We start from the raw sequence: 143400 nt of genomic DNA, 5'->3' as shown, positions 1-143400 counted from the left end.
CTGCTCAGCACTCACAAACGTTGTCAAGGCTTATTTGTTGCACAAAAGCAGTTCCCATTCGGTTTTTCAAAATAAAATATTTCAAATGTTTTTTTTTTTTCTTCTTTTGTGTTCAGAAGTTTGACACGCTTTAAAAATAGAACACATTTCAGATGTCAGAAATGTCAGTCAAGATCGACATTGGTCACCAAAATGGGTAAATGACTCAAAAAATGCTCAAAGTCCCTGTCTCACTTATACTGTATAAAAAATGATTTTTTTCCTGCTTAAGTACATCTTGGCAGACATGTATATGTTATACATGTTTGGCAATATGAACTTAAACAAAAACAATTCCTGTATAAATTGTTCTTAACACGTGTTCCCTTTACAGGCCAATTGCATTTTTTTAGCAATAATACAAACAAAAACAAATGGACAGTCTCCCACTATGTTTATATTGGCGTAGAAAAAAAAATCTAATTATATCCAGCTTGATGCCCCTCTTTAAACCAAATGAAACGAGGTAACTCTGCTGCTGTCTTGTGGTTGATGATGGTAACACCTCGGCCCAAAAACTAAAAACAGCTGTCAGTGCAGCAGTCGTGTGACATTTGGCGTCACACTTCGGTAGAAGTTAAGTACTGCAATCACAAATTACAACCCGCTACCACAGCCTAAACAGATATACCCAATTGCTGCATTTGGGTACTAGTATAGTCCTATATATAAACAGGACCAGCTGTCAAATTCCTTCCAATATGACTCACAAATTTAAAACGATGCACACTGCCCCGGTTCAGGACCTTCAAGGCCTTCTCCGCTGCCCTAAGAAATATCTGAATCATATATTATATTTTGTCCATCAATACTTACTAAATAATTCCAAATTGTCTGCGCGCTGTTAGAATATTGAAAACAATATTTCCTAAAGTTTGTGAAACTAGATGTTCAACGTAAACTTCCAACTTTAATAGCTTCCAATTGATTTGAAGTTAAAACATGATAATATTGCCTTTTTCTTTAGAATTTTAAAAAAGTTGACCTTTAACCTTTACATTTAATGCAACAAATTACATGTTTTAACATGGCTATATAGCTGTATGACGCATTGGTAGTTCAGTGGTAGAATTCTCGCTTGCCATGCGAGAGGCCTGGGTCCGATTCCCAGTCAATGCAGTCTTTGATGGAGTCACAACACTGAAACACCATTTAAGCCATGACTAAGTCTAGGATACTACATGTCCCAAGGATTGTGAAATTGGATTTTCAAAGCTCTGCATCCAACTTTGAAAGTTATCAGTTGATTTGAAGTTATAAGATGATAATATAGCCTCCTGCTTTGGAATCTCTATGTATATGTATACACTTTCCCATATATGTACTTTTTGTAATTATTATTTTTATTATACGATTATACGCCTATTGGTTTTGTAAATAATTAACCGCAATAAACGAGGTTTTACTGGATATCCAAATGGGACCCACCCTGACAGGCGCGTTTTTTTTTTCCATCGAAGGGTGTGTCTCTCTGTTTCAAGTCTTAAAAAGAAGGCGTTTTTTGGGCGTTTATGCTCAAGATTACCCAAGCACCCACGCTCGCTCCTTCGTGTAAATTAATTCGATTAGCTCCTTCATGCAAGCGTCTGTCCAGTAAATATTTGTTGTCTTTTCCACGGGGCGCTACATTGCGGAAGTCCCGGAGCCCAAACCAGAAGCGGCGACCACAGCAGGCGGGGTTTATCTTCACATCTGGAGCGTTTTCCTTTCGTAGAGCAAAACATGTATGAAATAGTTCGAAAATTGTTTTTTACGGACTGCCAATGCGCAGCGGACGCCTCCAAAACTTACGAGGAGTTGTTCGCCAAACTCGACACCAACAAGGATGGAAAAGTGGATGTGTCCGAACTGAAGGCAGGCCTGGCTGCAATGGGGATACGGACCAGGAAAGGAGCAGCTAAGGTAACTTGGTAACTTGTCGTAATATACACCCGTATACTTCCACTATATAACTACTACAGAGCCCCTATCCTGTCTGTTTTCCATATCTCCCTCCTCTACCACACCTGAATAAATTGATCAACTCATCAGCAAGCTGTCAAGAAGCTTGATACCGATCCAGATGATTTGATTCCGGTGTGTTGGTGGAGGGAGACATGGGAAACAGACTGGATCGGGGCTCTCGATGACACTACTATTACTACTACTACTAACATTGCCACTAACATTACCACTACTCCTCCCACTACTACTAACATTACCACCAACATTACCATTACTCCTCCAACTACTACTAACATTACCACTACTCCCCCCACTACTACTATCATCACTACTCCTCCCACTACTACTAATATCACCACTACTCCTCCCACTACTAATAATATCACCACTACTCCTCCCACTACTTCTAATAATATCACCACTACTCCTCCCACTTCTAATATCACCACTACTCCTCCCACTTCTAATATCACCACTACTCCTCCCACTACTACTAATATCACCACTAGTCCCCCCACTACTACTAATATCACCACTACTCCCCCCACTACTACTAATATCACCACTACTCCCCCCACTACTACTAATATCACCACCACTCCCCCCACTACTACTAATATCACCACCACTCCCCCCACTACTACTAATATCACCACTACTCCCCCCACTACTACTAATATCACCACTACTCCCCCCACTACTACTAATATCACCACTACTCCCCCCACTACTACTAATATCACTACTACTGCCCCCACTACTACCAATATCACCACTACTCCCCCCACTACTACTAATATCACTACTACTGCCCCCACTACTACCAATATCACGACTAATCCTCCCACTACTACCAATATCGCTACTACTCCTCCCACTACTACCAATATCACCACTACTCCCCCTGCGGTCGTTATAGATGTAATACACGTGTTTTGAGGCCAGATGGCGGCAAGAGGCCGTTCTTCTAGGGCCAAAAGCCGTTCACTTTGTAGTACATTTTAGACTTTTACTTTGTGCCCAATGTGTGTGTTTGTCAAAATATGTGCCACGTTGCATCTGTAGTTTTTAATTGGTTAATAAGGGGAATTCAAAATAAAATAACGGATAAGGAGATGTATTTAGTTTTTGGGGGATTTCGTAACTTGGATCTTTTTCATATCCTGAGTTAGTCATTTGCATATATAAAATTTTGTAACATGAAACTTTCGCACCTAGAGGCATTCATAAGCTTCCCGGATGACGAATATCTTTTTTTATCACAAGATTCCTTTGAGATTCAATTCATCCAGAGAAGAGCTGTGTCTTTGTTCCCAGTTTTCATTATTATGTTACTTGATTTCATATTTTGCAGATGAAGGAAAGCTGAGGAAATATAAATGACTAGAACCACACAGAGCAAACAGAAAACAAAGAAATGTGAATTTCACTACTCTCTCCTGATAATTTTCTATCATTTTTCATTCAGTGTCACAGTTAAGTGAACTGGGGCACTGGTTGCAGGTCACATGCCCACACTATTGATTCCTTTCCACATATGGACAATTAACGTATTTTTACGACTATATGTCGCACCACAGTTAAAGGCGCAGTGTCTGTAATGAGTGCTATTTCATTTGACCAATATATCTATGTATATTCTTTTTCTTTAGAAAATAATTTCCTCCGGAGACCAGGACCAAGATGAAGGACTTGACTTTAATGAATTCTCCAAGTATCTGAAGGAACATGAAAAGAAGTTACAACTCACATTCAAGAGCTTAGACAAAAACAATGATGGTAAAGTGAATTTGTTCTGCTGACAAGAATTTTAATGGGTCAGTACTAATGCCATGATTTGGCTGTACAGTTTATTTTTTACCTGCATATTCATATCAGTCATGTGTTTATCATCTAACAGGCCAAATAGATTTCGTGGAGATCAAACAGTCTCTTGCAGATCTTGGGCTGGACGTCAGCAAGGAGGAAGCAGAGAAGATCCTTAAGAGGTAATTTTTTGTATTTTAATTGATCTCATGCTGACAGTCATACATCTACTTATGAAATTAATTGTTTCCAGAACTGTTTTCATAACTTGAATTTTTCTTCAGTAGAGCTGAACTTTATTTGTAAATTCTATAATTCAGATAAAACGCTAAATAAAATGTATTTTGACATGTATGAACGAAATTCAAGAAAAAAACGTATCATGCATAAAAGCATCAAATTCTTTACGTATGGTATAAATGAGCTACAGGGTGCCCCACCAGCCACTTTTTGGCCTGTGGGCTGAATGTTTGACACCACTACACAAGAGTGTTAAAAATAAATGCACTCATACACTCTCAACAATACATAATACATATATACAAATACATAAATGAACAAAATAGTTTCTCCGGTGTCTGTTGCTCAACAAGTATTTCAATTCGTCATATGATATTGTTTGCAAAGCCTGTATACTTGATTGTTGTTTAATTCTAATATACTGATCTTTTTCTACAGTATCGATGGAAATGGCACCATGACTGTGGACTGGAATGAATGGAGGGAGCATTTCCTTTTGACCACAGCTACCAACCTAGAGGAAGTTGTCCGATATTGGAAACACACAACGGTATGTGGGAAATTTTTCAACAATTTGTCCCAAATGCAGAATAATGACAATTGCCAATCCTCTCCACAAAATCACCACTCAAATTCTCATTACCTCTTAATTAAAAACTCTTTACATCTCTTAAACATTAAGTTGTTACTGTGATGCTGTATTTTTAATAAACTAAATGTGATTATTCATGTTCTCAGAGCAGTGTTCTCACAAATGTTATTGATTATATCGAAAGAAAAAATGGGCATTATTTGTGCGACGGTAGATACAGCAAAATGTTTTTTTTATTTTTGAACAAAACGTGTATATTTTTATTTTAGTTTTCATTTTAGTGCAAAGAAACCTATTAAATGCTTAGGAGCGCTTTATCAATGCATATTCAAAAATGCTTCGGTATAAAAAAAATTGCAGTGCATTTTAAATGGGTATGAATTATTCATGCATTTGCATACCTGTCAACTGGTACGTTCTCGCCGTAATTGGTACAACTGAAAGCCCATTTTTATATTGGTACGCTGTACACATGAAAATGGTACGCTAAACGGTGATTTTGAGAAAAAAAAATAAATTAAGGCACTTTGTAGCCATTTTTCAACATCCGCCATTGTTTCTTCCCGGAAACGCATGTCTGCCAAGTGATATATGTACCGGCGCCTCTGATTGGCTAAAAAAAAAAGATCATGATAAACATTTCGTTTTGTAACACTTTCACCATGTGATTTCCGTTTCCTGTTCCCTTGTTTATGTTTACTTTCATTTGCAAAAAATTACAAAAAAGTAAAGTGGTAAGATTTTCCATGTATTTATACATATATGTAAGGGCGAAAACAAAATTTGGTAAGATCACAAATGGTTCGAGGTTGACAGGTATGCATTTGTAGTCTGTGTAATTCACCATCTACTAACAAAGCAAGAAATAACTACACGGAAAAAATGCAACGCTCCGCTCAGTGCTTGTAGAGATCTTTGCACGAGACATGCAGCAAGAAAGACACCATAAGCAGCCACTTGGCTATCTCTTATACTCGTATCTCAAAATTTGTCTCGCATCTCAAGGTACATATTTGCACGGAATTTAACTCATATTTCAAATTACTTGTAAGTCGGGGGGTTATGGTTAGGGGTTAAACTTTTTGCACCGGTGAATCGTATATTACATAACAGAAACAACTTTAAATGAACTGAGATTATAATGCAGACAGACTTAAAATTAGTTTAATCTAACCTTACACTAAACTTAATTCTATAATTCATTAATTTTGTTTTACATTTTTATACCTTTCTTCTCCCGGTCGGGTTGGCTGTTTGCCCCGCCTCCACCTTGACTTTCACTATCGATAGGCTGTTTGCTTTTGTATTCCCTTCAAAATATTCTGAAAATGATGCACACAAATGTCGTCACAATAGGATAACGCTCGACCACTTGCCAACGAGAAGTAATATATGCTCCCCGTACTTGCAATCGCTACGCCATTCACGCTGAGTGCCGGGATAAAAACCCTGAAAAAATGCAAAGCTCCGCCCAGTGCTCATAGATATCTATAAAACATGAAAAAGATGCGGCAAAAAAGACTGCGCTAAAATCATCAACAACCTCTCATGTCTTCGCCAACTGGCTTTCTCATATCTCAAAATTTGTCTCGTATCTAGAGATAATTATTTGCTCGAAATTTTACTCGTATCTCGAAATGCTCGTATGTCAGGGTGCTTTTATGTCGAGGTACCACTGTATACACAAATGCTTGTGTTCAGGTGCTGGACATTGGTGATAGCCTAACCATCCCAGATGAGTTCACTGAAGAGGAGAAGACCACAGGTTTGTGGTGGAAGCAGCTTTCTGCAGGGGCTATGGCAGGAGCAGTCTCCCGTACAGGCACTGCCCCCCTGGACAGAATGAAAGTCTTCATGCAGGTGTGTCTAATGTACTGTATTGGTAAAATTCATGAATAATTTCATTTTTATTAAAGGTAACTGCCATTAGCACTCATTACTCTGAATTTACAGGTTCACTCTTCCAAGAACAACCAAATCAACTTGGTCAGCGGGTTCAAGCAAATGTTGAAAGAGGGAGGTTTGGCGTCTTTATGGCGGGGAAATGGTATTAACGTACTGAAGATCGCCCCAGAAACTGCAATTAAATTCATGGCGTATGAGAAGGTAATGTTTAAACTAATCCGTAGTTTTTCCAGTTCAGTTAGTAAGTCTAGTGAGTGTTGTTTGGAGCTATTTATCTGCTATTTGGAGCTTTTATTGTTTGGCAGGATAAGGTTTAGAGAGTGTTTCTATATTTAATATGCAATTTGAGTTCAACTAAATTCTTAACAGTGTGAATACTGGTGTGGTTGACCTGGTTGGGGAAAGTATTTTTTTATGTAGTTATAAAAAAAAAATAGAGATATTTGATATCCTTCAGGTGATTTGGCCTACATCATTGATTTCAAGACAGAAATTGTACGTACATGGCATCACTTAGCCCAGTGTTTCCCAACCACTGTGCCGCGGCACACTGGTGTGCCGTGAGCAATGGTCAGGTGTGCCGTGGGAAATTGCAAGAAGTCATACAATGTGATATTGAGAGAGAAAAATTAATATGAATATAAGATTAAAATGGAACTATTCCAAGGTTCAAATCAAAATATGATGGAAGTTAAATTGTAGATTATACTATTATTTGATTCAAGTTGTGAAACACTAATTTTGTTGCTTATTTTTCTCGAAGTCAAAACGGAAGTTGTCTGGTTTCTAGGGCATCAACTTTTGCCGACGTAAAGTCTGTGTGAGAACAATTTTTTTTTGCGGAATATTAGGAGATTTAAGTAATATTTAGAGAAAAATCATAAAATGATGCGATCAATAACTTTACTTGGTTATTTGCATCATTCAAACCGGAAGTTGTTCAGGGTCCACAGGCCAAATTTTCGTGACATTAGGTCATTGTGAAAAATTAGATTTTGGAATAATTTCTGATGCGATTTCTGCTGATAAAACTTCGATGAGAATAACTATTATAAATATAGGCGACAAAGATTTTCAGATGGTGGTGTCCCTTGAGATTTTTTTCAATGCAAAAAGTGTGCCTCGGCTCAAAAAAGGTTGGGATACACTGACTTAGCCTACCCAGTTCACACATTTTCATCCTTTTTTTTTCTCTCCATGAACCTGGTTGAATCTTAAATGTTTATAATGGCAAGTGATGTGTGTAAAATGTGAATATTATTAAAAATAATAGTAATTTAAAAAAAAAAGGTCATCACCAAGCTACCACTCAGCAATGGTGGATCATTAGTTCATTCATTTTCGGAACCGCTTTATCCTCACTGGGGTCATGGGGGGTGCTGGAGCCTATACCAGTTGACTTCAGGTCAAAGGCAGGGGACACGCTGAATGACCCTACCATGCATGTTTTTGGAATGTGGGAGGAAACTGGAGTACCCAGGGAAAACCTATGCAGAACATGTAAACTCCACACAGGTGGACCAACCTAGATTTGAACCCAGGACTCTAGAGCTGTGAGGCCGACATGCTTACAACTTGGTGGAACATTTTGTTGTGAAATCTAAACAATTGCGGTCCGTGTTCTATAGAGTATGTCAATTGTGAGGGGAAAGTAAAGCGCAAAAACATTGGGAATATTGCATTACTGAGGAAGACAATACATAGAAAAGAAAGAAAGTCTCCATTTAGGTACAAAAGATTACCAAAACAGCAGATTTCGTATGAATCCTCGTGGCTTGTATGTGTTTCGGATTTAAGGACTACAACGCATCTACAACATATAGAATCCTAAAAAAAAATCTGTGTAAAACCTGTCTGTTAACAAAAACGGGCACTTTTGGAAGAATTTATGGTTGTGTAATGAGATTTTTTGGTTTGTGATCCATGATCCTTTTTGTAGAGGTCCCTGTCTATTTTTTAAAAACTGTTTTAAGGTTGTTATTATCTTGTTTTTATCTAAATGCTTCCTCTCTATTTTATATATACTTTGTCTCACTAAGTATAAGAAGATGATGGCTAGCGATCCTGGGAATATCAAGACACATGAGAGGTTCATTGCTGGATCACTTGCTGGCGCAACAGCACAAACTGCCATCTATCCCATGGAGGTGCGCTCTTTAACACATCCACATTTTCATATTTCATAGTAATACCAGTCTAACAATGATAGGTCTATTTGAATACAAATACATTTTTGTCCATCTTTTTCTTTTAATTGTATGATTTTGCATGGCAACGGTCTGACAAATAGTGAAACTGGATTAACATTTTCACGTCAGTGATTAGACCAATCTATTTGAATCAGCTGCTGGCAAGAATTGTGTATTGGTTTCTTTATTAGTTTGAAAAATGTAAAATATTGGCCGTATCCAGATCCATAAAACCTATACCTGCTGTCTAGATTTACTCGAATGATGGTGTTATGTTATCAATAAAAATAAACACCTATAAATGACAAAAATAAGCATACATACTAAAATAAATGAGATATTGTTTAATATTTTTCAATGATATCATGTTATATTTACACTACGTGTCAGATAGTCAGTCGTGAACAAGTATTATAGATAACAGATTATTATTTACAGTACTATATATATATAAATAAATATCTTGCCATTTCAGGTAATGAAGACCAGGCTCACCCTCAGAAAGACAGGGCAATATTCAGGAATGTCTGATTGCGCAAAGAAAATCCTGAGAAAGGAAGGAATTAAAGCATTCTACAAGGGCTATGTTCCTAATATTCTGGGCATCATTCCATACGCTGGAATAGACCTGGCTGTTTATGAAGTGAGTCATCACTCCGGCCATAGTCGTCTTCAAACATTATATTGCATTATCTCACAAACCTTTCTGATCATCACTAGAGCTTGAAGAACTTGTGGTTGTCCCGCTATGCCAAAGACACAGCCAACCCAGGTATACTTGTACTGCTGGGCTGTGGTACCATCTCCAGTACTTGTGGGCAACTGACCAGCTACCCCTTGGCTCTAGTTCGCACAAGGATGCAGGCACAAGGTACAAACATGAAAATAATATTCACTATAATCATAAATCACATCTTCCACATTTGATACTGTAGTACAATTTGTTTTTTGCTCGGTGGTCTCTCTTAAATAGTGTATGGCTTTATTACCGTATGTACTTGCATAAGCTACCCATGCGTATAAGCCGTACCCTTACAATTGCTTTAAAAGCGTATTTTACAATTTCTCACGTATAATTGTACAAATGTGTTACTTTGAAGGGAAAATCTTAAGAAAAATCATCTCACATGGCATTTCTGAGATACTGTATGAATCAAAAGTACATTATTAGGGTCGATATCATTAGGAATTAATTCAGCCAGTAATGGTTGTTTTCTTACTGCAAAACAAAATACAGTGTTCCCTCGCTACTTCGCGCTTCAGCTATCGCGGACTCATGGCTTCGCGGATTTTTTTCAGGAAAAAAAAAATTAAAAATGTGAAGATATTAAGTTAAAATTATAAATTACATCATTTTACAAGAGGTGGCAACAAAATATTCAATAAGAATTAGTAATTGCATCAAAGAAATGGTCAATAACATGGTGAGAGTTCAGGAATCGCATTGATGACGTCATGGCTGTTTACAGGCGCATCTTCACCGCCCAAAAAAACAATGTTTACAACTCCCAATAACGATGTTTCTTACGTGCAAAAAAACTGCAGAAGATCCTCCATACGGAGTACTATGATGTTTTTGCTTGGTGGTGCTTTTGTGCACGTGTTACACGTTTCTTTAAGCATTTTTGAAGGGGCACCCCTACTTCACGGAAATGCACTTATTGCGGGGGGTCCCGGTCCCCATTAACCGCGATAAGCGAGGGAACACTGTAAACAACAACTAGTAAATGCAAATAGTACTTTGCTGACATCTACTGGTGAAAGAGCATAGCAAGCTTTGTGCGCATATAAGCCGTACCCTTGATTCAGTGATCAAATGTTACAAATACGGCTTATATGTGAGAAAATACGGTAGCACCAACCAGTTAATGAAAACATTGTTATGATTTTACTTATTCTGTTTACAAAGTGGACACCTCTTTAGGTCCAATCTTTCAGAACACCACCAAAAAAGGTGAAACATATAAGATACATCTAGATTAAAGTAGTGCAATCAAATTGAATTAAATTGAATGCTTTTATTGTCATTATAGAAGTATAATGTCATTGTGTGCTTGGGCAAAACACTTGCCCGTTACAGTAGTGATGGGTGGGGCTTAGAAGGGCTGCCTCGTGTCTGGGTCTTAACCATGGCAGCTGTTAGTGTCCAAAAATTGCAATAGGAATAAAATGCATTATTACCTGTTTTTCATCATTATGGTGACTCGGGCATATTTCTTTCCTCAGCTTCTGTTGTTGGTGCTGAGCAGCTGCAGATGAGCCAAATGGTGAAGAAGATTCTGGAGAAAGAAGGATTCTTTGGACTTTATCGTGGCATCTTGCCCAATTTCATGAAGGTGCTGCCAGCTGTCAGCATCAGCTATGTAGTGTATGAATACATGCGGTCAGGTTTGGGTATACAGAAGTAGGATAAGTATCTTGCTTGCTGTCATTTTCATGTTTGTCCTGAAACAAATAGCAAAATTATACATCTGGAAAAAAAACGTAAATGTAAATTGAGGTGACGTAGACAAGAAAATATGGCACTTTAACGCTGGTGTCCTTACTTTAGTCCAAGTGATACTAAACATATTGCTTTTTAAATAAATATACATATATAATATATATATTATCTAAATTCATAGTGAATTCACATTTAATTTGTATTCCCTAAGCAACAACAAAGAGACCCTTCTTGGTAACATTGATTTTTATTCATCCATTCATTATTCTTTACCTATTTGACTCTTAATGAGTGGGAATCTATTCAGATCCATACTCACTCAATGGAAAATTTCAAACTGTCAATTACAGGAAGATGTATGTTTTTGAAATCCATATAGTAAACAACTCTACACAGGAAAGACTGAGCAGAGATTAAGATTTCAGAACTGTGAATCACAGGAATACCCTCAACACGGTACTAGGTTCTTACATAGGGTGCATAAATGACACTTAGTTTGTCCTTTACATTTTGGAATGCATAGGAAAGAGTACATAGACCATTGAATACATACAGTGCTATTAAAAAGAAACACAATTAGTACACATGATTACATTCATGTTTAACTTGCTAATGATTGCTCTTCAAAAATCAAAATCTAATGAGATTAAGCCAAGGTAGAATTAACAATTTTTAAAAATATTATATATGCACAACGATATTGATGAGTTTGACACCATCACATATTAAGAAAAGTGGTATTTTGCATCTAAAGTGCACCTTGTCATTAAATATGACCTATAGATTAAATTGCCAACCCAATTTAATGCAGAATTTTATCGTGTAACGTCAAAAATCCAATCTTTATTCTCCCTTATACATGTGTGTCCTAATATACAGTGCAGAGTATTTTTCAAGCATACTTGAATCCAAGAGTCAAGTATCTTTTTCATGTACAGAATTGTCAGTTGTTCTGCTAATCTACAAAGCCTCCTTCAAAAATCATTGTCGAAATATGTGCCTTGTTTTTCTTCCTTGTCTTTATCCCCTTATTTGATTGAATAATGAGATGTCTGTTTACATTAATAAAATCATTTCAGTACAAAAAGTGTTCATTTTTAAATATGAATTTACTAAATCCATTAAATTTGTAAACCTTAGCATAATATAATCATTCTGTAAGATTCATCCAGCTTAATAGCACTGATCTATATAACTTTTAACAGTACTACTGTGTACTCATTGTACTTTGCTTTGCAACACATGGCATTGTACACTTCAAAGACCTTTACAGCAGGCCCGAAATATTTAAACAGTGACAACAGGTATTATTTTGCCTAAACCCCAATGAATTTGAAATGATCAACCCACTATTATTTGAGTGAACATTTTCAGGATTAAAAGACAAAAGTATGGATAATTGGTGCTTTCAACACAGCAGGTCTGCCTAGCTTTTGACAAGTTTGCCTAGGTCTACCAATAGCTTGAGAATGACAACCTGCCCAACTGTCAAGCCCTGTCGTGGGTGGAAGGACTTGATTAGGTGGTCTTTTAGTAGTTAGACACACTATTGCATAATTGTCTGGCTGAGAGATTTACTTGAGTGTTCACCTGCCAAAACACTTTGAGACAAAATACTAATTCTTCATAAAAAATGCTCTAAATCCTAAATGGGGACATTGTATTTTAATTAAAAACATTACCTGCATCAACTTAATTACATCATGAAATCAAAATCATGACTCTGATCATGATCCCCAAAATGTATGTATATTATGAAGTAATTTAACAGCTGTAAAAACCCAGAGACAAATGACAAAAGTCATTCTTTACTTGGATTTGAATACATAGATTTACCTAATGTGTAATATTCAAATTTTGTCTCCATAAACCTCATATGACTACTTACGTACGTGCATGTTTTGAATAGGTAGAATACATAAAGTTTACCATGAAGCCCAAATTAAGATTGAGAAGGAACTAAGAAGTCCTCCATGCATGCATATTTTTTAATTATTATATTTACCATGACCTAACACAATTGCAACATCTTTGCAGTTACTACAGTCAGTGTAATGTCTTGAAAGCCAGAGGTAAAGCACATTATGTAAGATGCAACCTGGAGTAATCACTTGTTAAATCCATTGGGCTCAAGAGTCAGTTTTAGTGATGGAGTATATGAAATTTGTTCAATTTGAGAATTTAATCTGGATTGTTTTCACTAATCAATTCATTATAAAGGTCTGTTTTCTTCTCCACAAGGATAAAGTGCCTGTTTGGGCCTGTGTATTAATTCCCACTAAAATGTGTTCATAGAAAAAAAATAATAATTCAAGCACTGATTTAGTTTAAAATCATTTTTTTATTATCATAAAGATGCGATTTCAATGCACAGCATTTCCAATAATTTCTTTTTATATATAATTTATATTTTCACTTAACATACAGTATGTGAAAATTCATGCTGAAATTCGCAAGCAGAAGCCACTCCCCTGTCCTCTGCTTGGTACTACGACTCAGCACTGAAGTAAACAAACAATATATATTTTTGACCATACTTCGGGGTTTTTCATTTATTGCAGCCATACACCTACATTAACCGTGATAATCGAGGGATTACTGTAATAACAATAGTCATCTTTAAATTGGGGGTGGCCCGGCAGCTGAGTGGTTAGCGCATAGTGTGGAACCTGGGTTCAAATCCAGGTCCGTATACCGGTGTGGGATTTGCATTTTCTCTCCCGGCCCGCGTGGGTTTTTTCCGGGTACTCCGGTTTCCTCCTACATTCCAAGGACACGCATAGTAGGCTGATTGGACACTAAATTGGCCCTAGGTATGAGTGTGAATGGTTGTGTTTCTCCCTGTGTCCTGCGATTGGCTGGCCACCACTTTAGGGTGTCCCCTGCCTCTGGCCCGAAGTCAGCTGAGATAGGCTCCAGCACCCCCCACGACCCTAATGAGCAGTTCAGAAAATGAGATGGGATCTTTAAATTGCCAACCATTTCCACTGTTGTGAATGTTACAAAACTCTATGTAATTGATTTCCAGGTTTCTCACGCAGAGAATAAAGTCTTCTCTGGGAACATTTGATATGAGACTAGTGTACCCACTAGGGAAAAAAATGCCACAATGGTCAAGGCTGCACGTAGCGCTTTAAACCAGCTGGGGTATGTGGGCAGTAGTGACAAATCATAGTGAAGTGAAACTCCCAGCGCCATAATAACCATGGCTGCCGAAGGAACAATGTCGTCGGCCATCAACATGGTTACCCAGGCTAACAGTGAAGGCACCACGCTATTGCTCAGGTTCATCCAGTCCGGTTTGGCCGGGCTGCTTTCTGGGAGAGCGAACCCCCAGCGAGCTCCACCTAGGAAGGAAACAATGGCGGCGCCATAGCTCACTTGAGCATAGGCAAGCTCGGGAAAGTAGATTTCAGTCACAGCCATGATGAGTGGAGGGCTAATAAAGGGGATCAATCCTGCGAAGCCCAGTACCAAAGCTGGTTTGGGACTCTTCCAGAAGTCAACCATATCATATCGCAGCAGGTCCAGCTCCCTGGGGGGTGGTACGGGTGGTGGTCGCTTTTTTTGCCTCGCAACTGACGAATGAAAAGATTGATTTCTTGCTGTAAAACCCAGTGTAAAGCACGGACTCTCTAGGAAGAGCCCAGTCCTTGTGAAAGCATGGCTGTTGGGAGAATGCTTTTCTCTTGAGACTTGACGCCATTCTGTTAGGGGTCTGGAAAATGAGGTCTGGCTGATCTGATGATTATCTTTTGATCGACCATCACCAAGTCTGATAAGTGACCATGACCAACATTTTGGTGGCTGTCGTGCCAAGTGATATAACTGAGGAAACATAGATAAGTATGTCAATATTATTCTTATAATTTGATATTATAAACCCTTTTAGTAAAACAAAAATATATGAAAACACACTGAATTACCTTTTGGACAGTTATGCAGCTTTTTCTAAATGTAGTCGAAAACATCTAAAGAGAGAAATAGGGGGAAAAAAGAAGAAAATTGTACTTTCCAAGAACCCGCGTTTTCTAAACGACACAATTATGAAATTAAACATTATTCAGGAGACGTATAATTACCTCTGATTAAGATCCAAAATTACATATTACATCAAACATTAACCTTTAATTTCACAGATCTTCGATGACCCACACAAGAGAAGACAAGATACCAATACGTCCGACATTAAAAACGTCCGTAACGAAACAAAATTTTTAAAAGCAAGGTTCCTGACAAAATCGCAGGCGCGAGAAAAAAAATCATAAGTTTAAGTCAATAACTACGTTCTTACGTTCCTATTCCACGATTTATTCAATCGAAATTTGTAGGAAATAAAGTGCTTACTTTTTTCTCTCCCTCTCTGCCCCTCACCTCCTCACCTGCACTATCCTTCTGTAATTCATTATATTGTCCGTAATATATTAGTATATATGGTAATACCTTGAGATACGCGCTTAATGCGTTCGGGGACCAAGCTCGAATGCCGATTCACTCATATCTCAGATCAACTTTTACCATAGAAAATAACTAAATACGGACTAATTCGTTCCCACCCTCTGAAAAAAACACCAAAAACAGAATATTACCGTGGAAAATGATTTTTATTTGTTCTAATCCCTCTACAATCCGTTATATTATTTATAAAGTAATTCCTTGAGATACGGGCTTCCAGGGCCGAGCGCGTATGTTGATTTACTCGTATCGCAAATCAACTTTTACCATAGAAATGAACTAAATATAATTTAAGTTGTTCCCACCCTCTAAAAAAACACAACAAAAAACAGGATATTATAATGGATTTTTTTTATTGGTTCTAATCCCCCTGCAATACATTATTGTATGTATACAGAAATACCGTGACATACGCGCCTAATGCGTTCCGGCACCAAGCTCGTATGTCGATTTACTCTTATCTCAAATCAACTTTTAACATAGAAATTAACTAAATGCCAATACATTTGTTCCCACCCTTCTGGGAAAAAAACACCAAAAACAGGATAATACAGTGGAAAAACATTTGTTTTGGTTCTAATTCATCATCTACTAACAGAATAACAAATAACTATCTAGTGGTTATGATGTTCATTACTAAAATGAGACATTATTCAGTACGATGCGGAGTGTGTCTTTGTCTCACTGCCACCTTTCCGTTTAGCCAGAGTTTTTAAAAATAACCTACAAAATGATGCACAATAGTGTCCTCACAATAGGACTGGCTGTCTCATATGCTCGTAGAATAAAATTTGTCTCCTATCCCAAGGCAAATATTTGCTCGTAATTTTACTCATATCTCAAATTTCTGTCGGAGCATTTGGTATTACTTTTTATTCAAGGTCAACCAACATTTAAATAAGAAAAAAGGAAAATTATATTAGATTAGTTTTTTTTATTTAATTTTTTTATTATGTCTAAAGTACAGGTGCTTTCACACAGCTATGGTTTCTCATGAATAAAAAAAAACACCCAAAAAGCACACCGGGGGACACTCATATCAAATGTGGACAGTTGCATGACTTGTGACAGGAAGATTCATGTATTTAAAAGTAAAGTAAATTTTTCATAATGACAAAGATGTTTTACTCAAAGTTCAAATAACAACCGTGCACTGCAAATAAGTAAATAAGCAACTAAAAATGTTTTTAAAAAATGGAACATAACATGTTGAAATTTCTTAAAACTGAGCACCATCATTTCAGCAGTGTTGTTACAGAATACACCCAACACTAATCAAGTAGCTCTTTCGAGAAAATATATTTTTCAAAATGAAGAATAAATAAAGATGAATTCCACCCAAAGTTGATCCCCAGCCATTGATATTCTTCAAACAGCTCCATCATTCTGAAAGACAAGCACAATTAAATTTAAGTAATGGTCCATTAAGGTCATACCAATAAATGTCTGAATCTATCAAAGAATGCATGAACATGTATGTAAGGAACTTTCCTGAAATACTCAAAGCTCAGTAGTTTATTTGTTCGATTTTATTAACAGTCAATGAAAACATACTAACCCCATCACAGCAGCCACAGCAGTCTCCGCACAGAGCTCCTAGAAGCCCATTTATCACCTGCACAGCACACAGGACCATCTGGATCAAACCCATAACCAGTACAACAGAGAATAGGGAGAGATGCCATGACACCACACCAGGAGGCTCAATGCATTTGGACCACATGCTTGAGTTAGACAGATAGTTTCTGCAGATGGGGAGAATGCAAGAAGAAAAATGTTTGCATGCTACTTCCAGATATACAGATTATCATTTTTCAAAAAACATTTAATGAGAGTGGCAGCCTGGTGGAGCGAGTGGTTAGCACATCGGGCTCACAACTCTGGGGTCCTGGGTTCGAATCTAGGTCGGCACACCTGTGTGGAGTTTGCATGTTCTCCTCGGGCCTGTGTGGGTTTACTCCGGGTACTCCGGTTTCCTCCCACTTCCAAAAGACATTCATGGTAGGCTAATTGGACACTCTAAATTACCCCTAGGAAGGAGTGTGAGCGTGAATGGTTGTTTGTCTCCTTGTGCCCTGCGATTGGCTGGCCCCAATTCAGGGTGTCCCCCGCCTCTGGTCCGAAGTCAGCTGGGATAAGCTCCAGCACCCCCGCGACCCTAGTGAGGTTAATGCGGTTCAGAAAATGAGATGAGACTATACTAGTTATGCTTATAGTACTGTGCTAATATATTCTCTTCTTACTAGTGACAGGATAGGTCTACAAATAGCAACTTCATACCCATCATTGAAAGGGTACGACCACTCCTTGGTATTGTTCATTTCATTCAGACATTTGGGTCCATGGTTAATGGCAACAGCTGAAACTATGACTGAATAAGCGGCCCCTGCAAGACCCACAGCTGCAAACAGTATGGAACTCAGCATCTGTAAACAAAGAAAAGAAAAAAATGATGATTGAACAATCAAAGGTCTACATGTTTACATGTTAATTACTTTTTCAGGACTCATTATTTTTTTCTGATTTTACATGGCAGTACAGTAAGTGATTCTATCAATAAGGACAACAAATAGCAAAACAATTCATCATTTGTGTCGCGTGTGATGAAAGAAGAAAAAAATATCCCAGAAAATTTTAAAACCTGTCTAGTCTTGTCTCTTGATTTTTTAAGAATCACATCTACTATATAAATAGTTCTATGGAGGGAAATAAAGTGTAAACATAAAATACTTAACCGCAAATCTCCTCCCACAGCTTTCATTGCCACAGCAACCACAGCAGTCATTGTTCTTCAGACCCAGGAAGACCAGTGCAGGGAAAATCATCTGCATTCAGCAATAACAAAATGTTTTTATAAGAGACCAGTTTCTAGTTTGGTTAAGGTTTACATAAGTCAGCAAAAAGCTTCAACACAGGGTACTAAAAACAAACAAAGAATAAATAGCAAGGGGTGTCAGACCATTTTAGATTGAATATTTAGATTTTTTTTTAATAAATGGATTAAATGAACTGGATTAAAGTCCCTGAATATTCTGTTTTTTTTCACAGATCTAAAAAAACATATTTAAGCTTTTTTCAAAATATATTTTTAGATTTTACAAAAATATTTTTGAACTAAAAACACAGGAAAAATTGATTAAAAAATTGCAATTATTGATGTAAAAGGGGGAAAATCAGGAAATCTAATATACACCCATACTCTTCATTTTAATTTGATCCTAAAACAGAATGTCGGCACTCATGATTTACTAAAAATGATGCGGCGGGCCAGATTTGGCCCCCGTGCCAACACTTTGACGCCTGTGATATATACAATCCAAATCTCAGACTCCAGTATTATGAAGAAAAAAACGTTGGTACAGATACAGATGTCATTATTACAAGTATAATGACAACAAAAAACTTTCAATAATAAAACAAACTTACCAAAACCCCAGATCCCAACATTCCTCCAAAGTACCAGACTTCTTCAGTGATCTGATTACTATCCACAACCTTCCCACCAGGAAAAAAGAGAAGTATGTTGCACAGCACACATACAATTGCCAAGGGCATCAGAGTGATCCCCAGACACTTAGCGAAGCCTCCAGAGCACATTGTAGTAATCTTATAAACCCAAAATATCACTGATTGCAATTCCAATGGCAAAAGAACCACACCCTAAGGTTCAAAATCAGGAAAATATTCAATGTTATGATTACCAACGAACCAGAAAAATATATATATTTGTACTTTCTCAGTTAAAAATGTGGCTTTTCAAATTAAATCTAATATTCCAGGTGGAAAAAAGTCTTCTTTAATGATGTGGCCTAATCCACCTCACCTGTGCACTTCAATACAAGGTGGTTGATACAAAATTTCAGCCTTTATAGCCCCTCACCTTGTTTTTAATGTGACGTCATTTCCACACTTTTACAACCACAAGCTGTAATAATGCAAAGTCTCACATGTAACAGCACACACACCCACAAAACACCATGAATACACTTCATGCAAACACACATTGGTGAGGGATGATGGTGTATCAGTGTGTGCATAGAGAAATCCGAGTGAAGATACTGTGGTTAATCTTTTACCATTTGTTTTTTGTCTGGGTGGGAGAGAGAGGTATTTGATCAATAGAGCAGATCTCTCATGGTTGATCTGAATCCTGAAAATGCACAATGAGTAACAGGAAAAAAGCCTTTAGTATTTCCAATTATATATATATATATATATATATATATATATATATATATATATATATATATATATATATATATATATATATATATATATATATATATATATATATATATATATATATATATATATATATATATATATATATATATATATATATATATATATATATATATATATATATATATATATATATATATATATATATATATATATATATATATATATATATATATATATATATATATATATATATATATATATATATATATATATATATATATATATATATATATATATATATATATATATATATATATATATATATATATATATATATATATTTTTTTTTATATACAGTGCTGCATCAACAATATTTGAAGCCTCTTCTTAAAAAATGGTGGTCCAGATCTTGTATTACACTTCAACGCAGACTTTTTACTTTTTACCCGATAAATAAAATTGGCTAGTAGTTTTGGATTGATACCTAGTTGGCAGTATAAAGTACTCCAAGTTGGCCCATGTTAGTCTAATTTTGCATATTTATTTATACCATAATGGCAAATGCAAACTAGTTTTCAGTAGTTAGTTATAGTCCCAAAAGGCTTTATCTATATATTGCTTCCCCCCGTCTATGGCCTGAGGTCAGCTGGGATAGGCTCCAGCACCCCTACGACCTTAGTGAGGATAAAGCGGTTCAGAAAATGAGATGAGATTATATTTATGTCTATTTGTGTCTATATGTGTCCATTTGCCCACAATAACAAGAGAGGGTCATATATGGACAGCTCCAAAAAGCACAAAAGTGCATTTGAAAATCAATGCATATTTTGCATGTTTTTTTTAATTTATTTTTGATCGTCCAAATCTGATTCAATTCAGAAAATAATATTGATTTAAGGTGTTATTTTAACGCTACATTTCTGGGACGTACATTTCACAGCGCAGCACTTTCATTCATCGACGTGAGCGAAACTCGATTACGTCGTGGCAGAGGAAAAGCAAACGCTCCACGATAAACAGATTGCCTCAGTTCGGCGTTACATTCGCCCCAGCTTTTTTTCATTGCACACATTGAAACACTACAGTAGTTTTATTGCAGCGCAAAGCTTTTAAAAGACAGGTTTCCATGGACACCGACTTGAGTTTCTCTTCACGTCGGTCACCTGTGGTGTGTTTACACGGCTGTGTGGCGTCCAGCCAGACTCTCGCTTCCGCTGTTGGACTGGGTGAGTGTGCAAAGTTGTTATGAGTACAGTAATACCTCGATTATCGCGGTGACCGGACAACCCCCGCGTGGAGTAAAAATCCCCATTGATAATAATAATTTAAAAAAAAAATCAGGGCTCAGCAGTTCTAGTAGTAAGAGTGGCTCTAGAGCAGGGGTAGGGAACCTATGGCTCAGGAGCCACATGTGGCTCTTTTGATGGGTGGATCTGACTCTCCGCTAACCTGCGAGTTAAAATATGGAAACCAGTTACTACATTTAGAGCTGCTTTATTTTTTTTTTGCAACAGAGTCTTCTGGAATGCATACTCTCATTTATTAGCAACTGCATAAGAATGTCAAAAGTAGTTTTTTCCACTTTAAAAGTGGTGAAATTGCTAAAAACATAGGCACCCATTTATATGTATTTTGACTTTTAAATTTGGAGAATGGCTCTCAAGGAATAACATTGGAAAATATGAATTGTTTATTGTTCCCAACCCCTGCTCTAGAGTCTAGAGCACCTGTGTCAAAGTGGTGGCCGGTGGGCCAAATCTGGCCCACCGCATCATTTTTTGTTGCCCGAGAAAGTAAATGATGAGTGCCAACTTACTGTTTTAAGATGAAATTCAAATGAAGATTGTGGATTATTCCATGTTTCCTCATTTTCAATCAATAATTGCAAACATTTGTACTAATTTAAATGTCCAATTAGCACAATTGAGAAAACTGTCAATTTATTAATCAATTAATTTTGGCAGCCTAGTTGGAAGACATAATGGCCCTCCAGTGTGAATCGAAACTACCGATGAATGAATTTACAAAATATTACATATAATCAATCAAACAAGCTTCATTAGAATCAAATTGTAGCAGACTGTAATGTCGGGGAATATTGAATCATGTGACGAAATTTGTGGCTTTCACCCCTAACAGCAAATATGGCCCATTTATGACATACACATAACACACATTTGTTGAAAATATCAAACTTTTGCATGATGTGTCACCCTTACAATAGAATTCACATGTGTACATTAAATAAGACAGTATGGATGAGGACTCCTGGTTTTGAACTGTGCAGTAGTACTTCACCAATAAGCATTGGTTCGTCTATTTATCCAGATGTTCTGAAGCGCGGTGGTAATGCTGCAGATGCTGCGGTCGCCGTAGCAGCAGCTCTAGCAGTTACAGAACCATGCAGCACCGGCCTTGGTGGCGATGCCTTCTGCCTGTTCTTTAACAGCAGCACCGGTGAGATCAAAGGGATAAACGGCAGGTCGGCACTTGTCTTTTTATTTTCATATTGACTTTATAGTACATGGGTGTCCAAACCATTGATCAAAGCCCGTAGTGGGTGTAGGTTTTCAGTCCAACCGAAAAAAAAATCTCACTAATCTGGTGTCTTAAATGTGCTATCAGAAGATTGCCGTTAGGTCCTCCTGGTTTCAGAAGAACCCTCATGGGTTAAACTGTCTGTGCTGGATCAGTTGGAACAAAAATGTGCACCCACTGCGACCCTTTGTGGAATTGGTTGGGCACCCCTGTTATAGTATATACTGAAAGCATTCTCTCTTTTGTGATATAGTGGTCGTTCTCCCAAAGGCCTGACTCTGGAGTACCTAAAGGGTCGGATGTACAGTGCTAATGATCCCCCTCCAGTGTTTGATGCTCTGAATGTTACAGTACCGGGGGCACCTGCGTGCTGGTGTGATACCATAGAGATGTTTGGTAGTCATAAGGTTTGAATGTCTTGCTTTTTTTTATGTCTATGTATGAGTAAGTAGGCCATAAATCAATTCATTTATCTTAAAAATGTGTATTTCAACAAATCATTGACATACTACACCACAAGCAGTCACAGCCATTCATGCAAAGAAAGTATGGGAGAAGATAGTACAAATTCAAGACTCACAGACACTTCACTGGATTAGTGTTTGGCTTATCCAATTGAAAACTTTCACGCAAACATTTATGTTTCTCGTCAATGTATCATTGGATGTTGGCTTCAAGATTCCAAAGAGAAATAACAAAGTTCTCCTAGAAGTTGTGTGGCTTTTTTCCCCCCTATTTCTCAGTCTCAGTGAACATTCGATGCTGTCCATAGTTGTAAATGTAACTTAACATACAATTTTTGCGACCTGCTATAAATTATTAGGCTTAAAAATTAGTTGCGATGAATAGGTATGTTTTATGGTCCATGTTCTTCATCTCAAATTCTCCAAAATATGGGTTTAAAGAAAATGGTACATTTTCCAATACAATGGATGGAAATGTAGTGAAAAATACTGTACGTTATATTTGCTTGATGTTCCATTTGCACAAAAGCAGTGTTTTTTATGGTTTTTCTTCCAATTTCTTATCTGGAAATTCTGGTGACAGTGATGAATTGCTATATTGAAAATTATGAAATCTTATCTAGGGCACCTGAGTAGACTAGAACAGACCATTAAAGCAAAGTTTTTCCATGTTTGTGATAAAACATATCTTTGAATAAGAACCCAGTCAGACACTGTGAATGAACTTAAAAATAGTCTTATCACCTGTCCAGATTCAATTATAACTCACTGTCGTATATTTCTTTTCAAAACAATGAATCATACTTCCTGCTTTATTTCCAGTGAGGTAATCTGCATGTGTTTCCTTTGCTGCTTCCCATAGCTGGCCTTGCAGGAGGTGCTCAATGGGGCAGTGGAACTAGCTGAGGTGGGGTTTCCTGTTGCTGAAGTCACCGCTCACCATTGGAAACAGTGGGTTGGTAAACTACGAGATGCTGGAAGGGAACTGGATGGAGCCCTGCTGATTGACAATGAACCACCCAAACATGGACAACTATTTCGTAACCCTGCCCTAGCCCAAACTCTCAAGGTACACCAATCAAACAAAAATAAGAATAACTTTGAATACATATGCATTGCCAAAATGAATACTTGGGTTAGGGGATATACTTTGGTAGAATTTAATTTAGTATACCTCATTATTGTCTGCAACTTTGTCCGTTATGAATCCAAATCAGCCTAATCGTCCTGGAGGAATATTTTTCTGCTGGATGAGTACTTTACTTTTTATTGAATTCAACAATGATTTTGTATTAAGTATTTTGCAGAGTATGTCGTTGATGGTATAGAGCAGGGGTGGCCAAGTCTGGTCCTCGAGAGCCCCCAATCTGGTCTGTTTTCCACATCTCCCTCGGCCAACACACCTGAATTAAATAATCTAGATCAGTATCCAGCTTCTGGACAGTTTACAGATGAGTTGATCATTTGATTCAGGTGTAGTATAGGAGGGAAATATGGAAAACAGTCAGGGGGCTCTCGGAGACCGGACTAGGCGACCTCTGATGTAGAGTTAGATTCGTCTGACTTTGGTCCGGGCAGAGTGGGATTGATTCCCGCTCAATGGCGGTGTGATTGTGAGTATGATTGGTTGTCTTTCTCATTGTATGCCCTATGACTGACTGGGTACCTGTTTAGAGTGTAGTTTGCCTTTTATACGAAGTCAACTGGGATAGGCTCCATCCGTCAAATGTTGCAAGTGGATGGATGGATGGATATACTGCAGAGTTGGTGAACCTTATCTTAGAGACATTTAATGATTAACATAGATTGGCATGCTGACAATTGCCATGTCACAATATGGAATTACTACGCATACACATATACGACATACATTTATACTCCACCCAACCTGACATAGAGAAACAATGGCTGCGACCTCACTTTCAGTGATGTTAGGTTTCCAACTTTCCATATTATCATTTGAGGTCAATCCTCGGGGATGATGGTGTGTAAGTTCTTTGAAGTATTTACTGTCTATGACCATACACCATCCTGTTAAATACATTGATCGAGTCACATGATTAAATACGTGAACTAATAATGACTAATAATGCTAAGAATGACCGGAAGAACCATGGTTTAATCAGTTATATGGACTGGGATTGGGAAGGGAAATGATTAGCCGTATTGAATATCTTTATGAAGAGATACATGTCATATTTCTTCACACAGCGTAATGATATGGCTCAATTTCAATGCATGTTTATTTTTCTTTTCAGTCCTATTTACAAATCTCGAGACAGTTTAGCTATTTGCTAAAAGGACATTACATCCCCAGAGTAATTGCATATGGATTTATTTTGGTAGGATTCTGATTTCCTTTCCTTACATTTACTACAAATAATTTATGAAATAGGAATTGGGGCAACATGGAAAAGCAGCTTTCTATCAAGGCAGAGTTGCCCAAGCCATCACCGATATCATCATCCAACATGGAGGAGTCATGACTTTGGATGACCTCAGAAGCCATGACAGTGATGTTGTTACACCTATAAGCACAAAGTACAAGGTGACTTGAAAGTTTCAGTTGCTTATTGGATTTTTGTTTGATTGGCAAAGTTAGCAATGTAAATGATTTCATTGTGTGCTCAGGGTGTGTGCCTATGGGAGTGTCCTCCCAACAGCCAAGGGTTGGCTGCTCTGCTGTTGCTCAACATCCTGGAGAACTTCCCTCTCAAAGGTAACCATGACACTGGAAGCTTGGTCTGATGATATATGTCCAATTTCCCTTTAACACCAACCTAGCACAGATGGGGAATTTAAATTTAATGTAGCAGTGCACCTAATTCACATAACACTTAAAAAAAATACACCCAATATTGAGTGGAGCTACAAAGAGTGACCTAACTAACCTAAGTAACCTAAATGCTTGTGGCAGTAACATGATAGCTTCTTTTTCTTTTCTGTTTTCAATAATAAAATGAAGAGAATTTAAATGCTTTTGTTTATTTACAGCTTCTGGTCATAACAGTGCAGATTACATCCATATTTTTGTGGAGGCTGTACGCTTGGCTCTAACAGATGCTCATAGCTTTGTGTGTGACCCAGACCATGTGGCAATTCCACTTGAAAGCCTTCTAAAAAAAGACTTCAGCAGCCAGCGAGCACAACTCATTAACATGAACAGGTACTCCTCTGTGAGTCTCTGTGTGTTTTAGTTCGTACCGGTGTGAGACTGTCACTCTCTGTTGACTTTAGATTGGTGTGTGGACTGCTCTTGCCCTCAAGCCTCCCCCCTTTTCCCTTTGTTCCTTTTTGTACTGTCCTGCCTGGAGTGAATGTGGATTTTGGCAACAGCACCTCAGCTAAGCAAATAAGACTTTGTATCTAAGTACATAGATCAATCCCAGGTTCGGACCTTCCTGTGTGGAGTTTGTATGTTGCTTGCTTGGGTGTTTTTCCCGGGTACTCTTGTTTCCTCCCACATCCTTGGACAGTGTGGCTGACACCATCTCAGGGTGTGCCACGCCTGATGCCTGTAGTTACGAGCTGGGATAGGCTCCAGCACCCCGTGTCACTTTTGAAGATAAATGCTAATATTAATTTTTCCAATGATGTTTTGAACAACTATTTTGAAATTCACTCACATAAGATGTGTATTATTTATATTTTTATGATTATTCAATAATTCATCCAATCACAATTAATTGATTACAAATGTGACATTATTTTGTTCATACTCATGATACTGGTAAACAATAATGTCATGACAGACTAAACCATTTAGTAACCCTACTAGATATAGCAAAAGGTTATATCGACGAAATGTCCGGCGACTAAATGTCAGTTTGACGAACTGCCCGGTGACCAAACGTCCGTTTGACGAAACATCCGGGGACGAAGTGTCCATCGACAAAACGTCCGGGTACCTACAGTTTGACATAGCAGTTTTTTTTTAAACTTTTGTTTTAAATACTATAAATTACAATAAAACTGAACTTTATTGAGAAACTTAAATGTTTATCAATCGTGTGTGTCCTAGGGCCATGGATGATGTAGAGCCTTCACTGATAATAGGAAGTGACACAGTTTATTTCTGTGTGGTTGACAGTCAAGGCAATGCCTGTTCTTTCGTCAACAGCACATATATGGGCTTCGGGACCGGGCTCGTGCCAAAAGACTGTGGTTTCTCTCTTCAGGTGTGGTTATGCAGTGCCAAAATGTTTCATTTTGTGTGTTATATGCAGCAAAATTAAATTCCACTAGTCAAATTTAGTGAATAGTATAGTATAGTTTACTACCTGATCATTTCACCCTCCCATCGACAACCTATATCGAAAACCTATTCACCTATTCACATTCTCTTTTTATACAATAATGGAAATTATCTTTAGATAGTTTCTGGTTTCAGGTGTCTAATCTTCTCTCACCATTTTTTTCCTGCTAATAAAGTTTTTGATGGCCCGGTGGAGCGAGTGGTTTGCGCGTCTGCCTCGTAGCCCTGGGGTCTTTGGTTTAAATCCGGGTCATGTCCACCTGTGTGGAGTTTGCATGTTCTCCCAAGGCCTGCGTGAGTTTCCTCTGGGTACTCCGGTTTCCTGCCACATTCCAACACTCTAAATTGCCCCTAGGTATGGGTGTTAGTGTGCATGGTTGTCTGTCTCCTTGTGCCCTGCGATCGGCTTGTCACCAATTCGGAGTGTCCCTTGCCTCTGGCCCCGAGTCAGCTGGGATAGGCTCCAGCATAACCCCGCGACCCTAATGAGGATAAAGCAGTTCAGAAAATAAGATGAGATCATCACGCTGAATTCATCAGAATCAGTATTCCTATGATGTTTTGCCACATGGTTTATTTTTTTCTATCTTTGTATTCATTGCATATTTTTCTTACAGTAAAGTTGGACTTTTTTTTCCTCTTGTATATTGTGTTATTTACTCTGTCTGAACATGTAGTGATTACCAGTCATTTGACCATTGTTAGCCATCACTTTTGCAGTCATTTTAAACTATCAAACAAATGTTACTTAACACATGTTAAATCAACTTAACTCAGCAGTAACAAATAGATTGAAGTACACAATCCAAGTAAATGTACCAAAATATACTTTAAAAGCTATAGGTAAGAAAGCAGAATCACTGGAGTTAAAGGTCCATTGCTGTCAGGATTATTGATGTGTCTTCATGCTTTTGTCGATATGAATAACTTTTTTAAAATAACATAAGTATTGATTTTTTTTGTTTTTGTTTTAGTATAATGATTTGGTGAAATCTGCTGACCCCCACAGAATCGCGGGGCCAACTTCTCTCTTGATCATAACAGTAGGAATTGTGTGGCTGGAGGGAAGAGGCCATACCACACAATAATACCTGCACTCCTCACTAACTGTGCAACTAAATCTGAAAAGCTGCAACTTCTTGCCTCTTTAGGCGTAATGGGCGGGATGATGCAACCACAAGGACATGTTCAGGTATTGAGAAATATATACATAGTTCTTGTTTAGATCACAGGTCTAAAATGATTTTTGTGAAACACCTAAAAAGCAGCTAATTGTCTAATTGAGGAATAGCAGAGACTCTTTAAACTCTATACACGGTTAGTTTAGGTAAATTATTTTTTAAGAAATTAAATCAGGAAAATCTTGCACTATTCTGGAAATACAATCAAGAACAATAACAAATCTATAACCTTTCTTTTTTTAGGTTTTGTGTAACATGTTGGAGTTTGGGATGAATCCGCAGCAAGCACTTGATTCACCCAGGGTCTATGTAGAATATGACCTTAAAGGTATTGCCTGCTCTTTCAAATACGACAATAATATCTTAGCTTTACTTATCCTTTTATAGGACAATCATTTAAATCCTTGGCTGAATTATCAATGGCAGCCAATGAGCTAAATACACATACAAATATATATAACAATGATTTTAGAGTGTTATTGGAGACCATAACCACAGTTCAGGGGCATCTCTACTTACAAAATTAATTGGTTTCGGAACTTGTTTTATGAGTAGTACTTTATATAAAAATTCTCTTAATTCATTCTATGCTCCTAAAAAAACCCTAACAATTAAACCCTTTAAAAATGATCAAAGTGTCCCAATTTTGTATGAACATTGTGAGAAACATCCCAAAACGAGAGAAAATTATATGAAAATTATTTATTAAGCCATTAAAATGATTCCACAACCCCAAACCAACCCTAACCCCTAATTCTAGCCCTAATCACTGCCTTTAAGGGGTTAAGTTCTATTAAAATAGTCACTTGCCATATAATTGTTCATTAGTCATGACATACTATTTCATATTGCCTCTAGGTGTAAATTAGTGTGGTAATTATCTGCAGGCCTAATTATAACACCTTCCCTCAAGAGATAACTGATATACCAACAAGCATGCCAAGACTGACAAATCAATTGTCAGCCTCACCCCAGTATCACCTAAAATATTATATATTGTGCTCTGTAAACCATTACTTTTCCCCTAAACATCAACCCCTGCGACTTATAAAGAGATGGTACAAAATTGCAGAATGTAAAGTCAACATAGTGTTAGCATGCTTGAAACTCCATGTCTATTACTAATTCTTTTAGTAGTTTATTTCCTAATTGGTCTTTCTCTCGGCATAGAAAAGCAATGGTCAGTGAATTTGGAGGAAGGGATCCAACAGGAGGTTGCTGAGACTCTAAGAAAATGCGGCCATAAAGTTAACTGGCCAGTCACAGGTACTTTTTGGTCATTTAATGCTTGTATTTTAGTTTTCAGTCCATTGCTAATATACTGTTTAAGTTGACTTTTATCACCACAAATTCAGTTAATTATATATATATAGAACCCTGTGAAAACTTTGGTGAAAGGACCATCAGAGCAACACATTTATCGTGTAAATCTCTACTTGAAGAACAATTCTTCATTTCATGCTTGATAAAGTTTACAGCATCTACTTTGAAAGAATTGTACCCAAGTAATACAAGATATATTACCATCAATTGTAATTTGCATTTCCGTGCATTTTCCTTAAAGAATTTATTCTTGAAGTAAAGTTCTTCTTTTTTATTAGAGTTTTCATTTTGCAACTCATGAGAAATAACTGATTGTACCCTTTCTCATTTACAACATTGTGATGAAAATTTCAATTAGCTGCTTACAAAACCTCATCAAAGAACCCCGACCAAGCCTTAAGTTACGTTTTTTCTTCTTCTTTGTTTTCATTGTCGATCAATGCAGGCCACAAGAGGTCTCAGTTTGGGAGGGGACAAATCATCACAGTAGGAGATTGGTGGAACTCATCCGTCAATCACAATGACTATCCATCAAAGGTGTTGTGGGCAGGATCAGACCCCCGATCAGATGGATGTGCCATGGGATTCTAGACTGCTCCAAGTCACTTTTTAGTAGACAATTCGTTAATTTTTGCCAATTTTACAATGCTGGTAAATTGCCACATTGAGGTGTTACATTCAAGGTGGAAATTCAAACGTTACACATAAAGTAGTGGGATGGGCGAAAATAGTAATGAAGCTAAGCCTGATGTATTAGAATAAGCAGTCTCAAACCGGTCCTCAAAGAGCTGCAGGGGATGCAGGTTTTCATTCAAACTGAACTAGCAGACACCTTTTGCAAGTGTAATCAGTTGATTGCAGCGATGTGCTACTTTATTTTAGAAGACCCCTCATTGGATAAACTGTCAATATTGCATCGGTTGAAACAAAGACCAGGACCTACTGCGGCCCTTTGCGGAATCGGTTTGAGACCCCTGCACTAGAGGAAATTCTGAGATTCCATTTGTTACAATTTTAGTCTGCCAGCTAACAATTGGAATTGTGAATTAGCAATTTAGCATTGCAGTGTGTGACTGGTTTACTGTTTTTTTCACTCTTCAGTATCCTCTTTGTATTTGACCTAGCTAAGCAAAATTAATAGGAAGTCACACAGAGGGATTCCGAGATTAGTTCCTTCATTTTCTGAACTGCTTTATCCTCACAAGAAGGGCAGGGGGTGCTGGAGCCTATCCGAGAAGACATTTTAAAAACGTTTTTTAAAAATCAGATTTCTTAAATGGTAATCCACCAACATGTCAGAAATGATTTCATATAGTTTCCGCATTTTTAAGTATTTTAAATAATAATCACATGTTTTTTTTACGATATGAAGAGATGTCAATTTCTGATTGTATTTTTTTATACCTGCTTTCAAATAAACAGACCCCCAAATGGTGTTTGTTGTTGTTGTTGTTGTTGTTGCACTACAAGCGCCTGAGGATTGCCCTCAGATAGCGCTAGAGCTGCCACTGGAACGCGGATTATTTCATCCGGGGGGTAGTCGGAGGTGAGGGGCAGTCAAATGTCTCCGGCTGGATGAAAACGTAGGGTGCCACGTTCCTTGTTGGCAGCTCTGAGTGGTATTTTTTGGAATTCGCAGGCCGCAGCGAGCGGCCTCTCAGGAGACACCACGTGAAGGTTTCCAACTTTGTCTGTTTGGGAGTGCATTGCGACATACTGTACTTTCTATGTTAGGAAAACATGTTTTTTTAACTGTTTAATTAATGGCACCCTTTAATGCAGATTAATGGTTAGACTTGCATTTTGGATGTTGCAGCGAACTGAACTGCGCCCCATATTTCTATGACCCACATGGATGTGAAGGCAGTGACTGGGAAAAACCAGAAATTGATGATAGCTCTGGAAAATTACAAAATAACGCAGGAAATGGTCAATTCAACAGGAATGACAAAATGTTCCAAGTTTTGATGTTAGGTTGAAGTGGTGGAAGCTAGGATGCATATTGTCTTTTATGATTCTCTCTGCCCTTCTTAGGGCACCGGGATTTGTAGATGCTGGACAGGGTAGATTGGGGGCAGTTGATGATCTTTTGGACTGTGTTCATCACCCTTGCAGTCTTTTCCTGTCGGTGTCTGTGCAGCTTGAGGGTCACACTGACACAGCGTAGTTCACCATGCCCTCAATGGCAGACCGATGAAGGTCACCGGTTGGTGTTTTGTTGCTCCTTCCTGAGTACTCTCAGGAGATGTAGACTGCTGGCTCTCTTGACGTGCACTGTCTTGTTTGCAGCCCAAATTCGATCAGCAGAGATGTGGACCCCGAAGAATTTGAAAGTGTACAGTCGCTTCACACATTCGCAGTTGAAATACAGGGGGGGGACAAATTTAGTGGTCCAATCAGCCTATCGTGCATGTCTTTGGAATGTGTGAGGACCTGGATTTGAACCCAGGACCCCAGAGCTTTGAAGCCGACGCCCTAACCACTCGCATCACCGGGCCGCCTGACAAGTAAATGGAAAGATTTATTGTCCCATTTTGCTATTTCATTATGTTGCTGTCTGTCATGAAAGTTTTTGCATTTGAAATAGCACTATACAGTGACCCTATGCAGACCTGATTAAATTCTTAAGTAAAGTTTTAAAATAGCCATGAATTCGTTTTTGCATATTTGGATCTATATTGGGCTTAGGGATACATATGCAAAAGTAAAAAGCCAAGAAGATAAACAGCACTTTGAAATTATAATGTTTTTTATAAACAATGATTATGATGAAATAGGCAGTTATCAGATGATCAAAACTGTAATAAATGATACCCAATTTGACTACACTGCCTTAACGGAAACTGCTTGCATATGTGCAATTCCACACATGCATTTCCTGCTTCCAAACCTGAACGAGAGTATCTTAAAGTCGAAATTTTGTGTAACATTTGTAATCGGGGAAGAAGTTTTTCAACCCTCTTTTCATCCCATTTCGTCTGCAGACACTTTTTTAAACAAGTCTGGTTGTAGAAATGCTGTTAGCTTTAGCTCCCCTTTTAATCTACTACTACTTACAACCTTTAACTCATGTTGGTACTAAGGTTTTTAAAAGATTGTTGTTTTGCCCCATAATTACCCTGATTAACAGGAATTCTTACAACGGCTTGGGGGCATTTCATATTGCAGTGCAGTTTATCTGGATCTAGTGCATTCCATTTGGATTATGAGGCTGTATACAGACCTTTTCAAACCTTGAAAAATCAACTGCACTCTAGCAGCATTTAAGATTTCTAACATGGTAATATTAGAGGTAATGAAGTGCTCCTTTGACCTATATAGATGTGCTTAGTGATGGTATGACTCTCACCTACAAGGAAAGGCACAGGTAGAGAACAGTGATCCCCCATTCGTTGTGGTTAATGGGGATCAGAACACCCTGCATAGGGTGGAAAATTGCAAAGTAGATGTAGGATGTTTTGGAATGTTTAGAAAATTCTAAAGTACACTAAAAACCAAAGAAATCTGTTATTTTTTACTTTTTTTATTTGTGAAAGACTAACATACTCACACTAAAACATGAAACAGGTATATTACGAATGCAGTGTGGTTTTGCACAACTTGGGTATTGATTCAAAATTCAACTTGTCATTGTAACAATCTTAATCACTGCAAGGAAAATTAACCATGTAAAATGGATACACAACCACACACACACTTGCGTGCTCACGTGAGCATTTGGAAACTTCTGATTACAAACTCACAACAGCCATTGGTCAGAATGTTTCCTGTGTATGTGTTTCCTGGCCTATGTTGTTCCATTGCAGAAGTATCTCTGAAGGGAAGGATTATCTGTCCAACACGCAGATTCTCAGCAATTGTGCTTGTTTCCTGACCCCCAGCCAGCTGCCCTAACCATTCCATACACTCTTTCTATTCTCCTCTCAGTCCATTCCATTTTCTTCCTTTCCTCGTAGCAGTTTTGTTTTTTGGATTTTCTTACATTTTCAGCCAAGTGATGTGTTGCTCAGTAAGCTTTGCCAGATCTTTGGGTCTGGCTCTTTTACCTTTGGCTCTCTGTTGTATAGTTGCCAATCTGCTCCTCTTGTTTCCTATGGGAGAAATGACATATATACAGCTAGGACGCCTGGCCAGCTACATCTTGTACTTTGGTGGACTGGGTGGTGGAGGACTGCTGGTAAGTAAAAAACAACAACAACAACTAAGCTTCTTGTATCATTGTTATTTGTATAATGAGATCATTCTCTGAGAAGGAAAAATTAAGGAGCAATGATATGTTCATTATGTGGTATTTCAGTGACTCTATTCATTTTATTTACATGCTTAAAGAGAAAAACTTTCATAAAATGCCTCTAACTAACAGTGGAAATCGTTCTGGCTATTGAATGCATCTGGCAAATACATTTTTTTTTGGTACAAAATAGATTTTCTAAATACAAATGGTACTTTTTGCTCGAATTTAAAATGTACCTTAGTACAATAACCAAACATTATATTTAACACTCTTTGAGTCTGACAGGTAAAGTAGTTCTGTATTGACAGTCATCTAATTTGTGCATGTTAGAAATGCAGGAAATACAAACTACAATTTTTCTGTCCGTAGAGAACAAGTCACTTTCTTTGAAATCTGTATCATATTCCATATAAAATCAACTTCATTGTTTCAGAGCAGATTTGTTTATATGCAGTAAAACAGTTTTTTTCTATTGCCCATTAAAAACAGATATACTACCCGATGGCATCAATTGGAAACCAGAAATCATTTAAATTTGGATCTATATTGGCCAATTCTATCCCTTTATTATTACAACTTTGTTGTTGTATTTTTGGTCAGTATCAGTCTATGTACTTTGTCCCCTGAGAACAGTAACGTTCTGTGTGAATAAACAGTAAATCCTTCTAAATGGTACCAATCTCTGGGGTTTATGCTCCCACTCAGCCTTTCACTTTGTTTGGGTTCAATAGGAGAAATAGATTAGAAATCATATTTTACTTTCTAATTTTAGTTTGTTTTCATGATGCAATTTTGAGAATTTGCTTTTACTCATTTTTTATTTGCTAAAATATATATTTGGAGGGATCTATGACTAAAATGAGTCCTTATTATGGTCAGGGCTTCTACTTTTATTTTTACTTGGTGGAAATCTTCCTATAGTCTGAAGACACCTAATACAATGGTTGAGAAACTACATTAAGATGTATTCTTCCTCCCATAATACTTTTCTGTGTCTATAACGACAACACTGATTTGATGGTATTGTGTGTGTGCTGTGCACGTTTGCTTGGGAAAAAGAGAGACCTTGGGAACTTCCCTCCCTCTAGGATGTGACTGAACTTCCTGTGAGCAATAAGGACAGATGGGGGCAAGGAACGTTGGATAACTAAAAGGAATGTGAAATTACTCATCATAAATGAATGGAAGTTTGTCATGCCCTCCTTTTTTAAGCAAATACAATACCACTGATCATCTCATCTCATTTTCTGAACCGCTTTATTCTCATTGGGGGGGGGGGGGGGGGGGGTCATAGTGGGTGCTGGAGCTTATGCTATTGGTGGCCAGACGGACCACCATGCACACTAACACCCATAACTAGTGGCAATTTAGAGTGTTCAATCAGCCTACCATTCCTATTTTTGGAATATGGGAGGAAATCCACAAAGGCAAATACCATATAGGGGGGTCGTGGCCTGGATTTGAACCCAGGACCCTCAAACTGGGAGGCCCACATGCTAACCACTCACACCACCGGGCCGCTTCACTGATCCGTATCAAGATTTTCTTTTATAAATAATCTGTAATATGTATGATTAATTTCTCTTTGGTAGATTATATAGCAGACAAACACGTTCATATTTAAGAAGTAGAAATATATTTAGAAGAGTTAAGGACAGTGTGGAATTAAAATTTAGACAAATAAAGCCAGGCACATGACTTTAGGGCACACTTGTTGCTTCTGTATTTGAATAACATGAATACAGTTATTGGAGCACATATTTTGTTTAGTAAGATCATCAATCTTGAGAAAGGGTATTTAAACTGCCCATTTGCAAGTGTTTCTTCTCTTTGCACATTCTCATTTAGCCTCAACACAACTCACAAATAACCTGAAAACAAAGGGTGAATTCACCTATTTTGTTATGCACCAAAATATTTTTGGTCTGGACTTTTTGTTGCATTTACGTTTCAGACATTTTTTCAAGCAATCCAGCATTTGACAACAAACTGGTAAAATATAGAAGTAAACAATCATTGATCTCCACCTTGCAACACTCGTATTGTCATGGTTCGTTTGGCGAACCAGAGGATGTTGCAATATTGATAGGGTAAATATACAGAAGACATTCTGTCTACTCAATGCTCCATACCAAACCCCGTCCCAAGTTGGCTTTTGTAGTGCTAATCAAACAATTTCCAGCCCATTACGTGCAAATAGATGTGTGCTTCCAGATTTGATCCGCACAATGTAATTTCCCGAATACGGGATGAATAAAGTTATCCAATCCAATCCAAGTACCAGAGTTCACTGTTTTGTATTGACAGCGCGCACCACACACTTTAGGTGTGTTCCAGTTTAAACAGGGTATGTGTGAATACGCCTAAAGATCGTAGTTTTACGCAATTATTCCATCAACGGCTGGGTTTTTAGTCCAAGAATACTGTAGGGCACTTTTTCACCAATCTAGTGTCTTTCAAGTATAATCAGTTGATCGTCAGTTGATAGTCAGTTGTAACTAGTGTCTGCAGAAATCTCATTGGATAAATATCAAGAGATTAAAAATCGAACTGTTACAAGGTTAAAATTGAAATATGAAATCATAGATTTTACTATGAAAAGCAGTGTCCAATCAGCCTGCCATGCATGTTTTTGGAATGTGGGAGGAAACCGGAGTACCCAGAGAAAACCTACGCAGGCCCTGAGGAACATAAAATTCCACACAGGTGGACGTGACCTAGAGTTGAACCCAGGAGCCCCAAGATGTGAGGCCGATGTGCTAACCACTCGCTTCACCGAGCCTCCCATATAGTGTTAAACTAAAATTGGTCATCCCACAAATAGTGATTTTTTAAGGAACACTTTGAAAATCATTACACCCAAACTTTTTCTGAGTTGGGAATTTCTGTAACATTTGTTTGCAAATAACACAATTTCCTGTTATATTTTAGATGCTTGTTCCTGCTATAACCTTCATCACTTTGGGAAAATGCAGTTGCTGTTGGAATGAGAGTTTTATGGTAAGATACTCACCAAACAGCATATAATATTTACTTTTTCATCATGGCAATATCACTATGCAATGCATTTTCATGTATTAATTTCTCAAAACAAAACAATTTCTGATTAGCATTTGTGTCAGCGATTACACTACGCCCTTTGGTAAGTGGTATGATAATTCTAATCCAGCCGTGATTATTAAACAGTGCTCCCTTTGTTGGTTAACACGCAACACAATAGACTTGGCGCACACATGTCAAGCCACATTTGCAGATGCAGTGTGTGTTCGAAGAGCAGCTGCCACATTACTTATTTGTTTCATTATACAATACATCTTATTGGTTATTGTGAACCTTTTAGAGCAATTGTCTGCATATTTACAAAGCAAACAATATGACTACATTATCCACGCTACACTTACTCAATTTATTTACCGTATTTTCTGGTCTATAAGTCGCACCAGCCAAATAATGCATAATTGAGAAGGGAAAAAAACATATATAAGTCGCACTGGATTGTATACTGGTGTGTACTGTATACAAAAGTCACATTTTTAGGGGAAATTTATCTGATAAAATCCAACATTAAAAACATACATATCATGTTGAAAGGTAATTTAAAATAAAAATAAAATAGAGCAGGCTGATTAGTGTACGGTATATACTAACGTTACATGACTGACATGGCTGCTAATTATGTAACATGTTAAGAGATATTCAGATAACTCTTGCATAAAGAACATGCTAACAAGTTTACCAAACTATCAGTTTTACTCCAAATTGCTAAATCCAATGACAATGCCTTTCCTGTATCTGCATTCTCATCCTCCCACAACTGTCACAATGAAATTTCCCGAATACGGGATGAATAAATGTATCCAATCCAAAACAATCTTTATCCTCAATGTTACTTTTAAATAACTCCCCCAACTCGGGAGGTAGACGATGCGTTAATAATAAAAAAAAAGTTAATAATTTCACGCATAAATAGCACCAGAGTATAATAAATCAAAAACTGCGATTTATAATCTGACAAATATGGTAATTAATGATGTATTCTGTTGCCATCCAGATGTGTGGGTCAGTGTTGGCTGCAATGGTGGGTATGATCGGGGCAAGCTACTGCTTCATCATCTCAGGCCTAGCCTTAATACAGGGTCCACAGTGCTTCACTTCCTACGGGTGGGCTTACCCATTTGCAGATCAAGGAGGACGGTAGGTGCATACTGTCTACAATCTCATCTAATTTTCTGAACCGCGGGGGTGCTGGAGCCCATCCCAGCCCGACTCTATGTCAGAGGCAGGAGACAGCCTGAATTAGTGGCCATCTGATTGCACACACACTCACACTCATACCTTAGGGAAATTTAGAGTGTCAACCATGCCTATCATGCATGTTTTTGGAATGTGGGAGGAAACTGTTGTACCCAGAAGAAACCTACACAGACTCAGGGAGAACACTCAAACTTTACACAGGTGGACGTGACCTGGATTTGAACCCAGGACCCCAGAGCTGTGAGGCCGACACCCTAACCACTTGTTCCACTGGGGCACCCACTGTCACAATAATTTGGGCTAATATGCTTTCACTGCATAAGCAAAAATAATTTATGACATAACTAATGTATAGTGGGAATGACATAACTAACAATGACGAATGGAAGAGTACATTTGTTTGTCCCAATATTTTCTGGTTAATGGAAATCGACCTAGATTGTTGATTGGCAGATAATACATAATGTTCAAAATTAAAAATATTTGAATTCACTATATGAACTTCACTAAATGTTTCTCGTTAATTTGATTGGAGTTTTATATTCTCACCACTACAAAAATTGAATCAATTTTCTATTAAGGGAGTTGGTGTTTGTTAAATCCCTTGATGTATCCTTAAATAGTCAAGTAAATCAACAACATCAATGAAAGTTTTGGCAGTAAATATCTTGATTGGCCTTTGGATCATTTAAAATGAAAAAAGGGAAGAGCCTCCCAATGGTATAGTGCTTCTTTCGCCTGACTTTTGCGGACGGTATGGGTTCGACCCGATTCAGAAGTGGCGTGATTGTGAGTGTGAATGGTTGTCTGTCTTTATGTGTACTCTACGACTGAGCGGCAACCAATTGAGAACGTAGTCCGCCTTTCGCCCAAAGTCAGCTGGGATAGGATTTAGCAACAATTGACACTGACAAAGATAAGTGGTGTGGAAAATGAATGAATGAGAGAGGAAAAAGCAGGTGAATTTGTTTCGGCAGTTTAACAATGCAGGATAAATATAAAAAAAACAGGTTAAACACTCTTGATTGCTCCTAGGTATGAGTGTGTCTGTGAATGGTTGCCCGTCTCCTTGTGCCCTGCGATTGGCTGGCCAAGAATTCAGGGTGTGCCCTGCCTGGTGGCCATAGTTAGCTGGAATGTGAGGATAAGTGGTATGTACAATGAATTAATTAATACACATTATTGAGCAAAATTCTTTCCAGGCGATGTACATGATATTGAACTCCACAGTAACAAACTTCAATGTAGTATTAAAACCTAAGTTTAAAACTAACACTTTGAGACACTCAGAATTACTACGACTAAGTAAAATTAAGCAGGATAGAATGAAAATATGTACATCAATAAAAATATGCTACAAAATATAAAATATTTTCTCAATTTCCATTTTGTCAGAATATTTTTGTATGTGCATTCCTGCATTTCTTGATTTTCTTTACTGTATCTCTGTTTCAGATATTTGCTGCAATCAGATGCATGGTCCGTATGCCTCCAGCCAATGCACATTGTTGAGTGGAATGTGACCCTGTTGTGTGTCCTGTTGGGCTTAGCGGTGCTAGAGTTCATCCTATGCCTCTTACAACTCGGCAATGGTTTAGTCAACGCTGTCTGTCGACCTTGTTGCTACAAGCAAGAGTACAGTTTGAATGCTTAGAAGTTAAAAACAACACATTTACTTACGGCTAAATTTAAATTGCAATGTCTACTGTGCAGCATGCATGCCTCAGCTCAGATCCATTAGTGTTTAAAAAAAAGCACACAGCAACAAAACTGATGCAGTGTTCCCTCGGTTATCGCGGTTAATGGGGACCGGGACCCCCCGCAATAGCTGCATTTCCGTGAAGTAGGCGTGCTCCTTCAAAAATGCTTAAAGAAACGTATAACACGTGCACAAAAGCACCACCAAACAAAAACATCATAGTAGTCCGGATGGAGGATCTTCTGCAGTTTTTTTTTGCACGTAAGAAACATCGTTAGGAGTTGTGAACAGTTTTTTTGGGCGATGAAGATGCGCCTGTAAACAGCCATGACGTCATCAATGCGATTCCTGAACTCTCACCATGTTATTGACCATTTCCTTGTCCTTTTTTTGATGCAATTACTAATTCTTATTGAATATTTTGTTTCCCCCGCTTGTAAAATGGTGTAATTTATAATTTTAACTTAATATCTTAATTTTTTTTATTTTTTATTTTCCTGAAAAAAATCCACGAAGTTCTGCGTCCGCGATAGCTGAAGCGCGAAGTAGCGAGGGAACACTGTATTTCACAATACATATTTGTAGTCCATAAAATAAAGGAGAAGAACAAAGAAGAAGCACTTCACTGCAATTGAGGTATTGGGTTCATTAAGTCGACTGTTCTTATTTTGTTATGAATAATATAGATGTGCACAGACATTCATTTTGAAGACTTTTATATGTCATACTTGTTTCTGTTAATATAGAATAATATAGAACTATCATATGTTTTTATCACCAATTGATTTGAGACTGTTGGGCGATAAAGAAGACAAAAAACTATTGAATAATCGTTATTTGTTCGATAATTAACTGAAGCGGTCTTCTAAACGTTTTCTTTTGAGTTTAGTGAAAGAAAAATGCATTAATTAATATTACTATTTTTTATTTGGACTTCAATATTTCCTCTTTTGTCCCAAAATTAATTTTTTGTACGTGTTTCTCTTCTCTAATTATTTGTTGTACATTTTTGTTTGGTTCTTAAATCCTAGTTTGCTGTGAACAATTGTTTTATAAACACAAATATATACATATATTAGTGAGATATTTTTATAATGTTTGTGCTGTGTTGAATAAAAACAGATCCATTTTCAGTGTGTACGTTTGGTGGCCAGTTTCGTTCAAACTATTTTTTAGTATTCCTATTTGTTTTGAATTCCGTATTATAAACTCTGGGGATCTGCTGATAACATTAATAATTAGGCCCGGTAATGAACTTTGGGGGTGTTTGATTGAGCCTGCCGTCAGTATTCTGATTAATTAATAAAGAAGCAGCTATGATATCCTACTTACATTAAAATATAAGACATTGTAGCTAATTAAGCGGAACAACAATGAATCTATAAAATCAGTAAGCAGCAGTTATCGAGACACATGTACTTGGTAATCAGGACTGGACCTGGATTTGAACCCAGGACCCCAAAGCTGTGAGGCTGATGTGCTAACCGCTCAACCGAGCCACCTCTAATAAAGACAAATAAATAATTAAAAAAAACAATCTTAAAAGTAAATTAATTTGAAAAGCGGGCAGGGCATTTTTTTTTATTTTTAAGATGAATGCTTCCGTGAGACACTGTAATACGAGGTGCAAAAATACTTCATAGATCATATTAGGTATTTTTTATGCATAGAAAAATAAACAAAAGTAAAGAGGCACACTGTATAACGTGGCAAAATGCACGAGGCACTTCAAATTATTCCATTTTTATGCAATTCAAGCGGGAATAGAGCTGGGGTCATGCAGGTTTTTGGTCAGTGAACCCTCACAGGGTTATTGATTAATTGCTAGCAGTCAGGACAGGCAGACATAAAGACCGTGTGGACCTAAAGTCAGTGAATCAGACTAATTGATAGTCTGTCAGGGGTTAGAACTACTGTGTGGAAATGCATTCGGGTTTAGTCTTAATACTGCTGAGTTGTGCTTCACTTTGCATTCATGGACTAAGGAGAGAATACTTTCTTAGGATAGAGGAAGTTAACTGGAACTATGCACCAAGTGGGATCAACCTCATACAGAATCGCACTCTCCAAGAAGATGAGTGAGTCTTCACTTTTTACCATGATGTAGTTGTGTGTGGTAAAACTGAAGTGGTTTTTTATATATTATCCCATCTTTTTTAAATATGGGAGGTAACCGGAGTACCCGGAAAATCCCAAAAATACCTGGGCTGACCATGCAAATTCCACACAATGTGAAATCAAACCCTCGACCCCAGAACTATGAAGCCCATCTGCCTTTGACAACATTGTATTTTTTGATTGGTCAAAAAATCAAGGGGATTTTAAATCTTGCGTCACTCCCTTGCAATGGTTTTAGAGCAGACCTGGTGAATCCGGTCCTCGAGAGCCACTGTGGGTCCAGGTTTATTGTCCCAAATGATCCAGCACAGACAGTTAAACTAATTGGATTTCTGCTAAAACAAGAACAACCTGTTTGCACTCCACTGATTGCACTGCTAAGATACCAAATTGGTGGAAAGGTTTCCTCGTATGGGTTGGAATGAAAACGTGCACCCACTATAGCCCTTTGTGGAATTAATTGCCCAGATCTATATTAGAGCCATGCCAATATAGATATGGTACACACACTGTTTGGGGCAGGAGGAGAAATGTCTTTGCATTAATTGAATTGAATTGAATGCTTTTATTGTCATTATACAAGTATAATGAGATTTAAAGCTCTCACCACATAGTGCACAAATAACAGGAGACTGACAAATAAATCAATAAATAAGTAGTCCAAGTGAGGTCAGCAGAGTGAAACGCGCTTATTCCGTCTGAAGTCCAGGATGAGTTCCACAGTTTTGGAGATGTTCAGCACCAAGCCGCACCACTCGCGGAGTCTATGAACTTTAGGGCAAAAGGATGGACTCAGGGGCTTTTCATACTTTTAAAATCCTAGTCTTGCAGTCTATGTTCATAAATTGGCTGTTTGACAAAACTGTTGCCAAGAAAACTGTCTGACTTAAGTCAAAGTAAAGTCAAAAGCCTTTATTGTCATTATACAACAGCACATACAATGAAATTAGTGGTGCTACTCCACAAACTGCATATTTCCCAGTAAAAACATAAATAAGTGATTTAAACGTCACGTAATGGCAAGGTAATTCTAAAATATTGCAGAATCTGAGATATTGCACATTGTTATTGCACACCCTTATGTTATTGCACAGAAGGGATTCTGTGCCGTGCTAATGCAAGTTCAGAGCCGTGATGGCTCTGAGAAAAGTCTATTAATGAGGAATGGGGGACAAAGGTGACGGTCAGGGCATGAGGAATAGGTTTTGATCAATCTAGTGTCTGTTACATTGAGGTATCGAGGCCAAATAATAATATTGTTTTGGATTAGTAGACCACCGGAAGTTTTCCTGTCTGTTCCAAGTCTGTCTGATTCCAATGATCATCCAATGAATTCAAAATTTTGCCCAAAGTCTGCTGAGATAGGCACCAGCAACCGGTAACCCTAATAAAGATAAGCAGTGTTGAAAATGAATGAATGTTACCAACATTTTGCAGCTAAATTCCCTGAAGGGAAATGCATGTACTTCACTGTTTCCATGCTTTTGGGTGTCCTTGCAGGGAAGCCTCTGTATTTCTTAAGAAGGGCCCCCAGCGAATTGGGCCTATCTATAAGAAGGCTGTTTATAAGCAGTTCAGTGATGCAACATTCACAACAGAGGTTATGAAGCCAGCTTGGTTGGGATACCTGGGACCCCGACTGATGGCTGAGGAAGGAGATACTTTGATTGTCCATCTAAGGAACGTAGCATCCAGACCCTACAGTATTCATCCTCATGGGCTAAACTATACCAAAAGTAGTGAGGGTAAGCAAAGAATAATTTGTTGTTAAATCAAGTCGAAGGTATATACTACTGTCAGATCTTTTAGTCTTTTGTTTTCTTTTTTTTCAGGGGCATTGTACCCAGATGGTACTACATCTCAGATGAAGAGCGACGACTCAGTGAGTCCTGGTGCAACGGTCACTTACGAGTGGAGCCTACCACATTCTCATAGTCCAAAACCAACAGAGAGCAACTGCCTGACCAGATTCTACCATTCCCATGTTTTAACTCCAAAAGATATAAACTCAGGACTTATAGGACCTCTTATTATCTGTAAAAAAGGTACAAGACAATTATTTTCCATGTTCTTCTCATAGTTTCATGACTATAAAAAAGCATATTTCAGTCCAAGAGGAACAGTTCACACATTCCAGTCAGCTTGTAACCCTAAACAAGAAATTACCTTTAAAAGTTTTAAGAAAAACTAAGATTTTAAGCTATGATACAAACAAGACTCAGCATAATATTATATAATTTTAGTTTTTAGTATGACACATGCACCAAATTTACCAGACATTTGTGATGGCAAATTTTGGCCATTTCTCTTTTAGTTAGAAGCATGAAATCTGTTATTTCTTGGGTTTTGGGAATACATCATTGTACCAAATACTAAAGAAAAAAATGATTCTAACAACATAGACAATTTTTAAAGAAGAAGACATGAGCTCCATCATGAATCATGTTTTACTAGAAAAACACAAGCTATTTATTCTGATGAATAATAATGAAGACAAATTTAAATGAATACCTTTTTATTTTTCTTGGTCATTTTTGAATGCCTTTTCTAATTTAGCCAATGAAATGTGGGTATCCCATAATAACTTGTGTTCTCACAATGACCCCATTGTTTGATTACTTAATATTGTTTACAGACAAGTAGTCAGCTTGTCTTATACCCAGATTTTGCTTTAAAAAAAGGAGTCGGGAAGCAATAAAAATAATGTTTATCTTTTTTTTATAGCTATACTCTTTAACCCTGTCTATTCGAGTATTGTTGTTGTCCTTATAATCAGAGTTTTAAGAAATTAGTGATGTACATAATTTGAGCAACTGCATATCATGTAAGCATCATTTATAGGTGCTTTTGTCCTCGCTTTTACAACAGTATATTTTTCGGAAAAAAAAACAATTGCTCGTGGAATTAAAGTGCAATTATGCTTTAAAACTAAAGTCGATCTACATTCCTTTGTTTAGGAATTCTGGATGTGCATGCAGACAGTTCAGGAGATTACGTATATGCACTGATGTTCTTGGTGTCTGATGAAAACTTTAGCTGGTACCTCGATGAAAACATTAGGACGCATATCACAAACCCTGCCAATGGCCTGAAAGAGGATGAAGATTTCATTGAGAGTAACAAGATGCATGGTGAGATTTCAATACAGATTCTCTATAGCATTAAGTCTCAAAATATACTTAATGTTTTGCAGGAATAAATGGATTCCTATATGGTAACCTCCCAGGACTCAGTATGTGCCAAGGGAGCAAAGTCCATTGGCATATGATTGGTTTAGGCAATGAGGTAGGTTACCCACTATTTGTTTTAGCATAGAGCTGATTTAACCAATTATTCCAAAATGTTACAACTAAATTATGTTAGAGCTCAAAATGTGTCTGGTATTCTGCCTTACTGTGCTATTGGGTTGGTGGTTCATATTCTACAAAGTTTTGCTGCAATCGATCACCTCCTCTCATTTTCTGAACCACTTTATCCTCATTATGGTTCACGGGGTTGCTGGAGCCAATCCCAGCCATCTCCAGGCCAAATGCGGGGGACAACCTAAGACGGTACACAGCTGATCACAGGGAACAAGGAGACGGACAACCATGTACACACACCCATACCAAGGGGCAATCTAGAGTGTCCAATCAGCCTACCATGCATGTTTTTGGAATGGGGGGAGGAAACCGGAGTACCCGGAGGAAACCCACACAGGCCCGGGGAGAACATGCAAACTCCACACAGGTGGATTCAAACTCAGGACCTCAGACCTGTGAGGCTGACACACTTACCACTCGTGCCACTGGGCATGCTTGCAAATGATTAGACAATTTAAAATTTGAGTTCCTGTAATCCGCAGATTGCACTTGCAAAACACTCAGTTGGAATGAAAACCCGCATCCCGCTGCAACTCTTCATGAAATACGTAGTTCTGACACCCCTGATTTAGAAAGATTCAACAGATGCCACTCTTTGTTTTTTTTCTATCTGACAGGTGGATATGCATTCAGTTCATTTCCATGGACAGGTCCTGACTAGTGAAAACCACCACACAGACACAATCAGCCTTTTCCCTGGCTCGAGCACCACAGCTGACATGACGGCAGACAACCCTGGTCACTGGCTGCTGACGTGCACGGTTAACGATCATCTGATGGGTGGGCTCTCTTTCTCCCTGATCTTTTGCCGGATCATTTCTCTCATACACACTGTAGTATTTTAACAACAATGACACCATCACTCAAATTCACTTTTGCATTGATGGCATTTTTTTTCCATCAAGGTGGTATGCAGGCTATATTTGAGATCAGAAAGTGTTTTCCCAATGTCCACAAACCCCGTCCACGTGGGCAGCTCAGAGAGTTCTTCATGGCTGCGGAAGAAGAAGTCTGGGATTATGCTCCTATTCGTCCTGCAGACAGGTTCAACACACACACACACACACACACACACACACACACACACACACACACACACACACACACACACATGCACAGTGAGTGTGTAGGAAAGATCATGCTTGCTTGTTTTTGTGTAGTGAAGCAGACATGTTTGTGACACGAGCTCAAAATCGTATTGGAAGTCGCTACAAGAAGGTTCTCTATGTGGAATACACAGATAGCTCCTTCCTGACCAGGATGCTACGCAGTCCGGAGGAGCAACACCTCGGAATTCTTGGTAAATTAGGCTTTTTTTGTTACTAGCTGAAACATGACAAACAATGCTTTTATTTTTTTGAACTAAATGATTAATTTCTATTGAAAGGAAACCTGGCGGCCCAGGTCGCGAGTGGTTAGAGCATAGGCCTCACAGTTTTGGGGTACTGGGTTCAAATCCAGGGTCATGTCCACCTGTGGGGAGTTTGCATGTTGTCCCTGGGCCTGCGTGGGTTTCCTCAGGGTACTCTGGTTTCTTACGAGTACTCCGGTTTCCTCCGGGTACTCCGGTTTCCTCCCACATTCCCAAAAAAAAAATGGTAGGCTGGCTGATCGGACACTCTAAATTGCCCCTAGGTATGGGTGTGAGTGTGTATGGTTGTCTCTCGCCTTGTGCCTTGCAATTGGCTGGCCACTGATACTGGGTGTCCCCCGCCTCTGGCCTGGAGACAGCTGGGATAGGCTCCAGCACCCCCAATTACACAGTTCAGAAAATGAGATGAGATGAAAGAAAGGAAACCTAACAATAAACTAATCAAATATTCAGCCATCCTGAATGTCGAATAACAACATAAAATAAAACCACAAAGAGCTCTTTAATAAAATAAAAAAATAGTTTCGAAGGTTTATAATTTGGCATTAGTCTTCACAAATGAATAGCAAGACATATGTACCTACTCCTGTAATGAATACCTGCTGTATCTTTATAACAGTGTGCCACTGTCATAATTGTGCAGTTTATTCAATTAAAGAGGCACAGATTTTTTTCAGATTTTCTTCATTTTCATTTTAAACTGGTTTGTGCATGAGTTCAAATGGGAGTGTGCCCTTGTAAAAGTGTATTATCCGTGTTTTGTTTTTCTTTGATTATCATAGCATTTGTAAGTGAAATTGTTCTGCAAACGGCAGTTTAAAATTGCTCACGGTCTTTTTATTCAAGTAACTTTTTTTTCATTTTGCTTCATACCCACTAGTATTAGGATCAGTTTGAATTTTAAATACAAACTACACAAATAAATAAATCTTTCATGCCACTTTAAATGTATGTTGATTTGTTAACACCAAAATTACATTTTACAGGAACTTTCCAAAGCTTAAACAATGCAATTCTAATTGTTTTTTTAGGTCCCGTTCTGCGTGCGGAAGAGAAAGACACTATCAAGGTTGTCTTTAAAAACAAGGCAACCCGGCCTTTTTCCGTACAACCACATGGTGTCCAGTACAATATTGAAGAAGATGGGACGCTCTATCACAATGAACTAGATGGTAAAATCAACTTTTGAACAAAAAAAGAACATTAACAACTTTCGTTTCCTGTTTGCTCACACTGTTTCCTCTATTTTTAGAGACTTACACGGCAAAAAAAATAAGGGAATTAAAACATGAAACAAGTAAGTGGTGCATTATTATTGAAAATGACAAAGCCCATTCCATGTTTAGCATCTTGGAACTAAAAGTAATTAATTGTAAACATAATAGTTGTGTATGTATATCAACAGGGACAATAACACCTTCACCAGCTGCTCTAGTCCCACCAGGGAAGACCCACACATATGAATGGACTGTGCCTGTGGGTGCTGGTCCAGTGCGGGGGGAAGCTGATTGTCTGACCTACCTGTATTACTCAGGGGTAGACCCTGTAAAAGACACCAACTCTGGATTGGTTGGACCAATGCTTGTCTGTCGAGAAAATTCTTTAAAGAAAGGGATGCAGGTAATGCAGAAAAAAGTTAATACATAAAGTGTACATTGGGTAATAAAGGGTTTTGAATGGGTTTACAGCAAGGGGTGGCCAAACCGGTCCTCGAGGGTCGCTGTGGGTGCAGGTTTTTGGTGCAACCGATCTTATAGCGTACCAGCTGAAAGATGGTCAAGTCTTGACTGATGGTTTTCAGTATGTTTAATTATAAACCGTTCGTTTATAAAAACATCCAACCACCGTGAGAGCCGGTGCTAACATCTAAATATATGGCATATGAACAAATACATAAATACATTTACAGAAATCTTATTAACAAAATCAAAAAAATGTTGAAGACAGTAACAAAATAAATGTGAATTAAATTAAAATAAAATCTTGAATTAAGTCATTTATAGATCCAGCACAGACACTTTAACCAATGAGATTTCTACAGAAACCAAGAAGAACCTGACTGCAATCCACTGATTGCACTTGTAGGACACCCGATTGATGTAAAGGTGTCCTCTTTTTGGGTTGGAATGAAAACCTGCACCCAATGCGGCCCTTTTTGGAATTAATTGTCCACCGCTAGTAAACAGGATCAATGTAATGTTAGTTAAAAGATGCTGGATTGGAAAAGCCAGGTAAGAGATGAAAGAAAGACTTCTCATTCATCAGTGTGTGGTGAGGGAAGACTCACTTTGTAATATTGTCCTTATTGTTTATAATTTACCGTATTTCTGCACAATAAGATCACTGGATTTTAGGACGCAGTAGTAGTAGTGAGAGATTGTGTAATATATCCACTAGACTAGAGAGAGCTGTGGTGGTAAAAGTAGGGTTTGTGTTATACTACATCTACAGGGGTGTCAAACCAGTCCTCAAAGGGCCGCAGTGGATGCAGGTTTTCATTCAAACTGAACACGAGGATAGCTTTTGGAAGTCATGTGCTACTTATTTTAGAAGATCTCTCATTGGTTAAACTGTCAGCACTGGATCGGTCTGGATGGAAGAAAAACCAGGACCCACTGCGGCAGTTTGCGGAATCGGTTTGACGCCTCTGCACTAGGTGAAGCTGAAGTAGTAGTGTTAGTAATAGTAGTGGGTTTGTTATAGATTGTGTTATATATTCACTAGATGGAGTAGTAGTGGTTAGGAGTTGTGTTATACATACACTAGATCGAACTGTGTTAAAGGGAATTTCTACAATCATTAATTGATATTGATTCATATAGCTTTTGAGAATTCTTAAGTCTTAGTTGCGCCTTATAGTGCAGACAATATGGTAATTGAATATAATTTATACATATGTTATAAGGGTACTTCAAGATGTTGTTTTGAGGTTTCTTTCTTTTTTTCTTCATCTTACAGAAGAACTATAATAAAGAGTTCCACCTGTTGGCCACAGTTTTTGATGAAAACCTGAGCTGGTATCTAGATGACTCCATTCGTGCCTTCGCCCCGGCTTCTGCCACTGCTAAGGAGGATGAGGGATTTATTGAGAGCAACAAGATGCATTGTAGGCAATCAATCAATTGAATTTTAATATATTTGACTCTAGCAGCATGGAAAAGAGGCAAAAGTACTTGGGGAAGAGACAAAAACTGTTCACATGGTTACTTGTTCAGGACAGGCTTTGTTGTGTTGATAAATTAGACTGTCTTTTAATCTCCTGCTGCAAATGTACCATGTCATTGTCATTATTATTATTAATATTTATCAGTTGGAAACTTTTGCTGGATTCTCTTTCAGCCATCAATGGATTTGTGTATGGAAACCTCCAAGGCTTGACGATGTGTAAAGGGGACAAAGTCACATGGCACCTTTCAGGACTTGGTTCAGAGACAGATATCAACAGTCTTTATTTCAATGGAAACCGCTTCATCTTTCGCCAGAACAGACTGGATACCATTTCCGTTTTTCCACATGTCTCACACACTGTGACGATGGAGCCAGACAGCATGGGTATAAGATATATATTTTTTTATATTTTCATTTCTGATATATAAGATTATTATATGTAAAAAGAGACATGTTTGATTTCTTTGGTCATTGGCTGGATCATTGGCCAAATACTTTACATTAATTCATTTATTCATTTTCTGAACCGTGTTTCCCCACAAGGCTCACTGGGGGTTGCTGGAGCCTATCGCAGCTAACTATTCAGAGTGTTCAACCAGTTAATCATGATTTTTTGGGGATATGAAAGGGAACCGTAGTACTCAGAAAAACTCCACATAACCTTAGGGAGAACATGCAAACAAAACACACCTGGGATCGAACCCTCAACCCCAGAACTGTGAAGGTGATGCACTAACCACTCGCCCACCACTCTATATACTAAGTAATATAACACTCTATATACTATAAACATATTTCATAACCCAAATAATTCTCTTACATAACCTAAAGACTGGGGCGGTCCAGTGCAACGAGTGGTTATTGCTTTTGCCTCACAGCTCTGGGGTCCTGGGTTCAAATCTAGCTCACGTCCACCCATGTGGAGTTTGCATGTTCTCCCGGGGCCTGCGTGGGATTCTTCCAGGTACTCCGGCACCCTCCCACATTCCAAAAACATGCAGGGAAGGCTGATTGGAAACTCTAAATTGCCCATAAGTATAGATGTGACTGTGCATGGTTGTCCGGGTCCTTGAGCCCTGCGATCGGTTGAACACCGATTCAGTCCAATAGAGGACTGAATCCCCCGCCTCTGGCCCAGAGTCAGATGGGATAGGCTTCAGCACCCCCCGGGACCCTAATGAGGATAAAGTGCTTCAGAAAATGAGATGAAATGAGAACTTAAAGACTTTTTAAAAATAATTGGGGTGGATACTCATACACTCATAAAAATAGAAAGAAAACATTTCAGATGTATCATTTAATCATACTTGTGTATTGTCCAGGTCAGTTTGAAGTAGCATCACCAATGGTCAACAATTATCGTGGAGGAATGCGAGCCAATTACACAGTGCAGAAATGCAGCTTTATGCAACGTCAGGGTGAGACTATGTTCCACTTCAAGACTTACTACATAGCTGCCATGGAGATGGACTGGGACTACTCTCCAAATCGAACTTGGGAAACTGAAATGTATCGCGGTCAGCAAAGGTAACAACTAATTGTATACGAGCACATATTTAGCTATTTTTTAAAATTCAGTTTTAAATGTCTTCTTTTCTTTTTTTATTCTATAAAATACTTTATTTATATAATTATTTATTTATTGACTACATCTGTTTCGGCAGTCCTGCATCAGTCTTCCTTGACAAGGAGGGCGGTTTCATTGGCTCACGCTATAAGAAGGTTGTTTACCGTCAGTTCACCAATGAAAAGTTTACCAAGCAAGTGGAAAGAGGTGCTGACATGGAACACCTCGGCATTATGGGTAAGGGGTCAAACAAATGTTTCGAAGCTTGCGTTATACTCTGAGACTTAAGATTTGCACAAGAAGTCACTGCTTGCTTACTAATGCTTCTATTTCTCTCATAGGTCCAATGATCCATGCTAATGTTGGTGACAAGGTGAAAGTAGTTTTCAAGAACATGGCCTCAAGATCGTATTCAATCCATGCCCATGGAGTCAAGACAGAAAGCTCAAATGTTTACCAAACCAATCCAGGTGAACAAAGCCACCATGACTGCCCAACAACGAAATAATCATACACTTATATTTTCATAGTTTTGTATACTATGTAAAATCCTAAATTGCAATGGAATAGCTGATTGCATTTGGTATGCATAGACAATTTCAGCATTATTTTTTTAAACGTAGTAATAATTACAGCAGTTGTACCGGCGGATCAGTGGTTAGCGCGTCGGCCTCACAGTGGTAGACAAGGGTTCAAATCCTTTACCTGTGTGGAGTTTGCTTATTCTCGCTGGGCCTGTGTGGGTTTTCTCTGGGTACTATCATGTTCCAAAGACACGCATGGTAGGCTGATTGGACACTCTAAATTACCCATATGTATGAGTGTGAACGTGAATGGTTGTATGTTTCCTTGTGCCCTGCAATTGGCTAGCCATCAATTCAGGGTGTCCCCCGCCTCTGGCCCGAAGTCAGCTGTGCTAGGCTCCAGCACCCCTCTGACCCTAGTAAAGAAAAAGCGGTTCAGAAAATGAGATTAGATGAAAACATTCCAAAACTTAGTTTGATAATTGTGAATAAATGTCTAATGTTAATTATCTTAAAATGGTTTCCCATAATAATATTGCTTCACAGGTGAGACTCACACCTATGAGTGGTACGTCACAAAAAATACAGGACCGACAGCTGAGCAAGAGGAGTGCACTGTGTCAGCATACTACTCCACAGTAAACATTGTAAAGGTGTGTTAATGATACGAACCCACACAGTCGCATACTTACGTTTTACCTCCCTGTATTCCAGGACCTGTACAGTGGTCTGATTGGTCCTTTAGTCATCTGTCGACGTAGTTGGGCTAGGTAAGGATTTCTTAAAATTTATTGCCTGTCATGGATTTAATACTTGATTATTTATTTTAGATAATATGGTTGTGTGGTGTCATGGTTTAAATATAGTACAGTAAGGATTTTTCAATGTATTTTGTTTACATCATAAAACAACACTGGATGCTAGTGTATACTTTGAAATGTCATTTCCAGGAGTTTAGGACTGAAGAAAGAAATAGAAGAGTTTGCTTTGCTGATGATGGTAATTGATGAGAATGAAAGCTGGTGAGTAAAGCCCCCTGAAAAAATGTAAAAGTCTAAAAAAATATTACAACACTATTCCCAACTATTATGAAACTTACTTATTAAAATTAACCATAACATATTTTCATGTTTTCTTACTAAATGCCACACATCAATCAACGTATATTCCGCACCACAGTGTTCTTTAGAATCCGATGCACCATATATTGCTTACCGTATTTTCACGACTATAAGGCGCACTTAAAAGTCTTAAATTTTCTCCAAAATAGACAGTGCGCCTTATAATCCAGTGCGCCTTATATATGGGAAAAAAACAGAAAACCAAAAACGAAAAAACACCACTGTCGGATATTTAAAAAAAAACACAAACGCTTGAACTGAAACAATACTATTAAATATGCAGATGCTATCTCAGTTTACAACATCTTCCATCATATAGCTCCTCCCCTACTGCAAGATTTTATACAAAAAAAAATCCAAAACCTCAACAATGGCTGGCTCTAGAGGTGACTGTGTCGTGAGTGCTTCATACCTGGAAGTCAATAGCAATTACCGTATTTTCACGACTATAAGGCGCACTTAAAAATCTTAAATTTTCTCCAAAATAGACAGTGCGCCTTATATATGGAAAAAATGTCATTCATTGAGGGTGCGCCTTATAATGCGGTGCACCTTATAGTCGTGAAAATACGGTAATCAAAGCATGATATTCCCTTGATAACATCTTCATCTAGTTCTAGTGAATGCTTTTTGCAACCCTAACCACTACTCGCTGCTATGACTATGCCTTATGTATGAAATTGTTTTGAAAATAGGCCATAGAAAATATCTTATAATATTACTGGGTTAACAGACAATATTTTTTCAAAGGTATTTAGATGAAAACATCAGGACTCACATAAGGAGCCCACGACCAAATCTAAAAGATGATGAGGAGTTTATAGAGAGCAACAAGATGCATGGTGAGAAAAGCAGTCATAACACATTTACAGACGATGTACAAGCTGTTATGAGTGTGTTCTAAATGTCATTCATTTTTCTTGCTTTAACACACAGCCATTAATGGTTTTGTCTATGCCAACTTGAATGGCTTGAACATGGAGGTGGGGGACAAGGTTTACTGGTACTTGATGGGTATGGGTAATGAGGTGGACATACATGGAGTACACTGGCATGGTCACAGTGTGGAATATAAGGTATTAATTTAAAGACAACAAACTCTATTTACATATCCTAGCATTAGTAAATTAAACACCAATAACTCCAACATTTATATTTTACCAGCTGGGCGGAGGCCCACACACAACTGATGTGTTTCAACTCTTTCCAGCCACCTTCCAGGTAAAGCTGTAATTAATAGGAGTATCATTCTCCTAATGCATTTATACTGTGCAGTGACTATTTCTTCTTTTCGATGAAATATAATCTTTCTTTTTTTAAACCCATGTAGACTGTAAAAATGCGTCCTCAGTATCCCGGAACATGGATGCTTCACTGTCATGTTACTGATCATATTAAGGCAGGCACAATAGCTATGTATACTGTGAGAGAAAACGGTGAGTACGCAATGATGTTTTTTTTTTTTTTTTATATGACTACTATATTCTAATATTTAACAGTTTTTTTTTTCATGCCTCTAGCAAAGAAGAGAGGCCTCACTGGTTAAAATGTTCAAGAAACAAGAGAAAAGGAGGTTTTCACATTTTTATTAAGATATACACAATAAAAAAGTATAAAGCTTTCCTTGTAGTAATAGGGGTCGGGAACCCTTTTGACAGAGAGAGCTATAAACAATTCATATTTTCTAATATTATTTCTTGGGAGCCATTCTTGGAATTGAAAAGTAAAAATATATGAAAATGTGTGATTTTTTTGTAATTTCACCACTTGATATACAAAAAGTTGTTTTTTTGACAACATTGTTATGCTGTTGCTAATAAATCATTATGAATGATATCATGCATGCAGAAGTGTCCCTCTCAAGTGATTTCCATATTTTCCCTCACAAGCTAGTGCATCCATGGAAAGAGCCACATAGGGCTTCTGAGCCATAGGTTCCCTACCCCTGCTCTATAATATTCCCACTTTATATTTTATTTGTAATATTTGTATTTGCTTTTTCTTGACTGTATTGATTGTATTTAAGCACCAGGGGGCAGTCTAACAGCAAGACAATTTGCCAGATTTGCAACCTGCATCAAGTACAACTCATCTGAGATTGAATGTTGATAGGCGTTGTGTGGGTTTCAATACCCAAGCCCTAACATATGAAACAACCCTGAAATGTCAGTCTCAAATAAATGTGACAGGTTTCTTTCATCTGCTTTAAAACTGACTAATGGATTGGACAGAATCTTTTTCTCACATAATGTATAAAGTGTTGATCATCTATTTTAAGCAGAGAGAGGAGGATAGACAAAATACCACCACTCAAATAATTCAACTCTTAATTATTCATTTAATCTTTGATATGTTGTATATACTTCATACCCGTCAACCCCGACCAATGTCTCCCCTTATTAATAATTGCATTTCCCCTTATTATTACTATCAAACTGTCTTGGGTGCATTGCACAAAAAGTGGATGGGTGAAAGGGGGTGCTCGGATGTTTGGTCACCGGTCTTTTAGTCGGCGGTCTTTTGGTCGCCGGTCTTTTGGTCGCCGGTCTTTTGGCCGCCGTTCTTTTGGTCGCCGGTCTTTTGGTCGCCGGTCTTTTGGTCGCCGGTCTTTTGGTCGCCGGTCTTTTGGTCGCCGGTCAAATGGTGACAGAGAGTTTACTGTTGAAGCCAGCCCTCAAAATTATATCTGACCGGCAACCAAAAGGGACCAAAAGACCGGCGACCAAAAGACCGGCGACCAAACGTCCGGTCACGGTGAAAGGGGAATACACGTTCGATGACGTTTTCTTCTGCTACTAATGACCGAGACATTCCAGATTAGAGCTGAAATGGGTAAAATTAGATCGGTTTTACAAAAAAACATTTTTTCCCCAAACAAAAGTTGTTAAGGGGCATACACAATTTGAAATGATCAAAAACTTATAAAATATGGGTAAAACAAGTTGACAGATATGATACCACGACCTCACAGTTCTGGGGTTCTGGTCACGTCCACTTGTGTGGCATTTGCATGTTCTGCCCGGGCCTGGGTGGGTTTCCTCCGGGTACACCGATTTCCTCCCATATTCGAAAAACATGTAAGGGAGGCTGATTGGAAACTCAAAATTGCCACTAGGTATGAGTGTGGTTTTTTGTCTCCTTGTGGCCTGCGATTGTCTGGCCATCGATTCAGGGTGTCCCACTTCTGTGACCCGAAGTCACCTGTGATAGGCTCCAGCACCCCCCGCAAAACTAATCAGGATAAAGCAGTTCAGAAAGTGAATGAATACTTTATCCAGATTGTAAAAAAATGAATTGTTAAAAAAGAGCACTAGTATTAGAGGTACGATGGAGTCATTTGATTATGCATGGGTACCAGAAATATATATTTAAAACTAGTCCTGAAAATGCAACCCGTCAGCCGAGTGGTTAGTGTGTCAACCTCACAGTGGGAGTGCTGGGTTCAAGTCCAGGTCGGACCACCTCTGTGGAGTTTGCATGCTCTTCCCGACCTACCCATTAACCGTGATAATCGAGGTATTACTGCACAGTCATATATCTATGTTTGAATGTCTTTAGGTAAGACATTTTCAGGTTAAGAAAGCTTTTTATATGCAAATGTGTCTTTTGTGGTAAAGATGGAGCTGAACCAAAAGCTGAAACTCTCTATTTATTGCTTGATCTATGTTCATGAGCTGTGGGTTATGACCTCTAGGAAAAGCTGGATAAAATAGCTAGAGAACAAGAAGAACGGGATTCCTTGTGCCCATCACTGGACCTCACAAAATCAGGAAAATTGGATGAGTACGTAAAATCATGTAAAAAAATAAAATAAATATGTGTAAAACTTGTCCATGTTTCTAACTTGGTGTCTTTCAAGGATAAAACAAGAATCCACACACATGGGTGAAAACCACAGTAAAAACATTCATTCATTGCAGTGTTAATTAAATTTGCTCCTGAAGTTAATGGCTTTTTCCCTTGGCCTATACGGCACTGCTCCAGCTGGTGTTTTGAAAATCAGCCAAGCTGAACGGGCAAACCTGTCAAATTGTTGTCTGAGCTCATGAAATTCACACATTGGGTCTCATACGGTATTGTTGTCTTAATAATTTGGAGCTGTAAATTTCTCCTTACATTCAGGACATTTAGCCTCTTATCCTTTCATATTTGACACTTATGAAAGGGGCCATAGTTGTTATCCATGTCCAGCTCTGCAAGAACAGTTGGCATAAGCTTAATTAATGATTTGATAAGCAGAGATCTGTTTAATTAGTTTGGAGACCAAATACAAGACATTACACACTTGATTCTGTATCACATCCCAAAATCATACCACAGTGAGCTTTAAACGAAGCAGGGAGTATTAATGAACAGCTGGGCTTGGAAATCAAAGAATGTATTTACTTGTGGCAGTGAGAAGTAAAATATAGGTCGCTGCAGGTGCAGGTTTTTGTTCCAAACAATCCAGCCTATGTAGTTTAATTAATTAGATTTCTGCAGAAACAAGAACCAGAATGCAATCTACAGATTGCATTTCTAAGATACTAGATTGGTGGAAAGGTTTCCTCTTATGGGTTAGAATGAAAACCTGCATCCACTGTGTCCTTTTGTAGAATTAATTGGCCAGGTGTGGTCTAGGCAGTCGACACACGAGAAACTGTGGGTTTAGAATTATTTTTAGTCACTTATTGTATATTTACTCCGTACTTATAAGGAGTCGCTCCAATATTGTTCTTGTTAAATGTGATGTTCTGGAGTTTTTGTAGGACAATACATTTTTATTAAAGATCTTGCTGTAAAGTGATTGATTTTCTTACTACTGGTTTAATATTGCAATTTCTAACTTAATCATCATATAAATAATTTTGTGTTTTAATGAGCAATGATGGCTCAGAGCCGTTAGTATCGTTGGCACAGCTGTGAATAAAAAAGAAGGAAAAAGCATTGATTACGTGACCATTCAAAATGTAAATTCTGACAGAGTTGGATTAGATAACTTTATTCATCCCGTATTCGGGAAATGTCATTGTCACAGTAGCAAGAGGGTGAGAATGCAGACACAGGAAAAGACATTTTAGACATACATAAATAGGTAATAAATAAGTAAATAAATAAGCGTGTTGCTGAAATATATATATATGTAATCACATGCATACATATACACACAAATATATATATATATATATATATATATATATATATATATATATATATATATATATATATATATATATATATATATATATATATATATATATATATATATATATATATATATATATATATATATATATATATATATATATATATATATATATGTATATGCTATACACTGCATATTTTTGGGATGTGGGAGGAAAGGAGTCTACCTGGATAAAACCCACGCAAGCCAGAGTAGAACATGCTAACTCTACACAGAAAGATACAGACCTAGGATCAAACCAGGCCAACGCGCTAACCACTCTCCACCATGTCAACAGTTAAATATAATTCATTTTACTTTTACATTGAAAAGTTCTTAGACACCTCACATTTCCTTTTGTGAGTTGTGGTTCATCCATAGCTGAAGGGTTTAGAAGTATTATCAAATAGGGGTCAGAGGCCTCCTGAAGGACGGAATATATTAGGATGTGAATCATTCAACTCACTAATATAAAAACTCGATTGACATTCCTTATGGATTCCCATTAATCATATTCTTGCCAGCAGTTTTCAATTAATGGATAAGCCAGAAATCTAAAGATCGGGGTAATTACAGTATGACAAGTGGCCAAAGGAAGTACAAAACCCAAGTGTTTCTGACCCAAAGTACTTTGTATTATGCTCTTTATTGTCCTTTTTTGGTCTCTACTCAGACCTATGCCAGATAGTAGAACATATTACAGTGACTACAAAAATCTTTTCTTCTAAGGGTTTGTTTTCAGGGTTACAAATAGCTGTATTATATGTTAGAGTATCAAAATTGCACATATCTTTATCACTGTGCCTTCTACAATTTACAGATGTTTCATCTGAAAAATAGATGTGAATCGGCAGGTTGGTCCACCTGTGTGGAGTTTCCAAGTCCTACGTGGGTTTTCTCCAGGTACTCCAGGTTCCTGTCACATTCCAAAGACATGCATGGTAGGCTGATTGGACACTCTAAAATTGCCCCTAGGTATGAGTGTGGACTTTATGGTTGTTTGTCACACCCGTAATCCTAGTGAGGATTAAGTGGTTCAGGAAATAAGATGGGATGAGAGGCTTCAGCACACCCTACGACTTCTGTGGGGATATTGAATAATGAAACTATGATTACATTTTTAAATTATGATGTTAAAGGAAGCCCACAACAGTCACCTACCCCTCAGACTTGTAGACCTAATATTCGAAGTATTAAAAGTCAACACTAATAATAAATACAGAAAACATAAGTCAATTTAAATTAATCATAAATAGAACATCATTGAAATTTTGAGCGATCATATGGTTAGGAATTTGTTTTGTCATGGTTTGTTGAGGTTTTGATGTTTCTACCCTACACTGTTTAATCATTTTCCTGTTTTAGATTAACGTTCAGTGCTCCTCGTCCTTCCATGTTGTCATGCATGGTTAATTTGTCTTAGTTTTTAGTTTGTTACGTTCCCCATTTTTTTTGTATTTAAGGAATTTTTGTTTTTGTGAACAAGTCTATGTTATTAAAGAAAAAAAATAACTTTCTTATCTTTCTTATAAAGAATTATTTAATGACAGTTATAGCAAAACCATATAGCCTTATAGAAAAAGCAGTGTTTAATAAATATTACTAATTTCCATTTATGTGACACTACCAGTCTGACACAATTTATATGTGAACACCGCTTTTAAAGTCATGCTTACCATAAACAACTTTAGGACGCAAATGTGTAAATTTCTGATGTTCGTTTTAAAAAAAAAATCCCTTTGAAAATACCTAGCAAAAAATTAATAGCCTAATCCGTGAACATGGCTCAGGGGAAGGAAAATATTTAAGAAAAATGTTGGGAGCAGACTAACATGATATTAATGAATTTTGCATACTGCTTATCCTCTCTAGGGCTGCACGGAGTGGTACCAGAGCCTATCCCAGCCAACTATGTGCAGTAGGCTATGTTTAATTCTATACGTATTTCAATTGATTGTTTTGTTGGTGTGTTTCTCTTCTTTTTGCCCTATGTTTGACTGATTTGTCAAAAGAAAAAAATTGGCCTGGCTGTCTTATTGATGTTGATGGTCATTGTGCCAGCATGCACTTTTGTGTTGTTTCACTCCCAAGAGTCTGATCTCATGTGTACCGCAGTCACTTTGACTGGCATCCATTGCTACAATCCTCCGAGCAAGGATTTAATAAGATTCTGGGTCTGAATTTGTGACAATTTTTTTCCTCCCACTATTACAATGATGGGAGATTCTCACAGAATTTTAAATAAAATAGTATTAATACAAAGTGAACATATATGAAAACATGATTCAGTTAATAGACAAAGACTTAGTTTAAATGCTAAGTCCCAGAACGGTGGTCTATCCATCCTCATTTGTGTTAATTTTCTAAAATCTTTTACATTGAGGAGTAAAGAATTTGTATATTGTATTCTGCCTCTCGCGATCTTTGTAAACAAACCCAAGTGCCTTATTTATGTTGAATTTCCTTATTAAATTCCAAATAAAGTGATATATTTAACCTTCATTTATTGAACCATTTAGTTAACGTAGAAAGGGTTCCAATTTTTTGTTTTTCTTTTTAAATAAATGACATGGCATAGATTACTGATAGATAGCCGGAAAGATTGAGCTGTATTAATTGTATTTTAAATCAAAAATTTAAATTGAAATGTCCCATTCCTGTTAAAAGTTCTATAATGGAATTGTGCCATTCTTGGGTATTGTGTGATTTTATAATAGATAATAGTAGCATGTATACAAAAGAAGGCCAAAGACCCATTGTTTAAAATTGTATTTTTTATGCACTGTGGGAACACTAAATTCATAATTAATCTAATATTGTGAGTGATGGATTGAAATAGATTATCAATTTTGAGGTGTATGGTAGGATTACACCAGAGCAGAAAATTGAAGGTCATGGAAATGTCAGATATAGTGGCTCCCAGTTTTGATTGTGAATCTAAAACTCTTATCTTTCAAATGCCAGCCAAACATGATGAGGGTGCTTATTGAGTTATGGAACAAAAGTCCTGCGTTTAGCCCTGAGCTGCTTATCAGATTGTTTTTATGTTGTTGTTTGAAAATGTCAAAACTCCTAGATAAATCACTTGCTATTTAATGTGTTCTCAGGAAACAGGAAGTGTGACCAAAATCCTCTAAAATCCACAATAACGAAAGCAAATTCGCCATCTGATTGGTAGTTCATTCACAGTGCTACCTCGAGATACGAACTTAATGCGTTCTGGGACTGAGCTCGTATGTAAATTTTCTCGCAACTCAAACAATCGTTGAAAATGAACTAATAACTAATTAATTAATTCGAACTCTGAAAAAACCCCCACCAAAAACCTGATATTGGATTGGAAAAACATTTTCATTTGTTCTAATTCGCCATCTATTAACAAAGTAACAAATAACTAGTGGTGTAATAGTATTAAAATTTGTTTAATATTATTAAAATGATACAGATTTTGCAATGAATGAACAACCTCGATGGGTATACAGCAAACTCCCAAATGGCACATTAAAACTCTATTGTCCATAAGGACACTTAGACTGAAATTATGTGTATCTAAGCAGATGAAAGGGACAGATTAAAAGAAAAACATATTTATATCGATTTAAATGGTTATGGGAGTTGAAAGAGAATTATCGTACATGCCACACTTAAAGGTCCAATGCCTCTATTGTATATTATTTGATGATACAAAAACTTAATTGGCCGGCCCGGTGAAGCGAGTGGTTAGCATGTCGGCCTCATGGCACTGGGGATCCTGGGTTCAAATCCTGGTCACGTCCATCTGTGTGGAGTTTGCTTGTTCTCCCCGGGCCTGTGTGGGTTTTCTCTGGATACTCCGGTTTCCTCCCACATTCCAAAAACATGCATGGCAGGCTGATTGGACATTCTTAAGTTTCCTTAGGGCCATGGGTGTGAGGTTGCATGGTTGTCCTTTGTCTCCTTTGCGATCGGCTGGCCACCGATTCAGGTTGTCCCCTGCCTCTGGCCTGGACACAGGTGGGATTGGCTCCAGCACCCCCCGCGACCCTAATGAGGATAAAGTGATTCAGAAATTGAGATAAGAGAGACAAAAACTTAAGAGATAAGCCTGCTGCATGTTGTAATAAGACTGCCCAATGGACCGTTATCTCTGCAGCTGTGAATTGGCAGTAGTATCGAGTTCCCATCAATCTCCTTCATTCTGAAACCAAAATAAGATATTTAATGCAGACCTTGCCAGATTTTTACCATGCATTCTTACTTTCACTATCGGAAAATGTTCCCCAATATCTATCTGCCCAGAAGAAAGAGAATTCAAGTGTGCAAACTGAGTAATTAAACTCATTTCATGCCTCTACAGTTTGTGATCCAGAAAATATATAGACATTATTTATAATTTTTTGATATGCCCCAAATGCCTTCGAGAGTTTTTCCGTCAACAGGTCACTGCTGTCCTTTTCGCCACCAGTGCCAAGCAGGTAAAGATTTTTTTGCGGCTCTCAGCAGGTCATATGCTGTCAGAATTCGTTTCATCAAACGTCTAAAACCTCCACTGGGATGGAATTAGCAACTTTGTCTGCCACTCACCTTGTCTAACCTGGCAACCACCTGCTTACATTACAGTCTGGTGGGAAGTTGCACAATGTCTGTCTAATGCAAAACCACCTGCTGTTGTGGGCTCATTATTCACTTAGTGCTCACCTATCTGACACAAAATCTTTACAGGAGGCATACAGTCCAAGTCAGAGTATATACTAGCCTCCCGTTTGTTACTGGCATGCAGTATATTATAACAATATGAACCAAACTGCTGTTAATAGAAAAACAAAGTTGTTACAGATAAATGATGCAATGAATATCCCCTACAAATTGAGAGAATTTGCTTGTAAATATTTCAATATTGTGGGCACTGTCCATTCAAAATAAAATATTGTTTATTCATTCATTTTTCATACCGCTGATCCTCACAGGTGGTGCTGGGGCCTATCCCAGTCAACTATGTGCAGCATAAAACTATCATCTGTATGGAACTTGCATTGACTATGAATAGCCGAATATCTGAATGCACAAAGAAGAACATAGCCTTGTAATAAGTAATTCCTTATTTGATTTGATATTAAATTTTATTTCTTAACAATTCTTCTTGTGAGAGAGTTTTAAAAGTCCAAATAATATTATAAGTAGTCACCATAAAAATAGTTGGCGCAGTGGAGCGAGTGGTTAGCACATTGAAGTCATAAATCTGGGGTCTTGGGTTCAACTCCAGGTCATGTTCACCTGTGTGGAATTTACATGCCTCTCCCCAGCCCTGTGTGGCTTTCCTCTGGGTACAACGGCTTCCTCCCACATTCCAAAAACATGCATGGTTGGTTGATTAGTCCCTCTAAATTTCCCCTTGGTAAGGGTGTGAGTGTACATGGTGTTTCCTCCGTGATAACTAAATTTGATTGCTGCCTCCAGCATCTCACAGTCCCCAAAGATGTTGTTCAGGTCTGCTTTATATAACTTTATGTAAATCCCTTACTACCAGGGTCCACCAACTGGTTTGGGGATGGTACTGATCACCTTACGGCCACCATTCAGTTAAGCCACTTTAGAACACTCAGTCCCAACAGCCTCCACCTTGACATGGGAAAATCTATCATAAGTGGTGGTTAAAAAAGAACTCTGACAGACATTCGCTGCAAATCCTCAAAAAAGGGCAGAGAAGAATATTACCATACCACTCGATCAAATCCACCACTTCTCACCCTTATTTTCCTCTAATGGTCCAAGACACATTGATGCAAGTATAGGACCTAACCAAGTCTTATTACTACTACTTTTACTGCTTATTCATTATGTTGACCACTTATTTATCTATTACCATTTAATGATTTTTCATTTATCATTACCATGTACCAATTATCTCTGTGTGTGTTTGTTTGTTTGTTGTTGTATCCACCCTCGCTGTGCTGGCCTCACTTGGACTACTTACGCATTTACTTCTTATTTATTGATAATTTATTTGTCTATTTTTGTTGTTATTTGTGCCCTGCTAGGTGAAAGCTTTAAATGTCATTATAACTGTATAATGACAATGGAAGCATTCAATTCGATAATGATACAATTCAAAAGGTAATCATCAAACTTTGCCTTAGGGTCTTCTATTGGGAAATTCAGCAATGAGCATACTTTGGCTTCTTCATTCGAGCTAGTACTCGAGTCTCATAAAACACCACATTTCACTTTTCAATGATACTATATCACATATGTAAAAATTCCATCCTTAGAATTTAAATTATTATGCATGACTACAACAAATAACATGACCCTTCAATTTAACAATTGATCCATGCCTTACAATTAACTGTCCACATCCTAATACCTAACATACGCGTATTTAGCTAGTACAGATATGACATTGTATGTGTGCAAATGTTAAAATGTTTCTGCTGTGTCTCCGAAAAACTGAGTAATTCTAAAATGGACACCAAAGGCATTTTATTGTGCCATTGACCACAAAGAAAACAACCAAACCCTTCTTTTACTGTTTTGAATTTTCAGATTTATTGCCTTTTTATGGACTTGGAGTATGAGTGCAGGCCATTATTTGGTCCATCATTTAGATTTTAATGTGACCTTCACTGTTTAAACTCATAACATTGTGACTATGTAATTGTGTCCCACTGGGAAGCTTCTGGCTTGCTTTAGGTCTGACAGTTGGCCTTTGATAAGTGTGCTGTTTAAAGAGCTGAATAATAATCACATTAGAGTTTAGCGTACATCCCGATGGGGACATTTCAGAGCGACTCATACATGAGTTCAGAGGCAAGAGAATATATGCTTTAGTAAGTTTGATGAATGTAGAATCTAAATGAGATTTTTTCCCAACAGTGTATTGAAAGAGCAGTGTTTTCCCCTATAACAGTGTTTAGAATAAGTCACTGATCATATACACTGAAATCCCAAACAGTTGAACTAACTCATCACTACGAAGGTCAAAACTTTCAATAGTCTTTATATAGTCTTTGCCAGAGGTGGTTTTTCTATGGCCAAATACTCTTCTTAACAACACCTACTTGCTTTCATTCATTTATGTATATATGTATATATATATATATATATATATATATATATATATATATATATATATATATATATATATATATATATATATATATATATATATATATATATATATATATATATATATATATATATATATATATATATATATATATATATATATATATATATATATATATATATATATATATATATATATATATATATATATATATATATATATATATATATATATATATATATATATATATATATATATATATATATATATATATATATATATATATATATATATATATATATATATATATATATATATATATATACATAAATGAATGAAAGCAAGTAGGTGTTGTTAAGAAGAGTATTTGGCCATAGAAAAACCACCTCTGGCAAACTGAGAAGACAAGCCAGAAGGGGCACATTTTAATTGAATATTACACAATTGAAATCTTTGTATAAAGTAACCAAAATAACACCAAGTAGGCAGAGAACCAAATCAATTAGCAGTCTTTAAACAAAAACATGACTAACAGAATGTGCTATAACTGTAGTATTTCAAAGGATCCATTCACAAGCTGATCAACATTCAAAGCTACCAAAAGAAGGTTATTAAGACATCTGCGGCTTGCATAAATTAGCCAGATGCATTTATTCTCATTTACATACACGAGGGGACCATTTATCTTAACCCTAAGTTCTCTGCATAGTCATTAAAGCTGTTCTGTCCCTATTATCAAAGCTAATTTTAAGCCGTAAGTACTGGTACTTAAAAACAACCAAGGGAATTTAGTGTGTAGGCAGAAGCATCCCATAAGACTGCAGATGAACATTAAAAACAGCTAAACAAACAAAGACAAAACTTTTGTCATAATACCTAATTAATTTCTCTCTAAAATTTTATCTGAATTGCTACACTAGCCAATAAACTAACTTTGTTAAAAATGGCAAGCCCTTGAAGGATGGATTCAAACACAACTCAGGCAAAGGGAATCAAAATGCACATTAATATTTATTTAACGAAGGGAGCAGGACAAGAAACACAAGTATCAAAAGCAGAGCTGCCAACCTCCTTTGACCACATTTCAGGATTACCCTTGTCCCATTTCCAGGGTTTGTCCGGAGTGAATGCGATTCACACAAAATCGATATGCGCTGAGGTTTCATTTGTCAGAATTTTGTAACTCAGATGATTCACATGCACTCTTGTTACCAAATTCTTCCGGTTCACAGTGCAGTTGAATCAAGATGGCAGAAGTTGTAGCGATGATGTGAATTTCAAGGCACTTAAATTGGGAATTTGTTTTTTTTCTAAAATTGTTGCTTCCCAAAAAATTTAAGTGATATTTTTGGGGGATTTTCGGAGTTTAGGGAGGTTGCCCCGGAGTTTGCCTTGCTTTTCTGGGTAAACTCCTGAAATTCTGGAGTTGTTGGCAGCTCTGCAAAAGATATGACAAAAAGATAGACCACCTGGCCAGGACGATAGACCACAGCAGGACTCCTGTGACGGTCAGCAATCATGTGGTTATGTGCTGCAGTAAATGACAATATGCTCTTTGGAGACAGGCTACAGAACATGATAAACATGATACACAGATGACATGACTTGCACAAGAAGCCACATTTTGTCTTCCAGACTACACAGAAACAATATTACACCCAACGCAAACATATGGGGTGCAAATGCAGAATAGATTATCTTAAACTCACAGTGTTGACATTATCTTTTGATTATAAGGACACGTGAATAATTGTGTGTTGAGCTTTATTTGTTATAATTATATCATTCAATATCTACTGCACATGATGCAATGCTGTAGGAGCTATGAAACGAAATCTTAATTGGCTGCCACTCATTTTGAATCAAATATGCATAATTGCATGAAAGGTGGTGTTGTGAATGCGGAATATATTTTCAGTCTAGATGTGATGGATGAACAGACTACTTAACTATTTGACTTTTCTCCGATACAATGACATTTAGAACTTGATGTTGAATGGTAGCTAATCTGATATTTTTGGCTTCAAGTCGAGGAAGTCGCTTGCACCAAATGCATGAAAGGAAATGAGTCTGTCAACATAATTGAGTTAAATTGTCTACAATTTGTGAATTCACATCTCTAGAAATTGAGGGGGAACCAGGGAAGGGAGGAAAAACAGACCCCAGAAAGAATTTCAACAACTTTTTAGTTTAATGGTTGGGGAAAATATTCACTACAATAGAAGGCCACTGCTGTTATGGTGGGCCCAGAACAAGAATAGCTTTCTTTGTTCAGCCATGTTGTGCAAACATCACCTGGCTGTCACACTGACAAGTAGACCGAGCAAGACGATTTTTTTTATTTCCCTCTGGTCGGAAATATTGACATGCCAGAGCAAACCAGTCCATTTCCACGCTCTTGTAGTCGACTTGTAGTCGCCGGAAAATGGCGCTCAAGGCGGAGAGCTAACAAGTATGAATATGTCATAAATAAATGTCATAAATGTGTCTGGCCTGGGAAGACGAACTTGTGGAGAAGCACTATACAATTTCGTCATACGCTGCTGAGGGTATGATGACTACTAGGCTTTTTGTCAAGTCAATGATGACGACAATGCCTATGTCTGATTTTTTTTTCATTTTTTTTTCATGTGTTTTAATCTGTAGCATTAATTGGGTATTTAGATATATAAATTATCCTTTAATACAGACTGCAACATAGCGTTGATGTCAATTTGTGTTCTGTTTTGCAAAACAATTATTGTTATTTAGACATGAATATTAAAGAAATAGCCGTCCCGGCGCATCTGCCTCATAGAAGGTTTAATCACAGGTGGGTTCTCACCAGTGGTGGACCGTCAGGGCATGCAAGGCCTTCTCTGCTGGCCTAAAAAAATATCTGAGTCAGAGACTGATGTTAGTTATGTTTTGTCCATGAATACTTATTAATAATTCCAAATTGTTTGTCAGCTTCCTTTTTTAGGATTAGGGTTAGGTTAGGGTGAGGGTGTGTTTAAATACAAAATGGTTAGGGTTAGAGTGTGTTTAAATACAAAATGGTTAGGGTTAGGTTAGGGTGTGTTTATATTCAAAATGGTTAGGGTTAGGTTAGGGTTAGGGTGTTTAAATACAAAATGGTTAGGGTTAGGTTAGGGTTAGGGTGTGTTTAAATATAAAATGGTTAGGGTTAGGGTGTGTTTAAATTACACAATGGTTAGGGTTAGGGTGTGTTTAAATACAAAATGGTTAGTGTTAGGTTAGGGTTAGGGTGTGTTTAAATACAAAATGGTTAGGGTGAGGGTGAGGCTGAGGGTTAGGGGTTTTGATCCCCCTGTGTGGAGTTTGAATGTTATGCGTGGGTTTTCCCCGGGTACTCCAGTTTCCTCTTTCATTCCAAAAACATGCATGGTAGGCTGATTGGTCTAAATTTCCCTGAGGTTTGAGTATGAGAGTGAATGGTTGTCTGTCTCCTTGTTCCCTGTGATTGGCTGGGCACCAATTCAGGGTGTCCCCAACCTCTCGCCCAAATTCAGCTGGGATAAGCTCCATAACTTCCAAGGCTAAAGTGGTTCAGAATAAAGTAAATGAATGAAAAATAATGAATATTAATGCAGAAATTTCAACATTATTAAAATCATTTGGAATTATAAAATCATAGGGCTACTGTGCAGTGTGGTTCTTCTAGCTTTTGCCTCAAGTCTGCCGGGAGGATTAAGGTAATATGCTCCAACATTCCATGACCATGACAAGGATAAGCGGTTTTGAATGAATGAATGAATAAATAATACAATCATAACCCTTAAATCATCTGACATGTTTAACTAATTCAAAACATCCATTCAAAATGTTTTAATTGATGAATTGCTTTATAGAAATCAATATTGTCTTGGGAACCAACGTTTTTTCCATTCCTGACGCATAGTAATAAATGAACTAAGGTTATTTGTCTGAGGGATGACTTTAAACTTTGTTCACATCAAGCATCAATAAAACATGAGACTTTAATATATATGTTTTGTTGTGCATAAATATGCATTAGATGTAATCAGTGGTGCAGCAAGGCATGGTGATCTACTGTACCCTTGTCTGGTTTTCAAATGTGGGAAATTCATTTTATTATTTATACAAGAAGAGCATTGACCTATGAGGCAAACAATGGCAAATATTGCCTGTATTATAGTGATTATAGCTTTAAATAGCAATCTACAAACAAATTGTATCGATCATAAACAATCAAAGTTGGAAGGCTGCTTTCACAAACTTTGATAAATATTGTTTTCTAAATTCAAGTATGTCTACATGGTATTATGGTGTTGTGTATTTATCATACACTGCATTAACTCAGAATCAGACCAAGGCCTCTCACATGGCAAGCATGAATTCTACTAATGCTTCATACTCTTCATTGGCATGTTAAAACATGTAATTTGTTACATTAAAAGTAAAGGTTAAAGGTTAATTTCGTGATCGCTCGCATATTGTCGTAAATTGTGACGCTCTTTTCGTTTAATTATTCGAAAGTTGTAAGTTAACTATAAAAATCTAGTATCACACAGGTAGGGAAATGATGACTTGGAATTTCAAGCAAAGCTTGAATGGTGCTTAAAACAATATATTCATGTTATACTGCATTGACTGGGAATCGGACCCAGGCCTCTCGCATGGCAAGCGAGAATTCTACCACTGAACTATCAATGCTTCATACTCTTTGTTGGCATGTTAAAAGATATAATTTGTTACATTAAAAGTAATTGTTAAAAGTTAATTTCGTGATCGCTTGCATATTGTCGTAAATTGTGACGCTCTTTTCGTTCAATTATTCGATAGTTGTAAGTTAACTATAAAAATCTACTATCACAGAGGTAGGGAAACGATGACTTGGACTTTCAAGCAATGCTGGAATGGTGCTTAATACTATATATTCATGTTATGCTGCATTGACTGGGAATCGGACCCAGGCCTCTCGCATGGCAAGCGTGAATTCTACCACTGAACTATCAATGCTTCATACCCTCTAGCAGCATGTCAAAACATACAATTCGTTACATTCAAAGTAAAGGTTTGAGGTTAACTTCTTAAAAGTCTTAAGAAGATTTGGAAGATCTCAAAGTTGAATGTTTGCATTGAAAACCTATTTACACAATCCTTACTCATATCATTTTCTCTACACAGTCATTGCTTAAATTGTGTTCATTGTACACTTCAACGACGAGGAATCAGACCTATGCCTCTCACATGGGAAGCAAGAACTCTACCACTGAACCATCAATGCATCGTCATTATGAAGATCTTGTTAAAAAATTGTTAATGATCCACCACCAACAATCGTTTTTGTTTATTAAAGAAAGTCCCCTGAAACAATGTTGCAACAAATGTACATACTATACAAAATATCAAACGGCACATGCACGGTAAAATATTAAATGTCTGGTTCAAATATATCAAAGAGGCATTGCCTCGTCTGATATGGCATCTTAATAACTGTGTGATTCAGCACATGTTTGTAGTCAGCTTGTCTTCTTCATAATCTGCAATGGTGATTTGGAATCTTCAGTCTGTAAAATGTCTGAGAGTCCAACACTGAGTTTCCAATGCAGGATTATCATCGATTGACAAGTTACATTCACAATTAGTTTATCAAAAAAGACAGACAAACAATTGCTCTGTTAAAACAGACATGAAATCCTAAACCACTACAAACCTTTAACAATATGAATTGTTTTGGAATAATCTCTCACAGTGTGCATAATTGAAAGGGTGGTGCACCTGTGAATGGCACATTAATTAAGATTTATTTTAATTACTGCACAAAATCATTTTATTTATATTTAAAAGATCTACACTGTTCAAATGAAAATACTGACATCTCTTTTTAATCCACACATATTTTACAAGTTTTGCAAAGCATTGAATATTTACAAATCAAAATGAAAAAAATAGATAGTAATTGACCCATGGTTCCTTAATGCAGTTTTTCTTAAAACTGTTGTGCAGATCAAAGCAAGTTCTTCTTGTCAGTAACATTTCCATTATATGAAAAACTCTTTATGATTATCATTTCGAGCACTATGAGAATTTGATTCGTCATGCGAGTGGACATCCTTGACAAAACCTGGTTGTGTAGGTTTTAGGTCCGTGTTCCGATAAGTCTCATTTCTGTTGTAGATGATTCTTCCGATGACGCCCAATGTCGAAGCAGTGATAAAGATCACCACTGCGATAACACCTATAAAAAGTGACATAAATATGAATCAAAATGGTCTCACATGAACCAGAGTCAGATATATCTTGCTTTTAAGGTATATTAGCTGGATGTTATCTAAAAATGGTAATAATAAATATAATATTGTAAACAGGTGCCTATTGGCTTATAAATATGAATTATCTAAAATATTCATAAAATAATTTTAAAAGTGAATTTCATGTTTTTGGATAAAATGACAGTGTCTTTAATGAATATTAAGAACTTATGTAAGCATGGACTTTGATTTATTTTACCCAAAGTACACAACCACTCTCACTCTTATAATTATATTAAAATGACATTTGTGGGCAAAGGTCTTGAGGGATGAAATTTGGAAAGCAATAAATACATTAAATTTTGCAGGCATTTTATCACTGTTAAAGTACAAAACGTCTCTGAATTCCTTTGACAACGTTGTTACGCTGTTGCTAATCAATGAATATTAATGAATTCAATGTGTGTCAATAAAATCAATGACACAATCTCAACGTAACATTCCTACTGGTGCATTCGGGACTCTCACCACTGGTTTCCATATTTTAGCTAAGAGGCATATGCACCCATCATAAGAGCCACATGTGGCTCCCGAGCCATAGGTTCCCTACCCCTGCACTAGTAGCAATTGAAAATGCCTTTGAATATTAATGCGAAACATAGAAGATAACCCACATAGTAACATTTAATGCATAAGAATTTGAAACATTTTGAAAATGTTAGACTTACAAATAAACAATAAAGTAAAATGTTATAGTCGATTTAGCAGAGATTGATTAGCTATTGAACATTAGTTATTGCATAATACAATTTTAAAGTAGGCCTCTGAGTAGTAAAAGTAGTATTAGTATTAGTAAAAGTATTCAAAGTAAAATAACTAACTCCTATGTTATTGAAAACTAAAATTAAACAGCTCAATTCCGTGGATGGTTGTGATTGAGCTTCATAGTGTTAATCATCTTATTTAGTACCTCCAATTACAGCAGAGTCTCTCCCGATGGTGTTGACTAAAGGTTGACTTGGATCCAGTGAAGCAGGTGGATCTGGAAACATTTTGAAAAGGGAGATCAAGCCAAAATCGAGGACAACTGAAGCTGCAGTGTACTGCAAGCATTATTAAATTCACGGTGTACAGATATACTATATCAGCAAATTCAGTGAGAATTATTTTCTAACGCCTTTCTACCAGATTCAGCTGGATGATTCAAGAATTACCAGGCAGAAAAAAACTATTATGCATTTGGTGGGCTACATTGTGTGTCTGTCTGTTAGTGTACATTGTGATGTGGAAAATATATTTTCATAATTCTCTCTTTGTTTCCTGAATTGTTTCCCACTTCAAGAATTAAAATGAAGACGTACATTTTAGACCGTTCCTTTTAAAAGTAATTTCAAGGCACCTCGTAAAATCATGAGACAACTGGGCTCATTACATTTTTGGCAAGGTGAATTTATTTTCACTGTCTGTGACAACACCTTCATGGTTCAATCAAAAATTACTTCAATAGAAACTGTCTGGTGAACTGAATGTGTGGCCCAAACAAATCCGAAATAAAAGATTCCATAAAATGCCACAAGGCAACGAAACCGAAGAAAATAAAGTTCAGTTGGTTTAATTGGTGTCGAAAGGGTTACAAAAGCATTTCTAAAGCTTTCAAACTTCTGCAGATGGCAATGAAATCCATTATTATGTATTCAAGTACTATTTTTCATTGTACCTGGTAAAGGATGTGTTGTTACTGGAGATTGAGGGTCAACAGTGGAAAGAGAACCACAGTTTGATTGTGTCAGTGGGCCTGTAATAGAAACATGTCTCCCAAGTTGGAGTAGAGCTGCTTTGAGGGGGCTGATGGAGTTAAATAAAACTGCTGAGAGACAGCCGGTGAAGCCGAGAGCAGCCACCCTAGCCAGCTCCATGTCACCAATATCAGCCGCTGGAGACACAAAAATAACGCAGACAGTGTGTTTTCAGAATGCAAATCATTTTTTCACCATATTCCCACTAAAAGTCACACTTAATGTCTGATTTATTTCCCCTTCTATGTACAATATCTTGAATGTTGAAATGGCGCACTCACATACCTGGATACAATTGTTATTATGCTATGATGAGAATTTGGTAGGAATACTACATGTGGTCTGTACACATCTGCAAAAACCTACAAGAGTACAAACTAAGACTGACAAAGGTAAGGTCTATAAATTGATTTATTTTCTGAACTGATTATTGTCACAATGGTCGTGGGGGATGCTTGAGCCTAAGCCAAATAACTATGGGCACCAGGCACAGGGAAAACATGCAAATTCCACACAGTGATGACCGACCTGGGATTAAATCCTCGACCCCAGAACTGTGAGGCCGATACGCTAAACACTCAATCGCCAATAGGGTGAGGTCTGTTTACAAAATAATAGAACTGTATAACAAAAATGGAGGAAATGCCTCATTTTGATACGTGTGTGAGCAAATAACTACACTGACTTAATTCTAAGTGGTTGGAATTTATAGAGAAGCCTATTAAAGTATAATTTGGACCCGCTACAATTCATTACCACTAAATTATTAGGAAAACATGCTGTCAAAGCTCAATGCGTGAAAATTAATTGCTTTCAATGTAGTGTGCAGTTCATGACTTCAAGCAGAAGCACACTTGGATATTTTGGGTATTGCTTTAGTTCCATTACTCTGGCTAACCCTTTGCAATATTTACTAATTTACAAACCAATTTAAAGCAGTTATCTGACAGTGTGGACGCAGAGGTTTCCAAACCGATCCTTGAGGGCCCCTGTGGATGCAGGTTTTTGTTCCAACCGATCCAACGCAAACAGTTTAACCTCTGAGGTTTCGGCTGAAACAAGAAGCACCTGACTGCAATCCACTGATTGCACTTCTGAGATACCAGATTGGTTGAAAGTTTTCCTCCTATAGGTTGGAACAAAAACTTGCACCCACTGCAGCCCTTTCTCGAATAGTTTGGAGACCACTGGTGCAGAGGTTCACTCGCTTGAGTTTGATGGGAGCAGGTGCGGGCTATATTCCCGCTGGTGGTGGTATGTTTGTGAGTGTGAAGGGTCATTTGTCTTGCTGTGTACCCTACGGCTGACTGGCGACCAGTCTTGGATGTAGTTTGCCGTTTGCCCAAAGCCAGCTGGGATAGGCTCCAGCAACCCTTACCAGGATGTGCGGTATAGAAAACGAATGAATTTAAAGCAGCAGTTTCCACATATCTATGAAGTACAGTAGCATGAAAATGTTTAGGCATGCTAAGAGTATCCAAACTTATGCATACCACTGCATATTATGCTTCACTACTTTTGCTATTCTTCTATGTCTTTCTGGGAAAATTTCAGATACGACTAGTCTACTTTCCTGGTTCATGAACTAGTCTGATGGAAAACAGGCCTGACAGGGACTGACAGATTTTCATTTCTGCTGCCAATGTGATTGCCATAGTGTTTTTACTCTCGGTTGAATAACTGGGTGACAGGTTACCATGGAATAAGTCAAAAGTAAGATTGAAATAAATAAAATTTAACATCTAATAACAAAGTATTATAGGTAACCGATGTTGCTTCAAACACAAAAGTACAGACTAACAATAAACTGAACAAAGTTGTGAAATGGGAGTGAACAACATTGGTATGATGAGACACACTCACTACAAACTAAACTTTTTGGGATATTGAGGGTATACTTTGTACTTTTGACATGAGGCTCCAAAAATCTATTGTGAACTTTAGGAGTGACATTAATTTGCTGATCTCTAAATATTTGAACGTAGCGGTCTATTTTTAAACAACTTCCTGTCCTTCAAAAAAGACATTTACAGCATGGATTTGACAGTCATAACATAGTTCAACTAGATTTGTTTTATGTATTGTCCTCTATTGCTGTTTACATTTTGACTTCACGTGACAACGGTTTAGAGTAAAGAGCAACGAAGGCAAAATAGACTGGAAGTCACACACAAAAATGTAACATCCAAAGACTCGTGTGTTTTCATATATGCATGTCAGATTGGCCCTTTTCATTTTGTACTTGCATAATCCTGTAAAAGAAATATTCCCTGAATTCACAATCCCAAATGCGAAAAATCAAGAATGTGAGAAGTTTCATGAGCACTTTGAATCTTTGAAAGAAATGTTCTTCAAGCTCACTTTTAAATTATCTGGCTTATAGTGATAAAACATGTATATATTATTGTCAATTTGAATTTAATCTCTTGACGATGGCTTCTCTTTTTGGCTATTCAGCATTTATCTCTTAACTGTATATCCATAGGTCAAAAAGAGGGAATATACAATGTGAAAGATAACATTCAAATATTGCAATATTTAAGAGACATGTTATATGAATCTAGTGGTTTAGCTAATCACAATCTTTATACTGCAGTTTTTTTTCAATTTCTCAGATATATAGATATTATAAAGTAATTACTAGCAAGAAAAATATAATAAATCACTTTTCATTAAAAGGCTTGACGACTGATGCTTAATTGTAGTACGTGTCTCTCTGACTCAGTTAAACACCCACATTAGTAAAATGTTAACGGTTTGTTATGTCGAGGAACAGGGGTTTTCAACCATTTCCCATTTGTAAACAATCTGAAAGACCTTTACAGAGGATATTCTTGTAATGGCATATTAAAGGCAGCTTGAGAAAGAGAGTGAGGCTCAATACGAAGGTAAGAGAGAAAAGTCACACAGTACTGTCATAATGTCTGAACTTTTGCATTAGTGACATAACACCCATGCTGTCTTGCCCACTTAAAAGGCTTTTAATGCTATTTAAATGCATTCTTGATGCAAAGGGGTGGATTCTTAAAGATTCTATGTCATTTTCTTGAAGTCAAATTCTCTGTCTGTGAGAATTTTCCACACCTGGTGAAAAGTCTGTTTAGGTTGGTTTTGCTCTTGCAGTTACCGGAGGTGATGTAAGGAAAATACCCCCCCCCCCCATACGGCATCCTCATACATTTAGTTTCAAAAGTTCTGTTTTCTATAATAAAACATTAAGTGATTTGTTTCCGTATCGTTTATCCTTACAAGGTGGTAACTTGGCATGAAGTAAACAAACTTGGCATGAAGTAAACAAACTTGGCATGGAGTAAACAAACTCGGCATGAAGTAAACAAACTTGGCATGAAGTAGAATCTGATTGTTTGCATAGCCATTAAACATAATAGAATAATCACAATAAAATCACAAACTGCATTGATGACAAAACATATGTAATCACCAGGGAATGACTTTAACAAGTGTACCAAGGCGCCTGACTCACCACGTACTCTCCCCAGAATAATTGAGTTTATACTGTTGAATTCTACACCTGATGTCAAGACGAAGTTCTCATTGTTATTCTTGTCAACCTGTGCAATCATGTTAATTAAAGGGAAAAAAAATGAAATTGATTATTTCCCAAAAAAACTCAAAACTGCAATGAATCAGAATATAATGTAAAATGTTTTGAAACAATGGGCAAATATAAAATTTAGCAATCTTTAATTGTACAAAAAAATCTGGCCAGCATATATACAGTTACCTTGAGCTATATCTGCATGTACCTGAATCGAGATGGCGTCTCCTCGCCTTTTAATGGCCACAGCATGTAGGCGTCCATCTGCCAGGTTCGTGACACTGCTTCCAAACACTTCCACATTTCTGTTGTTGTGGAACTTGTATCTTAATTCTAGCTTGCCTAACAAACACACAGCAAAAAATTGAAAAGAAAACTCTCATAAACTAAGAGTACTTTGTATTCAACATGGTTACAAGACAGTTTACTGTATTTTGTCACACTTTTGAAGGCTCAAATTGAAATGGATTGCATGGAATGCAGGATTAGAACATTACTACTCAAAGTAATAATAATAGCAACTTAGGTCCGTAAGTCCCAATACGATAATTACAAAAATAACTATTAATGCCCTTACCGTGTCTGTTGATGAGCAGGGCAATGTATTCTCTGAAGAATGACTTGATAAAGAGTAGCAGTGCGGGAGTCTGTCTAGTCTTGAAGTTCATGGAGATATTTTCCCCTTTCAGTATCATTTTAGAAAAGATAGATGATGTCATGATGTCACTACGGTTTTGCCTTAACTCATTGGGCTCCAGAAGGGTATATCTGATGGAGGTTGTTGACTTAAAGTTGGCAGAAATCACTGGAACAGAGGAGAATTTCCAATGTATCCAATGCCAAATGTCAGACATTTGCAGCAAGTACTACTATATTCAAGGATTAAGTTATCCAGGAGAGTTTACCTTTATAATGTAAGAATATGAATGAACTCCTCATCAAAATTAATCACACTATAAATCACAACAACAAGGCCCAAACAGTCGATCGTAAGCTAATGGTAGATAATGGACTTACACAACAGGACAAGTATTAGTAAAGATTTAAGTGTGACTTTGGTCTGGGCAGTCTGGGTTTGATTCCCACTGAGTGAAAATGTGATTGGTAGTCAGTGTCTGCTTCATTGTACCCAGTGATTGGCTGGCAACCAATTCAGGCTGCCCCCTGCCTGTTGTCTGTGGTTGACAGGGATAGGCTCTAGTACCCTACGTGACCCTTTCGAGGATCAGGCTATAAAGTTAAGATTCTGGATTTATACCACATTATAGTCCGTGTTTTTTGTCTTCTATTTGATTTGTTTTGAACTGCATTCTATGAGCGAGCAAATATGTAACTCAGTGTTCAGACAAATGTTTGTTTTAACAAATGTAAGAGGAGAATATGGGTTAGGATTTTGTAGTTGGAGAATATATTTTAAAATATTCATTTTCAATAATATATCTATCATTGGCTACAAACAAAACAATTGCTGTCTGTCAAATATGTTTTACAAGTCCAGCCACAACCGGATGCTTGATCAAAAATAATTATTCAAATATCCATACCTTTATGGCAGAAGGCTCCAGTGTAGGCTGACCGACTACAGTTACAATAGAAACCACTGTGTCTTTCCCCACAAAGACCGTGGTTTTGACAGAGGTACTCATAACTCTTGCAGTGGCCTGGACATCCAGGTTGGACCCCAGGCGTGACTTTAGCCCTCTCTTCCAGATCAAGAGTGATTCCATTTAACTGCAGAGAACGGATACAACCTGTAAAGCCCTTTTGTCTGGAAGCTGTACTTCCTAAAAGGGAAATAAAAGACAAAAAGGCAGCTGAAGGTCACTCTTTATTTCTCTGCTGATGTAGGTGTAGGCCTTGTCTGCGTTAAACGCCAAGTTTCAGGCAGTAACAACCCCTTGCTTTGCTCTACAATCACAACAAAAAAAGTATCCTGACATGACATACAGACAGTTTGACTGCCCGGTAAACCCTAATAAATTCATACATTTTAGTGGCGTACTGTAGGGTTCCTACATTTTGTGAGATACCCACAGATGAGCTATAAAATATTAATTCCTATTCAGTGACATGAGGGCTAAGCCTCTTAACAGAGCTTGAAACGTTACAGCTCAATGAACTACATAATGACATTTTGTTTGTTACGATCTTAATTGTTATGAGCTTTTTCAACTGTTTGGGATTGCAGTGTCTTACTGAATATTAAATTTTTAAAAATGTGGGAGGAAACCAGAGCACCTGGAGAAAACCCACATAGGCCGGAGGAGGACATGCAAACTCCACACAGGTGGACCGACCTTGATTTGAACCCAGGGCCCCATAGGCTGCGTAATAGGTACGGTATTTGGCAAACGTTACAAGGATACACATTTGCTGCTCACCTATAAAAAGTTGGCTGTTCAATTGCAAATGAATGTGGCCATCAGAAGGAGCCTCCTGCGTAGCTGCAGGGAAGTCATCAACATGAAGCGTTGCCTCCTTTACATTTCGTTCAGCTCGGACGCTGTGCCACCGTTCGTCATTCAGAGGAACACCAGTTTCCACTTGGAGCTCCAGTGGTCCATTCCCCACATCAAACGAGAAGATCACTTCAAAGGGGGCTGCAAAATTATGGAAGCGTGAGCATGAGATTGAGAAAAATCTCAAATCTGAGATGGCATTGAGATGAGTACATTTCTGTAGAATTCTAACAAATAGATTAACAAAGAACTAAATGTTGTCATGTCACTGACCTTTCTCTGACCCGGAGTCAGCTGGGATTAGCTCCAGCACCCCCTGTTACTGTAATGAGGATGAAGCGGTTCAGAAAATGAGATGAGAAATTTTATGCATCGGTGCCCAGCGGCTGAGTGGTTAGCGCATCAAGTTCACAGCTCCGGGCTCCTGGGTTCAAATCTGGCTCGGTCCACCTGTGTGGAGTTTGCATGTTCTCCCCTGGCCTGCGTGTTTCTTCTCCCACAGTCCAAAACCATGCATGGTAGACTGATTGGTCACTCTAAATGACCCTTAGATATGGATGTGAGTGTGTATGGTTGTCCGTTTCCTTGTGCTCTGCGATCGGCTGGCCGCCGATTCAGGGTGTTCCCAACCTCTCGCCCGGAATCAGCTGGGATAGGCTCCAGCAGCCCCGCTACCCCTTTGAGTATAAGCAGTTTAAAAAAATGAACAAATCGCTGCTGTCTAAATGATTTTCAATTAGAAAATTTTTCACTTCTCTATTAGCTCCACAGATTCATCTGTGATACACATTTAGCTCGAATTAGTCTTTCCTGTTAATCATTAATCTACCAGACTGCATGAATCCACATTCAGAGATGAAGTGCCAAGAGTGTTGAATGTTGTTTGAAAACTCTCGTCTCATGGAGGATGTTTAAAGTGGAGAGAAAAAAATAGCGAGCGTGGGTTTCAATAAGCCCAGAGGAATATTCTCTGTAAACTGAGTGATGCCAATAGCTGTAATAATGATATAGATGCGTCTAACCACCTGCTGCCTTGACAATGTCAACCAAATTGAAAATATTCTTTGCTGGGTTCTTTTTTGTGTTTTGGGGAGGGATTGGGAGAAGGAATGGACACAGATGCATAAAAAACAAAGCCAAGATAACATCAAGACAAAAAACATTGAAAGGTTAGAATATGGAGATCGAGGTAAGCTTTTACTTACATCTGAGTTCAATACGGATAAAATCTCTGATGCCCAGATTTTCAAGGAAGACCCCAGAGGACGATGTTGTTTTGAATAAAAACGAAATTTCTGCATTCAATTCTCCATCAAAGGTTGGAAAATGAAGGTAGGATGTCTCTTCATCAAAGAGCGCAGCATTCCAAAAACTTTCTGGAATACAAAAAAAAAGGCACCAGTTTGCAAAGTCCCCTTTGAAAACACTTATCACAAAAGCAATAACATAGTTTAATGTTCAATACTTTACTCATACTTGGAACTGATCGTTCAAAAAAGTTAGTTTTATTATAATTACTAGAGGGCACAAGGATTGGTGTATCTCTACAATTTGTACAACAGAATTAAACATGACATGTTGCGGTTTAAACAGATTGAAACTGTTGGAACCAAAATGTATTGGGCTTCTTCTTAGTCACCAAATAGTGCTGTAAATCTTTCCCCTAACTTTGTGGAGACCAGCGAGAGAATGCTTTCCACTCGCTGGCTGTGTGATTTTGAGTGTGAATGTCTGTCTGTTCTTCGTGTGAGCCCTACTAGTCCCGGTTGTTGTCCACAAGTTTCCGAAAACACCTGATAGGTTAAAGCACCATGACACAGACAAGCAGTGTTGAAAATGAATGGGGGCCCTTATTCCAATAGTAAATATTGACTTCTTTGAAGTAGCTTAATGCATTCAAAACTAATCCCCAGGAATCTAGAATCCAGCATCATTCCGTTAGTTTAAATGCCTTTTGTGGAATGAAGGGCAAGGTGCAGAATATCATATTTTACCTGATATTGCGGCATAATGGCGGCCCGCCGGCTGAGTGGTTAGCGCGTCGCCCTTACAGTGGGGAACCTGGGTTCAAATTCTGGTCGGCCCACGTGTGCATGGGTTTTCTCCGGGTACTCCGGTTTCCTCCCTCATTCAAAAGACATGCATGGTAGGCTGGTTGGACCTTGGTATGATTGTGAGCGTGAATGGTTGTTTGTCTCCTTGTGCCCTACGATTGGCTGGCCACCAATTCAGGGTGTCCCACGTCTCTGGCCGGAAGTCAGCTGGGATAGGCTCCAGCACCCCCATGACCCTAGTGAGATTAAACGGTTGAGGAAATGAGGTTACAGCATAATAGTGTTCACCACTACTTGGTCAGCAAATAAATGGCATTGCTTTTGCAAGACTACTTGAATGCTGTAATTGTTTTGTTTAATACAATATTATGCACTTTTAAAGTTTTTTTCTCTAATCCTTGCAGTAGCAGTCAAGAATAGCTCTCTGGAGAATCTTTTTTGATTGTTCTCCACTGTTTTAACACTTTTTTGTGCCACTAATTACTTGGGGAACTAAGTTTGAAACAACATAAAATCAAGGAACCTACTGTCTCCATGACACCTTAGAGGTCCCACTTTGTAGGCAGCTTCTGAGTCTGGCTCTATGCTTCCCACTACCAGAGAACGTACTGGAAGAGTCTCTTTATGGGTGAGGAAACCTTCGTCACTAGTCCTAGGGGTTAAAGGATATTGAGTAACAAAATGTTAGAAAAATAATACAAAACAAAAATTCCATGGATATTGTGTTTTTCAAACTATAAGGTGTACAGTGGTACCTCTACATACGAGCAGCTCTACCTATGAGATGCTCGAGATACGAGGAACATTTCGAGCAAATAATTTGCTGTAGATACGATAAACATTTTGAGATTCGAGAAAGCCATTTGGCCATGACATGAGAGGCTGTCTATCATTGTAGTGCACTGTCTTTTTTTTTTACCGCATGTCTTTTGTGTATAACAGAAAACCCAGAAATAACACAACAAGACAAATATTAAAAATATTAAATAAAATAATCTTTCCAGTGTTAGAAGAAGAAATGACAAACGCAGTACTTTGCAGTATAACCAGGTGTGTTTTAGATTCCGAAATTACTTTGCAGATCAGAATCAATTTTCGATCTGCAAAGTAAATAAATAAAATATCTAAATAAAGAAAATGGAAAAAGACATTTATATTGTTACACTATATATCGGAGTGTTATAATTTACACCACCATTGTTCATTATATGCATCACAATTGCACTGGACATTTGGATCCAGACAGTTGTTTTTCAGGCCGCAAGCACATCGACTGCCTGGCGGAGCGCCGCCCCAGTGTGTTTGAATCTGTCCGGGAGCTTGTCCTCCAAACCACCACCTTCGTAACATACTGTCTGAAACATAAAACACATTTGTCATTTGGAGTTTTACGCTGATACTAATCAATATGACCAATGACCTGTCAGGCCCAGGGCCAGACAGGTGAGTGGATGTGCCATTCAACCAATTACAGGTCCAGCACCAGAGGGGTCAGCAACACCATGTGTGGCTCATCAAAATCACAGAGCTATTTAAGCCGCTCAGAGCTTGACCACATCGCTGGAGGGTCTTTATCATTTCATTGTAAAATACCCTTTTGCGCTACCTCCCTGTTCATCTGATCACCTGATGTACGACTTCTTGTTTTGTTCTAAGACCACGTTCGCGTTCACGACCACAATCTTGTACCTTCGCTGGACCCCTCTACTGACCTCCCGGCTATCGACCCCTACGCTATGGACACCGACTTGTACATGCTGCTCCCCCCTTCGCCCGCAATAAATAGAAGACGCCTGGTCAAACCTGTCTTTGTGCCTGTTTTGGAGCCCTCCGCCCAACACCGTAACTACACCACATTATTTGATAAACCTGAAGAAGGCAACTGTCATTTTTTTTAAATACCATTTTATCTCTACTTGTGAATGCTTCTACACATGGAAATTTCAGGTTATGGTCACCTTTGATATGCAAATGACTATTGCTATACTATTGTATACGAAAACAGGATGCTAGTCAAAACAAAATTACATTTCCCGTATTTGTTCCTTTATAATGAAACTTTTGGAGTATCATTGTGTTATACCTGACAATCTCTCTACACTCCACTGGCCATTGACTGTCCCACAACAACAAAATTCAAACATCATTCTTTGTCACGGAGTTCGTTTTTGAAGTTATCTGGGTGTGGTTAAAGCCATTTAAAATTACTGGTGTGAATGAAATGAATAAGCATTGGCTTTTACCCATTGAAGAACAGCAGAAGATGTCAAAAAAAAAAGAAAGTGGCATGTGGCTGACTGATATTACAAGGTAACCTGGCCGTAATCCATCTACCATCACTACGATATTGAACCAGAAGGAAGCAATAAAAGCAATGACTTCTTGTTATGGCCCCTCTGTGATTTATAAAAAAAGAGGTTGTCACTCAACAATGAGTTGGAAAGACTGTTAGTCCTTTGGATAAGCGAGGAGGAAATTGCAGGAGATACAGTACAGTATTGAAACACTTGATGATAATTTCCTCAAAATATAACTCGTAATAAAATCAATGATTAAACTTGAAGTTTTACCTGGTTTGTTGAGGTGACGGAAATTCCTACAAAAGTAAGAAAGTTCCTGCTCACAGTGCTCTGATTGGCGTAGAATCAACATTAACTGCTCCTCTTCGGAAGCATAATGGAAATGGGCTGAATGTTGCGTTCTCTCTGTGCTTGAAAGCAGCGTGGTTCGTTCTGTATTATTGTGCTTGATCACCATCCAAGCGCTGTCTTAAGTGGTCACACGGGGGACATGATTTTCAAATGAGTTAATATAGCACTTCAGAAGCAGAACATTAGAGGGCACGTATGCAGAAACAATTATTCATTAGAGAAAATTATATTTCATTCAAGTAAGTATATAATAGATTGTAATTGTTTGACTATGCCATGTGTGTTTCTGCTTGTGTATGTGTTCTTTACCTGTCATGTTACAGTATATGAGCTGAGCTCTGATTGGACCACTACCATCCACATCGACGTAATAATGTCCTGATGTCCTTCCTTTGTGTTTGTATGCCTCACAGGACTGTTCATATCTTGCTGTTGAGAAAAGTAGACACAAGCTCATACCTGGAATGTCAAAAGCCCTATGGTGTATCCTAATCTTTTTAGACTACTAGGATTTTTTAAAGCACTTGTGGATTTTTGTCATTTTTCCCATTTATCTGGAGAGGCTACTGTAGGCGCCTCAATGGCACAGTCTTCAGTGTTTGTTACTCCTTGTACAACAATACGCATTGTTTGAAGTGTGAGGGAACACCAAAAAAACTGTTGTCTTGCTGTCAGACCAAATCAAGGAAAGAAATAACTCAAAAAATCTTTCAAACTGATTTTTGCATTTATTGTCTTTTCAAATACAGGTACTATACACAACAATATTTTATGGATTCTAAGATTAATTAGAAAGTTATCACATTGATTGTTCCTGAACTACACCAGCGGTATTTTTAAAAAAATTTTTTTTACTTAGGGCAATTGTAAGGGCATCATTAATTATTCTTTTCTAGTCATGATTGAATTCCAAAAGACTATATTAAAGAGACTAGATTATTATTTTGTCATTTAAGTGAAATTATTACCTAATCGTTTGCTCGATTACTGACTCAAAATCAGATAAATTATCAGAGTTCTATTGCACCAGCTTTAGATCGTTATCTTAATGCTGAAAAAGAAAAATCTAGCACATTTCACATTGTTTCTTCTTATGATACAGTGAGAAAATCAACCAAAACAACAAAAGCTCAGAAGATGTTATGGAAATATGTTTTTGGTTAACACTGTGAGTAGTCAAAAGGTGTTTCAAGTTCCCTTGAAATATGAGGGTAATCTTTTAAAATGAACACCATCTGCTGTTTAACATCATCCCAGTAAGTGTTGTTGAGCTTGTATTATTATTTGCATAATGGTCTTCTGAATTAGGTCCTGAAAAACAATTTGAAATGCAAAATCTGTATTTACATACAATATAACTACTACCCTGGCCTGATGCTAATAGTGTGGCATGGGTGGTGAATTTTAATGTTTTCACAGAAAGTTTTCTTACCCCAGAGTTAGCAGAAACAAAAATATTGCGGTTTATTAAATTTCATAATATACAGTGTTGGTAGCAATAGGAGTGCAATTCAGGGTTCAATCCCTGGTGGGTTTCATTTTCCATACCACTTATCCCCACAAGGGTTGCGGAAGCCTATCCCAGCCATCAATGTGAAATAGGCTGGGAAAACCTTGAATTGGTCACCAGCCAATCGCACTGCACAATGAGACAAACGACCATTCAAGCTCAAACTTATACCTAGGGAATCTTTGGGGTTCGACCAGTCTACACAAGGCATTTTTGGGGGGAAATTAAGTATATTACGCACAGCTGTGGCAGGTGGCCCCTTTGTAGCCAATGTTGGAGCAGTTGCAATAGAAGGTATTCCATGTTTGAGTACATGTTCCTCCATGTTCACAATGACTTGGAGAGCATCTGAAAGGAGGACAAAGGGGGAATTGAAAGAAGGATAACATTTTCAGTGTACAAAAAGTTTGTCACAATTTTTTTTAGAAAGAAAATCGTAAAAGGTTGAATGTACCCATAATGAGAATATGTTCGGACCAAAACTTCAGCCCCACCCCCTTTCTTATTTTTGTATAATATTTTTAAGTTTAGGGAAGGCGGTACTCGAAGGTTAACCAGCTGCAGTACTGTATAATAAAGATGAAGTGCACTGAATTTACTGCATTACATACCATGATGAATCCTGCAACTGCACAATTACTTACATGAACAAGATATATGGCGAGTTGAGAGGCTGTAGTCAAAAAACATTTGCATTCAATCGATTACTGTAATTTTGACAAATAAGTTCCACCAGCCAAATAACACACAATGGAGAGAAAAAAATATTTTTTCATTCATTTTCTGAACCACTTTATCCTCAGTAGGGTCACCAGGGGTGCTTGAGGAAGGGGACACCTTGAATCAGTGCCTAGCCAATCGCAGGGTAGGAAAATATAAATGAATAAGTCTCACTGGAGTATAAGTCGTACTTTTGGGTGGGCATTTTTATTTTATTTTATCAGAAACCAATAACAAACAGGCTAAATAGGCACAAAAAACAGCCTGATGCTTTTCAATGCTTTTTAATGACACAAATTACAATTTTTTACCAGATGTTTAAGATGTTGTGATGACCAAATTGCTTCTAATGTCAAAATATCTTGATTATTTTTATGCAGTAGTTGTCACTTTCGAACAAGAAATAAAATAAAAAAAATCAAAGCGATATTTTGTTTTATTTCATAAGCACAAATGTGTAATCATTTCCTTTATGTGTTTTAAAAGGTTGTTGCCTGCACAAAGACAAATGTAAAAAGTCTTCACAAACCTGTCAGTGATTCCACACATATCAATCCACAAGTGGCTATAATTTCCCAGGAGCCTATGTTGCATCTTGATGAAGTCCACTGGTTTGTCATACAGGGTGACATAACGCATGCAACCCTGGAAGGTTGTAACAGGGTTCCTACACTTGTGACTACCACCCAGTGGAGGACAGCCTGAGGATGAACATTCAATACAACACAGTTAATGGAGTACATAGTAAGTACATGGTTTGCTAACGACAAATCCAGTTTACAAGTGGCTACTTTAATGCTGATACATAAGTGCCCCGAAATGAAACCAAATTATGTTGATAATCTGAGAACAACGTGTAAATATCAGTACTCAGCAGCGAAACATGAACATTAATAAAGGAGTGCTATGTTAAAGGCTTTCTATGTTAGAGTGAGCAGTATAAACTCCAAAAAAGAGACCTCTAGTGATAAATTCGAATGAAAATTACATTGTGAAAATATTTTAACATGTACTTGGGAAATTGTTTTGACTTAAGATCACATGTGTGGTCATCATGAAAAGAGTAGTATACATATATAAATAACAATGAATATTTATCATTAATCAATTTTTAACACAGCTTATCCTGATCAGTGTTGTTGGAGGTGTTTTAAAACTTACAATCAAAAAACCTTGACCAGGAAAACTTTACTTTAGAAATTAGTTTTTTTCCTACTATTTAAGTTGTTTGTCTCTTTTGTCTCCTGTCTTCTTTGCAGGATGAGTGAAATAATTGTACCTCTCCCAAATTGTGGTCTGATGACCAGATACAATGAATTTCGGAACAATATCTCACCTTCTTTATGACATGTACAATATTTGCTATTTAGACACATTCAAATAAACATGGAAATTTACTTTTAGAGAAAACAGTAAGGCAGAATTTTTAATATGCTCTTAATTATACATTATTATATGTATATAATATTGCAACATTTGAGTTTTCCTACCACCAAAGTATAGTTGACCTTCAGGGTGTAGACTGACAGCTGTATGAGCTGTTGCTCCTTTATTTTTGTCAACTGTGACACTCAAGTGATCTTCTGCAAAGGTAAGCTTGACAGAATGCCACAGACCATCGTTCAGCCCTGAACCTGGCACACAAATGTCATCATAAAATCAGGTTGCTGCTCTGTACAAGGAATTGTTGATAAGCCCACATAACACACATATTAGGTCATTTCTCATTCTTACAAAATCAAGAAAAACAACATTTAAATAACATGGTTTAAAATCCACATCTTTAAAAAATTAAGAGATTTCTCTTTCTCACAATATCAAGAAATAAGATAACTTTTATATAGAGTTTCATGAGAAAGGTTAGAAAAAATCAAGTTAAATTTCATGTGTGATGTGACCGAATAAACCTAAAAATAGGTCAAAGGTGGGCATAGAGACAAAAAAATACAAAAGGTTGATTAATGAGAAAATATTATATTATAATTTTCTTCTGGAAAGTACTGCCTTGAAGGCCTTGACGGGACACCACTGCTTGATCCTAACGCAGCTGACTTTGGTCAAACGGCAGACAACACCCTAGACTGGTCGCCAGTCAGTCCAAGGGTACTCAAGATGGTGTCCTCCACCCACATATCATCAGTCATTTTTTCTTCTGATTTTGCAGTTTTTATTAATAGCAGAGAGACAAAAAAACACCCGCACGCACAGCCATATAGCACCACTAGCGGGAATTGAGCCCACGTCTGCTTGCACTGAAGTGAGGCGAGTGAACCTCTACACCACAAGGAAGCTTAGCATTGATTTGAAATACCAATACATAGTGTTTCATTTGCCTCCAAAACACACAAACAATGATTTTAATCAAGACAAATACACTATAAAATACTATAAGCAATTGAAAAAAAATACCACAAATGTTTTGTAAAGTGCAATTAAATAACAACCCTCCAGATAAGAATTTAGCCATCCATTATATTGACCACTGTCCAAATAAAGTGTGTGAACGACGTGGCAAGATAATTTTCATGTGAACAGCTGAAAGTTAAGTTGGGACTACTGGATCTGCTCGTGATCAACATGCTTGTCATTATCTTCATATCATTCAAAAGTTAGCCTTCTGATTTATTTGACCTTATTTAATAGCAAAAGACAAAGTCACCCAAGGAATGAAATAACTCATAATTAGGGTACGTATTTGTAGTTCACGATACCGCAATGTTCATAAAACCAAACAAGATACTTTATGTCATTAGTTTTTTACAGTATATCTAGTGTATATTACCAACCTGTATGGAAGTTGAGCAGTGCCCTGACACTGTCATTGATCTGTACTTGGAGTCTGCCTTCACTCAAATAGAGCCAGAGAGTTCTGTTTTGTTGCAGAAAGTCATAGGTGAGTAGTAATCCCTCTTTGTTCCAAGTCTGGAATTGTAAAGTTATGACATGCCCCGATAAACCTGTTGTGTGTCCAGGTATCTCGAAAAAGCTCTCGGAGTCGGTGAATGTTACAGCCACTGAAAGTGGCTCAGCACAAGAAAAAGTCACATTGCCCTGAATGGAAGAGGAAGGGAGTTAATCGGCATACTTTTTTTGAGACTGTCATGACAGATCAATTGTTTTCTTCCCTGTGTTCCATCATCTGGGTATTAAATTGTTACAACTTGTAAGAATTGGACTTTATTTTGAAATTGGGGGGAAGTTCAACATTCAAGCCATATTTATTTTATAGAGCATTCACATTATGAAATGTATTTCGTGATGTCAGAATAAATTTTCGCAAATACATTTACATAAAAATAGATGGTGTGTATGATGTAAAGAAGTTGATAATTAAAGAACAGGTGTCAACTTACCATGACAGTGACCTGGGGGTTGTTCTGTTTTGCCATGTGTATCAAATTGACATGATTGTAATACAGGTTTTCCACGCATCCATTGAAGTTCTTCCTATAGGGGTTTGAATGAAATCCAGTGCTTTGGATAGTGCCTAGACTCAACTGCAAAATGAATCAATGCATAAACAGTTACTTGTGGTTACTGCATGCAGAAAAGCTTATTCATTTGGTTCACAATATACATAGGTTCTTGTTCTTAACGTTGTACTTTTAAGAAAAAGATAAAGACCAACCACAGTCGCACAAAATACACAGTATATACAATGGACTCAAACTATCAAAATTTTGGAATAACAGTTGGAGGAACTAGCAACTAGCTAAAGCGAGGATAGACATCATATTTTTTTAAATAAATGCATTTATGTATTTTACAGATTTCTACACAGCTCGAGTAGAATGATTTTTTTATCCCTTCAAACCATATAACTATGATAATGCAGCAGTTTATTTTGGTATTTTTACAGGTTATGAGTTTCACACTTTCTTTACTTTTGTTCCAATTTCAGCATAATGGTGACTCTTCCTGATGCTCGTTTTTGAGAATGTGTGTTATATTCATATATTCTTGCTAAATTTTTGATTAAAAGATTAGGTGTTAGACTGTGCTGAACAAAACAAAAAGATTTTCATTGAACTACATTAATTGAGAGAAAATGTTCATTGAACTACGTTAATTGAGAGAAAAATTTAATTGAACTCCGTAAATTGAGGGAAAAATTTAATTGAACTACGTAAATTGAGAGAAAAATTTCATTGAACTACGTTAATTGAGAGGAAAATTTCAAATGTCAAAATGCAATCTCGTAATGTTATGTCATTTTACTCACCCAGTGAATGTTCCAATGACTGAGCTCTTTTGGTAGTACAACCTGCTGTGTATTCTTATCTAGAGTAAGGTTGAGATGTTTTCCAGATCTCTCAAGCTTTACGTGGTGCCAATGTTGGTCGTCGAGCAGACTACCCATTGTTGTAAGGACATGACCATCAGTGGATGAACTCAAACCTGCAGTATGGTAGACAAAAGATAATGTTTGTCAAAGTAAAAATGGGAGTTACGAAAAAGAGTTTGTGAGTTTTACTAAATATACATTTGCTCATTAATACCACACATTCTTGCAAGAGGAAAGGATTGCGGGAACCAATCCCAACTGACCTCGGGCGAAAGAGAAACTATACCCTAGACTGGTCTACAGTCAGCGGTAGGGCAAGAGAGACAGAAAACAATTCACACTCACTATCATATACAGTGGTACCCCGACATACGAGCAATTTGATAAACGAGTAACATTTTGAGCAAATATTTATCTTGAGATACTAGACAAATTTTGATATATGAGTAGACAGTGGACACGAGAGGCTACTCATAAGAACATCATGGGTACTGTCTCTCTCCCCGCAACTCCCTTGTGTAATGTCTCTGTGGTCACAGCTCCCTTGGGTAATGTCTCTGCGAGCACTGGGCGGAGCGTTGCATTTTTTCAGTGTTTTTGTTCCCGTTAGTCAGTGCGAATGGCGCATATACTACATCTCGCTGGCAAGTGGTCATGCATTATCCTATTGTGAGGACATTTGTCTGCATCGTTTTGGAAATATTTTGAAGGAATACAAAAGGCGGGGCAAATAAATCCAACCCGGCCGGGAGAAGAAAAGTATCAAAATTTAAAACAAAATTTCAATCTCCCCGTACCTTGCGATCGATCAACTGGCCACCAATTCAGGGTTTTCCCCAGCCTCACAGTTCTCGGATCCTGGATTTGAATCTAGGTCAATACATCTGTGTGAAGTTTGCATGTTCCCCCCAGGCCTGCGCAGGTTTTCTCCGAGTACATTCCCACATTCCAAAGACATGCATGGTAGGCTGGTTGGACACTCTAAATGGGTTGTCGGAATCCTGGTACTCTGCGCTTGGCTGGCCACCAATTTAGGGTGTTCCCCACCAGCATCCCCCGCTACCCTAATGAAGATAAAGCGGTTCAGAAAATGAGATGAGATGAGATATGCACACACACGCAACCACCGTTGCTGTTGTGATTAGCGCAAACAGCAAAAAGAGCAAAGTTGTTACATTCTTTGTAGCTGTTTGGGAAAAAAAGACTGCCTCGTATATTACAAAAGCCATGCATTAGTACAAATGCAAAAAGTGATTACACAAACGATCAATAACTGTACTATTCCTTTACTTAGTCCACATAGGCACCCTCACTGCATGTACTTTCAGAATCTGTGGTTTAAATTGATTGGGAGGACAAAATATGTTATATATTTTGTTTAAAAAACACGGAAACTAAGTCCAAGTCTGCATTACAGATTCAACTAAACTTATTGTGCAAAAAAAATGATGGGGCAAAACATTCACTTGCATTTGCTGCTGTGTATTACAGAGTCTCTTGACAGCTACTAATTGATTTGAATTGACAAGCACCGAAGTACATTACAGCAAACTGACATTTTGATGAATGCAAAGCATGGGAAAAATGAGAGTTTTGAGAAGAGAGCATTAATCTTAATGGGCTAGTCATTTTCTTCCAGCTTCATGGCATATTGAGACAAAATACTGCTTGCATGTTGTCTTTTGTCTTGTGCCCCTATGAATCATTCCTGTATTTGCACACAATAATCAATGGCTGCTGTACAAACAAATTCCCTGACAAAGAAAGTCCTTGAATTAATTATGTTTAAATGTTTGGAATTGGCCCTGTTTGATTTCTATGATCACTTTGTTATGCAGCCAGTAAGTTTTGGTGATGGCATTCATTGGTTTGAAAAGTGCAGGCAAACCTGAAATAACATAAGTAGCCTCGTAGAAACTATAATATGCTGTTAGCAATATATATTTATGTACGCATTTTTTTCTGCTCTCCTTTTACTGTTGAGATGACAGCACATAGTGTCTATGGATTGATGCTTAAAGAAAGCTGCTGAGCTCAATTACACTGTCCACCCATTACAAATCCATGGGAAGGAAGAGAGACAGTGGTGGTGAGCACAGAGGGAAAATGGCCAATAATATACAATGCTGTAAAAAAGTGTTTAGGCCCTTCCTGGGGATTGCATTTTTATAATATTTATCACACAATCACACAGGTTTCAGACCCTCAAATCAATTTTCGGATGACACACAGACAACTCAAGGAAAGAGAAAATGCAGTTTCTAAATTATGATTTTATTTACCAAGGCAGGAAAAAAATCCAACTTGTCTGGCCACTCTTTGTTAAATCACAAAATCACAAAATAAAGCTGTGTACAACTTCACTGGCCACACCCACACCTCATTACCACCACGCGTGTTGAATCAAGAAAAAAAAATACTCTACTATAAGAAAACACTGGCCAAAGTTGTTAGAGTTCCAAGACGAAAACCCTTGCTGTCCCAAAACGTTATAGAGACTCATTTTACATTTGCCAAAAACATCTTGGTGATACTCCACAATTTTGGATGACCATTCAGTGGTCTAATGAGTCAAAAGTTTAACTTATTGGAAGGTGTGCCACCCGTTACATTTGGCAAGAAACTGACATGGATTTAAACCCAGGTCCCCAGCTGTGAGGTCAACATGCTAAACACCCTTGGCTACCCAGCATCGATTTAAAATAGGTTTGATGATTTTAAACTTTGTGTGTGATACTAATGCAAAAAACGCAGAAATCAGGAGGGGGGAAAATATGTTTTCATGGCAAGGATCACAAACAGAAATGATTAAAAAAACCTAATACATTATTTAGTTATCACTAGTTACTCATTTGCTGTTTCATTACATTGGACATATTGCTTCAAAAACTGCATCTTCCTCATCATATTTTTGATAACCATCCAAAAATAAATAATAAAAAAGCAAGGTTGCTTTAAAAATGTCTCATTACAATTGTGCGGCATAAGAAAACAAAAATAAAAGAACTATATTACTAATAATATTATGGGTTAAAAAAAAGAATGTACCTTTTTGGTGAAAAAGCATCAGCTTGCCTTTTTCCAAAGCCAGAGTGAGGCTGTGATCTCCCTTTCCCTCGACATGGAATAGGATCCCAAAAATCTCCGGAGTTTTCATATTCAGAGAAATGGTCAAGGGACTTGTCTGTGCACTCAGCCTGTATAGGACACTGCTGCTGCCATCAAGGTTTACTATGTCAGATGCTTTGAAAATATAGTTCAGAGAAAGAGGGAGATAAACACAATGCTACATGTTTTCCAAACCATACTCTGTATCTTGTTGGCAGTGAGAAACTTTTGTTTTCAGGAACAAAATGGAACCATCTCCTATTTTTTAAATGGTTTGAAAGCTGTATAAAAAATATAGTTTTGTTTTTTGCTGTATATATATATATATATATATATATATATATATATATATATATATATATATATATATATATATATATATATATATATATATATATATATATATATATATATATATATATATATATATATACATACACATACATAGATGTATATATAAATAAATAGACTAAGCGCCTTAGTTGAAGAGCTTGCAAGTATTTTTTGAAGAAGGGGAAATTACAGTTTTTGAATTTCTTTCATCTAGTAAAAAATAATAGTCTGGTTTCTGTTCTTTTATGATAATCTAGAAGACTTACCATGATGACAGCCGTATATTTCAAGTCGAAGTCCAATCCTCCCACTAGGGTTCCAGGCTAGGGGGATTAAGCGGAGAAAGCGAGCGAGCACTATGTGTTCAAATTTGTACTGGACCACTGTGTCAGCATTGCTGTTGCCTGGTAGAGCCTACAAATATGAAAAGACAATTGATAATAATACGCATCTCATAAGGACACTAACAAGTAAATGCTTTGACATGTATTCATTCGTTCCATACTGCGCATCCTCGAAAGCATTCCGGTGTTTGCCTAACCCAGCTGACATCAGGCGAAAGGCAGACTAAATCCTTATGTGGTGTCCAGTAACCCAAAGGGTACACAGAGAGACAAACAACCATACGCACTCACAAACATAGCGCCGACTGAGGGAATCGAGCCCGTGTCTGTCCAAACCGAAGTCGGGCGAATGAACTTTGGAATTATCTGTTGCTTTCAAATTAGATATAATTTTGACCTCTGACCTGACATTTAGCTTTGATGCAAATAGTTTAACTTCATTACATGATTGGAGGCCAAACAAGCATTGACACGTCAGTGGTAGAATCTTCGCTTCTTATGTGAGAGGCTTAGGTCCAATTCCCAGGCAATGTATGATTGCCTTAAATATCCTATTCTTTGTCAATACAGCATATATTAACTAAATACACTACTAGGTACAATAGAAAACATTCCCAATAAAAACTTATCAGAAGTTAAAAATTATAACTATATCTTACTGAAGTAAACTGAATACTAAAACATATAATGGAGATTTTTGGATAATTACCCCAAAACTATTTTCTTGACGATGTTGTCTCCAATTGTGGCCTGTATCGCTGAACATCAACAAGTAGGCCATCAACCAGTCAGAGCTACCATAACGTCCCTGAGTGGCAACACCAGTGATCTTTGTTCTGCTTCCTAGGTCCACCTCCAGCCACTGGTATCGGTCTGAGGTGAGAGGAGACCACCCTCCAGCTCCTGCAACAACAACAAAAAACCTTTCATCCAATACTGAGAGTACCAAGAAATAACTTTGTTTGACAAGGTAATATACACACATCTCGGTAGCTTGATTGGAAAATTTGTTCTTGTCTTCAGGTATCGTTGAGACCGATTAGACATAAAACCACCTTGTAGGCCATGTTAACGTTGTCAAATTTGATTTATTATTCATCCAGTATATGATTTAAATATTAATTTAACCATCAATAAAAAGTCATAATGAATAGCTTCCAGGTGTAAAATTTGGAGGAAAGAGCGAGGGCCCATGTTATGTTCAATTTAGGGAGAAATAGGAGTTGATGGTTCTTCGGTTGAGATTTAATCTCTGCTAGAAATTGACCTGTTTTAATCTTTACAGGCACCACTATTGTAAAGAAGCAGGCCACCATGTCAAAATTGGTGACTTGGGCAAAATGCTTCTGTATTCTTGTCAATTCAGCTGTCCTACAAACCCAATTCAAAACCATGACTTTTAAGCATGAAAAAAGGGAAATGGTTAGTTACCCAAAAACAAATGTTGAAGCAACAAAGCATGCTCAAAGACAAACCCTGTTGATTCTTTTCTACACATTTCCTCTGTACAATTCTCAATTCAGCCAGTCTAAATGAACGCAAAGACTTTTCTTTTCCACTCCCTGTCACGACAAAGTGTGTATCTATCTAGCACAATTGACTTTGAAGTCCTCTTCTCTGTGTCCTGGAGAGTCAAAGCCTCTCTTACACTTCTGCCACATCACAGAACAAAAAAGTCAGGACGAAGAGGACAAACGAGGGACATTGGCTTTTCAAAAGCCCAATTTTCAGTCTGTTCAAATCAGTTCACTGGCCTGAAGTATCTTCTTGACAGTCTGTGTCAGCAACAGAGCAAGTGCAAGAAGCTTTAATCGACAAAGGGCAAAACTTTTTATTGGCATTCTCAACCAAAACAATTTGTTTTTCCTGTGCCGGAGCACAGAAAAGAGTTAACCACTGAACCAAAGCAAGAAAAACATTTAGCTAATGTGATGTAATCAGGGTGGCCCGATTGGACAAGCAGTTAGCGTGTCGGCCTCACAGCTCCCGCGACCCGGGTTCAATGTCCATCTGTGAGGAGTTTGCATTGTGTGGGTTTCCTCTGGGTATTCTGGTTCCCTCTCACATTTCAAGAACATGCATGGTAGGCTGATTGGGCACTCTAAATTGCCCCTAGCTATGGGTGCCAGTGTGCATAGTTGTCCGTCTCCTCATGCCCTGCGACCCGCTGGCCACCGATTAAGTGTCCCCCGGCTCTGGCCCAGAGACAGCTGGGATTGGCTCCAGCACCTCCCACGACCCTAGTGAAGATAAAGCGGTTCAAAAAATGTGATGATATGAGATAATCATTTGCAGCAAAACCTTTTAGAAAACGAACCACTAACCCAATCGAACAGTAAGGCAGTATACCAGACACATTTTCAGCTGTCCATGCTAGTGGACAGCATAATTTTGTCTTAACGTTTTGGAATGATGAGTTAAATTAGTCCTTGTTGAAACAGGTAAATAAGGAATGACACCCTTCTATGCAAAGTAACATACAAAAGTAACATGCAAAAGTTAGGACATTTGTAAGTGTTACCTCTTGCGTGGCGTCGGTCATGGAATATAGAGTTGGACCCAATTGAAGGGAAGCAATCAAGGGGCGAGTACGTGGAGTACTCTAACAAAAACTTTAATGAGTGAGGCAGAGGGGATTCAAGAAAATAACAAAGACAATTCGACAAAGACTGACAAACACACAGGGTTTAAATAGACAGACAATGGTTGATTACAAAATACATACACCCGATCACACGAATCAATGGAAACCATGAGGGACACAATACCCGCGATTCAGTCATCATTATAATCGAGTGACAAATAATAAGATATGGTAAAAGAGTAGTGTTTGAACATTTATTAAGCAAACTCCACCAACCCCGAAAAAAAAATAAGGCTGATACAAACCGGAAGTAACAAAAGAGGTCCAGGATAGGAGGTCAACAAGGATCTTAAAAAAATGGGGGTAATAGAGATGATGGCGGAGTGCCACAAGAGAAGGGTACAAGTAAAAAAAAAAAACAATATACACAAAATCTCAAAATGTCAGGCCCAGGTGACCAGGTGGCTGAGCGCTGCTGTCACCCAATCACAGTTCTAGCACCAGATGGGTGGAGCAGCAACAACAAGGGCCAGCAATTATCATCACTGACCTACTTCGGCCACAAATTGTTCCAGGCCGTTACACCTATGTGGAGTTTGCGTGTTCTCACTGGGCTCACGTGGGTTTTCTCTAGTTACTCAGGTTTCCTCCCACATTCCTAAACATACATGGCAGGCTGATTGAATGTAGACAAGGCATGGCTGCGATAATCGAAAAACCGCAAAGTAGGATCATCCCTATTATTAGTACCATACTACTTTTCACACCGATCCAAAATCGCACCAGAACCCTTACGAGGATGCGCGATACGGATGATTAGTGAATGGGTCCTTTGGGAAAGGGTTAGGGTTACTGTACAGTAACTTGCAAAACTATTCGGCCCCCTTGAACATTAACTCATTAATTTTCTGAACTGCTTTATTCTCATTATGGCCATGGAGGGTGCTGGAGCCTATCACAGTTGACTCCGATCCGAGCCAGAGGCGGGGGACACATGAAATCAGTTGCCAGTCAATTGCAGGGCACAAGGAGACGGAAAACAATGCAGACCTACACCCATATCTAGAGGCAATTGAGAGTGTCCAATCAGCCTACCATGCATGTTTTTGAAATGTGGGAGGAAATCGTAGTACCCGGAGGAAACCCATGCTGGCCCAGGGAGAACATAAAAACTCCACACGGGTGAACCGACCCGGATTTGAACCCAGGACCCAAGAACTGTGAGGCCAATGCGCTAACCACTCAGCTTTTGGGCCAACCCCCTTGAACTTCAATCATCAATATAACTGGACAGTCCCTTTAAAAAAAACAATACATATATAGACTAATCTTTTGAACAGAACTCTATTTAATCAAAGATTTTATTGAAAATACGGTGTGGGTTCTGTTCTCAATTAGTTATAGTGTGAGCATGAGTGTCCCTCTCTATGTCCCTCTCACTCTCAATTTAACAGGGACTCTAGTCTGCATTATGCCTGCCTGAAGTCAGAGATAAGTACAACACAATGTTGACAAAGTTTTTGCTGAACAATTTAACTTATAGATTTATATTGAAGAGCAGTACATCTCTTAAAGCCTTTCTAACGCTACTTGGCGAAAGACAAAGAGCAAAGTGTTCCATCACAACCAATGACTTAAATCAGTTCACCCTAATGAAATTCTGTTCATTGTTGTGTGCAGTCAACGAAATGCATTCTTCCCTTGAAACCACAAATTTAACAATGGATGGTCGTATATAGGTTTTTAACCTAAAGTGACAAAGCTCCCCTTCTTGAGGAAAGTTAGACTCAATTCATTAGTTTCATCACCTTTCCCACTCTCCTCTGACTTGGATTTAGAGTTAGCAGATTTTACTGCTCAAGGTAGAAAATGGCAATTCTTTGTAATGAGTACAGGCTCACCAGTTACCAACTTTGAGCATTCTAAATAATGAAAGCTCTTTTCACTTGAGTTTGAAGCAAATCCAAATATATTTTAAACACAATACTAAAATGAAACCTTTGTTGACCCTGATTCTTTATTATGAATCATTGCATTGGATAATTGGCAGTCTCACCTTCTCTCTTGTTGACCTTAGCATAGACTGGCCCATGGCTACCAGACAGCTGTGAGGAGCTTTGGAATGATGCATGGGGCAGATTAGACACCAGGGGGTTGTCACAAACATCTGTTGACAAAATAATGTGGGGTTAGGAAAAGACAAAATTGAAAACAAAACAAAGAGAAAGGGAAATACATAGAGTGGTACCTCTACTTATGAAATTAATTAGTTCCAGAACTTGGATTATTTTGTAAGTAGAGCAGTACTTTATATGTAAATTCTCTAATTCATCCCACAGTCCTTGAAAAAAAACTACCAACTAAACCAGGGATTGGCAAAATATGGCCCACGGGCCACATCCGGCTTTTTAATCCGGCCCAACGACGTTCTCCAAATAATGTTTTATTTTTCCCCCAAGATGGCGCCACCACGCGGAAGCCAGTGGCAGTAGCTCTGTCCAATCTTATTTGTTTTTCGTGTTTTACAGGCCCTCTATCTTTTTTTTGAATTACATTTTAACATTTCTTAATACATTCCTTTTTACTTTACTTTGTACTTTATACGTTTTACTTTAATGATGAGTGATGAGTATATTAATACCTTAACCTTATGTTAAGCAATTTCTGGTTACTACGACAATGGAATCTAATCTTTCTTTCAAATCGAATTACCAGAACAAAAAAGGAACATTTTGGTTACAATTACCACTCCCTGGAATTTTCAGCCATAGAGAATTCTGTACTTAAGCATGAGAGTTGCATGGACCAAAAGACAGACCTTACATATTTTTGTCTCATGAATTGAAAATTGAAAAAAATACAGCCGCCAGAATGCAAGAAAAAAATCCAATAAGCATAATCTTTATGGATTCCAATTCTTAGTATATATACTACTTTCACCACACACATGCGCTCACCTACACCCACACACATCCTTGCAAATAGGGGACGGGATAGCTGAAACCCTATTTTATTTGCCAAGCCATTTGTTAAAATGGGAATGGAATACCTCATATAATTGGGCTTCTTTTATTAATTTTTACTGTGAAACCAAATGGGGGTGCTGGAGTTTTAAATTTTCTAATTTAACATTGCCAGCATTTTCATACTAGGGAGGCCCTGTGGCACAAGTGGTCAGCGTGTTGGCCACATGGCACCAGGGTCCTAGGTTCAAATCCAGGTCATGTCCACCTGTATGGAGTTTGCATGCCCCCCGTGGGCCTCTGTTGCTTTCCTCTGGGTACTGCAGTTTCCTCCCACAGTCCAAAGACATGCATGCCAGGCTTTTTGGACACTCTAAATTAGCACTAAGTATAGTTGTGAGTGTGCATGGTTGTCTGTCTCCTCGTGCCCTATGATTGGCTGGCCAACAATTCAGGGTCTCCGCTCTTTCTGACCTAGAGCCAGTTGTGATAGGCTCCAGCACAGCCCGTGATGCTGATGAGGATAAAGCAGTTCAGAAAATGAGATGAGATGATATTTTAATACGGAATTTCATTTGCTTTGTTCAATATTAAAATGAGGCGCCCTTTAAATGGTGCTAAATGCCAGCTGTCTGATAAGATTTAGGTCGGCACACTGGACAAGAAACATAACAATCCCTGCATTTCCTGATTGTCAAAGTATAGGCAGTTTCACACTTACTATGACTGATCAACTTTGATTAAATTAAATCGTAAAAAAATGCATCATTTGATAGGGGCTCCCTTGTTGCACAGTGCAATTCCGGGGTTGGATGCACATGACCCTGGGTAATGTTCTTATTTTGATTAATTCATTTTCTGAACCGCTTACCCCCAAAAGGGTCGAAGGGGGCACGGGGTGAAGGACACCCTGAATTGGTGGCCATCCAATCACAGGCAACAAGGAGAAGGACAACTATTCTCACTCACACTTATACCTAGCGGTAATTTTGACTATTTAATCAGTCTTCCAGGCATGTCTGGAGTAGAAACGGGAGTACCCAAAGAAAACCCACACACCCCCGTAAAAACACACAAACCCCACACAAAAGGACCAGCCACATATGCAAGGAGTACACAGTAAAACGATGAGCAACAAAAACAAATTGGTGAATCAACTCAAACTTATACAACTCGGGCCTAGAAAAGCAGCGCACATCAAGTAGGAAGATGAAGAAGCTGGGCAATGACCATTGACCGCTACAAACTAACAACACCAAATTCTGTAGAGCAGGGGTAGGGAACCTATGGCTCGGGAGCCATATGTGGCTCTTTTCATGGGTGTATATGGCTCTTCGGGGACATGTGTGGTAAAATATGGGAACCGGTGGTGAGACACCTAAGTCCCAAATGCACCAATGGGAGCGTCACACCGGTACTGTGGCGCTGAAACTATCTCTAGCGCCTTTTTTCAATCATAATTTTACTTCATTATACTCTTCTGCATGCATCCTCTCATTGATACTCATTGATTAGCAACAGTGAAATAATGTTCTCAAAAGTATGCAGACTTTTTTTTACTTTTAAAGTGGTGAAATGAATAATAAATGCTCACATTTTCATGTATTTTTACATTCTGAGTATGGCTCTCAAGGAATAATGTTTGAAAATATGAATTGTTTATGGTTCCCGACCACTGCTTTAGAGCTTGACATGACAAAGGAAAACCAGAGAGGCAACAGCAGAAGTTAGCATGAATGGTTGGTCCTGTATGCAAGTGGTGGCCATTAGCACATGGCATTTGGTTATTTGGTTTATTGAAACACTGTTCCAACAGATGAAGGTATGCAATCAAGAGTTTTATATTTAATATTGTATTAATATTGTATTAATATTGTAAAATTAATAAAAGTGTAAAAAAGGGAGGTTAAGGGGTAAAAATGTAACGTTAAATTGTTGTAGTCAATTGCAATGCAGTTTTACATTGAGATACGAGCTTAATGAGTTCCGGGAACGGGACTCTGGGCAGACGTTTTTCCATTTTGGAGCTGTGTGTGTGATTTAAAATGAAAAACTGGACATCTGTTACTTAAAAAAAATGTTATGAAAGGTCCAAATTGGTCTCATCTGCAATGGTGCTAGTGTATGCCAGGTTCATCCCAAAATATTACTCAAATATCTTTAACTTAGTAGTATTAGTATACAATAATGATTGTCCTTTCGTGCTCTTATTGTGTAACTCATGACTTTGGTTCTTAATTTCCTGCAACTTTTGTGAACTGGGAATGGACAATGACATCAGCAGAATGTGGCTGATCATTGGCACAATGGCAAGCATTCTTGGATACTGTAATGACAGTGTGATGGATGGCTTTGTTTTCTGGTGACTCCCATTTATGGGTATCAGACCACGGCCAAATATAAGATCCCACAGGTCGCAAAGTGCAGATGGATTGACTGCAGATCTTTATCACTTGTATTGCTTAACTGGGCTGTGGATTAGTAAATCAACATTTGTGACAGGAATCTGCAGACTTGCAACACCACCTGCCATTGGCTGCTACACAACCTTGTCTTCAACACAATCTTCTTTTAAGTACACTTGTACAAATCACGTTGTCCGAACACACTGGGTACGTGAAGGTGATTTATCCACTACTTATCCCAGTTCTCATTAAAGTATAAAAGATAGGGGGCCTTTGTCAGAAACTTTGAGCACATTCAAAGAAAGTGGATTTTTTTTCAGATGTTTATGGTCTCATAAGGCTGGATACCAGCTCTTTGAAAATGCATACATTTCTAATGGAACAGATTTGTATGCATGTGAAGGAGGGCACTAAACCCAAACTTAAATCAAACCCTCATGCAGCATATTTGATACAATTGCAATGGGTTGAATATTTTTTTTTAGACCAGAGAAAATAGCTACTGATTTAAGTAGCCCCTTCAACCTGCACTATTTAAATAATCAGAATCTACAGCTCATTTGCTCAGCCAATTGATGAAACACTCAACTAGGCACCCATAAGGGAAGTCATCAAGATGAGGATAAAGTGATATGCTAATATTTCTAACCATGCATGAGAACCTGTTTTTGTAGATTTGCTGCAGACAAAAGAATAAGTACAGTATAGATACCCTTGAGCAAGTTATCAGACCCTGAAATGCTTTTGCCAACACCACATTCTTTGCCTGTCAAACTTTTTTCGTAACAAAATGGGCCAAGCTTCAAACTTAAAATGAAAAATGATTGATATTTCAATGAGACTAATAATTTACAAATAAGATGTAAATAATTATGTCTGTTTTATGTTAGAGAGCAACGGCCAAGATGAAGACAAAGAAGTGATCTTGTAATTGTTTGAATGGTAAAGGGCGGGACCTCTGTTGTCAATAGAGAATCAAAACAATATACGGCTGATTATCGACTCTTAAAAAAACAAAATAATCGAAGCTCAACCACTAAAAAGATTCCCCTAAAACATAGTTGTGTAGAGTCTATTTAAATAATTAGGCAATTGAAGGAAACATTCAAAACCAACTCTTACAAATGGTTATTATGGCTAAAATTGTTAATGTCACTCACCATATAACAAAATGTTGAAAGAAAAAAAGGAAAACGTTTCCACATAGCTAACATCATTAAACAGTATATGATCATTAAAAATCCATTGAGCTAAATACATTAATCGGTGTCAATTCACCTAGAAAATATTCTGAATTATGAATAATCTAAGGTTGGTCAAGCAAGGGGCGGCCCGGTGGCCCGACAGCTGATTGGTTAGCGCATCAGCCTCACCATGGGGGTCCACCTGTGTGGAGTTTGCATGTACTTCCCGGGCCTGCGTGGGTTTTCTCAGGGTAATCTGGTTTCCTCCTACATTCCAAAGACATGCATGGTAGGCTGATTGGCCACTCTATATTTCCCCCAAGTATAGGTGAGAGTACAAAAGGTTGTCCGTCTCCTTGTGCCCTACAATCGGCTGGCCACCGAGTCACCTGGGATAGGCACCAGCACCCCCACGACCCTAGTGAGGATAAAGCGGTTCAGGAAATGAGATGAAATGGTCAGGAAATGAAGCTTGTGGAAAATTTTTACATGCGTTCATTATGACATTATTATTGTCATTATAGATGTTGTTTGAACTATTAATACCAAAAAATAATTTTATTTTAATCCATTTGAAGAGGACTTGAGATAAATGTTCAATGTGTTGTAATTGCTGTTCTGTAGAGCAAAAGAGCGGGAAGGGTGAATAATGATTGATTGATATAATGGTATGCATCTAATTATGTAAATGATCTATTTGTTATAATAGTGAAGACATTTTTTGACAGAATTGCATTTATAGTCATACTTCATGTAAAATGGATCCGATCCCACTTTGTGTGTTCTGTAGGTGTATATTTCAAATCATCTCAATTTTAGCATCACTCAGAATCAAATTGCTATCTTAACTGGTGGTAATTGGTTTTATCTTAATGGTGGCGGAACTATATAAGGTCTGTTCTGCCTTTCACCATTTTTATGTCATTTTAGGTCAGCAAATGTCATATAATTCAACACCTGAGAACACACTTACTGTATGCTTTGAACCACAGTGTCATCTTACATCACTTCTCTCAACAATCATTTTTCAAGCTTATTCCTATGAGCTTGTAATTTATATTTTTATTATCTGCAAACCATGTAAGCAAAAATTGATCGACTATGGAGTAAAAATCCTAAAACATTGTGATGAGCAACCACATTTCCTAACACTGAAGGACAGGAGTTGAAATATGATGATATGTAGAAAATGTACTATATTGCTGTAAAAGACTAAAATGTTTTATGTAGTTATTACGGTTTAAAGATATACCTTATTTACAATAACAATAATTATTCTATTGTTGGTGATTTAACCTTTTTCATATACTAATTTGAAATACAGATTTAAAAAGCACTGCATGAATTCAAAAACTTGATTTGAATGCTTGTTTTTTTTCGATAGTGGAATTTGCTATGCCCAATTTAACTTGATGTATCTCTTTCATAGCAAGAATAAAAAGAAAAAAAACATGCTACATCATCAAATTATAACATTGATATATTATATTTATGTATTTATTTATTTATTTAATAACATTGCTAATTTTCAAACCATTTGAAAAGTTCCTAAATAAATAATAAATAGCTTTTCTTTTATGCTTTTAAAAAGCTGTCCTTCACCAAAGAAGGTATCATTAATACCCCAATGGGTATATCACATTACATAATATATGCTTGTCAAAAAAGCCATCAGCTCAGGGTGAACCTAAAATGACTCCTCACCTGTTCCACAGGAGCAGCGAAGAAAAGCGGCAATCAGCAACGCAATCCCAGGGAGACTTGTACTCCGCAGAGGCATGTTGAAAGCACAATACCGTGATACTGAGTGCCGATAGTCCTCTTCTTGCGTGTTCGCTGCCTCGCTCCTCCAGCCACACTCAACTGCTGCCACAGTCTAGTCGGTACAGCTAGGGAGAACAGGGATTGCTCTCACACCGTCTGCACTCTGTCAAGTGATAGAGGAAAACAAGGAAGAAAATCAAGCGATATGGAGGGGGCTTTTCCAACACTATTGCAAATCTACACCACAGCGCAGTGACATGTTGAGGGCTATTACCCTTTAGAGCATGGGTGGTCAAGTCCGGTCCTCGAGAGCCCCTATCCAGTCTGTTTCCCATGTCTAACTCCACCTACACACCTGAATCAAATAGTCAGGATCAGTATGAAGCTTCTGAACAGCTTGCTGATGAGTTGATCATTTGATTCAGGTGTGGTAAAGGAGGGTGATATGGAAAACAGACTGGATTGAGGCTCTTGAGGACCGGACTTGGCCACCCCAGGTTTAGAGACTTCACACATAATGTAGTTGTTCTTTCGAGTAACTCTTTTAGGAGATGTGAACTTATTTTATTTCTCATCTCTTTTTCTGAACCGCTTGATCCTCATTAGGATCACCGGGTGTGCTGGAACGGAATCCCAGCTGTCTCCGGGACATAGGCAGGGGACACCCTGAATTAGTGGCCCAGCCAATCACAGGGCAGTAGGAGACGGACAACCATGCACAATCGTACCCATACCTAGGGGCAATTTAGAGAGTCCAATCAGCCTTCCATGCATGTTTTTGGAATGTGGGTGGAAACTAGAGAACCCAGAGGAAACCTACACAGGCCTGGGGGCAAACATGCAAACTCCACAGAGATGGACACCTGGATTTGAACCCAGGACCCCAGAGCTGTAAAGATGACCCGCCAACCAATCGTCCAACTGGGCCAGCCAACTAACTTTATTATCTATTCATTTATTTCATATGTGTATTCTCAAAATATACTCGGCAGTTTAAGGCTGAGAAGGAAGAGTGTATGTCCAACAAACAACACGTATAAATATTAACCCTGAACAAAGTACTCCATTCGGTTGTGACAGAAAAGATAGATTGATTTTGTTTGATACAAAACAACCAATGGAAGATTTGATCCATGTTTTTGCACTGTATACAGAATGTTCAGATAGTGTTTTTGACATGAGAAGAATTACTGAGGCCCTGCTAACAGATACATCCTGTTTATTAGTAGGTATTCCATTTTAAATGCATAACTGAAATTAGGTCCTCACACTCTTGCATCAGTGATTGACTCACAGAGTATGTCCACTCATTGGTGATGCTCAACCTAATGTGAATAGTATCTGTCAGCAATTCTTGAATCAACTGCTTTTCATCACAAGCGTTGCGGGGGTGCTGGAGCCTATCCCAGCCATCTACAGGCTCCAGGCGGGGGACACCCCGAATCAGTGGCCAGCCAATCGCAGGGCAATGATGGACAATGTGATGTCCGATTGAGCAAATCTGAGCAGTCCAAGCCATGTTATAAAATATTAAATACTAACCCTAAACCTTTAATATTTATTATTATTTATTCATCACTTATTGTTCATTAATTTATTATGTATTGTAATTATTTATTCTTGTATAATGACAATAAAAGCATTCCATTCAAAAACAATAATGATAAAGCCATCATATACACATTTTCAGCCTCGACTCATGCTTCTGAAGTCACCAAATTTATTTATTGTCAATTTAATTCATTTTAGAATAAAAGTAATAAAGCACAAGCTTCTACTTTTTTTAACCCTCTATGACTATGATACAGAATGCAGTATAAACCAGTAAATATGTTCATAAATCCTCTTCTGTTTTTACCATTTTTTTCACCACTGTCAGAAAAAGGCAAGAGATAGTTCAATTAAAAATAAATAAATAAAAATAATCCAATGGCAGAAATTGGCTCCTTAAAAAAAAAAAGCTTTCAAACTTTTTTTGTGGCAGAAATAGACTTCGCCATGTTAGAAGTGGAACTGTAGAGTGTAAATAGTAATAACATCACAAACACGCATATATTTAGGATGAAGCAGTTCAGCAAATGAGATGAGATGAGAGATGAGTCGATAGCCTAAGTACATTTTAATTATAGAGCATTTTTCACAGGGATAATACAAAACACAAATGAAATACAAATCCCACAGATTGAAACAAATCCAACCTGTTCCTTTATTGGAATGGTTAAACTATGGGTTTGTTTTGTTTGTTTGTTCATTTGTTTTTGTTTGTTTAGCATTTATACAATAAAATTGATTTTTCATTATACATTATACTGTAATGCAATACTCATGTTTGAGACATGTCCATGTCCTGTCTTTGTATTTATTTTGTTGTATTATTGTAAATATTAGTTTGTGTCTCTTTTTTGCAAAAAGTGTTTTCAAGAAACATACCCACCAGCTGGCTAAAAAAAATCAATAGATTTGGACTAAAAGAGCCAGTTGTAGCAAAGATACGAGAGAACAATAACAACAACACTCGGTTTCTATTTCACAGCACAAAATGGGTTGAGGGATCAATATCACCTAATATAAAGAGTTTGTGGCCGATTGAGTTTTACTTTCATCACTCTTTCCACTTGCTGTTTGTATGAGAGGTCGCAATGGGGTGCCCCCTAGCGGATCATGTTGATGTATTAGTCTACTTTATTCCCTGTTGTCAATATGGCAAGGAGAAGGTCTCATACAATCTGATGATGTGCATAGCTATTATAGCTCGTCTCATCTCTTTTTCTGAACCGCTTTATCCTCACTAGGGTTGCTGGGGGTGCTGGAGCCTATCCCAACTGACTTCAGGCCAGAGGTGGGGGACACCCTGAATTGGTGGCCAGGCAATTGCAGGGCACAAGGAGACAAACAACAACCACTTGATTGGGCAGTAGACGGGGTACACCCGGGACTGGTTGCTCACTAATTACAGGGGAAAAAGAGACACGCAAACAGGCTCCAGCACCCCCTGCGACCCTAATGAGGATAAACCGTTTCAGAAAATGAGATTAGAAAATATAAATATGTGACAGGAATTTATTCGACAAATATTACCGTTCTTTGGTTTAACGCAGGGGTGTCAGACTCGGGTTGGTTCGCGGGCCGCTATAACGTCAACTCGATTTCATGTGGGCCGGATCATTTTAGATATAATATTTAAATTCCTATAAATGGATTAAAAGCCCTGAAAGTTCAGTTTATTAATAGATCTAAAACAATGTTTATTTTAGCTTTTTTTTAAATATATTTTTTGACTTTGAAAAATGAAATTTTGAACTTAAAAACAGGTAAAAAATGATTAAAAATACTATTATTGATTTAAAAGGGGGAAAATCAATATACATTTATAGTCTTCATTTGAATTTAATCCTAAAGCAGAAAGCCGGCACTCATGATTTACTTTCCCGGGCCACACAAAATGATGCGGCGGGCCAGATTTGGCCCCCGGGCCGCCACTTTGACACACATGGTTTAACGAGTCCATAGAACAGCTTGATAATTGTATTAACGATGGAGTTAACCTTTTCCAATGACAGTAAGTTTCAAAGTCTTTCAGCCAAATATATTTATTAAAGCGGTCTGCTTGGTGTCTAGCCCGGCGGCTTTCGTGGTTAGCACGTCGGGCTCACAGATCTGGGGTCAAAACACTGTGTACTAGGTGCACACAAAAAATTAATGTAGGCTGAACACTATAAAAGACACACAGAAAAAATCAAAAGCATTTGGTGCATATTGATTCCTTCTTAAAATAATGCTTAACCCATTTTTACTTTATTTTTCAGGAAACACAAAAAAATGCACAAATTTGTTGAATTGGTCATGTTTACTAACATTTTTTTTGACAATTATTTTAACGTGACAATATAGAACTTTACGTTAACACAATTGAAGAAAAAACATGTAACATTGGCAAATAAAAAATATGTCCAATCTTCCTGTTTGACTACCAACATTAACCTGAGAGGCATTACAATGTCACTAATCATCCAAAATGACATTGCACCATTAATCAAGCAATTAATTGTTTGTGTGCTGTGAAGGCTCACCTATGGAATGTCATTTCAAATGACTTTGTGATGCACAAAGTGAGCCATTGACGGCATAGCGTTTTTCCGTGACATCCAACGATTCATTAGGCACGGGATTCTCAAAGTGATTTCAGTAGGCTAACTGAAATGGAAAGCCCAGGATGAAAACCACATATGCTACTTCCTATCATTGTCCTCATCATCCTCAATTTATCTTTGCCTATTACAGGGGTGTCAAACTCCCTTTGGTCTGCGGGCCGAATACAGCTTAATTTGAGATCAAGCGGGCCAGTAAACTCATTGCAAAATTAGATAGAACTAACAATAAGCCCACTTTTTTCCTTTGTATTAGTCACTAAAACTAATAATTAGTGCAAAGAATGAGTAAATTATCAAAATGTTTATTAACAAAATTTTCCTTTTACATTATGACCAATATATTATGAACAAGAAAATAACATAACATAAATAAATGTCAATTCATGTGTTCTGCACGTACTAAAACACTGGCCCCGTTGCGGATAATACAAGAACTACAACTTTTAAAGAAAATTAATATTCTTTTATATAATGCAGCTTTCTTCCCCGGGCCGTACCAAACCACCAATGGGCCGGATCCGGCCCGCGGGCCGTACGTTAGACACCCCTGACCTATTACATCTGCCTCCTAATTTTAGATCACCTATACACAAAATTTACACTTGTGTACAATTTCATTTTGATTAAACCTAAACTTGACCTAGATCATATTCTATTACAATAGAATATTATCATAAAATCATCAAACTTGTGATGACAAGAACAATAATTAATATAGTTCAGGAGTAAGTCGGTTCCAGAATTCACAAGAGAAAAGCACACACAAGAGGTAGGTATGTTCACAAGGTAAACAATTCCAACAAGGTGGAAAGAGTGCGCAAAAACTTTAAAGGTCAAACACGGGGAAAGCCAAGACAGGACAAATGAACAGGTACTCAGACCTGCATTGTTATTTTGAGCGTGTGTGTATACGTGGATATGTGTGCATGTGTGTGTGAGAGAGAGAGTGTGTGAGTGTGAGTGTGTTTGCGTGTGTGTGTGTGTGTGTGTGTGTGTGTGTGTGAGTGTGAGTGTGTTTGCGTGTGTGTGTGTGTGTGTGTGTGTATGTGAGAGTGTGTGAGTGTGAGTGTGTGTTTTTGTGTGTGTGAGAGTGTGTGAGAGATGTGTGTGTGAGAGATGTGTGTGTGTGTTTGTGAGCGTGTGTGAGTGTGTGTGTATGTTTTGTCTGTTTCTGCCCTCTACAAATAATGAGAGATACCCAGGGATTTAATAGAGCAGGATTGACATTAAACTACCTCTCAACAATGGATAATGAAGGCATGTATCTTTTTTTTCATGCCTCACTTTTGTTTTTTAATATCAGACTTTTAAGTGCCAGAAAATACATAGTATAAATGAGCAAATTAAAAGTGTTTGCTCAAACGGCCATACGCAAAACGGCAAAAATTGCACTAAAAAGGGGTAAAATCCACTTCCTAGCAGTATTTAGTGATTAAATACAAACACAGGAGCTTTTCAAATATCAGAACTTGACCGACAATTTAAATATCGTTTAGGAATATAGCCATATTTTACTCACCAAAAATTCTTTCTAACTGTACACAATATCCATCCTCCTTTCTTTCTTGCTTCTTTTATATTGCCATCGAAGCTAATGCTGAAAGTCGAGCCTGTCCTGTCGTACTTCTGTCATAGTCTGTCTTGAAAATGGCTTTAAATCAATACAACAAAATATTTGCTTCTTCAGCTCACTCCAGATAGTTTGGTAGCTTTGGCCTGCCTACTCTATCACCAGCCAATCATAGTTGGTGAAAGCGATGGCGTATCCCTACTCCTGTGAGAAGGGAATGCCGTATCCCCACGCCTGTGAGAAGGCCTTGGTGTCACCAAATCGCAACAGTCTTATCGACCCTTGTTTAATGCAGCAGAGCCTGCAAAACCGATTGTGAAGGCCCTGAGGCAGATTTCTGACCCTGGAAACAAATAATGGCTGAAATGTGATTGGTTAAACGCTTCAATATAAAAACACACATCTGGAAGCAGTGTTTTCCGCCAATTATTTCGTATTTTGTGATTTGATTTCCAAGTCTTTGTTACTTTCTAAGCTAATGCCCAAGTTATTAAAGTTTTGGTATGAGCACTATTTCCCTCGTCCCCACTTACTTCTCTGTGACTGGGTTCTATTCCTCTTATCCTCGGCTTGATGTCTCCCCAAAGACGTAACAAAATCGCCATGTGCTTCTGCAACTTTACTGCAAATTGTGAGTAGTTAATTTTCAATTAAAATGCTAAATTTACATTTGCAATTTGGAAAGGGAACTCGGGGCCACGGGTCAATGGGATTTGGTGGAGTATTCATTGTCTTCCATTGAGTCCAGAGTCTTTATCAGGGGTGTTGGAGCCAGCCCCAAGTGGGAGACACCCTGGTGTCTAGCCAATCACAGGGAACAAGGAGACAGACATCCATTCACACTCACACTCATACCTAGGGGCAATTTAGACTCTCCAACGTAGCCTACCCTGCATGTTTGTTGGATGTGGGAGGCAACCGGAGTACCCAGAGAAAACCTATACAAGCCTAGAGTCTAAACTTCGCTCAGTAAAGATCTGACCTAGGATCAAACCCTCAAATTCAGAACTATGAGGCCGACGTGCCATCCACTCATCCACCTGGCTGTTCAAATAATCCAATCAATTTTAATAAATTGGAATACTGTTTTGCTGACTGAACACATGTTTGGCTGGGAGACGTTGGGGGAGATATTTTTTTTTGCTGATTTGGAAGCCCACACAGCTCCACCTGAACAAGGGGGTTACGACGCATTTCCACCAAATCAAGGAGTTTTTTTAGGGGCTTTTTCTGCTGACTGCAGCTGGCACCCTGTGGAGCACTCCCTGGAGGTCCATAGAGCTCCTTTGGTGTGTTTCCATATGGTCCGATATATTATCTGTCTATCTATCTAATTAGCTAATTAAAATTTCCACCATTTCTCTCCTTACGCAGAACCAATAGAAAAAAGTGCAGAAACATTGCTAGAGAAGAGGAGGGAAAAAAAGGAAAGGTGTACAGTTAGAATACCAAGTATTCGATTGAGAAATTAGACTTGACAAATGACACTTGGCACATTTACACAGAATTAACAATCCAGACTTCTGCTATTGTGTCAAAAGACCAATGGTTCCCAAACAAAATAAATACCATACAAATCTGGATATAGAATTATAGAAAGAAATGATTCTGAACACTGCATTTGGCTGACTGAACCTACTTAAATTGGAAATGAGATTTCAAAACAATTCCTTCATTCCTAATTGGAAAATGGTCATGAAATATTTTGTTGAAAGTTTTTCCTCCTTCATCTGCAAATTGAGATTCCTCCACTCAATTCTACCACACAGATCTGTGCTAAGCAATTCCAGTGTACAAAGGCATGGTTTCTACCACTTTGCAAAAACTGTTTTCAGGTTGTGAGCTTTGGAAATATATGATCCTCAACAGACGGCAACTCGACTGCGTACAAATTTATAACAGTGTTTGGGTTAAATCCTACTACATCTATTAATAAGGATCAAATGATAATTTCATGTGAAAGTTATGTATGTATGTATGTATGTATGTATGTGTGTGTGTGTGTGTGTGTGTGTGTGTGTGTGTGTGTGTGTGTGTGTGTGTGTGTGTGTGTGTGTGTGTGTGTGTGTGTTGCCCTCTGGAGCGAATGGTTAGCGTGTCGACCTCACAACTCTGGGATCCTGGGTTGAAATCCAGGTGATGTCCATCTGTGTGGAGTTTGCATGTTCTCCCGGGCCTGCATGGGTTTCCTCTGGGTACTCCGGTTTCCTCCCCTTCCAAAATCATGCATGGTAATCTAATTGGACACTCGAAATTGCCTGTGCGTGGTTGTCCGTCTCCATGTGCCCTGCGATCGGCCGGCCATCACTTCAGGGTGTCCCTTGCCTCTATCCCGTAGACAGCTGGGATTGGCTCCAGCACCCCCCGTGACTCTAGTGAGGATAACACAGTTCAGAGAATGAAATGATATATACATAAACATATAATAATGATAATATATTAGAGGCTTTAGCAGTCATTACAAAACCTGGACCCGTTTCGAATGAAAGCCATATGAAATCTGTGTGAAATTCAGCTCACATTGATCTTTTGCGAATAACTGGTGAAACTTACTGAATGTATCATAACGCTAGTTGAGCATGGAGGCTGGAGTGAGTCAGTCAGAGAGCCACGGGGAATTGAAAGTACAGTGAAGCATGAACTAAATTATTAGGGTCAACAGCTATCAACAAGGGGGAGGTGAGAGTTAAAAACCTGCAAGCGTACAGTACAAAGGCTTGTAGCTGTGACTGACATGCACTTTTGCAAATCTACTGCTCTGTGCCTTTACTTGACTCAAACGAACAAAAACATTGCTTCAAATTATGAAGAAAAAACGTGTGGGCACAGTCTTAACTATTGAATGAAATGTTTGATTGGTTTGAAATGCTCATATTTAAATGATAGTCAAAGTAATGTAAAGTATTCATTTTTTTTAAACATCCTCTGCTAAAGTGTCAACAACAGCTTTGTTTGATTTTTCTACAATATTTGCTTAGGTGTATAACATATAGAGAGGAAATTAAAATGTGTCAACATCTACTGTACTGCAGAATCATTTCTTAGATACAACTTTATAGCGTGCATCATTTGAAGAGACAAGAACCATTAAAGGAAATTAATTGAAATTGCCGTCAGTAATGAGGGAGCTTCTCATTTGTGGTGTCTGCATTTAATCGTGCCCCAGGACACTGCCCTCCATTTTGCCAGATTTCTCCTCAGTAGAAACATTGAGAAGGGACAAAAAATACCAGCTTTACCAATATACCAGCTTTATGGGACTACATTTCTGTATCAGAAATGGACACAAAACAGTCACTAATGTTCATACATTGTCGACACCATTTTATGATAAACTATTGTGGCGGGCCCGAAAAGATTCTGATTTGAAAAAATCAGTCCACAGTAAGTAAGTGAGATTTTAGTTTCCTGTCTTTCATGAAACTTTTGCAGCTCTTGAAAAGTACTTAAGAGTTCGCACATTTGTGTGCAAGTGCTAAATATATATCGTTTTAGCATACAAAGAAAAACAAGTACCATAGCAACTTCAACTCCCCAAAAATAATTTTACCAGTTCAGCATGGCTCCAATTTCTCATGTTAATTATCACTTCCTCCCTTTCCGTGATAAGGCATCTTGCTAGAAGTATTTTGTTAATTGGCAAGCAATATAAAATGTCAAAAAAAAAACTTCTATATCTTGTCACACCGCAGTGTCTGTACCTACCTGTTCACTAATTTGCAAACTCTGACCTACACACAATGTCTTGTTAAAAAGCATTTTGGATATTTAGAAATAAAATCATAACACATCATACACTGCTCGAAACAAAATACAGATACATCAGAACATTTGGCAGTCATCTCTAACAATAGAAACCTCTACTGAAGACAATTTGAATTGTAGTAGTATCAGATATAAAAATATACGGTACAATAGGGATGAAACAAGACTCAGGATCTTAAAGAACTCCATGCTGGATTCTGTAATCCTGCTCTTGTGGTATCAATATTTAAAATAAGCATCTTAAATAAGACCATACATTACAAAAGGATATGTCTTTGTGACTTTTTAGCAGTTTTAATATGTATTTATTGCAATAATCAAATTATAACAGTTTTAGTGGTGAAAACAACAACTTAGGCAGTTCTGAAGGTAGCAACCTAAGTGACAAAATGTATTGTGATGTCAATTGGGTCTCCAACCACTATGTTCAAAACCTAACCTTTTTAATATGAAACATATTCACATTTACCATTCCATTCCATTCCATTCCATTTCAACTCACAATAATGTTTTTTTTGGGTATAATATCTTAATAAGTTTGCATTAGCCAAAAGTATAATTCCTTCTGGCTCAGGTCATAGGTGGCAGCATAGTTGCTGTACCAAAATACATGGTGGTATTTTTTATATGCCACATTGAAATGTGAAAACGATGACTTTTTAATATGATAAATATCACATTTAACTTGATAAGTCACAACAATTTTTTGGTCTTAAATAGCCTTTTTTTTTGTCTTGAAATTAATATATCAGAAAGACACACATAACTAGGCTCCTTTGGTGACTGGAGTATTTATTTATTTTTTTGCCAAATGCACAGGTCACACTTATCATGCTACTGTGTGGAAATGAGTACATTATTGGATGAAAAAGAACTGGATTAAAAGTCCTGAATATTCAGTTTTTTTATAGATCTAAAACAATGTTAATTTAGTTTTTTTTATATTTTTTCTTTTGATTTCACCAAATTAGAAAAATGCAAGTACTGGTGGCTTGCTGAAAAAAATTGTAATACATTTAATTCAATAGCTGTATGATGCCATACAATGCATCACTGCACACAATTTTCACAAGCTAAGATCCATTTTAGAACAGCTAAATTCAGCTGCCAACTTCAGAAGAGAAAAGTTGAGAACTATAACTGAAAAAAAATAGTTTTCCACTTATGGTTAAACAATATGATACCGTAATCGTTGAAGAGTTTGAAAATCTTAGGGCAAAATATTATGTAATTAATGCCCAACATAGCTAAGATATTAGCAATGTACTGCCCAAAGGCCTCTTGAAAACGACTGGTCAAGACTATCCAGCTAGTAATTCATTGTCCATACCACTTAAGTACGTTAACAAGGCCCCTACTCAAGTTCATGATGGTTTAGCATAGTAATTAAATATGGATTTTATCTGAAAGCAAAAGATGGAAAGTAAAATGAAGAACTGAGGACAACTAATTCCACTCTCTGTTTACCATCACACCGTATTACTATAAAATTAAACCAGAACATTTGTCATTTTAATGAAACGGTCCTTTAGGGCTTCTTCAAATGCTTGGAGGTATTCAGATAGACATCTGGTAACAGTGAAGATGGAAGACAGAAAATTGAAGTAACGCTTTAAACCAGTGCTTCTCAAATAGTGGGGTGCTCATTTATTTTTTATTTCAGGCATTGATGCACTTAAAATCTTTTCTGTTGCAGACTTAAAACAAGATTTAATAAAGTTATTCTTTGTAAGTTTGACTATATTTCTTTCTTTTTTTCCCCTTTCTTTAATGTTAATAAGGATAAAATGTTGTACTTATAACAATTTTATAAAATGGTTTTATTTATAGTCACGGTGGGAAGTGGGGGGGGGGGGAGTAGTTTTCTTCTTGCTAGGGGGGGCCTAACAGAAAATAATTGAGAAGCACTGCTTTAAACCAAGACAGAAATGCTTATATCATTTGTTTGCAATGAAAGAATGAGCAATAGAGATGCAACTGTGTCAGTATCAGTACATGTTCCCTCGCTTATCGCGGTTAATGGGGACCGGGACCCCCCGCAATAAGTGCATTTACGCGAAGTAGGGATGCCCCTTCAAAAATGCTTAAAGAAACGTCTAACACGTGCACAAAAGCACCACCAAGCAAAAACATCATAGTACTCCATATGGAGGATCTTCTGCAGTTTTTTTTGCACATAAGAAACATCGTTATTGGGAGTAGTGAACATTGTTTTTTTGGGCGGTGAAGATGCGCTTGTAAACAGCCATGACGTCATCAATGCGATTCCTGAACTCTCACCATGTTATTGACCATTTCTTTGATGCAATTACTATTTTTTATTGAATATTTGGTTTCCACCTCTTGTAATATGATGTAATTTATAATTTTAACTTAATATCTTTACATTTTGAAAAAATTCTGAAAAAAATCTGCGAAGCTCTGAGTCCGCGATAGCTGAAGCGTGAAGTAGCGAGGGAACACTGTACATCAAAACCATTTAAATCGGCCAGGTTCTGTTATATTGTGCCCTCTTGTGTACATTTTTAGAAAATAAAGAGGGGCTGTAACCCCATCTTAAACAGTGCAAATGGTTATGATGGAAACCAGCAGATGGAAAATTTAACTTAATGTTCATTGTAAAGCTATCTCCTCTAGCCTTAAAGAAAATGTGAATCGCTTATTTGATTGTGGTCACTCAATTATACAGACTAACAACTACGCAGTGAAAAAGCATTGGAAGAGTTAGAAAAGTATAGCTTTATTAAAAAATGAATACAAAATTTTGGACATTACAAGTGAAGTAATGTTTTGGGAGGAAAATACAACAAGTGGCATGCTTGCCTTGTTTTCTCCTGCTGACAGTTATAATGAAGCTGACAAAGGTCTCAGTTTCATTAAAATTACCACTCTGTTTAAACATCAGAAATTGTGGGAAAAAAATGATTCATTCGAATTAATAACTTACGGTCATAGTGTTGCAGGTTATCAATATTATTATTTTTTTTTAAATCAGAACGCACCAAGATAGAAAGCTACTGTGGACCTCTCTGCTGCTGGGCCAACTTTCCATATCCACCTCTGGCTGGGTCATAGTCCTGTCTGTACTCATCCCTTACCTAAAAAGGGGAGAAATAAATAAATCATTCCTGTACATCCAACATTCAGATTTCGGGCCTACTCGATTACATCATGCTCATTGCAATCCACAATACAACGTTTCAAAAAATTCTATTATTCTTGATTAAATATATATTATAGAATATTAATTTAATACATAGATTATATTATAAAATTAGGTGCATTTATACACTGGTTCAGATAGTGTAAACCCATTATTTTTTTAGTAATATCATTTATTGTGGATTAACAAAAAAATGATATTTCTTTCCAAAACTACATGAGACCGCTAATTGTTTTTAAACAATTATGGTTGCATTTCATTTTATTAAAAGACTGTCATTTGGGTCTGCTATTTCAAATATAGACTGTGAGAAGTGCAAGTAATGACTGCAGCTAATTTAATGCTAATATTTACTAATAATAATAGTATTCATCAAGCACAGATATGGGCAAACTATGGCCCGCGGGCCACACCCGGCCCGTTAGGCCTTTTTATCCGGCCCGCCAACGTTGTCCAAATAATGTTTTTTTTTCTTTTTCCAAGATGGCGCCGTCACGCGGAACCCAGTGTTAGTAGCTCTGTCCACTTTTGTTTTTCGTGTTTTACAGCCCCTCTATCTTTTTTTAAATGACATTCTAATATTTCTTAATACATTCCTTTTTACTTTGTACTTAATACTTTTGACTTTAATGATGAGTGATGGGTATGTTAATACTTTAGTCCTTTTTTATGTTTATGTTTTATATGTACTGTTAACGGATGCACTTTTTTATATGTATCTTATCTTGTGCTGACCCGGCCCATCTGTCAAATTTTTAAAGTCAATATGGCCCCCGGGCGCAAAAAATTGTCCACCCCTGATCTAGCAGTTCATACAAAAAAACAGCAAAAGTACTCAGAGTAGCAAGTGCTAATTCCCCAAACGACTTACCTGTCCACCAGACTTTCCGCGACCATACTGTCTTCCCTCCTTAAATCCAGTGTCCCAGTCTGTCCTGATCATACGGTCATCCAGGCGTGTGCCGTTTATAAACCGCATTGCATTTTCTGCATCTAGCCTTGTATAGTATCTATACATGAAATTAAGGTCATACTTGGTTCAGACATATTTAAGTTAGTGCTGTTATTTGTGTGGACATTCATAAACTAAACAGATTCAAAAGGATACTCGACAAAGCAGAACCCACAGGCCGTCTTCTTGACTTTATCTAGACCCATGATGACGCGCTTAACATCTCCACTCTTTGAGAAGAGCTCATGAACCTGTTCAAAATTGGCAAACATGGGTTATTCTCGATAAATACATCAGATCACTTTTGTAAACTTCGAGTCTCCTACCTGTTCCTCTGTGGTGTAGAAGGAAAGGTTCCCTACATATAAAGTGTGGCTTCCTTTCAGCAGCTTCTCTTGCATGTGACATTTACCCTGAAATCACAATATTAGCACATACACAAGCGGTGACTGACAGTTGAGATAAACAATAACAAACCTAATAACTCATTCTGTAGAGCTCAACTCCAGCATGCCAATTTCCATTGTGAATATGCAATTTGAGGCATTAAATATGGCAGGTGTTAAGATAGTCTAAAATGGACAATGTATCTTTGGCAAACTCTGACCCAAATACAACCATCGACCAATCATAGCGATAATAAAGGAGTCTCTGTCAAGCTTTACCATTTCCCTGATTGTCGCAATGCTTATTTCAGTGGTTAATGCAAGTGTTACCTGACTTCCAACTGTGTTACAACTTTATAGAAATGTCAAAAAGGATAAACCCGCAGAAGACATCCAAAAGGGTAAAGGGTGACAATCAATGCAACCGCCACAACATTTTCAAAATAAAATAATGGATAAGAAAATACAATTACTTTTTGGCAGATTTTGTAACCTGGATCTTTTTCGTATCTCGGGGCACACATTTGCAAATAAAAAGCTGTCATAACTTGTAAATTTCGTACTTAGAGGTATTCGTAAATAGAGAGATTCGTAAGTAGAGGCATGACTGTACTTGACAAATATATAACAGATCTCTGGCAATCCCGGTGATCGATGTTATGCTGCAATGGTCACATTTCAAACTGGTCAGGTGGTTTCTTAGATTCAGCGAGCAACCAATATTCTTTTGCTTTGGTGCTTGTGGTTTATAATGTGAACGTAACCTTTCATTACATACTACAAATCTTTCTTCCTCGATCTGGAGAATGTTGTTTTTGTATGGCTCCAAAATCAGATCACTAAGACACTCCAGTATATGCTTGGTTACCATAGATTTTACCGTCGTAGTAACAAGGCTTGAGCTCAACCTTCACAGTAAACAAGTCTTACCTTAAAATGTTGGTCTCTATATGCACCAATATCGGTGTAGGAATCGCTACTCAGAGCATTCAATTGCACTGACATTGTGGCTGAAGATTAAACGAGAGAATTTCACTTATAACGACCAATACTGTTTCCGCTGGTCGAGTCCGTTCCTTAAATACTTCCGTGCGTGATAAACGTATTTATAATCAAGTCTAGATGTGTGATGTGCGTCCTGAGCCGTTGAGGCCGGCATTGTCACTTGATAGGCATTTTCTCCAGACGCAATCAAATAGGAGTGCTTTATTTCATCGAAATAATTATAGATTGCTTGTCTTTTTACTTTATCATTAACATTGGTGATGTATGTTGATGCAGTTTGTTACAAAAGCGAATCGCCTGTAAATACGCTAAGTATCGAACGATTTAGCGAAATTTAATGGAACGAATCTTCTTAACGTGTAAGCCTACTTCGCCACCAACTTAACACATCTAGCCTAAATACACCATATCTAAAGTGTAAAAATTTATAAATGTATTGTAGTTACGCCAATTATCTAACGATTTAGCGAAATTTAATGGAACGAATCTTCTTAACGTTTAAGCCTACTTCGCCACCAACTTAACACATCTAGCCTAAATACACTATATCTAAAGTGTAAGAATTTATAAATGTATTGTAGTATTGACCACCCTTGTGAAAGATCTACATAACTAGGACACCATTTCTACAAATTGTTAAAATCTAGGCCAGTTTTCACACAAATCTACTATCTGAAAAGGCTCAGAACGCTACAAAATAATATATAAAAGACAAAATACAGAATAAAAACTACTACAAATTGAAAAAAAAAATCCAGGCCAGTGCTAACCTAATAAGAAAAGCCTTTTCCTGCTGTTCACTTTCTCTGAAGACAACCAGTTGCGATCTATTCATGCCCAGAGACTAAAACGACCTAGTTGAATGCGAACATTGCAAAATATACGCATTGGCTTTTGATTTGAATGCAAACGAAAGACAAGCATTAACGATTCATCAAACTCTTTCTTGCGAAAAACTGCCCTTTTCGCCAGCAATTAGTGTTTTATGCAGGACTTCCGTCATCCCTCAGACATCCACGTTCTCTTCCATCCTTTGTTTCATACATATATTGAATCATTTCGCACTTTCAGCGTATAAATTCAAGCAGAAATGAAACCTATATCATCAGAATTGTGAGTGGTACTGAATAATTTTACCAGATTTTTTAAGTGTTGTTTAAAATACATTTGATTAGCCCCAAAGAAAAAAATCAGTCTTCTGTTTTTCCAAAGGTCTTTTATCATGTTACAAATAAAATCAAGCATGATTGGTGTGGTTTGTTGGCAATTTTCGAAATAGGTGAATCATCTTCCGAGTGTATTATACGTGTAAAGAAATGACATAAATATGCCAGATAGCAATGTACATTTCATTGGAATGCTGCAGTGTTCCTTTTTTAATTATGGTAGTTTGGTTCTTATTTTAACAACAATGATCCGGTAAAATAGAGCACATTTAGCAGGGTTTGTAATGCTCTAATGAGGAAGTCCAATCCCAAGTTTATCACACTGTTGTATTCAGTGATGTCAGATGTGTTCTCCAAGAAGAATCTCCTGGAAATGGAAAAAAAAACAACGTTAGTTAATTAAACAATCTACCGTTAGTATTGATCAATTCAGAAAATAAATGAATGAATGATGCCTGTTTGTTGTTGTGCACTTAGTGATAAAGCTTTAAATCTCATTGTACATTATACTTGAATAATTTCATTAGCATGACACACAAGCCCTTCTGTGCAATAATAATGTGCATTTTTTTTTAAAAATTTACGTTGCCCAGCGTGACTTTTTATATTAGTTATTTACATTTTTACTGAGAAACACGCACTTTGTGGACTATCCCCACTAATTTCGTTATACGCAGCTGTTGTATGATGACAATAAAGGCTTTTAATTGATTGATAATACCAAATAACTCATTCTATTTATTTCAATTCAATGCTATACCAGATATTTGGAGCATCCCCGTCTTGATCAAAGCTCGGCTCTCCTATCGATGCTGAGCAACTCCACCTCAAAGATCAAGGTAGCTCCTCCGGGGATTTTGGGTGGCGCTCCCCGGTCTCCGTAACCAAGCTCGGAGGGGATGACCAACTTCCTCTTCTCTCCCTCGCACATGCCAAGCAGGCCCTGGTCCCAACCTTTAATCACCTGGCCACTGCCAAGCGTGAAAGTGAAGGGTCTGTCCCGGGGAATGCTGCTGTCAAATTCGGTGCCGTCCTCCAGTTTGCCGGTGTAGTGCATGTTTAGCACGTCTCCATTGCGGGACTTGATTGGGCAGTTGTCCACTCGCTTCTTGATACCGATCTGAAGTTTCTTCTTCTCGGACCCTTGCACCAACATTGGGCTCAGTGACAGCGCCGTGAACGCTAGCAAGAAAAAAGCCCGCATGACTTAAATCTATGTTTTCTGGATCTTTAACAAGCTACACGATGGAGTCAGCAACTAACAGGCGTGTCATTACTAGCAGACGAAACGGAAGCGGTTTGGGATCCGTCGAGGAAATTAGGTATGCCGTTTACAAATGGCGCTATCTTCTGGACAGGAGTTGAATTGCGGATAAAAGAACATTTTGCCACATGACAAAGTTTTTATATTATAAAAAATATATAGAAATACTTCTTATGTTAACACAACTAAACACTGCTTATTCAAAAGCAATGTAAGAATAGGTTAATTTACATTTATGTTTTTATTTTTTTTCCACATATCTTACAAATAGTATTTGTTTATTTTTTAAATGGATTGTATTTCATTTAAATGTTGTTCATAAACATAGCTTTTTAAAAGTTTGAAATTATTATTTCACCATTTAAAGAAGTTTTAATTATAAATTCAATTAAGGATGTTAAAACAACACAAAATCCTGCTTGTGCTTTAACATACAATACTACTCATTTTCACACGCATTATTGAAACGCATTGTTTTTCCTCTTTCATCCATACAAACATACATACATTTGGTTGAAAATTGCGCAACGTACACGCTTCATTTTTTATCATTTTATTTCTATCAAGAGACCTCGATAGAAGCCATCTCGCATTAAATGTAAATTATTTAGTAAATATGTAAAGCCGTACTTTGAACAGGCGAGGAGGCTGTTTTCATGTGCACACGTTTGGCCTGCTGAGTTGCATTCGAAGAAGAAAACACGGACTCATTCGTCGCTTTGCTTGTGACGTAAACAGGAAGTCACGGACACCCTAAGCAACTTAAGTAAGTCACCTTTGTACAATTTATTCAACCCAACAATAGATTTACGTGTAAACTATCATCGAACGCGGTTGTTGTTACAGGGCGAGGCTAACTTGGGGGTTGTCAAGTTTCAATTGCGAAGTGCCAGGCTAAACAAACGAGTAGCTGTACTTCGAGGTGGCGTCAGGATGCTGTCTCGAATGTTGTTCTCCTTGCTCAACAAACTCCAAGTCGTCGAGAGGTTGGCGGAGTCTCGACCGATCCGCAGGGCTGCGCAGATCACAGCTTACGCCATCACCAAGACTCAGATATTCGGCAGAGACGCTTCACAGCGGGTTTTGCGGTCCCAGACGCTTCGGCAGGTTCGAGAAGAGACTGGTCGAGTTCCCGGGAATGTTGAGGACGTCGGCAGGCGGCTCAAGAGAGTCCGAGAGACATTTGTCAATGAAGTGAAGGATGGCTGGAAAGAAGGATCTCGACAGGTGAAAAAATAGACGATCTGGGACATCATCTGAAAGACCAAATGCGTGCAAAAGCGTTGACAATGATTCAGCCAAATGAACTGACCTCCAACCATGGAGCGTTTTATTAACATGGGAATCTGATGTCCAGAAGCATTGACATAAATTGGAATCCGATTTTATCTGCATGTTTCTTTGCCCATGTGTGATCATTGATTAGTCTACTGTACACCAATGGCCGTGGCTATAGATGACCCAAATTGATTTTTCCTGGTTTCAACCAGTTCAATCTAAAATGTGGTCACGGATGGAAATGAGTGTCATTTTAATGTTAAGAAAATAAAGGTACTAGTGGTGTTTGTATTGTAGAAAATGCTATTTTTCACTGTGTGCTGTAATGAACAACTAGTCTTCTATTTGCAAATTCTTTAACTCTCAAGTGGACAGAACTAGGTATACGCTTGACTCCAAGACAATAACATAAAGTGAAAACAACATAGAAAAATAATACAAATTAAAACGCAGATACAGAATATTTCGACAATACAGACCAGTCCGGGGACCCCTCTCCGTCCACCTTTTCGGGTTAGAGGGAGGGCCATGCTCCCAAGACAAGTCCACTTTTAAGATTGATGCAAATGAACAAGCGGGTGTAACTCAAGTCACATCCTGTTCCAAGGAGATGAGTTGAGAACAGGTGTGGACTAATAGGTACAGAGCAACCATTCCGTCTTGAGAGTTTCAGCCACGTATAAGTCTTTCCACACGACTCAATAATGGAGAAAAAATGGAAAACATACTTTTGAAGTCAAATGGGAAGTTTATACTCCGATAGCTAGTCACATATGGCACAAAGCAGGTGGTGAAAAGGAGCCCAAACTTAAATTGTCGACAGTGTGTTCAACCTGGCATTAAACTAACAGATTTGTTGGTGTTTTTGGCTCCATTGATTCCTAAAAATCACCCGGTAGTGTGATAAAAATGCACCTCGGCCAGCAAATTGCTAAACACCTTACCTCAGAGTTCTAGTCCATCAGCATAGTAATGGCTGTTCAAACGGGCGAGATACAGAGCATGTCTAATTAATTTACGCAGCTGTACCGACAATAGGTGTAAATATGCCCATATTGAACGTGGAAAAGATGGCGTTGCTTACCGCACTCCACCAAGGTGGTTTGTCCTCCCAACTCAATGTCCATGTTTTGAAGATGACGTTGAGTAGTCATGATTTTTGTGGCCTTGATGCTCTGTAAGTATGCGTCAGTACACTCATTTTACCAAATATTGAGTAACATTTTTACATCAACTCACCTTTATTATAGAGCGTCCGATCAGCCTACCATGCATGTCTTCGGAATGTAGGAGGAAACCGGAGCTCCACGGAAAAAAAAACCCACACAGGCCCTGGGACAACATGCAAACTCCACACAGGTGGACTGACCTGGACTTAAACCCAGGACCCCAGAGCTGTGAGGCCGAGCCAGATTTGAACACAGCAATGTACCAAGACAGTCAAGCAGTCACCAAGATCTACTGAATCTTGAATTTAGCGCATACACAAGACTTCTTTACTTTTCAGGTTCACCCTATGTGGGTTAATATGTGCCACATTGTGTTCGTATGGTTTATTATTGCCTAATAAAGGGAATTGCAATCATTAATAAGGGGCGTAAAGTGACTGGTATGCTAAAACCTGTGCTTAATAGCGGTTTTGGAATCATGGTGATAGGTTCACCAATAAGTATTCCCAAGTTCATCTTTTAATCATGGAGGCATCTGAGATCATATCCTGTTATTCTTGCAATAAGATAATCCATCCACATGCGAAGGATAAGTGACCTCCAAAGGTGTTTTGGTTAACTTTGGAGTGAGCATTTCTTTTGCAAGAGATGTATTAAAACACCATTTTATTAATGTCACATTTATAATAATGATGAACCTAACATTCCTAATAAGCAAAGCGTTCATATATGTAATGTTTAATATCCAAAATAAGCAAAGCGTTCTTCATTGCAACCACATATATAATATTGATAACTCTAACAGATTACTTCTTAGGAAATTCAAACCTGATGGCCGAACACTCCTCATATGAACTTTTTTTCATGTGATAAACTGCACTTTGTTCTCTTCAGTACTTCCAATGTCTTCCTTAAATCTTTATTACACCCAATCATCGTGATGTGACTCAAAGGGCGATCGAGTGAACATTAAACAAGAATCCTATAAAAGAAGACAACACCCTTAAATGCTCAGGAATTTATTCCAACAAGATATAATACAGCCGAATAAAAAAAAAAAAAAAGCTTTTAATACCTGTGCAGACTCACTGGCCTGGCAACTAAATATTAGTTACAATTTATAATTTCACACTGAAATAAAATCTTTGTTCAGAGATTAGATTGCACTGATTTCCAACAGTATGAGTCAGTACATATACACTGATATGGCATCTGAACATCATGTAAAAAATACATCATATTGATATTTCAAATGTAAAAAGGAGCAAGCAAGAGTTAACGATCGTTAAAAAAAGAGAAAATGCACATTTTTCAACATGGGAGAGCCATTTTTTTGTCCAGATGCACTTTTCACATGTCTTGTGCGTTAATTACTGTCATTTTAATGGTATTCTGATCAAATCCAAACTACTTTCTGAGGCTTATAACTGAAAAACAAACTGTGCTGGTGAAAAGAATGGAGTAGATTGACCAAGCAGTGAGACTCTAACAGGTGACAGCATATACTCTGATATGGCAGTTCACCTTCTGTAAACAAATAGGTAGTGTGAGTCAGTTTTTGCTTTTGTTTGCTGTTCGTGGAATTATTTTGGGCAGGAAAACAGGGAGGGATTCGGATAAATGACTCATGTTGACATTTAGATGGTGATCCACATAGAACTGAGCAGCATGACGCCAACCAACCACAGCGAGGAAATAACTAGAATTAAAAGGAAATTCAACACATTACAGACGAAATGATCAAATTTCAGGCGGTCAGAACTGAATTAAAAAAAAAAATCTATCGCTTTACCTTTACGTGAGGAATTACACTCCATAAGGATCAGGGAGTCCAAGTAATGCTGGCCTAGCCATTCCTTGTAGGTCTTTTTGTCACCTACACCCACAAGACGTACAGTGGAATCTTTGAAGATGAGATCTGTTCCCTTGTATGCCTGCGAGTCAAACATGTGAAACTCTGGACCTGTGTCACTGCCAAAGTATATCTGCAAAAAAACAAGGAAAGTAAAGCTTTAAATGTTTAGTAAGGCAAAACATTTGAGAATGTAGCAGAAAGTTTTCATTGCACTTATCAGGGAAGTTATCACAACCAAACTACACTATGTCTGCACTTCGATAGATAAGATTATATGGGATACTTCAGACTTAACATTATACCATATATGTATATCTTTGAAAATGAATCCCAAGTGTTTTGAAACATTGCAGTACTAAAGTCTACCACTGGAGGCTGTCTTCTCATTCAATATTCATTCATTTTCCGAACCGCTTTATTCTCGTTTGGGTCGTGGGGGGTGCTGTAGCCTATCCCAGCTGACTTCTGGCCAGAGGCAGGGGACACCCTGATACGGTCATCAGCCAATCGCAGGGCACGAGGAGAGAGACAACCACGCACATACTCATTTCTAGGGGCAATTTAGTGTCCAATCAGCCTACCATGCATGTTTTGGGAATGTAGGAGTACCCAGAAAAAAACTACACAGGCCCAGGGAATAGTACGTACAAATTCCACACAGGGGGAATGACCTGGATTTGAACCCAGGATCCTAGAGCTGATGCACTAACCACTTATCCACCAGGCCACCCACTTCCAATATAAAATGCCCAATTTCACCAATAGAATGAACCTTTTTACTGGCTAAATAATTATACTTCTGAGCACTAACCCATCGTAGTGTGGAACAACAGTTGTAGTACGGAAACGATTATCAGCCATTAACACTGGCTTTAACCCCAGGTTTTGTATAGAGTTAAAGAAAATTCTATAAAAACAGCATGAAAACTCGACGCAAAGACAACCAACTCACCTAAACATCTTTAACCTTTATGCTATGCCTATTACTCAATCCTGACAGCTATAGTTCCTATCGAGTTACACTACAGTACATCCTGTGGCATTATGCTCGTAGTGACCGAAACGCATCAGAACATAAAACATTGCAATATTTATTCTCAAATACCTGCGCATTGTCCAGGAGACCATAGATGGCGTGGACGTTGGCATCAGGCCGCACCATTACGGCATGGGAGGGGACACGAGCCAGATTACAGTATCTATACTGATTGACGTCAACTTTGGTGTCATGGGGACAGAGCAGCTGGAAGTCTTTGGAATGTAGATCTGTAGCCCAAGATTCACTTGAGTTGCCTGAATAACCAAAGAAATGGTTAATATGAGGAATCAAGAAGAATATTAAATACATTTAATGTAGGTTTTTTTTACCGTCTGTGTTTTTGAAAACAGTTGAATGTTTGACAAAGGCTACATCTCCATCTCCTTTTGCCAGACACCTGTATGAAAGAATAAGTATATGATATATATTTTGCCAAATCACATACTGTTGGGTTTATTCTGTATTACTATTATACATATATGTGTAGTAATTCATTTCTTTGTTAAAGTCTTTCTATTGTTCGGCTCGAGGTCATAAACTGCCGCCTAGTCAACTCTCACATGGACTTATCCAAGGGAAAGAGACGCCAAGGCCTAACAACAGATATGGATATCTGCCACTTCCATAACACTCGTTCTTTATGTAATTGTTATATGATTGTTAGGTCAAATGAAGGCGTGATTGTTTTTATTCCAAATGCCTTAAAGCCGTATGCGAAATACTGTTCGGGAGGATACTTTTGAAGATCTCCTCCCTTAAGGTTCTTATCTGTGATCCAATCTATTTAATTAAATGTCAATAATTGAATAAGATGTCTGCCTGCAGTTATTGATAATTACAAAGAAGGGTAATTATTAATGAACCTATCATTTGGTCCTTCGGTGCCATGGAGGTCAATATACCGTCAACTTGTATGTTTTATACATATTTTATACGTTTTTTTTCCATTTCAAATCATGTACGCCGTACACCGACTTTTTTTACGGGGAATTAAAAAAAATCGCCAATATTTGTGAAAACTAATCTCAACAAGACCGTTTTGGCTAAAATCCAGATAGTCTCGTAGGCTGGTATCCAACGACGCTACTGTCATCGATCGTTACTATTGTCACGGTATACCAGCAAAAATTATCCTCAATCGTATGTATTTTTTTAGCGGTGCGTACGGCAATATCGATAAAGGATGACATGCACATGCGTAGATATAAATAGAGTAAATATCGTGGAAGCAAGCATGGAGGAGCCACCTAGTAAGAAACGAATTACCGCGAGTCAACATGCGTCGTACGGTGTGTGTACGGTTTTTTGGGGGGGTTGTACGGGAATCATAATCATTTATAAGGGCAGTTATCGGCAGAGGTTGACAGGTATGAAATTATGTATTTTCTAACTTTGAATTCTCTACTGTCCTTCCTTCATCGTTAGGCTTCATCACACTTGTGAATGATTTCAGGTCTTCAATTAACCTTGACATTTTCTCAGGCAAATGCACACACAAGTATGTGGAAATTGTGCTAACACAGGGGCATATGGGAAGAGATTCATATAAAAATCACAAACTATGAAGAGCTTGTGTTGGGCCTGTAGTCGTGTTCCCCAACTTTTTTATGAGACGTGGTACACTTTTTGAACTGGGAAAAATCTCAAGGCACACCACCATCTGAAATTCTTTTAATTTCAAAACTATGTCGCCTATATTAACAATAATTATTCTCATCAAAGTATTATAAGCAGCAATCACATAAGCCTCCAAAATTATTCCAAAATTTAAATTTTCACACTGACCTAATGTCACCAAAAGTCTGTGCACCCTGAACAACTCCCATTTCGAGTGATGCAAAAATAGGTTTTTATTGGCATAATGACTTTTCTCCAAATATTACTTAAATCTCCTAATATTACGTCAAACTTTTTGTTCACACACAGACTTTAGTCGCTAAAGGTTGATGTTCTAGAAACCAAACAACTTCTGGTTCATTTTTAGAGAAAAATAAACAACAAAATGACTCTCACAATTTGAATCTTGCAATAGTATAATCTATGATTTAACGTTCATGGTTTGATTGTAACTTTATAATAGTTCAATTTTAATTTAATTATATTCACATGATTTTTTTCTCTGTGAATATTGCATTGTGTGACATCTTGTTGTTCTAATGTTATTCATTGAGAGCATACTCCGAATTTAAAAGTCAAAATACATGTAAATAGTTGTTTTATTTTAGTAATTTCACTACTTTTAAAGTGGAAAAAAAAATACTTTTGACAACATTCTAATGCAGTTGCTAATCAATGAGAGTATGCATTCTAGCAGTCCAATCCAATATAAGAAGATTAAACTGGATGGAGTATCTCAGTTCTGTCACTAGCGGGTTCCATATTTTAGCTCACAGGTTAGCGAAGAGCTAGATGCACCCATCGAAAGAGCCACATGTGGCTCCCGAGCCATAGGTTCCCTATCCCTGGCGTAAACTATAACTACCGTATTTTCACGACTATAAGGCGCACCGCATTATAAGGCGCACCGCATTATAAGGCGCACCCTCAATGATTGAATTTTTTCCATACATAAGGCGCACTGTCTATTTTGGAGAAAAAAATAAGACTGTTAAGTGTGCCTTATAATCATGAGCCAGCCGTTGTTGATGTTTTGGATTTTTTTGTACACAATCTTGCAGTGGGGGAGGAGCTATATGATGGAAGATTTTGTAAACTAAGATGGCATCTGCATATTTAACAGTATTGTTTCAGTTCAGGCGTTTGTGTTTTTAAAATATCCGACAGTGGTGGTTTTTTGTTTTTTGTTTTCTGTTTTTTCCATATATAAGGCACACTGGATTATAAGGCGCACTGTCTATTTTGGACAAAAATTGAGACTTTTAAGTGCGCCTTAGAGTCATGAAAATACGGTAATTAACATGTAGGAAAAGTCTCCTTTTAAGAAGTACGTTTGGTGTGATATTCTTACCTGAAGGCACCGTCGTAACCATCATACCGGTCCTTTGACTTTTCACATTTGTTTTGTCCTGCATCATCTCCCACGCATAAGTCACAGAGGTTGCTAGGAAAACCAGGTTGATTTGCACCAGGTACACAACTCTGCTTGAAGAACCCACCCACAGCTAAGTATTATAGGAAGAAAAAACAGGAAAATTAAAGCAAGACTTTTTTTTTCTCTTTCCAATGACTCCTTCTTCTGACCTTGGGCGATCTGACATTTCTGAGGGCTGATCAGGCCTTTTTCTATCAGCGTCGATACAGGAACATTCCAACCAGCTGTGCGACCAAGTCCAGTGTGACAAGAACGAAGGCCTTTCAGGTCACCAAGTTCTCTGATGGAATCGCTACTTTTTTTCACCACTGCAACTGCATAATAACTGGAGCCATCTCGATCCTCTGGCATAAGAACATTGTCAGTCATGGCATACGTTTCGCATCCATGTGCCTTATAATCATTTTCCGTGTACCTGTATAGCTCTCTCCAGTTGCGGGTACCAAACCATACTCCTTTCCAGCGGTGTAGATATAGCCTCCATCGAGAGTAACGGCATCAGCCTCGTTATTCTGAAAAAAGGAGTTAGGAAGAGATAAAGAACAAGTATAAAGTATGAGGATAAGCCTTTCAAAATGAACACCTTACCTGTATTTTCTTCATGCAGTCAGTCACAGACTCACCATATATACAATTGACATTTGGAGTGAGTCCTTTATTTTGAAAGGCACTACCCATCACAGCGCATTTCTGTTGCTCGCCCATGGACAGTACACACCACCGCAAAGAGCTTTCTATTGAATGATTGAAAGGTGACCAGTTAGATATACATTGGAAATGTTTTATGAATCTATATGACATAGTTAGGTAGTGTTTGTTGCAATGTATGCGTTGTAAATACTGTGTCTGTATTCTCACCCTCTTGCTACTGTGGCATTTCCCGAATATGGGATGAATAAAGTTATCTAATATAATCTAATCTAAATACTATACCATATGATGGGAAATTTAAGGTACAGGTTCGCCATATGTCCCACTGTATATTTATTTCTTTGTTTGCAACTTTGTTTTTTTTCTATTTTTCCTTTTGTAGGTGATTTCAAAGCTTACATTTTAGATTTTTTTCTTTACATTTATAGTTTTATCGATGATGTCAAGCCAATTAACAAAGGAGCAAAAAAAAAATGCAATTTTGAAGTGGTTTAACGGGAGTTTTGAAGAATATTCAATTCTGTGCCTCCGAACTATTATTTTTGACGAGGCTGGTACATTGACGACGGATGAACATCGAATTGAATTGTTGACTTATTTCGTCTGACAATTAGAAAATGCATTGAGTTCCACAAAGGACAAAAATAACCATAATCATAAGAATCGATAAAGTTACAAGGAAGAGAAAATATATACAGTGTCTATGGGGGTCCCTGTATGTCCAATAATAAGAAAACTTTTATTCATTTAACACTAAGGAAACTGCGAGAAGAATCTATAAATAGCTATAAAAGTTAAGCATTGGTACATTAAAACCTTTTCTTCCCGATGACAGTTTGCAGATAAAGCTAAATCCACTTCTCTTACTCCGTACATTTTTTAAAAGAGATCCATAATGACAGTAAAATGTGCAGATATGGTTCTTCTATTAACTATCATGGTCATAGTCCACCATCCCATGTTACTTCATTCCCCTCAACACATTTTACTGCTCATTGTGGACAAATGCATGTAAATGCAAAGAACTACTACTCGTACCTGGAAGTTTACAATCCATAGCACTCATGGCATTATAATAGAGCTGACCCAGCCATTTCTTAGGGTCATCGTACTCGACGCTCTGAAACATGACGGAGGACTCAGAGAAGAGTAAGGTTCCCTCTCCGTAAGGTTTGGAGGAAAACATGCCAAATTCAGACTTCTCCTGTAAATGTGAAGGACAAATGAATTTTACTTCCTCATAGCCAAGGTCATGATAAACGACTATTGCAAAAATAATATCTGTTAGTGAGCTCATTGGAATTTCTCAGCTATAATCCGAATTGCGGGAGGCCCGGTGGAGTGAGTAGTTAGGGCGTCGGCACCTCAGCTTTGGGGTTCTGGGTTCAAATTTAGGTCATGCCCATCTGTGTGGAGTTTGCATGTTCTCCCGGGCTTGCGTGGTTTTCCTCCGGGTACTCCGGTTTCCTCCCACATTCCAAAATCTTGCATGGTAAACTGATTGGACACTCTAAATTGCCCCTAGGTTTGGATGTGAGTGTGAATGGTTGTTTGTTTCCTTGTGCTCTGCGATTGGCAGGCCACCAATTCAGGGTGTCCACCGCCTTTGGCCCTGGGACAGCTGGGATTAGCTCCAGCACCCCCCACAACCCCAATGAGGATGAAGCGGTTCAGAAAATGAGATAATCCAGATTGCAATTACTATAACCAATAACACCGTTTACCAAACTGTACATTTTAGTAGATCTGTGTTTTCAGGTGGGCCTACGATTGGCGGGGATATGCTCCAGCACCCCTTGTAACCATTATGAGGATGAGGATAAGCATTTTGGAAAATGAATGAATGAATTAATGTTTTTAGGTGTTGACGTGTATATTAGTGAGATATTTGGACCTACCAGTCCCTCTTCGAGCATGTTAAACACCACAGATGGAGTGACATGATTGCCAACCACAATGCCTCGGAATGGTACACGGACCAGGTTACATGTCTTCCACTGACTGACAGGAAGTCTTCTGCCATCGCGACACAGCAGCTCATAGTCTGCTGACTTCAAAGGTTTTGCCCAGTCAGGACCGTGATCTGAAAAAAATGAAGAGATAACAGATTATATATTTTCTCTCAATATTTTGTCCTTATGTTTCACTGTATTTTGGGACTAATTTAACTAATACTTACTGTCTGTATTCTCTTCTACTGTTGTGTGTTTGATAAAGGCCACATCTCCTTTACCCTCAGCCATGCACCTAATAAAACCGATGCAAATTGAGGTTGAAAAGTTTTCAAAAGCCAGCAATTAGGATGCATATATGATTTGTATCCTGAAACAATTCAATTTTATCCCAATTAAGGCCGATACTACACTTTAAGAGGAATATTGCGATTTTTGTACCGTATTTTCTGCCCTATAAAGCGCACCTTCAAATCTGTTTCATATAAAGACACGCCAGGTTATTAGATTCAATAGTAGTATTAGATAACTGTTACCTGAAAGCTCCTTCATAGCTGTAATACTCTTCATTGACGCTGGCCTCACATATGTGGTTTCCCTTTCCATCACCATTACACAGCTGGCACAAAGATGGAGGATAGCCAGACTCCTCATTTGCTCCCGGAACACAGCTGGCATTGAAAAACTGTGCCACACCTGATCATGCGAAATGTCCGGGTATGTTTGAGGTTTGACAAATGAGGACTGTTTAAAAAAACAAAGAAAAGATTCCTACTCTTTGCGAAGTTACAGCCCATTACTGACATGTAGCCCTGGTCGATGAAGTATCCAACGGGCATGTTCCATCCAGCCGTTCGGCCTTTCCCAGTATGGCAGCTCTTTTTTCCTGCCAAGTTGTGAATGTTGATGCCAGAATTGGCCTTTTTCACCACAGCCACAGCAAAGTAAGAAGCCCCGGTACCTGACATACACAGTACAACCACAGATGAGATCCGCAAAGCATGTAAAAAGCAAAACACATGTTGCACCCCTGAATTCTGGGCAATGTAATTGCCTTTAAAAGACAGGGGGAAATAATCAGACAGGTCAGTTTTTGTTATCTTCTCCTTTAGTGATATGCCTGAAAACCCCCTCTGCTTTTAGCTACACCCCGCTACATGACCACCACGCATCATCTGCATGTCTCCTGCGTAATACCTGCGTGATTACCACGTGATAGCTACGTGAGTCCATTTTTACACATAAACTCGACTGCCCCTCTATACGCTTGCTATTTGGCTGGAGGCATCAATAATCGAAGAATGATAAACCCCCAATCCCAAAACCATTTTTACATAACACATGCACTCATTTATAACTTAACTCACTTTACCCTGTCACACACACCCATAATTTTATAACTCAAAAGTCAATGAAGAATGTGCATCATAAGAAGTGATTGTTGGCATGGCTTCCTATTTCAACTGATCGGAGTCAAGTGCTTTATTGGATCAATTAACTAGACCATTTATTGAAATGCATGATATTCATCTTACCCTTTGTAAGAATGCTACATAGATCTGTTGAACAATGAGAGCTGCATGTTTTTTTTTTTAAATGCTGATGATAAACAATCCTAATATCATCCTTTGTGCTTGCGAGAAAGAAATCAAACTGTTGAACTACAGCCGCATAGTTTTTCTAAAAAGGACGATGATAAACAACTTACCGTCTAATTTTGTTTCACTACCAGCTATCTTAAACAAGGCACTCTTTCCCAGGTTGTAGATGTCGCTGGCAAACATTGACAAAGCATCCACCTCTTTTCTCTACACACAAACCCAAAATACATTAGATTTCTGTAACATTTTTACAAGCATTAAAAATAAATGGACAAAGACTAAGCATTAGACTTAGAATCAACCACTATCAATGGTAACTAATACTGTTAATAATGCTTTTTCTAGTTTTTCTAATCATATGATTCGACGACTTTTTCGCTTTACGACTACTTCATGTGTGTTGATTTAAGATCCAACCTGGAGCTTCTCCACGCAGTTCTCCTCTGTAGTCCCACGGACACAGCTTAGGTTAGGTCGAATGGAGACCCGGGTAAAAGCAAGAGACATGGCCTCACATTTTTTCTGCTCGGCATCTGAGATTGTGCACCACCTGATGGTACTTTGGCCACACACTGAGGGAGACACATCAAGATTACTAGAGAGTTCAGTTACATAAATATTTTCATTCAGAAAATGATTAACATTTATTCGACCGTAGGTCATTGATAGGCAGGATTCTGTAAGTGTCTGCGCCCGTCTGCGCGTCGTAAAATTCATGATTGGCTGGTCACTAGATGACGTCACTAGATGACGAATGTCGCAAGATTGTCCGCACCCCCTGCTGTGTCACTACGGTATTACATCGACGATCATCAGAACTCTTATATTGCTAGGATTCTGTAAGTGTCTGTGCCCTGTCTGCATCGTAAAATTCACGAATGGTTCTTTCAATTGGTTCATTTTTTTGTGGTCTATGGTTCTTTTTAGGAATTTGGAATCTTACTCAATCACGAGAGTACAAAAAATATTTTTAGTATTGCAGATTTACAAAAAATAGTTACAAAAATATTTGTCTACGTACTTCTACGCAATTTTCCTACAAAAAAAGCATACGATGAAAATAGTCACAAAAATAAAATAAAAAACTTGATCGATCGTCTCTGGGCAATTATGCTTACAATGTTACCTTTATTATTATTATTATTATTATTATTATTTTAATTAAGCATGGAAAGCTTTACAACACATTTTGAGGTGAGAGGGGGAAACTTTAGCCTCCTGGGTCCTAGTGTCCATGTGTGGACATCATTTTTCTCAGAAAATACATCAAATATAAAGATAATTATTTGTGTTTACACTCATCAGGTCCCAATTAGCCTAATTATGAAAGAGAAAAAAATGCATGCCTTGCAAGAGTTGGTGTCCTAGGAGATTAAACCTAATTACAGTACTTTCCTACCTAAGACGAACAGTGTTAATAATGCCTAATTCAGTCATCATCCATGCCGTGCATCCTCACAAGGGTTGCTGGACCCTATTCCAGCAGAGTTCAGGCAAAAGGAAAACCACACTAGATTGGTCACCAGCCATATGGCACACAGAGAGACAACCATTTGCACTCATAATCATATCACCAGTGAGCGGGAATCGACCCCTCGCTTGCCCGACCTGAAGTCAAGTGAGTGAACCACTACATCATCAGGTAACTATGCCTGATTATAGACACAATCTTCTCAAAAACACGTATTTTCTTTGTTAAAGATTAAAACTTTAATGCAGAAATTGGATTGTACATTTCAAGTAATGGTAATGGTCATTTGCTGTTCCACTGAAAGTGACTCGAAAAGTTCCATTTTTTAAATTTACGCTGTGAGGCTCATTTTATAAACCTTTTCTGTTTTACAAAGACAACCTTTCATTTGAAATTTTGATTTAAACTGTACATTCTTCACATGATAAATCTCCATTTCACTTTTTAAGAAAAACCTTCATGCAATATCACAATGCAAATTTGAATTATGCCATAAAAAATCATGCCACTTATAAATGAATCTCAATTTATTAACATTCTATATCAGATTGTGAAAGAAAAACATACTTTAATATCCTCATTGATTAATTTATTGCCTAAATTTCACATCTCTGTAAAGTTGTTGTTTTTTTAAATTTCTTTATAACAAGGACAGCAAATATTTTGTTTGATTAAATATTTTTTCCCCCCAAAAAGAGACACTTATATTATCCTCACCAGTATGAAGAATGAATAAAAGGACTCCTGCCTTGGTCCACATGGTTACGATCACGCAGCCTGCTTTTCTCTTTTTGCTGACTTGTAAGTCCAAGTGCGAGTTTTATCTTCAAAACTCAGGTCAAAGTTCCCAAGTGAAGTTCAGGAAGGTTCTTTCACTTCAGTGCGTTGTGGTCCGGTGGAATAAAGGCGGGACACACAAGTGGCTGCAATGCTCAAGTTTTATTCCTGTAGTGGTATGAAAGCAGTACATACACAGACCCAAGAGTGTACTACGTGAGGTAGCTCGAAACCTCTATGCTGATTCGCTCTAAATTTGCAGGCTTTCATGTACACATTAATAATAGTTGAGGTTTGATTAAGGCATGGGTAATTATGACAATAGGCCGGTTATTAGTAGACATGCTTTATGTTGGTAAGAGACAAATTTCAAGTTTTTAATATACTCGTCTGAGAAAGGAAATTTTGATTCTTTTTCCTTTTTATTCCTTCCAGGAAATGTGTTAGTTCACACACCTCCCACTGCCAGAGTTACCTAGCAGCAGAGCAGAGTGTGAACAGAGAGGTCTTTTACAAGTGTTCAAATCTGTGGTTGTGGGGCTTTTCCACTAGTGGACACTCAGGTCAACACACGACACACACGTACAAGTTGTAAATGCTGGAACATTACCTAGTGACTCATTCTCTGTCGAAGCTGGCAGTTGAAATATTGATGCTGATTGCGCTTAACTTGAAATATCTATTTTACTGTGTGTACTCCATAAGAGTGTGAGGCTTGCTTGTGAGACTTACTTGGCATGCAGAACCACCTGACTTCATCCATTAAAAAAAACATTTTAATACATAACAGAAGATGTTTAAATTTAGTGAGTAAATTCATTCCAACAGAATTCAGTAAACGGTTGATTTAAAAGTAAAACAAAAATACTTGTAGGTAATTTGTTACCGTATTTTCACGACTATAAGGCGCACTTCAAAGTCTTAAATTTTCTCCAAAATAGACAGTGTGCCTTATATATAAAAACAGAAAACCAACAACGAAAAACCACCACTGTCGGATATTTAAAAAACACCAACGCCTGAACTGAAACAACACTGTGAAATATGCAGATGCCATCTTAATTTACAACATCTTCCATCTTATAGCTCCTCCCCCACTGCAAGATTTTATCCAAAAGAATCCAAAACATCAACAATGGCTGGCTCTAGAGGTGACTGTGTAATGAGTTCTTCATACCTGGAAGTCAATAGCAATTACCGTATTTTCAGAACTATAAGGCGCACTTAAAAGGCCTAAATTTTCTCCAAGATAGACAGTACACCTTATAATACAGTGCGCCTTATAATACAGTGCGCCTTATAATACAGTGCACCTTATAATACAGTGCGCCTTATAATACAGTGCGCCTTATAATACAGTGCGCCTTATATATGGAAAAATGTCATTCATTGAGGGTGCGCCTTATAATGCGGTGCGCCTTATAGTCGTGAAAATGACACTTATTTGTTAAGGTCATTATTAGTGTATTAGTATTGAACCACTGACCTTTGTGAACCAATTATTGTTGAACAGTAGATAAAAAGGAAATAACTGAAATACTGGTATGAACTACCCCGAGGTAGTAGATAGTAGTAGATGCCTGTAATTTTATTGCAGATATGTACCAGAGATAGTTTGTACAGCACAATTCATTGCTGCAATAAACAGTAAATCTCAGTTGAGCCAAGTGGAAATGCATGAGTCATTTACAGGTAACATGACATCAGCTGACTTGGGAATCATCTCATTTGGAATCATTCTATCATGTGATTGAGATTGTACAGTATGTTAAAATATGCACCTTTGAACGTAACATTTTGTGAGCTAAACTAAGATTGAGATATACTGTACCTGTATATGGTAAATGTGTAAACGTTGCAGGTTCTCATGCAATTACCTCTCTGTAAAAAAAAATAGTGGTTCCATATACATAGTATAAAATATCTGAACTACTTTGACCTACTTGATCTTAGTGTGCATGTCTGAACATTAGACTCCACACAAACTGATTTGAGTTGACCAAAGGTGGCACAGCGGAGCATTTGGTTAACAGGTCTCATCTCATTTCATTCTCTGAAACGCTTTATCCTCATTAGGGTCACGGGGGGTGCTGGAGCCAATCTCAGCTGAGGCGGTGGACACGGTAGCCAGCCGATCGCAGGGGACAATGAGACAGACGACCATGCACACTCACACCCATACCTTTGGGCAATTTAGGGTGTCCAATCAGCTTACCATGCATGTCTTTGGAATGTGTGAGGGAACCAAAGTGCCCGGAGGAAACCCACGCAGGCCCGGGGAGGACACGCAAACTCCACCCAGATGGACATGACCTGGATTTGAACCAAGGACCCCAGAGCTGTGAGGCTGACACGCTAAACACTCCCATCACCAGGCCGCCTACGGTTAACAGGGCAAGCTCAGTCAATTATGGCTCATTGAAACTTGCCGGTTTCACATATATGAGCTAAACCTTATTCTGTTAATGCCTATGGCCCGGAGACAGCTGGGATTGGCTCCAGAGCCCCAATGAGGATAAAGTGGTACAGAAAAGGATCACTTGCATTCACAATTACATTGCAACACACTGGAATAAATCCCACGATGCCTTAACTAAATTCAGGCAGATATACCACTGCACCATCAGGTGGCTGCTATATTTACAGTATAACTTGACCGAATATACCAAACATTTTTTTAATACATTCCCAATCAACTGCAGTTGTTGAATGACTGGCTCATAGCATCTTGTAATTTATAGCTCAAGACATTGTTCATCCAGTGCTTCTCAAATCTTTTCCATAACATCCACTCTTTAAGAGTGTCCAATCAGCTTATCATGTTTGTTTTTGGAATGAAGGAGGAAACTCCACACAGGTTGACCGACCTGGATTTGAACCCAGGACCGCAGAGCTGTGAGGCCAACACGTTAAATACTCAACCGCCGAACTGCCCCTTGGACTACATATTTCTTCATTTCTTATTTATGGATTATTTATTAGTCTGATTGCTTTTTGTTGTTATTTGTGCAGTATTTGGTGAAAGCTTCAGAATCTCATTACACTTGTATGAAAATAAAAGCAATTCAATTCAATAATCATCAAAACAAACATCATCAAATCCCAATAGACATTTATTTTTGTACCAAAATATGCAATTAGCAGAGGGATAAATATCATATTATATAGACTGTAGATACATCTTTGAAATAAATTATTTGCATCAGTGCTTTACCTAACAGACAGTGGCATCTAAAATATATCAAAGAGTCCAGTTCTGTTAAAGCAACGAAAAACAATTATTTTCTGGAAATAAATACAAATTAGCTTAAGATACTGTGAGCAGTGGGAAAATATTTTAGCTTTTAAAACACTGAGAGCAGAACTGGTTTCTCTGTAAGTCACTGGGCTCCAGTTAGCTTAAAGCTGAGGGTGAGGGTGGGTGTAATGGCAAAGAAGAGTAGTTGACAAGGTCCATCCGGGGCTGAGTTTCCAATCGCATTAGTTAAAACTCAGTGGAAGACACATGCAGATGCCTTATTTAACAGTAGCCCCATTTAAGACTGGAGCGCCTAGAGTACAAAACACTTCATTAACCAGACAAAGCGTTCCCTACAAAAGAAAGGATTTTGAACGGATATCATTGTAGTCATGATATCACATATTTGCTATAAGTAGGCTAATACTAATGTTTGAATGGAATTACCCCTGAGAAGTCCTCTCGTAAACATATATAATTAGACACCAGACTAGAAGAAAGGCGACAGCTGAAATAGCCAATTCAGCAGCTTGGAAAATTTGGGGGCGACATCATGACGGCTTTTTTCACCGTTTTTGTATTTTTTTTTTGATATGTATCAGCTTAGTATGGGAATACACTGTCAACTCGGTAAGATGTTGAGTACAGGGGAAGGGCGCCATGATATTATACCAGGGTAATATAGTCTTTTACAGTAAGGGGCCGTATCCTGGCTGGGGATGTCCAAACTTTTTTCTCCAAGCATTTACAAAAATTAAAGGATGTAAATCCTCCCACTTATATTTTGTTAAAGCAAGGATCACAAGTGGGTAAAAAAGTTAAGGTTTTTAAAATGTATGCAGTTTAAAAAACGAAACTTTTTAAAGGATTAACTCACAATACATATGCTCAATATCTATCCATATATATATATGTGTATGTATATATATGTGTATGTATATATATATATATATATATATATATATATATATATATATATATATATATATATATATATATAAATATATATATATATATATATATATATATATATATATATATATATATATATATATATATATATATATATATATATATATATATATATACACATACATACATATACATATGCATATATATATATTTTTTTCTCTTTTCTTTATTTATTGAGATGTAAATCATTTTTGTCTCACTCCAACTAGCTTTCAAGATGAGAAATGCAAAAGCATGTAGACTGATTATAACCCTTCGTGGGCCAAATTCAATGAACTTGACATCACAAAAGTTTGGACACCCCTGGCATAAACCACAGGTTCTTCCAAAGTCTTAAATACCTGCAATATAGGACCCGAGTGATTCATCCAAACCTGGGCAATCTGGTCCTCGAGGGCTGCTGTAGGTGCAGGTTTTTGTTGCACCCGATCCTGCACAAACAGTTAAACCAATGAGGATTTCGCTGAAACCAGAAGCACCCGACTGCAATCCACTGATTGCACTTTTAAGATACCAGATTGGTGAAAAGGCTTCCTCTTATGGGTTGGAACGAAAACCTGCACCAACTGCGGATTAATTGCTCAGGTCTGCAATGGATCCACAATGCATTCCTAAAAAGAATGTAAATCACATATTCATAGAGCTCCAATACTATTAAGAAACAAGCGCCCATTATTGTGCAACCACAGTAAGTAGAAACACTGGAATCTAGCAGTCATGGTGGTGTTTCTAAATGTCCACTACATCGAGAATGTGTGGTGAGGAGAGATGGGACAGTGGTTATGTTTACATGGGCAACAATACAATACTCCCAATACTAAGCTTTTGCTAAAGAGGGCCATATGGGCTTGATTGATAGTCTTCCAATTATTGTTCACTTCACATTTTACCCCACACAGTTTAAAAAATTGATCATATTCAATTCACATCCTTTCATTAACATCATTTTTGCACCAGAAAATATAAATCACATCATCGTATCGCTGTTGTGTACTCTGTTTGGAATAAAAAAAATTATAATTCCTCACTAAGAACATGATTTTTTTTAGTTTAAGTAAGAAATTTAAAGAAAGCTGTAAATTATCACTACTCCATTACTCCATAATGAGATTGTAAATTTAGGTATTGATGCAGAAAATAAACACGTAAGGCAGATTATCAGTCGTGGGATTAAAAAAGTCTGTCAGTATGGTCCATTTCTTGTTTAAAAATTAACATTTTACAACTCTATCTTTACCATTGATGTTTGATTGACTGGCAACCAGTCCAAGGTAGACCGAGCATCTTGCCCAAAGTCAGCTGGTATTGGTTCTAGGTCACCTGTGGCACTAATGAGGACAAGTGGCATAGAAAATCAATAGATGGATACGGTAATGCAGTCTAATTTAATGGTTCTTTCCTTCTTCATTTTGAACACTGTGCATTTCAAGGACAAATTATTTAAAACCTACCTACGCATCATCATAACATATTTAAATAATATTTGCTACATTTCTAAGCTGTATTTGTACAGTACTACATGTCTTGTTTCTATCGCGGATCCTTCATTGCAACATGCCAGGGCACATTTACACCATCATCTTATATTTAAAATTTGAGGCAGTCTGGGAGGGAAGTGGTAAGATACGAGAGAAAGGTGAATGAAAGAGAAAGTGGAGAGATGCCATGAGTAATGACAAACACAATTGGGAAGGAGGATTCAGATTTTTTTCTTCCCAAAACATGCTCTTAAAGCTACAGCGTGCAAAAGTCTGCTCCTTGGTGACCATATTATTATTATTAACAAACCATACCGTACG

At 37.8% G+C, this 143400-nt stretch overlaps 13 protein-coding genes and 2 non-coding genes across 28 annotated transcripts in view; 6 read left to right on the top strand and 9 right to left on the bottom strand.

Moving 5' to 3' along the window:
* The window catches only part of LOC144197153 (EEIG family member 2-like), a 17998-nt gene extending 17968 nt beyond the window's left edge, over positions 1-30 (bottom strand). For both annotated transcript variants that reach the window (XM_077717763.1, XM_077717765.1), the window contains exon 1: positions 1-30. This exon is cut by the window's left edge and continues 255 nt beyond it. The gene's annotated coding sequence lies outside the window, so the exon portion shown is untranslated.
* Positions 31-1087: 1057 nt separating this feature from the next.
* On the top strand, positions 1088-1158 carry trnag-gcc (transfer RNA glycine (anticodon GCC)). The gene has a single exon. It is a non-coding gene; the product is annotated as a tRNA-Gly (tRNA).
* A 353-nt stretch (positions 1159-1511) lies between these two features.
* slc25a24 (solute carrier family 25 member 24) lies at positions 1512-12198 on the top strand. Its single transcript, XM_077717777.1, has 10 exons — positions 1512-1941; positions 3636-3762; positions 3884-3971; positions 4468-4579; positions 6323-6481; positions 6575-6727; positions 8566-8673; positions 9191-9358; positions 9436-9586; positions 10942-12198. The coding sequence occupies exons 1-10, from the start codon at positions 1762-1764 to the stop codon at positions 11121-11123; spliced, it is 1428 nt and encodes a 475-aa protein (XP_077573903.1). The 5' UTR covers positions 1512-1761; the 3' UTR covers positions 11124-12198.
* Positions 12199-13592: 1394 nt separating this feature from the next.
* Positions 13593-15368, bottom strand: LOC144196783 (transmembrane protein 69-like). Its single transcript, XM_077717214.1, has 3 exons — positions 15241-15368; positions 15085-15129; positions 13593-14986 (listed from the first exon to the last, which is right to left on the bottom strand). The coding sequence occupies exons 2-3, from the start codon at positions 15127-15129 to the stop codon at positions 14192-14194; spliced, it is 840 nt and encodes a 279-aa protein (XP_077573340.1). The 5' UTR covers positions 15241-15368; the 3' UTR covers positions 13593-14191.
* A 755-nt stretch (positions 15369-16123) lies between these two features.
* Positions 16124-19462, bottom strand: tm4sf4 (transmembrane 4 L six family member 4). Its single transcript, XM_077717198.1, has 5 exons — positions 19040-19462; positions 18349-18438; positions 17894-18039; positions 17172-17358; positions 16124-16999 (listed from the first exon to the last, which is right to left on the bottom strand). The coding sequence occupies exons 1-5, from the start codon at positions 19208-19210 to the stop codon at positions 16982-16984; spliced, it is 612 nt and encodes a 203-aa protein (XP_077573324.1). The 5' UTR covers positions 19211-19462; the 3' UTR covers positions 16124-16981.
* Positions 19463-20770: 1308 nt separating this feature from the next.
* Positions 20771-30249, top strand: LOC144196793 (glutathione hydrolase-like YwrD proenzyme). 2 transcript variants are annotated; one of them, XM_077717231.1, is made up of 12 exons: positions 20771-21024; positions 22127-22280; positions 22590-22743; positions 23663-23869; positions 25196-25348; positions 25432-25519; positions 25795-25966; positions 26822-26978; positions 28065-28247; positions 28480-28564; positions 29407-29502; positions 30005-30249. In XM_077717231.1, exons 1-12 carry the CDS (start codon positions 20925-20927, stop codon positions 30148-30150), a joined length of 1695 nt encoding a protein of 564 aa, XP_077573357.1. In that variant the 5' UTR covers positions 20771-20924; the 3' UTR covers positions 30151-30249. The 2 variants fall into 2 exon arrangements, with proteins under 2 accessions (XP_077573357.1, XP_077573358.1); XM_077717232.1 differs by lacking the exon at positions 26822-26978 and having other exon boundaries at positions 25795-25976.
* Positions 30250-33337: 3088 nt separating this feature from the next.
* On the top strand, positions 33338-39960 carry tm4sf1 (transmembrane 4 L six family member 1). The gene is made up of 4 exons (XM_077717289.1): positions 33338-33736; positions 36725-36793; positions 37845-37987; positions 39503-39960. Exons 1-4 carry the CDS (start codon positions 33557-33559, stop codon positions 39699-39701), a joined length of 591 nt encoding a protein of 196 aa, XP_077573415.1. The 5' UTR covers positions 33338-33556; the 3' UTR covers positions 39702-39960.
* Positions 39961-41600: 1640 nt separating this feature from the next.
* On the top strand, positions 41601-54587 carry cp (ceruloplasmin). Its single transcript, XM_077717667.1, has 24 exons — positions 41601-41824; positions 43365-43609; positions 43697-43909; positions 44822-44995; positions 45058-45149; positions 45844-46006; positions 46132-46270; positions 46387-46526; positions 47630-47770; positions 47851-47895; positions 48004-48218; positions 49557-49704; positions 49938-50150; positions 51089-51293; positions 51431-51570; positions 51675-51803; positions 52404-52510; positions 52572-52627; positions 52808-52879; positions 53729-53820; positions 53915-54054; positions 54143-54199; positions 54309-54414; positions 54499-54587. The coding sequence occupies exons 1-24, from the start codon at positions 41670-41672 to the stop codon at positions 54522-54524; spliced, it is 3213 nt and encodes a 1070-aa protein (XP_077573793.1). The 5' UTR covers positions 41601-41669; the 3' UTR covers positions 54525-54587.
* Positions 54588-69793: 15206 nt separating this feature from the next.
* Positions 69794-69864, bottom strand: trnag-gcc (transfer RNA glycine (anticodon GCC)). Its single transcript has one exon. It is a non-coding gene; the product is annotated as a tRNA-Gly (tRNA).
* Positions 69865-70479: 615 nt separating this feature from the next.
* Positions 70480-105477, bottom strand: LOC144197023 (contactin-associated protein-like 4). The gene is made up of 24 exons (XM_077717554.1): positions 105065-105477; positions 98865-98975; positions 94934-95127; positions 94147-94294; positions 93488-93682; positions 90377-90552; positions 89508-89651; positions 88941-89205; positions 87645-87788; positions 86684-86855; positions 85676-85782; positions 84234-84353; positions 83844-84041; positions 82469-82628; positions 81801-81925; positions 80425-80595; positions 79142-79360; positions 78305-78544; positions 77338-77565; positions 76969-77102; positions 76686-76773; positions 73123-73338; positions 72376-72447; positions 70480-71392 (listed from the first exon to the last, which is right to left on the bottom strand). Exons 1-24 carry the CDS (start codon positions 105138-105140, stop codon positions 71196-71198), a joined length of 3900 nt encoding a protein of 1299 aa, XP_077573680.1. The 5' UTR covers positions 105141-105477; the 3' UTR covers positions 70480-71195.
* Positions 105478-117325: 11848 nt separating this feature from the next.
* ncbp2 (nuclear cap binding protein subunit 2) lies at positions 117326-120209 on the bottom strand. The gene is made up of 5 exons (XM_077717155.1): positions 120042-120209; positions 119052-119138; positions 118882-118976; positions 118645-118783; positions 117326-117708 (listed from the first exon to the last, which is right to left on the bottom strand). The coding sequence occupies exons 1-5, from the start codon at positions 120114-120116 to the stop codon at positions 117625-117627; spliced, it is 480 nt and encodes a 159-aa protein (XP_077573281.1). The 5' UTR covers positions 120117-120209; the 3' UTR covers positions 117326-117624.
* Positions 120210-121312: 1103 nt separating this feature from the next.
* Positions 121313-122592, bottom strand: fkbp2 (FKBP prolyl isomerase 2). The gene is made up of 2 exons (XM_077717381.1): positions 122043-122592; positions 121313-121649 (listed from the first exon to the last, which is right to left on the bottom strand). The coding sequence occupies exon 1, from the start codon at positions 122484-122486 to the stop codon at positions 122070-122072; it is 417 nt and encodes a 138-aa protein (XP_077573507.1). The 5' UTR covers positions 122487-122592; the 3' UTR covers positions 121313-121649; positions 122043-122069.
* Positions 122140-124109, top strand: LOC144196877 (protein NCBP2AS2-like). Its single transcript, XM_077717382.1, has 3 exons — positions 122140-122604; positions 123186-123312; positions 123393-124109. Exon 3 carries the CDS (start codon positions 123480-123482, stop codon positions 123783-123785), a length of 306 nt encoding a protein of 101 aa, XP_077573508.1. The 5' UTR covers positions 122140-122604; positions 123186-123312; positions 123393-123479; the 3' UTR covers positions 123786-124109.
* A 1966-nt stretch (positions 124110-126075) lies between these two features.
* meltf (melanotransferrin) lies at positions 126076-138341 on the bottom strand. The gene is made up of 16 exons (XM_077717380.1): positions 137332-138341; positions 135561-135715; positions 135251-135350; positions 134318-134503; positions 134079-134238; positions 133770-133837; positions 133489-133673; positions 132629-132794; positions 131528-131673; positions 131355-131451; positions 131089-131283; positions 130856-131009; positions 128217-128284; positions 127954-128141; positions 126786-126978; positions 126076-126692 (listed from the first exon to the last, which is right to left on the bottom strand). The coding sequence occupies exons 1-16, from the start codon at positions 137372-137374 to the stop codon at positions 126631-126633; spliced, it is 2166 nt and encodes a 721-aa protein (XP_077573506.1). The 5' UTR covers positions 137375-138341; the 3' UTR covers positions 126076-126630.
* A 4618-nt stretch (positions 138342-142959) lies between these two features.
* Positions 142960-143400, bottom strand: part of LOC144196255 (discs large homolog 1-like protein) — a 78912-nt gene continuing 78471 nt past the window's right edge. For all 12 annotated transcript variants that reach the window (XM_077716209.1, XM_077716210.1, XM_077716211.1 and 9 more), the window contains one exon: positions 142960-143400. This exon is cut by the window's right edge and continues 463 nt beyond it. The gene's annotated coding sequence lies outside the window, so the exon portion shown is untranslated.

Source organism: Stigmatopora nigra, chromosome 5 (assembly GCF_051989575.1).
Source record: "Stigmatopora nigra isolate UIUO_SnigA chromosome 5, RoL_Snig_1.1, whole genome shotgun sequence".
Lineage (NCBI taxonomy): Eukaryota > Metazoa > Chordata > Actinopteri > Syngnathiformes > Syngnathidae > Stigmatopora > Stigmatopora nigra.
Note: the sequence above shows the minus strand (reverse complement) of the source record. Positions and strands in the feature narration are given on the sequence as shown.

Bases quoted from the DNA above. Each gene is read 5' to 3' on its own strand.
- ncbp2 (XM_077717155.1), bottom strand. From the start codon at position 120,116: ATGTCAGTGCAATTGAATGCTCTGAGTAGCGATTCCTACACCGATATT. The intron at 118,784-118,881 runs GTATCCTTTTGA...TTTCATGTATAG, and splicing joins TGTGGGTTCTGCTTTGTCGA to ATACTATACAAGGCTAGATG. The intron at 117,709-118,644 runs GTAAGTCGTTTG...TCCCCTTTTTAG, and splicing joins GCGGAAAGTCTGGTGGACAG to GTAAGGGATGAGTACAGACA.
- LOC144197023 (XM_077717554.1), bottom strand. From the start codon at position 105,140: ATGCCTCTGCGGAGTACAAGTCTCCCTGGGATTGCGTTGCTGATTGCC. The intron at 89,206-89,507 runs GTAAGTTGACAC...TCTTCCATTCAG, and splicing joins ACCCCCAGGTCACTGTCATG to GGCAATGTGACTTTTTCTTG. The intron at 82,629-83,843 runs GTAAAACTTCAA...TTTATGTTTCAG, and splicing joins CCGTCACCTCAACAAACCAG to ACAGTATGTTACGAAGGTGG.
- tm4sf4 (XM_077717198.1), bottom strand. From the start codon at position 19,210: ATGTGCTCTGGAGGCTTCGCTAAGTGTCTGGGGATCACTCTGATGCCC. The intron at 18,439-19,039 runs GTAAGTTTGTTT...TGCTGAATGCAG, and splicing joins TGTTGGGATCTGGGGTTTTG to ATGATTTTCCCTGCACTGGT. The intron at 17,359-17,893 runs GTATGAAGTTGC...CCCCATCTGCAG, and splicing joins TCGTACCCTTTCAATGATGG to AAACTATCTGTCTAACTCAA.
- slc25a24 (XM_077717777.1), top strand. From the start codon at position 1,762: ATGTATGAAATAGTTCGAAAATTGTTTTTTACGGACTGCCAATGCGCA. The intron at 3,763-3,883 runs GTAAAGTGAATT...ATCATCTAACAG, and splicing joins CTTAGACAAAAACAATGATG to GCCAAATAGATTTCGTGGAG. The intron at 9,587-10,941 runs GTACAAACATGA...TTCTTTCCTCAG, and splicing joins CACAAGGATGCAGGCACAAG to CTTCTGTTGTTGGTGCTGAG.
- LOC144196783 (XM_077717214.1), bottom strand. From the start codon at position 15,129: ATGTTTTCGACTACATTTAGAAAAAGCTGCATAACTGTCCAAAAG. The intron at 14,987-15,084 runs GTAATTCAGTGT...ATGTTTCCTCAG, and splicing joins GCTGCATAACTGTCCAAAAG to TTATATCACTTGGCACGACA.
- LOC144196877 (XM_077717382.1), top strand. From the start codon at position 123,480: ATGCTGTCTCGAATGTTGTTCTCCTTGCTCAACAAACTCCAAGTCGTC.
- cp (XM_077717667.1), top strand. From the start codon at position 41,670: ATGCATTCGGGTTTAGTCTTAATACTGCTGAGTTGTGCTTCACTTTGC. The intron at 43,910-44,821 runs GTACAAGACAAT...TCCTTTGTTTAG, and splicing joins TCTTATTATCTGTAAAAAAG to GAATTCTGGATGTGCATGCA. The intron at 47,896-48,003 runs GTAAGTGGTGCA...GTATATCAACAG, and splicing joins GGAATTAAAACATGAAACAA to GGACAATAACACCTTCACCA.
- meltf (XM_077717380.1), bottom strand. From the start codon at position 137,374: ATGTGGACCAAGGCAGGAGTCCTTTTATTCATTCTTCATACTG. The intron at 134,239-134,317 runs GTAGGAATCTTT...TCGCATGATCAG, and splicing joins GGGCTGTAACTTCGCAAAGA to GTGTGGCACAGTTTTTCAAT. The intron at 132,795-133,488 runs GTAGGTCCAAAT...TCACATTTACAG, and splicing joins ACATGCTCGAAGAGGGACTG to GAGAAGTCTGAATTTGGCAT.
- LOC144196793 (XM_077717231.1), top strand. From the start codon at position 20,925: ATGGACACCGACTTGAGTTTCTCTTCACGTCGGTCACCTGTGGTGTGT. The intron at 21,025-22,126 runs GTGAGTGTGCAA...CTATTTATCCAG, and splicing joins CGCTTCCGCTGTTGGACTGG to ATGTTCTGAAGCGCGGTGGT. The intron at 22,281-22,589 runs GTCGGCACTTGT...TTTGTGATATAG, and splicing joins ATCAAAGGGATAAACGGCAG to TGGTCGTTCTCCCAAAGGCC.
- tm4sf1 (XM_077717289.1), top strand. From the start codon at position 33,557: ATGTGTTGCTCAGTAAGCTTTGCCAGATCTTTGGGTCTGGCTCTTTTA. The intron at 33,737-36,724 runs GTAAGTAAAAAA...GTTATATTTTAG, and splicing joins TGGGTGGTGGAGGACTGCTG to ATGCTTGTTCCTGCTATAAC. The intron at 37,988-39,502 runs GTAGGTGCATAC...TCTCTGTTTCAG, and splicing joins TTTGCAGATCAAGGAGGACG to ATATTTGCTGCAATCAGATG.
- fkbp2 (XM_077717381.1), bottom strand. From the start codon at position 122,486: ATGCGGGCTTTTTTCTTGCTAGCGTTCACGGCGCTGTCACTGAGCCCA.